The sequence below is a fragment of the Asterias rubens genome, chromosome 13, assembly GCF_902459465.1.
Source record: "Asterias rubens chromosome 13, eAstRub1.3, whole genome shotgun sequence".
NCBI lineage: Eukaryota > Metazoa > Echinodermata > Asteroidea > Forcipulatida > Asteriidae > Asterias > Asterias rubens.
In genome coordinates this window covers 13,889,177-14,004,896 of record NC_047074.1, presented here as the reverse complement: position 1 = coordinate 14,004,896, position 115,720 = coordinate 13,889,177, and the positions used below count along the sequence as shown (strand labels likewise).

Here is a 115,720-nt window from a genome sequence, read left to right as displayed (position 1 = left end):
ACTGTTCAGAGATGTTTGCTAAAACTGTTAGAAAATGGTGCGAGGGATTGAATCTTCTATTGAATCTTCTATTCTGTGGTTAAATTAGCCTCCTGCAACTATAAAATTTGCGTGCTATAGTATAGTACTTCGATACCATAGTACATTATAATAATTGTCTCTAGCTTTTTACACAAAACTAGGGAAATTACTGAGTATACAGTGCTAACACACATCGGGGAAAGGGTAAAGCCGAAATTAATATTACGCTTTATCCCCGAAGCAAATTTAATATTCTATTAAATAATATAATTTTTATTGTCAAAAAAAAAAACCCACACCAGTTTGATTTGGGTTCATTATTGTCTTTGGTGGTATCATTGGTTTCATTATGATAAAAACACCTTATACTTAATCATTTTATTCATTTGGAGAAAACATTGACAACTGCTGGGGATGAGAGTTGTGAGCAGAAGGCCGGGGCTTGATTATAACGATGTCTCTCAGTCTCAGGCAGATAAATAGAATTATTAAATTGCCTGAACTTAGTCTAGATATAGCTCAACGAGGAAACCTGAAACATGGGCGCTTGCCATAAGGACCAGAAACACCTGGGTTAAGGGAACACACTGGACACCATACAATGATTACAGAACTGTGCAGGTTAAAAAAATATACGTGTGAGCATAGGCTATTGTTTAAATGAACCAAGCAAGGAAGACAGGGCACATTCCCTATGATTACTATATTAAACGTGACACTGACCTCTCCCATTGAAAATGGGTCTCGACACTAAGTAAACGTTGCACCCCCATCACCCCGCCCCCTCCAGTTCCAGAGGTCACAGTGTCTTTCCCGTTATTTATAGAGCACATCCAATACTACGCATCTTAATTAAGAATGATCGAGGGTCGGGCGGGGCAGGGAAGGTCAATCTAATTTTCCACGGCGTTTAAAGGGGAGATTTACCTTTGGTAATTACTAAAACAAAAGTCAAGTTTTTGAAAGAAAAAAAATGCCCGAAAAATCGGCAAATGTCTACGATCCCTTAGCCTATTATGTACACAATCTGAGAAGCATTGCTGACAGAAACGCGTCTTGGATTAAACTTTTTGATGGGGCATAAAAACAAGGATTTTTTTACATTACTCCGAGTGAAATGTTATCATGCCTCTATAAAAGCAGTATGGGCATCTAACAGACATCCATTAAATTTAAGACTGATCACAAAAAGTACCCTTCCCTTCAAATTAAAGGAAATGGCCACATTTTTTTGGTAATAATTAATTGTTGTCAAAGACCAGTATTCTCACTTGTATTCCAACATTATTATGCGAAAAAGAACAAATCTATGAAAACTTGGACTCAATTTTGTAATCGAAGTTGCAAGAGAACAATGAAAAACCCACCGTTGTTGCAAATTTGGTGAAACCAACAGTTCTTTTCAGAACCACCCCCATCAACTCATTAGAGATAGTCATTACATGGTGCTACCGCAAACCTTTCCACATCGTATTTCCACCATGCAAAATTTCAAATCCTATGCTTTTAGATGCTTAAAAAGGCTTCAGGCCTGAAAATCTTTTATCAGATTCAATGAGAAAGTTTTTACGCAAACTGATATTTTGAGTATTACAAGATAGTGTCTAGTACCTTTAAAGGGCATCTGAAGAGGTCACATGTGAATGAGAAGGAGGTGATAATCGATCCCGTACAGTGATGCCGTGACGGGGGATGGTTGAGATGGTTATCCTAACTGATTCACTATTAGACGTGTGGACAGGTCGTTAACAAATCTGTCTTAGTTGTGGAACGACTCTCTCACAACTATCTCGCAAGACTGGGGCTTCGCTGTGCGAGACTATTGTACTAGCACTAGGTCTCATTAAATGATATCGTAGGGCCTTATCGTGAGAGCAGTTTATAAGACCTAGTCTAGAAACTGTCTGAGTAGCCAAGATGGTCGTTTCGCTATACCGCAACAGAAACGACTTGAACACAAGTCTACGTCACGATTGACCAAGGCCTCCATTTGACTAACGTGTGGTCACTATCCAAGTGGACGCAGCTTTTTTGTTTTCCCAGCCCCTCCCCAACCGTCGATTTGCAGTCTTCGTTTTTTTCAGAAGCATTATTGGATGTGCTCTAAAAACGAAGACGAAGACTCTGACCCGGAACATATCTCAATGTCGGTAACAATTTGCTGAGACCTTGAAGATGCCACTCAACCCTTCTACGTTCTTGTTGTTACTACTGTGTATTATTAGTATTATTTGATGGATATATCCCGCACAATCCATATTCATAATTATTTGATCAATCGAAGCACCACAAGGGAACTAAACTGACGGGTTATTATTTTGCTTAAACTACTTTTAAGTATTTTTTTTCATTATAACCGTGAACATTTTTCGCATCGAGCATTATGCTATGATGCTTTGGCTAGGCCCAATTTCATAAACCTGCTTGAGCGAAAAACACTGTTTATAAGCAAGAACGGACAGGATACCAACCACAGAGTGCACTTTGGCTGGTAATCATATTCTGGTAAGCACATTTTTGTCTTGCTTATATTTTATGTGCTACAGCTCTATACAATTATGTCCTGTTCATTGGACAGAATTAATAACCCGAAATTAATAACCATAATGGAATAATTCTTCCATTTTCAAGTAATGTTATGTGTTAAATAAACACCATGGCCCCACCCTCTTTTTGAAATAAACAAGCCATCCACTCGCGAACATCATCGCATGCATTTAACAGTGCTCAGTTTCCTGAACTTGATGTCAGCAAACTGTTCCCGATCCTAATATTATGATTTATATTAAACCTTTCATTCAAATAAAAAGGTCTGAATAATGAAATGGTCAAGGCTAAACTACAACCTACTCAAGCGTTTACGCCCCGCCCCTTTAGGTCAGTGAAGCAGAACGGCTGAACTCTCATTATTCTCATTATTATCGCCAATTTTGACCTCCAAAATATAGTCTGGATTCAAGTTATATATATCCCACGCTTAAGTCATGGACGGGTACCAGACAGCCTCCGCGCCTATTTATGTATACAAAGCATCCGGCGGGCACCAGTGTGTGATTTTCTGACGCGATTGGGTTGTGTGTAACCAACTAAATTGAGGAAGGTCAGCTCTTCGTGACGTAAGCACTGCCAGTAAACATCGATCGTTTTTTAGTAGTGTGTGTGTAAATGCATCATGTCAGCAGTGTAGTATTTTTTGTGCAGAGTGTAGTTTTTCATTTTCTCCTGGATGAAGTGGCAGAGTTCTCGCGCCGAAAGGGGGTCCCACGGCCACATTTTGGAGTTGATTTTCAGCTATCCAGTAGCAAAATGAACGCTACAACATTGTACGTGTCTACGTGCCGGTATATTCTCCAGGCTGAACATAACGACCCAAACACTTGGGGTGATTTGTACCGTCGACTGCCCTACCTACGCCAGTCACTTTCCTGCTGTGTGTGCGCTGGGCTTTTGAGCGACCCTATGGGACCAGGTAACTCAACTTGCCAACACTTCGTCTGTCGCAACTGCCTAGGCGGCAAAATGCTCCTAAAACCTTCATGTAGCTGGTGTAAAGATTACAGTCTCTTCACTGAGGTGAAACAGTTGCAAATCCTGCTTTCGTGTTACAAGAAATTATGCGAGTACATCGCGGATACGCCGATAGCACGGAACCTGGTCGGTGCCAATGGAGGGACGAACAGTCACAGCTCCGGACTATCGATTTTACAGGAGGGAATGGCCATAAATGATAGCCATTATGAACGCAGTAGGTCTCAGGATATCTCAGGGTTTAACATTGTAGAGTATCTGGCCAAAGCCAGTATGAATTCGACCCCAGCAGCGAGTAATAACGCCATGCAGAACGGTCATCTTGAAGGGGGCAGTGTGGCCATCACCAACCCGGAAGTTACGGGGGAGGTGCGCCGTGTTGTGAACCACACCGCCAGAACGGATGCTGTGAACGGTACCGAAGCTGAGCCTTATACAGTGGAAGGTGGTGGCTTGGACGAATACTCAGTGACCATATCTCCAAACTCGGATAATAAATCCTCCCCAAAGATCAAGATTAAACGGAAGAAAAGACTTGAGTTGGGTCACCATTCACAGAGTAAACCTATCCATCCTGGGTTGAATATTGCTAAAGTCAAACGAAAATATCAGAGGAGGTCGAAAACCCGCCTGCTAGCATCCTCCACAAGTTCATCTCGATTGCCGACCTCAAATGGGGTTTTAGACCTTAATGCCTTGTCCAACACACCCAAGAAACTCATCATCTCGGGCCATCGAGCGAAGCTTTTAAAGGCGGGGCGCAAGCTTGAAATCAAGGAGGGGTGTAGGTGTGGCACAGGGGGGAAGTTCCCTGGACTCAACACATGTCAGGGGCATAGATGTCCTTGCTTCGTGTCCGAAATTGCTTGTTTGAAATGTCGCTGTAAAGGATGCAAGAACCCGTTAAAGGCGTCACCAAGTGAGCAGTCTTCGGATTATTAACAACAGTTTGTTATGACAAACTTTTTTTTTTAATTGTGGAAATCTTTGGTTGGTTGAAAATATCCTAATGGAAATATTTGTTTAAGAAAAAAATTAGTACACAAATATTGCCATCTGCATAACTAGTGAAATGAACAACACTTTATTTGATTCAAACATGGTGTTCTAAGAGGTCAATCGTTTTTCAAACAGTGTAAATGATTGATGCGTATGTTGAGTCAAATAAGGGGTTGCATAAAAAGTCAGTTAAAATTCAAACAGACTTAAGATCTGAGTTTCAGCATCTCCTGGTACAAGGGGGGAATAATATTAAAACATCAAACTGCACACTTGAAGACCCTGTGTGTATTACATTGGAGCTATTATTAGAAAGCATAGAGGTCAAAGTTCAATCTTGCACTGAACTTCTCTTGGCCATAAACAATTAGTTAATACTTCTCTTGCTAAGCAACCAAAAAGTTCAAAGAAAAAAGGGTCAGCCCTGGGCCCAATTTCATAAAGCCCGTAAGCACAACAACTTGCTAAGCACAGGAAAGTTGCCAATAAAAATTACATAAAGTTGACATTGTTGCGGCTGGTGCCCTACTCATTTCTTTGCTTAGCAAAGAAATTTGATACTTGTTACAGTATATTCTGCTCGACAGCTTTGTGAAATTGGGCTCAAATGTTTTTGTTTAGTATTATCTTATTCTCTTCAAATTGTATTGCTACGGGTATCTGGTGTACATTACTAATGAGACATATTTTTCATTTAACTGCTTTAAAGCAGAGGATGGTTGTAGGCGGTTTAATTGTACATGTTTGTTGTTCGGGTGTATTTGATGTTCTGGAACGGAGGCCCCTCCCCTACCCCCGAAACCCCACCCCTTTAATCACTATATGGCCCATGTACTTGTATTAATCAGTTTGTAAAACTTTGTTAAAGTATATTTAAGTACAACAAAGGTTGTTTAATATTTTCACTGAAGTTTTCCCAAAAGTACCCTAATGTTAAAAGTCCTGTAATTTTTGGACTGATTTAAAGAGAAACACCAAGGCTAAAACAATAACAAATTTTGTACCAAACATGTTAAATATTTCTCAATTAACATGCTGGGGATTGTAACTAAAAATAAAATATTTTGATTAAAAAATGTCGACCAAACAAAGAAAAATTTTCACTTATGTTTTTGAATTTTTCTCTCTTTTGAAGGTAATTTTTTTAATAGAAAGTTTTCACTCTTTAATAAGTGTTTATACAACGATGAAACTGACTGTTGTCTTGGTTTTTATGGTTCAGTCTTTTTCCTGTTAAATTGTTCACATTTTCCATTCAAAATAATGATCGGATGTAACCCCTGACCCTGTATTTTTAAGTATTACACTTCCCGAATCAAAGAAAACAACAATTTGATTTAAAGGGAAGGTACACGTTTGGTAATTACTCAAAACAAACATTAACTTAAAAACTGACTTGGTAACGAGCATTGGAGAGCTGTTGATAGTATGAAACATTGTGAGAAATGACTCCCTCTTAAGTAGCATAGATTTTGAGAAAGAGGTAATTTCTCACTAAAGTAATAAAAGACTTCTAGCCAGAAGTCTTTTATTCCTATCTGAAAGCACACAAAATCATCCAACAAGGGTGGTTTTTCTCTCATCATTTTCTCGCAACTTCGATGACCAATTTCGCCCAAATGTTCACAGGCTTGTTATTTTGTGCTTATGTTGGGATACACCAAGTAAGAAGACTGGTCTTTGACAATTACCAAACGTGTACCCTCCCTTTAAGCCGTTTCCGATCTAGTGGTAGTGACTTTGTCTCGGTCATTATAGCAACGCCATTAGCAACAGCCGTATCAATGATTCGGAATGTTGTTATTAAAGGTACTATACAGGATTGGTTAAGATGAAAACACATTGTTGTTAAAATTTAAGTCTATGCTCACTGACTATAAAGCTCATACTGAAACCATTTTTTCTGCGTAATATTTTCTCTGAAATGAAAACATATTCGAGAAAAGTGTATCTGAAAATCTAAAAAACACATCTGATTTCGGTTGGTACAACTAGTTTAATGACGGTTTGGTGACAATTGTTTATGTTTTTTTCACTTTTACTCACGACTCGCACATTAAGCCAAAATTGTCGCATGTATCGCACAAAAATTACACTGATATCACTATTCTGTCAGCTCTACCAATCCTGTTTTGTACCTTTAAAATGGAAAATAATAATACATGTAATAGTGTTTTCCCATTGATGTCTTTTATAGACATACATTTTTGAATAAATATCTTTAAAAAATGAACCAATCTCGAATTTTATGTCAATAAATCCTATCTTGAACAATAAAGCTCTGAAAAATATGCGTCCTCTTCAAAGAATGGTAAACATATTTTTAAGACAACAATTTTTGTGATGGACAAAACTTGACCTTTAATTATTCATACCCTGTTGAATAATATGCAAATAAGTGTTGCTTGAAACTGAAATATCTCAAACCAATTTCCTTATTTTGGTTATTTATCTACGAAATCACTTCCTTGTTTCTGAAAAGTTGGACAACAAGAGTTCATTGTTTTCACATCACCCAAAACTGCAAAGCATTTTCCAAAAAGTAATAGTTTGTTCAAAATGAATCCGTTCGGCAAGTATAGCTATATTTGTTTCTTTAGCATAGAATGTACTAAAAATAGTTTCTATTTGAAGATCAAATTCCTGTAATTTCTGTAAAAAGGAAAAAACTTAATTGTACATTAGAGGGAAGTGGAGTATATAATATTTAAAATCACCATAACTAATAAAAATTTGAAAGCCGCAATTTTATTTTGAGTTCAGTCCCCTCCATGTTTGTTTTATTGTGTGGTTACTATGCGTTATAACAGTCGTTAACGAGGCAGCTGAAATTTAAAGGCGTCGGGCAACTTTGATAACTATCGAAGACCAGTATTCCAACATGTGTGTATCCAAACATCCAAACATCACATTTGAGCTCAATTGGTCATCGAGTTTGCAAGAGAATAATGAAAGAAAAACACCCTTGTCGCATTACTTTGTGTGCTTTCAGATGCATATTATTTGAGTAGAGAATTACCTCTACGTTACTTCAGCCGTTTCTATAACAATGTTTTATACTATCAAAAGCTCTCTATAGCCAGTTCCAAAGTACATTTTTATGCTAACCATTTTTTTGATGAATTACTATTGGTGTCCAGTGCCTTTAAGCTATTTCATAATTATTTTTACACATTTATTTTCCTCTATTTACTCTTTATTTTTTACATTTTGAAACGTATCACCCAACCGATACTTAAAGATAGAAAAGCTTTTAGATGGAGTTTGTTTTTCCGAAGTTTGCTGTTTTTCCAGCAAAAAAAAGGGAAATTAATTTTTTTTTCCACCTCTGTGATAATTCCCCATAGAATTTCATTGCGTCATTCGATATTGAAAATAGTCCGTAACTCCTTTTGATGACCAACCGTTTCCATGGCAACGTTTGCGTTCATGCTTAAATGGTTATTATCTTGCATTTTGTGAGGCAATTTATTCCCCTTGTCTGGAGATATCGCTCAATAATTAAAGGTTTGTTTAAGGTGGGAGGGTGAGAAGAGCTGGCAAGCCGATGAAAAATAAGTCTTTAATGAATTCGGCCAGTGAGGTCACATTTCGCAGTAGCGGCTATTTTATTTTTATTTCTATGAATTTAAGATATCTGACCTTTATAAAAACGAGAAGCCCTACCCAGCAAATGTTATAGTTGTCAACAAATTTTCGGATTTTATTTGATTAAAAAAAACGCACAATAAACCTTTTCTCGTCTTACCTATAAATCTTGATCATGATAAGAAAGGCATTGTATGGTATTCTTCCTATTATTGTTCGGTCTGATATCCTTTAAGAGGTCTTGTTTTGGTTCTTGGGAAAAATTTGATTATTTTTAAAGTTTAATTTGCCTGAAAATTTTACCAAAGCCTACATCTTGACGTGTATGTAGGTCAGCATTAGTGCTCGATGAAAATTCTCGCATTTTTTTTTCACAAGGATGAAATATCACCCAAGAAAAGAGTAAAGCAGAACCAAACTAACAACGATTGTACTTTTTTACAAAAGGGGTAAATTTTCTCATCAAATGAAGACTTGTTTATTGATTTGAGCGAAGGAAAAACAAGACTCAGTCCTCATCACAATAGAATGTCCAATCACTTAAAATAATTTTCATTTGATAGTTCGTCTTGCATGCTGCACAAGTGAAAGTGCACAAGATAGCTAAACTGCTTTTGTTCAATGCTCATAGATATTAAATATGATGTCATATTTTGCAGATTTTCAAATCATTTTCAAGCCACCATTTGCAGCAAAGGCTCATAAAACAAACATCATCCACACATCAAAAACGTTGCTGGTGAATAAATATTTAGTATTCTCGAGGGAAAACCGTCATTCAGCTTTATTATTTATAAATTTTTGTGGAATGTCATTGCGTCAACACACAGCGGTGTAGTACACATGTAGTCGTTTTTAAAGTCGTTAATTTTCTCTATTTTAAACGTGAATAATCTGATTTTAAATCTATTGATTGAGTTGAGGTCATGTCAGCTGCTTGTATGGGAGACTACATCAGTGTAATGGTTCGGTCGATGGTGTATTTCCGGGTATATGGGGATTGGTTTAAAAGCAGGGTTCACAATTATGAGGAAATGAAATAATTTTTAATTGCTAACTGGGTAAGGATAAACTGTCGGTGTTAATTGCTTCTCAAATTATGCATTTATTTTGGTTGTATTGCTTCGACTGTTAGTATTCTTGCTGTTGTAGCACACACCGAAATTATAATAAGCAATAAATAAAATCAAATAACTAAACGAAAGGACAATGAATGATTCTAGGACTAGTCTATATTTATAATCTGTGTTTTTATTTTATTTTAGCACCTTCCAAACCATTAAAATTAAAAATAAATTCAAACCAAAGACCAGTATTCTCACTTGGTATACACATTTTGCATAAAAATAACAAACCTGTGAAAATTATGGCTTAAAGTTGCATGATGAAGAGAAAAGTGAAATATTTGAGTAAGAAATTATCTCTTTCTCACAATGTTTTTCACTACCAACAGCTCTCCATAATTATTGCTCTCCAAGTAAGTTTGTATGCTAACAATATTATTATTTTGAGTAGTTATCAATAGTGTCCAGTTGCCTTTAAATTGACCCTTGATTCATAACAACATAAGCTAACCAGTGACGAGTTGACCAGGTGGTGAAACCATTACATTGTAATCCCAAGTCGACCTCAGTCAGCATTCAACCATCACCCCGAGATTGCATTAGCACTCCCAGAAAATGAAAAATATTTGTCTAAATATTTAAAGCGCCGTGGACATCTTTGGTAATTGTCAAAGACCAGTATTCTCACTTGATGTATCCCAACCTACGCATAATAAAACAAATTTGAATTTTTACTCAACTGGTCATCGAAGTTGCAAGAGAATAATTAAAGGAAAAACACCATTGTTGCACAAGTTTGTGTGCTTTCAACCTAAAATCTTTTAATATTTGAGTAAGAAATTACCTCTTTCTAAAATAAAAACTACTTCAGAGGGAGCCATTTCCCACAATGTTTTGTTATTATCAATAGCTCTCCATTGCTCGTTACCAAGTAAGTTGTTATGCTAAAAATTATACTGAGTAATTACCAAAAGTGTCCAGTGCCTTTAAGGCATTTATTTAATATTAGGTGCAAAGATTAATCTAAAGGTGTCAATCATTTACCAATGAAGGGTTTTTTTCAGTGACACTGATTAGCCCTATATATTTATTTAGATCAGGACCCAATTTCATAAAGCTGCTTAGGCATAAAATATTGCTTAATATTCTTCTGCTTAGCAGATGAGCAGGATACCAATTACAAAATTTACATGTGACAAAGTAGTTTTGCTGGTAACAATATTTAGGTAAGCACACCTTTGTTGTGCTTAGCCAATTAAGTTTTTGTTTAAGCAGCTCTATGGAATTGTCCCATATGTTTTAATTTATATGTGAGTTGATTAGCGACTTGATGGAGATGACACTTATTATATAAGGAGGGGAGGGGGGGTGTAGAAACTACTTCTTAATTTTGTTCCTAGCTTTAGAGAAAGCAAGGGACCGTCGTAGGAGGTATTTTTAGTTCGTTTCCTGCTATTTTCTGTGTAACCTGTTACGTCAAATGAATAAGATGGCAAACCACAGAGCCATGGACTTCCTGCAGGCACGATTTTGTATACAGCTTAAAGACACTATTGGTAATTGTCAAAGACCAGTCTTCTCACTTGGTGTATCTCAACATATGCATAAAATAACAAACCTGTGAAAATTTGAGCTTAATTGGTCGTAAAAGTTGCGAGATAATAATTAAAGAAAAAACACCCTTGTCACACGAGGTTGTGTGCGTTTAGATGGTTGATTTCGAGACCTCAAATTCTAAATCTGAAGTCTCGAAATCAAATTCTTCTTTCTCGAAAACTATGTCACTTCAGAGGGAGCCGTTTCTCACAATATTAATACAATCAACCTCTCCCCATTACTCGTCACCAAGTAAGTTTTATGCTAATAATTATTTTGAATAATTACCAATAGTGTCCACTGCCTTTAATTTGCCCTGTCCGATGTGCGTGTGTAAACCTTCGTTTAAAGACAGTGGACAGTGACATTGTACATTCCAGGTCCTTTCTGGCAGGCAAGAAAGCTACACTGGCTACATTTCGGAGAACATCGATCTGAATTGCAGTAACTTTATCTCAATTATAATATATATTGGGAGTATATTACTGAAAATTAAGCTGCCTCCAATGAAGCCCCATCCATAAGCACCCCGTCAAATTATCAGTTCAGAATCCATTACGATCGTGACTGAATAATTATGCATAGTCCGATATCACCGATGAATGAATAGAAGATGAGCTCGTTCGGATACAATTAATTCAGAAGTATCTGAGCACCGCCACCGTTCTATAGCTGAAACCCTCCTCATCGCAAACCTATAAAACATGAGACCACGATCAAATGGTCAGATTTATCGTGCTTTCAACCGGCTATTAATTGCCTGATCTTTGGAACTGTGCAAAGGAGAGGGAGAGAGAGGGAGAGAGAGTCTGTTAAGGTTTTCAATCTCTGGCCATTCTATTAGCAAAATAAAACTCGGATGGTCTCGGCACGATCGCATTCACGCATGTTCTCCAACCATATTGGATGACTAATGGCATGGCCTGAAGCATTGAAAGCAGATTTGACCGCCAGCCTAAATAAAAAACGGCTTGAAAATTCGTGATCTGAACGTTTAAAATTCCATCCATTTAAAACCCCTCCGTGACGTCATTGTACGCACAGGCTTACACAATCGTACTGTTTCGAAAAGTACATTTTATAATATTTTAATAATAATAATAATAATAATAATAATAATAATAATAATAATAATAATAATAATAATAATAATAATAATAATAATAATAATAATAATATAATAATAATAATAATAATAATAATAATAATAATAATAATAATAATAATAATAATAATAATAATAATAATAATAATAATAATAATAATAATACTAATAATAATAATAATAATAATAATAATAATAATAATAATAATAAGACTTGTAATGCGCACATATCCACCCTGCTGGGTGTTCAAGGCGCAGTAAAACCAAAAACCAAACAAAAACAAAACACAATACAAAGAAAAACAGACACAACAAAATGAGTAATTTTGTACATTTTTGGCGGGTGAACGTAATCCCTCAAAATGGTCTGAATTGTCTGATTCAATTTATTTTCGATTCAATAAAACAAATTCTGACTTGCCAAGCCATCACTTGCAGGCATCTGTGATGAAATACATGATTGATTTTGCACAAAAATCCCTGCTATTAACCCGTGAAATGTCCCTGTCTCCGTAAGTGCTGATTATAAAGATCTATGAATGGGTACTGGCGGATACTATTGACAGGGGCCAGTTTCATAAAGCTGTTAAGCAGAAAATACTGCTCAGCAATTTTCTCTTTCAAGCAAGATTTTAGTGGGGCACCAGACACAACAATGCAAACTGAATGTAACTTTTGGCTGGTAATCTATTTCTGTTATTAAAGCAAGACCTTTAGCAAGTTTTTGTGCTCCCATAGACTTTTTGAAATTTGGCCATGAAAAGGGCAAGCTCGATTTCTGATCAGCAATGATATATAGCGCGGTACAAGGCAAACGAAAAATCCCTCATTATCACTGACGTACTACTTACGTCATAGCTCTATTCAGAATATCATCATAACTTGAAACATTCATATATGACTTCCTCTTGAATTTTTGTTTTCATCAATTCTAGGAAGCCTCATTCGTTCATCGCAGCCTAGGCCTACGATAATTGCCCAAACTGAAAGAAGAAAATGATTTATAAAGAGATAGGATGACCTACTTTGGTTGAGAGTTATCTATGATGCAAATCATTTCAGTCGGTGCACGCTCTAAGCTAAATAATTATATTAAAGCAAGGGTGTATCCCAACATAGGCCTATGCATAAAATAACAAACCTGTGAACAATTTGTCTCAATTGGTCGTCGAAGTTGCAAGAAAATAGTGAAAGATAAAAACACCAATGTTGCATAGAATATTGCTTTCAGATGCTTAAACAAGGATTCATGCCTGAAGCTTTTTTTTAGATTCAAATTTTGGGGTGAACAAGTAACTCTTTCTCTATGACTACATTACCTCAAAGGGAGTCGTTTCTAACAATGTTTTATAATATTACCAGCTCTCCAGTGCTCTTTACCTAGTACAGGGATGATATTGTTCATGACTTTTGGCTGAATTCAGACTTTTTATGTCGGCCTGGTGGAGAAAACCAGACAATATTTTTGTCCACAAATAAAGAAATTCTGCTCATTGGTCTACTTCTCTATTGCTTTGGATACTGTTTCCAAAAGCTCCTTGGAATCTATAACCCCAGGGGTTACCAAAAAGGTAGAAATGGCATCATTTCAAAATACCTTTGAATTTGTGTCCGAGTTTCAGACTTTTTCGTTAGTAAAGACTCTCACCCCACACGAAGGTTTTATGCTTATTAATGTTTGGAGTAATTACCAAAAGTGTCACTCCCTTTAAAGGCACTGGACACTAGTTGGTAATTAGCCTATATTTAAAATATATACACGCATAAACACTTACTTGGTAACGAGCAATGGAGAGCTGTTAAGTGACATAGTCTTTGAGAAAGAGGTAATTTCTCACTCAAATATTTGAATCTGAGAAAGACTTCAAAGATGAGCAAGATGTTTTTTGTTGTTGTTTTTTTGTGCAACTTTGAGGACCAACTATTGAGTCCAAATTTTCACAAATTTGTTATTTTGTGCATATGTTGGGATACCAAATGAGAATATTGGTCTGAAACGTGTCCAGTGCCTTTAATTTATAATGCAGCAATCTATTATGCATCCTTCGATGGGTAAATGACACTCTTAGTAAAATAATGGCGAACAATGCGCAGCAAAAGAGAAATCTATTATGTGATTATTAGATTACCGCAGGTGTTCAAATATGGACCGTTGTGGCGCAGAATGCACAGGAGTGAAATACGATTAACACTTTGTAGAATTAATAGACAGTTATAGTGTTTTTGCAACACCTTGGTTTGGAAAGGTGTTTGTTCACGTTATTAGTTGATTTAAGTATGCTCCTAATTATCAAAAACAAAATTGATAGGGTGGGTGACAAAGACTACTAGTAGTTTTTTTTACACAGGACTAATTATCAATAATTACTTATGATGATTATATTAATAATAATAATATTACAGGGTTTGCCCTTTATGTGTTTGTAGTGAATAGCAATTCTATGCAATAATGGTGCTTCACTTGTTTGCAATTTCATGCTCTCGTTGGAATAAGTGCGAATACTGGTCTAGTGGCAACTACCAAAAGTATACCCTGTCTTAAAAACTAGACAATACGAATAACTGAAGACTCCTTTAAACAAAAATGTGATATCTTCCCTTTAAGTCAATTCAATGGTTGCGTTCGGTCCAATTATAACCATGCATGGTTCAGAATACCTTTCTGTTTCACTCATCCCTAAAATTACCCCCATCTCACACCATTCCGACCCCCCCCCCCACAAATCTCTCTCCATTCTCAGGAAACGATATTTCTTGCGATGGATAATGTCCATGGATTAATTCAGCTAATCAATTTACCCCTGGTATGGGGATATGCAAATAAGACGTAATAGGCTTTCCGCGTATTGGACCGAGGTATCCCCCTGGGGGGACGAGGGAGGATAATAGTGAAGATGAAGCTTGGGAAGAAGGATGATGGAGATGAGATGGGATTTAATTCGAAATGACAATACACTCTGCTGAGACCAGCGACGCGTTGTGTAATAAACAGACCTTTAAGGGTAATATTAATTAACAATTTATATATAGCCATATAGGTTAATAATTTACATCAGCATTAATAAATTACCATAGATGTTTAAAATAGGTTTCGGAAGCAAAATATGTTAAATTTATAATAGATCGTGTAAGGGTAATATTAATTAACAAGTAATAGCCATATGGGTTAGTATATCAATATTCATAAATTACGATACATGTATTAAATATGAAAACCAATTTTAAATTTACAATAGATATGTCTTCAGCCGTCGATTTCACAAAACTCTTCCTAACTGAAGACCAATCTTAGGACTTAGGACGAGTCCCAACCCTGCACTGTAGCATGCAGACCTTAAGATTAATCCTAACTTAGGACGAGTTACTCGTCCTAACTCGAGATAAGACGAGTCCTAACTCTTTGTGAAATGGACCCCATGTTAAGGTTAATATTAATGAATAATTTATAGCAAAATGGGTTAATTTATCATTATTAATAAATTATCATAAATGCGATAAAAATATCATTGACGATGTGTATTTACGTACACCACACTTTTATCCAACGTTTAACCATAAGCCCCTTTCACACTAGAGCAATTTAGCAAGGGTGCCTTGCTAAATTGGTTGTAAATTTTTACAAAATGAAACGACAAAATTTTTGTTTTACTGTCTATAAGTTCTCTTGCAAAATTTTGTTACACATTGATATATTTTACAACCGTTCTAAAATTAAGCAAGGGACCCCAGTTAAATTTCTGTCGTGTGAATAGCACTGCTAATATCTGAACGTTGAAGCTAAACATCGTGACGATGAAATAAATTTACACAAATTATTGAAAGAATTATTAGTAATGCGCAACAAATTCCGGGGCAGTCGATTATACAATCGATGAGGTTCACTGACTCTATTATCAAATTAATTTGACCGACTGGATTTCAAACCTGGTTTTCGCTCTACTTGTTTATAGAAGGGTCTGTATTTAGATTATGACTCTGAAAAATGGTGGCAAAAGCCTCACTTGAAATAGGCCGACAACACCTTTGGATAATATACAATGGGAAACTTTCCACCCGAAGAACTTTGGTTATGGATTAGCCCTATATAGGACTCTTCATCTGTACACAGATACTGTCACAATACGAAAGTGTAAGACCACCAGGGCTAGTTATGGATCAACATTTGTTATGCCCCAAAAATTGAATTTGAGAAGCGTTACTACGGTAATGCTTCTCAGATTGTGTGTACCTATAAGGGACTTTTATTCCTGCCATGGACATAACCACTCTAGATTTTTGGCGATATCTCAAAACGTGACCACCTTTTGGAATGAAATTATCACATGTTAATAGTTTTATTGTAGTGGCCTACATCTGCATATTATATTATGATTTAAACAATCGAAAGGTTAAAAAAAACAGTATTCTTTGCATTTAAAATTCATTGATATAATCCGTGATATATCTGTTTTGATTTCTTATACTTGTTTTAATAAAATCAGCAGAGTGGAGAAAGATTGAAGAGACAGACGGGTTTTGCGTCGCATCAATGGTGAGGTATTAAAACCACGGGTGGTTTTCGCGTATTAAGAAAATCAATTGAGTCTCGATATTATGTGGCCTTCTGACACGCTAAACGATGGCCTATCGAACTTTGAGATAAAAGGGTGACTCGCTGGCAATTAAGGTTCGTTTAAAGATGCAATTCTCCCGATAATATCGATCAGAAATTAAGCTTTAATTTTCAAATTTACCAGTCACAGGATACCAGTCACACATTGTACACGTGTCATGGTATTTTGGCTGTGCATGGTACCTTATTCTCGGTATTAAGCGAAATGTTGTTGTAGCTTTCTTTTGTGTGCAGCTCTATAAAATTTGAAATTCTACAACACGATGCTTTATACAACATTATTATTCTTACCAGTGTAAGGCTACTACTAGCCAAACATGTGACACATTCTACCATTTGTGACTGTAGCATCTTGCTCATTCTGCACGGCAGAAAATTAGCAATATTTTATGCTTAATGAAATTCGGCCCATGCACGTAAATATTGTCAGCACTTAGCATACTGTACTCTTAGCACTGAATCTTGCTTAGCAGATATTAAGGCATACTTTAAAAACCGTGTCAGTATATTATTATTTATTATGATGTCGCTTTTTTCTTCGGATTCTGCTCTGCAGATCGATTCAGTGGCCGGCATTTCCTGCTCAAACCACCCCTTTAGAAATAGGGTCGAGGTCAGAGTAAAAACCGACTTCGCAAAAAAAAAAAAAAAAAAAAAAAACATCACTACGCCGAAGCCAGTCGGTTCCATTGTCAAGATCGTAATTTAGCAAAATTCTATGGCTCAGTCATTTCTTTTCTAACAATGACATCAGCCATCAGAATATTTCAGGTTTGTTAATTTATTTATACAACAGGAATAAAGTGAATTGTCTTGCCTAAACAAAACAAAAGCGATGTATATCATAGCCCGCTCTTACCTAGCCTTTTGTCAATGCTTAGAAGCTTCTCAGAGTCGCAATCCCAGCGACTGGAAGCAATAAAGGGCTTGACAAAAGACTAACTCTTGTCAGACGGGGCTGCATCATCTTTAATCCTAAATAATTCAAGGTTGTTTATCTTTTAGATCGCTTCGATAAACGTCTGTCTGACAACTAGGTGAACAGTTCAATTAAAAATTAACAGCAATTGTCCATGGACATAAAGAATCGTCTTTCCTTGTGAAAAGCTATAGCACTGTGGACATAGAACAATTCATTTGGTATTTTTCATTTGATGATTGTAGTTGACCGGCACCAAAATGACATATAGTTTTTTGTTTAATAATGTAGAGGCCTGTTCACTTTGAACTGGGCATTAAACTAAAACAGTTAGAAACTCATACGATGGCATCGGGTAAATTAAGTTATGACTAATAAAAGTATGATTAACAAACGAAAACAAACAACGCAAGAGATGGAAACGCAGGATGGCAGAACAAATAACCGCGTATTCCACTAGGCAATTACACCTTTGTATTTTAATGACAAACAGTATTATCAATAAATTAGTGTCAAATTCCCAATTTATATGTGCAAGCTTGAAAACTTATCATTATGGTAAATTTCGGGTGTAGTGCTGCCAAATAAATCAGACAGAAGTGTAGTGGCGCAGGCAATATCAAACTCTATTTACTAAAATACGCACCCGAGGTAATTAGGCGGGGATCACCTTTTCCTGTGGGCTGTTGTTTGGTAAATCTACACAATTGTAAGGATCGCGTTATTTGTTTTGTATACCGGCAAATAGTTGGTCTGTATGTTGTACAGCATCCATTTTCTTCAGCTATTTCTATCATTGTAAATTTCGGGTGTAGTGTTGCCAAGTAGATCAGACAGAAACGCCTTAAATTAACGCAGTAAAACGCGAGTAATGTCAAAATTTTAAACCAAATGTGAGGTAATAATGTTTTGTATTACTGCCTATTAGTACACCATCCTTCTTCTGCAGCTTTTTCTACCTTTGTGAATATTCTAATCGTTTTATGGTAAAATGGTGGTGCAGTGCTGCCAAATAAATCAGACAGACACGTAGTCTCGCGTAGCGCAAGCAATGTCAAACTCTAAAACAGAAATGTGCACCACGAGGTATAATTATAGGCGGGAATCACTAAACGCTTTGGGCTGTTGTTTGATAAATCTACAAATTAGAAGATCGTTCATCTCTCTAGGCCTTAAAAAAGGTTTTGTCGTCGCCAGGGAATAAAGTTCAACGTGGAAGTGGAATCTATCCAAGCTGATAATGAAATGTTACTGTTGTGATTTTATTCTCTGATGCACAAAGTGAACGTTTATAAAACTGATCCTCTTTTCCTTGCAGATTTATCAAGGGATTTGTGAATGTTTTTATGAAGAGATATGATCTTAAAGCAAGATTGAAATTCATCTCCACCCCTCTGTTCTCCTTTGCAAAAAAACCCCCAGAATTTTATCAGTAATGTGTATTGCATCAAATTTAAAGGGAATGTATGTCTGATAAATCACTCTGAAATTCCAGTAACAGCTTTAATACAAGCCTATACAACATCTTTTGAAAGTATTTTGAGAACATTTCACCCCAGAGATTGCGTATTGCTAAGTAGGAATTATTCTTCCTGCATGGACATAATTTTATTCTCTCAAGATTTTCGGCTGTATCACCATCTCAAGAACACGACCACCTTTGGAAATGAAACTTCCACATGTTAGATTTGTTGTACATCTACATAGGCCTACAGAAAAAAAACGATTCCAAAAACAAAATGTATACTGTGTCTTCGTTTTCTCATTAAAGACAGTGGACACTATTGGTAATTGTCAAAGACTAGTCTTCACAGTTGGTGTATTTCAACATATGCATACAATAACAAACCTGTGAAAATTTGAGCTCAATCGGTCGTCGAAGTTGCGAGATAATAATGAAAGAAAAAACACCCTTCTCACACGAAGTTGTGTGCTTTCAGATGCTTGATTTCGAGACCTCAAGTTCTAAATCTGAGGTCTCGAAATCAAATTCGTGGAAAATTTCTTCTTTCTCGAAAACTATGGCACTTCAGAGGGAGCCGTTTCTCACAATGTTTTATACCATCAACCTCTCCCCATTACTCGTTACCAAGAAAGGTTTTATGATAATAATTATTTTGAGCAATTACCAATAGTGTCCACTGCCTTTAAATGAGATATATATTTTATTTCAAGAGTAAATTAATTAGTGTTTGGGTTGGGTCAAGAAAATACCCAAGCCGCCTGCACTGAAAACCCTACGTGATTAAACTTATACGCGGAATCTCCAGGTATAATAAAATGCTTGTTTTTAATATAATCTACATTCAGATCGATCGAGCACTGCCCAAGGGTAAAACTCCAGCCCTAAAATAAGATAATAAAAAAATTATATATATATATTTTTCTCAAGAGATCGCTTTGATGGTTTAGGAAAGGTCCATAGGTGACTTTGTCATTCTAGTCATCTTTAAAAGTGGGCTCGAATTGCCCACTAGGGGGGCAGACAGGTGTGGTTTTTTTTACGTCGTGATAATCGGATATAATATTGATTGACTTGATATTATATTCATAGAAGGAAAAAGCAAAGGGTGGTTCATGAAATAATTTTCACAAATTCCTTACGAACATATTCCATATTCACCAGCTAATTGAACCGCCAAATATTATTCAAAACAGAAAAAATAGTTACACGGATAAATTTGAACATCTCTGAAGAAAAATTATTGGCACACAATAATTTTCATATAAGAAAATGATAAAATGTGCTTTAAATAATGTTATTGAGGCCTAAAAAAGACGAATCTGACAAATGTACCTTTTATCCAGTGCAGCTTTTAACTCGCAAAAATCCAATGTCCAAAACACTATGCATATTATTCCCTTTTCAAACACTTATGTTAATGCTGCCAGGCCAATTCTATCATTTTAACGCAAGAATTTACCAGAAGATATAATTCAATACAAATATACATTCAAATGTTCTCAAAACCAAATTTAATTTGTTTTGCACAGAACACAAACGGCTCGTCGTATGCAAACCATATTGAATGATTGCTTGTATTTTTGCTTCACCGAACATTGACGTTATTTTAATTGTTTTGAAAACGCACGGGGCACGCACCACTGAATATTTGTATCTCTATAAATGATTACTTTGAAAGAAAACCTTTTGATTAATTTGATTAATAATTCTCCCAGTCCTGTTTACGTTGTATGTTCACAATGAGTGACTTATGATTGTGTGTATTGGTCCCTTTGTGAAAGAAATCACAGTAATACACAAATAATATATTTCTCAACATCGAGTGGTCGGTCGTCAATATACATACCTGAGAATGATCTTAGTTTTTCAAACCCTTTAGGCTTCGACTCTGGCTCTGCCTGAAACCCCATCATTCAGTTGAATGTATATATATGGCTTAAACATGGCCGACGAGGTCTAAGCCTAAGCCTTGAAAAGGGGGAATCTGAAAGCATTATACCAAGAGTGTTTTTACCTGCATTATTTCTTCAATCTTTGATGAACAGTTTTGCCAGAATTTTCACAGGTTTGTTGTTTGTATGCTACTGTTGGGATACACCATGTCTACCTCCATGGATACACCAAGTGAGAAGACTGGTCTTTGACAACATCACCAACAGTATACCCTGCCTTTAAACCAACCAGGTTTGCCAACGGCAATCAATAGCCGTTCAGAAAATGGAGTTTAAACTGTCCATTTATCTCATCACGTCATCTGTGAATAATTTCGTCTTATACATTTCATCACTACACGTCAGAGAATTGCACCCAGACAGATTATAGGCACAATAATTTAGACCATGGGTGAATCTTCTCCATTTCCCCTAGGGCTACCCCCCCCCCCCCTTCTAGGCGTGACGACGGGTGAGTGTCTGATTTCAATGTGTACATAAGCAATTGTCAATAGTGTTGGTTTCTGAGTGCCTTTAATAACAGAACTGATAGCTTGAATGTATAGTTACAGTAATAGATTGGCTGTTGTCAACTTTATCCATTCATACATTCATTCGTCAATGCAATTCATTTCAATTAATCAATTGTCCATTAAAAAAGAAAAAAAAAAAAAAATGGAAAATTTAAACATTGATAAACAATTTCAGACGGAATAATTTCACACTTTACCATTACTATCTTTATACCGAGTATAGGCTAGGCCTAGGCTTTTTGATAGAATTGACACAATTAACTTTAACTTCGTGTGTCTCTGATGTATACATAGCTCAAACATTTTATAAAAGTCTTTAAAAAAACAACACCCAAAACCAGCTTGAATTTGTGAAGTTTAATGGTGGGGGAGTGGATATCTACGCTGCAGTATTTTCTTTTTGGAGAAGCGAGAGATTTTGTTTAAAGTAATAATTATTAAGATTAATCTCTGAGAGTTCGGCAATTATATAGAAACTTTATTCTTAGTGTTTGCACAAAGCTTTGTATAAATATGTTCCCCTTTAGTGGTTACCATAGCAGTGAGTGGACAAGGAGTAACGTCGGGTAAAAATGCTACATTTTGGCTGTGTCTGTATACCTGCGCATTCACACATGCAGAAGTTTTTATCTTCATTGGTTACCTGAGGGTCATTGTGAATAAATGTTCGATTAAAAAACCTTGCACCCCTCAGTGCCGAAGCTAACATAAATAGGGTAAAGTTTTAACGATGCACAAGGGATACACTTTTTTGTCTAGGGAGCACTCCTTGCCAATTAAAACTGTTGTTTTCGTTTTCAATGAATCACTTAAGGAGCCTTTACAGCGATATTGTCTTGTCTAAAACATTGTGGTAAGCGGTTTCCTATGAAGACTTCATGCCTAAAGCCTTACATTATGCATCTGAAAGCATACAAAGTAATGCAACAAGGGTGTTCTTCTTTAATTATTCACTTGTAACTTCGACGACCAATTGAGCCAATTGATTTGTTATTTTATGCATATGTTGGGATACACCAAATGAGAATACTGGTCTTTGACAATTACCAAAGGTGTCCAGTGCCTTTATATACACTACTGAGATGAGTTAAAAAATGTAGTCTGGCGCTTGGCATTTTATACCCGTGTTGATCGAATTACGCCATTGCATATCAAATAACCGCACCGACCAACATATTGATAGAAAAACTGTAGCTCACATGGCACGACCCAAAGCAATGAACCCATATTAGACAATCATGTTGCCATAGTTACAATAGAGTCTCTTCTCACACGATGGGTGAGAGTCTTAAGTGACAATTTATTACGGAGTCGTGACGCTTTTTCTCTTTTTTTTCTTTCAAACATACACACTCGGAAATGAAATGGCAGCATTTTTGCCCACGTAAAAAAAAGAAAATCATACACAAAAATCGATCGACTGTGTAAAGGATCGCTGGTCCCGCTTTGCGGCTTTATGGTCTGGCTTATGATACGAATACAACAAAGTACCAGCTAACAGTGCCATTTTTATTTGAACCCTTTCTTCCGGTCAGAGAATATTTAAAGGTAGTGGACATTATTGGAAATTATTCAAAATAATAAACAATTAATTTGCTTTTGTTTTAAGTAATTACCAATAAGCAATAGTGCTCAGTGCCTTTTAATGCAAGGTATATACCTATGGTGTTTGAAACCGTTCGTGCTATACGAATGTAGATTATATCCCATTGAAGTTACCTGTAAAAATTTCATTTAAAAAGTTGGTAGCGTTGTTGAATTATCGCTGAAAACATAGAGCGGAAATCCGAGAAACGGTTCATGCAGAAATTTACCAAAAAAAAAAGGTTACCGGAGCCCAGGTACTTTCACATAGGCATTAAAAATCACAGTACGATGTTATGTGACTGTTATTCCGTGAAATGAAATAAAAAAAAAACCCACAAAAAACACCCGTGAAATAACAATTCCTAGTCGGGTGAAGAAATTCAACTGAGGCCTAGGCCTTTTAAAAATAAAATTGGACGAGCCTTGAATATCAAAGCGAACTCAGATTGAGCCAATTATTCCCCGAAGCCTTTAGATCAATCGAGCAGCGATTGAAATGAAGTGGTGACATTTATAGAGCAAAATAAACATTCTACCACTTAAAGCTGGCAATAAATTACGCGCCATTTATTCGCGCAAGGGGAGGGGTGGGGTGGGGGTTGCATACGTTAGTCTTGATTTACTGGAGGAGAAATATCTGTGTCACACAAACATCTGGACCAAAATGTTTCGGGTGCGCAACACTTAGAGGCAGTGGACACTATTGGTAATTACAATTGTTTGCATATTAAAAAAACTTACTTGGTAACAAGCAATGGAGAGCTGTTACAGTTGATAGTATAAAACATTGTGAGAAACGGCTCCCTCTGAAGTAACGTAATTTTCGAGAAAAAAATAATGAAAGAAAAACACCCTTGTTGCACAGTGTGCTTTAGATACCTAAAAAATATTAAAATACTTCAGGCCTAAAGCCTTTTTATATTTGAGTGAGAAATTACCTCTTTCTCAAAAACAACGTTACTTCAGAGGGAGTCGTTTCTCACAATGTTTTATACTATCAACAGCTCTCCATTGCTCGTTACCAAGTCAGTTTTTGTGCTATAACTTATTTTGGCTCTGTCCAGGGGGATGAAACGAGACAAACATAATGAAGCCAATGAGCTGAGGTTCCAATCATTATTTCCCTTTTTTCAATCTCGTTAAATGGTTTTTAAAGGCGAAGTATACCTTTGGGTTTGTAACCAATATATTGTTTTTATCCTATGTATATAAATAATTAATAATTTAATTAGTTTGTTTTTCTTTATGTGTACTTTGTGCTTTCTGTATTTTCCCTACTTTATTCCACTTGATAATAGTGTTTGTATTTTTTTGCAAGTTTTATACTTTTTTCCATGACTATTTGTTTGGTTCTCTTTTTAACAGGAGCATACAGTAAAACAGACCTGTACTGATGTTTGTATTCTTTATAAATCTATTTAAATTAATAAATTCACAAATGAAATTAAAAACAGAGACCTTTTGATGACATTATCGTCACTTCATCATCGCCAACTCATCCTGAACATCCAATCAAATAACTGTAAACCGATTCCATCACAATGGCGCCATCATAGAGCGTTGCTATGGTAACCACTCAAAACTACAAACACGCAGTTTAAACAAAACCAGCATATGGTAAATGGAAAGGGGGTGGCTGTGTTATAATTAGGTAGTTGTGACCTCAGTGGTCGGGTAATGGTATGATCGTTCTCTCTGATTTCCTAAGAGCTCTTTAATAACCTAAGTCAAGGGATATGACAATATATAGTCCAAGTAACTAGGGCTCTGTACCCATATTTAACAACTCTGACATTTGCATCTTCGATTTCGAATCATTTGGTTTGGTATTTTTGTAATGTTAGCAAATTTGTTGGTGGTTGGGTAAACCGAGAAAATCATGGCAAATAAGGTCTATTGGCAGGAAAACCTCGTGCCAGGCCGGCCAGGGCCTCTTGTTTACCTCCAATTGGTTCCCCCATCTTGTAGATATATTACTAGTTCGCTATGGGGTTGAACAAAGACAGATTGACTAGAGTGACACTCGAACCTACGACCTCCGGATTAACGTGCCGGTGTCAGATGCAAATGTGTCCGCCATGCAATACTGTCCGCTCCGGACACTTTTGCATATGAACTAATGCTCTCCGGATAGTATTGCATAGAGGACATAATCGCATGCGACAAGGCGCTCTACCAACTAAACTAGTGTTATCTAAAAATTATTATTAGTTTAGTAGAAACGCAAAAATGTACAGCCCTAAAGAGTTGTTTACAAAGTCACGACTACACATCACCTCTTGCCGAACAAAATTTGATGTGATTAATTTATTTCCTAAACCAAAAATAACGGGAGCTAGTAAATTATTAGATTAAATTACAATCTAGCATCACAAAAAACTCTGACCTTGTGCCCTTGAAGAATTGTGAAAAGACTGGACGAAGCAATAAGACTTGACTGTCTTCGTAACATCCATATGATAAATTAATTATGGTTTAATTTCGTCACAAAGAAATTGTTTATTACAATCCAACCTCTATGATTTTGTTGTTTTGTGTCTGCCGGTCTTTCTGGGTTGAGAGCGTTCAATCAAATCATTAAATCAAAGTATACATGATGATGAACCATTTGATTGAGCTAAGTCTTGAAGCAAAGTATGGATGGACCTTTACTTAGCAAGGTCTGAGAGGATACATTTTTTAGATGACATTTTTTTTTTTTTTTACTTTTGCCTTTTCCTGGACGGTCTTCACTTGTTATAGTTATCGTGCTGTCAAAAGAATTAAACAAATAAATGTTTTTATCTTTCATAAATGTAGATATTGTATACAATAAAACTAACGTGTGGACATTTCATTCAAAAGGTGGTCCAGTTTTTAAATTATCACCTAAAATCCGGAGCGAATTATGTCCACGAAGACTATCCTTAATAAGCCATTTTAGCGGATTATTTATTATCGGTCCCGAACAAAACACACCAAATTATATTATAAAAAAACTCACATTGACACCAGCGTATAAAATGTGACATTGTTTAGGTCATTAGATCTAATTTATTTAAATAAGTACAGATTCGGAACAATTTTTTTGAAAAAATACTGCATTTCCGAGAACAATATTCCTTCGGACGACTGGTACAAGTAGCAACGTTATACCAATTAATTATTAATTTGCATAATAATTTATATTTTAATCATTAGTGGTGCTTATACAATTGATTTGAAATAAAAAATTCATCTTGATGCATGTTTTCAAATAAAAGGCAGGGTATACTTTTGGTAATGTCAAAGACACAGTCTCTCATCCTACCATTATGCGTAAAATAACAAACCGGTGAAAATTTGGGCTCAAGTGGTCATCGAAGTTGCAAGAAAAAATTGAAGGAAAAACACCCTTTTGTTGCATAGAATTGTGTGCAAGAGAAAGGCTTCATTCTCACATTCAACCTTGTTTTGGTGATAACTATATACCCCTTTCTCTATAACTACGTTACTTTAAAAGGTGTCGGTTCTAACAATGGTTTATAATGTCAACATCCCTCCAGTGCTTTTTACCAAGTAACTTTTACCAAGTAAGTTTTTATATTACCAAGAGTTCATACTGCCTTTAAATCTAACAATATCCAGTGACAATAAAACATTGACTGAAAAGGACCCTAGACCTTCATGGACGGCCATCTTGGTTATCTCTCATTCAAACCAATGTACCCATACCTAGTCTGGTACCTTTTCTTTAGACGATCATGTGACCTTTGTTAACAAAAAGTGTGACCTAGTACATTCCAGTGACTTGAAGGCAGGCACGATACTACACTGGGGTGGATTTCACAAAGGTAGTCCTAACTTAGGACTAGTCCTAGGCAATGCTAAGGGATAGGACTGGTCCTAAGTTAGGATGAGTTAACTTAGGACCAGTCCTATCTCTTAGCATTGCCTAGGACTAGTCCTAAGTTAGGACTACCTTTGTGAAATCCACCCCTGGTCATAATGGACATTTTACTTACGTTGATTTATAATTTCCACATAAATACAAGAGCTATCAAAATAACAGCTCAACAAGTTTTGAGATGTACCCCCTTTCTTTTAATCTCAAAAGTTGATAAAAATCAGAGAGTGCAATAGTATATTATTTAAAGATGTTGTGCATTTAGCTGTGTACAAATTGTGCCTGCAGGAAGTCCATGCTCTGTCACAGGTGACAAGGTCTTTTTCGTTTTCGTACTGAGCAAAAACTATACAAAAACTATAACTCCATTTGTTTGTCAATTCCTTAGCAGAGAGACATTTTGTTCGTGGTATAAACTTATTAACTTAATCATCACAATTCATAGAATTATTTATTGGATGAAAGTCTTTACCAGGCAATCTCAAAGTCCATTTGAATTGTAAATAATTTATTATTTACATAAAAATATGATCGAAGTTATAATAATAATTCGATAGAGCAGCGTACTGTACAGTAATTTCATCGAAGCGCTTTCATTCAAAGGTCGCGCTTTTTTTTAGCAGAAAGGCACCATTTTTATGTTTAAATAATTGATTTAATTTGTTTTTAAAGCACTGATAAAACATAGCGATTGCACAATCTAAAGAATTGAATGTAACAATACTAATATTAAGGAATACAAAACCAGTTCTAGATTATTCTAGATTCGTGAATTATAAATAATTTAGTGTTAATAAATGCATAAAACGAAAGATAAAAAGAAATCATATTTCTCGTGAAGGGAAACTCAATACAAAACCCAAACTATGCTTTGGAACTAAACTAAAAAAAAAAATAAAAAAAAAACGGGGAAAAATCACACAACGCACACAAAAACCACCACAACGCACACAGAAAACAGAACAAAATACAAAAACAAACACAAAACAGCTGCTTAGAGATAATATTTTTGGGGAAATTATTATTAATAATTAGCTGATAGATATTGCTGATCAGGGTACAATTTCATTCTAGCATATTTCTTGGCTAAGCAAAAGGAATGCCTTTGGTAGCAGTCGCAGCAATGGTAACTGTATGGTGTTCTGGCTCATAACCTGTTTTTGTTAAGCAACAATTTGTTTCGCTAACAGGCCCAAATCAATCCGTACGAAATAAATAACTAAAACAATGATTTTTTTAAACTATACTTTGAGTAATCTAATCACTTGAAGTCTCTGCACTGTTTTGAAATACACAGACCATAAGGTGTTTCGGACAGACTCCTGTTTTAGTTTCAGATCATTTAAATGAAGTGTATACGTTTTGTAACTGAAACCCAATGTTTGTTTCAATTCTAATAGTTGTATACTAATACCACAAAATTAACCTATGAAATTTTTCATTTCAAAAGCATTTTTGAGAAATTGACGAAAATCTGAAGCGGTTTAATATGTCCACGCATCTGCGATTGGATTTTTAGAACTGGAATACACTATCTGAAAAATGTGACTGTCAGTACAAACGATTTTCAGTTTCCCCTTTTTTTATTTTTATAAAAACTTATTTTGTTCGATAAAGGTAACCGCAGTACTTCGAAGTGAAAAGTTCCTAAACTGTCCAAAGCTGCTGTATTTTGTACCAAGTATTTATTACCCGATATTTTCAGAGTCATTACCAAACGTATACAGAACCTTAAGCCTACCCTCTAAAATTATCCAAAACAATACGCTCTTTTCAGAACATGTACGTATTTTGTGGGATCCAGCCAACCTTGTGCCTAATGGTGCATTGGAAAGTTGACTTTGTTTGTGAAGTTTGTTTACAAATCTGCTGTGACCCACAACAAAAGTTCACTCCTTATTATTTGGCTCGAGGTCAACTGAACGAGAACAAAAAAATGAAATATTGTTTTTTGTTTGACTTTTTCTATCGCACTAAGAAGGTGTAAAAAAAAAACTTGTTTGGGAGGGCCACTAAAGGAGTTCCAGTGTTAACAGAATAGTATTTAAGTCGGGGGTGTATTTATCCCTGTGCCAACTTTCTTAGAGCTAAGATTTTAAATTTGCATCAGGATAAAGAATATAAATTTTTGTTTTACCCATATACATCGATGTGTGTTAGCACTGTATACTCGGTACTTTACAGAGTTCTGTGTAAGAAAAACAAAGGCATTATACTCAGGTGGGATTGGAACCCACATCCTTAGCAATTCTAGAGCAGTGTCTCACCGATTAGACCACTGAGATCACCTTGTAGCTAGAGGCGATCTCGGTAGAGGTAGACACCTATTGGGATAGTTTGTTATCTTACACAAGGGTTTTCCCTGCTTTGGGATCATAGATTGGAGGAAGGGTGCCGATCAGGGTAGAGGTATACACAGATTAGGATAGTTTGTTATCTAACCCAAGGGATTTCCCCGATTTGGAACTGTAGATTGCGAGAAGCTCGCAGCTCTATGAACCTGGACCCCATTATAAAGCAGAATTGAAAGCTATTTTAAGCCAATAAATTCTATAGACACAACTAGTTTTTGTGAACCACTTGAGCACCATACAATAACATTCAAATCCAGAATAACAAAAATCCAACCAACAAAGGACCTTCCAAAATGATGTGAAAACGGAGATTACTGGTAAAAACATTTGGGGTTTGTTGAAGGGGGTTAGGGTGTGTACCCAGATCACAAATGAACCACGGCTGATTGGTTTCAGCACATAAGTCGACAATGCAAAGGTTATGGGTTCAAATCCAGTCCTAGGCGACAATAGCCGGCTATTTGCAAGTGATTGCACTATTTTTTGTACACAACTCGTTGGAGGATTCCTTGCAAAAATACAACAACTAAAGAAAACAAATAAATTATTAAATTTACAGCAGCGGTCTCCATATAAGGCAGGTATTTGATAATTTGGTGATACACTACAGGGCCCAGTTTTGACACTACACCAATCTGACATTTACGCAACTGACGTCATCGTCAGACTAATCTTGGATGCGCCATATTGGTGGGCAATGTCACTGTGCGTTATTTAGTGAAGTGCGCATTTTAGGTGACATGTAAACCTATTGACCGCCAAAACGATGAGTGCGGCACAGTCGTCGTGTGTGACTTGCGTGCAAGGGGTCAATATAAGACTCTAGTACCATTCGTAATACCATGATGACATCATCGCTTTATTATATATACATCGCATTCATCATAAAATCTATTTACACTGTACAAAGCATGACGGTCAGAGACCGATACTTGAGGTGAATTCAGTATTATTCAGGTCGTCTCCGACCCACTTGTTGCGTTGAGGAGGTTCGGATAACTCCAGTTTCTTCTTGATGTCAAAGGATAAGACTTCCTCATCCTCGGGCTCAAAATCATCTGGATAGTCTCTGTATTTTAAAAAAGAAGTCAGGGGTTCATTATTTTTTATTATTCATGGCGTATTTATTAAAACACTGCAATACAGCGACTAAAAAGCCGAAATGCACAGTTTACAAAATTGTCATTAAAAACATTACTATTATATAAAAAAAAAAAAAAATAAAATAATAATATTGATGTATATACACATAGGCAACAAATTTGTGACAGAAAAACATTAGTTTTGCCCTTTTCAGACGACAGTGATTTAACAAGGGTCCCGTGCTTATTTTTACACCATTTTACACAATGCACCTCTTGTGAAATGAAAACAATGTTATATTGTCCTAGAGGACAGCGAAATTGAGAAGATTTTACTGGGGATCTTGGACAGTCAGTTGGTTCTTTTCAGAACTCTCTCTACTCTCAAAAGAATCTCCAAAGGTACTGGACACATTTGGTAATTACTCCAAATTACTTGGTGACGAGCAAAGGAGAGCTGTTGAGAATACAAAACATTGTGTCCTTTAAGTGACGTAGTTTTTAAGAAAGAGGTAATTTCTCACAAAATTATTTGAATCTAAAAAATACTTCAGCCCTCCTTGCTCAGGCATCTGAAAGCACATACATTTTTTATTCTCTTGCAACTTCGATGACCAGTTGAGTCAAAATTTTTGCAGATTTGTTTTTTTCTGCATATGTTGGGATACACCAAGTAAGAATACTGATCTCTGACAATAACCAAACGTATTCAGTGCATTTAAAGGAACACGTTGCCTTGGATCGGTAGAGTTGGTCTTTGAAAAGCGTTTGAAACCGTTTGTTATAAAATGCATATGGTATTAAAAGAAAGATATTTTAAAAGTAGAATACAATGATCCACACAAATTTGCCCCGAAATTGCGTGGTTTTCCTTTTACTTTGCGAAATAACACGGTCGGCTATTTATGTTAGTCGACAAGGTAAAAGGAAAACCATGCAATTTCGAGTGATACTTGTGTGGATCATTATATTCTACTTTTAAAATAACTTCTAATCATATGCATTAAATAAAAACGGTTACAAACGCTTTTCAAAGACCAACTCGACCGATCCAAGGCAGCGTGTTCCTTTAAACTTTCTCCGTATTTGAAGAGCTCTCCCAACTCTCAAGAGAGTCTGAAGAGATCTTTTAAACTACTCTCTGTATTTCTTAACTTACACATCGTCTGGCAGATTGGCATCTTGTTGAGCTTCTTGAGCTCCTTCCTCTGCGACTAAGAGTTCATACTCCTCGGCTGCGTATCTCTCCCAATCAGAGGGGTCTGGTTCCTCATTCTCAGGATCCTGTTTGAGGGGTCAGGAAAGAGACAAGACATGTATGAGGTGAGTTTAAAAGCGAATGATACCGTTGGTTTTTGGAACTGTTTGATAGTTTAAATCCTATATGAAAGTAGGAGGGGTCAGGAAAGAGACAAGACATGTACATGTAAGAGGTGAGTTTTAAAGGAACACGTTGCCTTGGATCGGACGAGTCGGTCTATAAAAAGCGTCTGTAACACTTTTTTATAAAATGCATATGGTTGGAAAATGTTTTAAAAGTAGAATACAATGATCCACACAAGTATCACTCGAAATTGCGTGGTTTTCCTTTTACTGTGCGAACTAACATGGTCGGCCATTTATGGGAGTCAAAAATCATAAATGGCCGACCGTGTTAGTTCGCACAGTAAAAGGAAAACCACGCAATTTCGAGTGATACTTGTGTGGATCATTGTATTCTACTTTTACAACATCTTTCCACCCATATGCATTTTATAACAAACGGTTACAAACGCTTTTCAAAGGCCAGCTCATTTCATTTCATTTCATTTCATTTTATTTGCCAGCAAACATGAAAAAAACACAAACATGTATTAAAAAATTGCACATCAAAGATTTACAAGAAAAAGCAATACAATGGTTATAGAAAGAGAACAGCTAAAAATATGCAAAAACACTAGCAAACTACTGAGAAACCTGGCCTGGCCGCGGGCAGATATAAGGATTGTGTAGGAAACACCTCCAGTGGGGATGGAACACAAAACACTACAGACAAAACAAAAGACAAGAACCCTGGCAGGGAAAAAAATTGATCGATCCAAGGCAACGTGTTCCTTTAAGGTAGGGTCATAGATAGGTCAATACTCCAAAAATTAACTACCATAACAAAAACATTTAAAAAGAAAGGATATAGATTGAGGCAGGGAGACAGAGGGAGACAAATAGAAGACGCACCAAGGGAGAACATCCCTGATGGAGAAGTTAGAATGACAGATGGACAAGTTTGAAATGAAATGATTCTCAAGTCTTACTATAGATCATAAGTATAAGTGTAGGGTCGTAGATTGGTAATTAGATTTAATAGTATAAATGATTTCCTTCACAGTATAATGGTTTGGATAATAAATTATTTAAGTGTTCACCCTTTTGGGATGAAGTTGGGTCTTGAGGAGGGAGGAGGTGCAGGTATTGAGGGAAAAGTATTAAAGGTTTTATGTTCAGGGTATAATTGTCCTGATGGTGTGGTGTCTTCAAGAAGGGTGGCTTATATTCCTTGGGACGGCAGGTGTCCTGTAAGGGGGTGCTCACCCTATTAGATGCGAAGGGATCTCTCTGCTCATGCTCCAAGTATTTCTCAAGATTGAAGAGCGTATCAAAGAAGATGTAGGCCAGCTTGCATTCCTTGAGGTCATGAAGAGAGATACGGTCAAGCCGTTGCGGCTTCACGAGATCAAACAACTGCAAGAAGATGAGGAAGAATCATAGAGTTATATAAGAACTAGAGGGCGCACTGGCCTATATATGCGCCCCGGCATGCACGCAGGCGGCCATTTTCTAAGTTGACAAAACAGCTATCTCACAGCTCTCTCACGTGACACGCATGTATAGCAAACGCACATAGACAGTTTCTTCGTGTTTTCATTGGTCAATATTCATGAAGTCTACTGTATGTCAAAAAATTATCACCGACAGATGTGTTTGGCAAGAACAGTCTATGCGTGTTTTGCAAAACATGCTTTAAAAAAATGGTGTACGCACATCAATAAAAGTGGTCCCACAATGAAAGTGCATGCACAATGTTGCACTTCAGGTTCTATTTCTATGGGGTACACGTACCTGACAGAGACAATCTTGGAAAGGTAGCGTCTCAATCCCAAGAGATTCCATCTTATTGATTTGTTCTTCGTAGAAATATTCCAGTTCATACATGGAGAGGTAGCCATCACCATCCATGTCCATACAGCGGAACCAGTATTCAATACTGGAAGTAGAAAACAAAAAAAATAAAAAATAATAGTATCCACAAATGTGACATTAAAATAATAAACCACAAGGGAAACTGACTGGGTAAACTTGAAGTGATTTGAGATTGAACAAAGAAAAATTGTATAGAGCGGGATTTGAACTATAGACTTCCGGGTTCACGTAGCAGTGCTCTACCAACTGAGCTATCTAGCCCTATGTTGGCGGTCTTCCTATTTTGTCAATATCTTTGTTTAGGGGTGTCTCTCAGAAGCAAAACAACAGTTAACGCCATTGGACACTTTCTGAACAGAACAAAAATTAAAAGTTCACAGATTTACAAATAACTTACAGGGTTTACAGAAGGTAATGGTGAAAGACTTCCCTTGAAATATTATTCCATGAAATGCTTTACTTGTTCAGAAAACATTAAAACAATTATCAATTCTCGATATCAAGAATAATGGATTTATTTTAAACACATGTCATGACACGGCGAAACATTCAGAAAAAAAGGGTGGGTTTTCCCGTTCTTTTCTCCCGACTCCGATGACCGATTGTGTCTTAATTTTCACAGGTTTGATATTTTGTATATAAGTTGTGATACACGAAGTGTGGGCCTTTGGACAATACTGTTTACAGCCAGGGATCACACCCAAAACAACCCCAAATTTTACATTTAGAAGAATTGTCTTCTCGATTATAAATATCAGTTGGAATGTCTAAAGAAATTTAGTGAAAGGCTGTCTGAGGACTTCTGTAGTACCAAGTAATTTAACCCTTTGAAAAAAAAAAACAAAAAAAAAAAAACATGTCCAACTGTGTTTTTTTCAACACTTGTCAACAGCGCCCCTTGTTGAACATCACACCAAACGAATGCTCAAAAATCGCTATAAACAACCAAATGAGAGCAGTAAACAATGGGATAGTACATGTAGTTGTTAAGTTATGACTGTTTATAAAAGTCCAATTTGACGAGTTTTGGTGGTCACTAGCGACTGCCTTGTACACCAAAGGGTTAATGTCATTAACACCCAAACTCTGAGTGGTAGCCATGGTGTCTGAAGGATTAAGAGAAATATCAAAACGTACCTCATAGAGGTCTTCTTATCTTCTTCTGAGATGAGAAAAGTTACAAACTCAGTGTAGCTCAGTCGACCTTCCCTCACTGAATCAGGACTGCAAAATAATTATAAATTTTCACAAACAAAATATTAGAAGCTTGAGTACCTACATGTATTAAACAAAAAAAGCCCTCACTACCCTACCCCCACCCCCCACCCCCACCCCCAAAAAAAACCCCACAAAATAACAAACAGACACACACACAAAAAACAGGCCCAACTTCATTGAGCTGCTTGAGCAGAACATATTGCTTAACAAACTTATGCTTAGCACAAATGAGCAGTTGAACACTCAAAGCTGGTACATGTGAGACAGTAGTTTGTCTGGTAAACTTATTCTGGTAAACATAATTTTGTTGTGCTTTAAAACTACTTTTTTGTGTGTTGAAGTAGCCCTATGATTTCAGGAAGTTTTGTATAATTTGATAATCGGATGTAAAATGAAATTTTAAATACAAAGTAAGCCTTGTTTGACCAAGGAAAAATCAAGTTTATCTACAAGAGTGATTCCAAAAAGCAAACTGTCTTAAATTGAACAAAAACTAAGAGAAGGTTTATCTATTGAAAACCGCAAGACTTGTCCCTCTTGAGTTTACTGGCCAGGGCAAAACATCATAGAGCTACTTAGCACAAAAATTTGCTTAGCGTGAAATTTCTTCCAGTGGTAAAAACAGGATTACCAACCAAATTTCCATTTGTTGCATATTGCTTGTTACAGGTATTCAGCTGTTGTTTGCTTATCCTGAAAATCACGTGGAAATTTGGTTGGTAATCCTATTTTTACCACTGAAAGAAATTTCATGCTAAGCAAATTTTTGTGCTTAGCAGCTCTATGAAATTGGGCCCTGGTGCTAACATCATTGGCAAACCCTGATCCACATAAAATTCTTTAAATCCTGGCAAAACTAGGAGTGGAATTTAGGGTTACTTAGGATAAAATAAAAACAGTTTTAATCACTGACCTCAAAACTGCACCGGGTGAAAATATTCTCTCAATCATCCTAGAAGATATAGCTGGGGGAAAAAAAAAAAAAAAAAAAATCAAACCACATTTTTATTGGCGATAATTTAACAACATGAATGTATACTGCCCTCTCTTGACCAGAATGAGAAATGTGATCAGAAAGAAAAAACTTTGGTCTGTTTTTTGTTATAAAATTCTGGCAGAGCAGTATAAAGATTGTGCCGAGGCTGAAGTCTAGTGCAATTACCGTCAGGCTCTGATCTCGTACAATGGTCAACAGGCAATGTTGTGGGAGGGAAAAGGCTTCCCTTTCACTGCTTGTACATTTTCAAGCAAAACTCAAGCAGTCTTTTTTTGAGAAAGACTGCATTGTACACCACATTCATTGTATTTTCTTTTTAAAGTCTCAGCCAGAAGTACAAAATTACTAATTTGGATAAATTAGTGAATGCAAAGCGCCCACAAACTATCCATATTGGACTTCAATATTAAATTGTGGAACATCAAGACAATAATGCATGGCAAAATAATAGATGACATATGATGCATGTTCTACCATTAAAATGAATAGGATCTATTTGAGCGGGTCATAATATTCTTAATCTGCAATAAAATGAGTACATATTCTAGGATAAGTAAACAATTCCTCCCCCTTCAAAAGAAGGAAACAAATCGCACAATTTTTCTACCAAACGTCACAGATCTTACCGTGATCATTATGTTTACTCATATCTTTTCTGTCAATGTACAAATCATGATCGCCGTCCAGCTCCCAGAATTTACAGTAGATGACATAGAAATGTTCATAGGAGAAATAGTCTAGGATCTGATTGATGTCGTCTTCTTCTTCAAGGAGTGCAATGACCTTAGAGGCAGGAGGAAAGCATCAGTGTTACCATGGAAATGTTAATGCTGTGACGTGATTCCATAGTGTGGTGGGATCATTTCATACAAACTGGCTCCAATAATTTACAAACCAAAATTAACATTCTTTATCCCTGATGCAAATTTAACATCTATTAAAAGGATTCATATAGGGAACGAGAATTGGATTATAGGTCAAACTGTATTTTTTACCCTTACACTGGTGTGTATTAGGTACTCAGAAGTTTCCTGAGTTCTGTAAAAAACACAAAGGCAGATCACTCGTGTGGGACTCAAACCCACAACCGTTTGCATTGCTAGAGCAGGTGTATTACCACTAGACCACTGAGCTACACTGTAGCCTGATGACTAAAGACAGTTCCTTACAACAACAAAAAAGGATTCAATTCCAGTTAAAACTTGGAGAAATCACATCCCTGCTATACATTGCAATCAGCTGATCGAAAACTGAACCGGTATTATAACAAAACCCAAACCATTCAAGAAAGTTGAAATAAAAATGATATCAAAAGCATGAAACACACCAAATGGTTGACAATTGTTGAGTGACAATCTATCACTTCCATTCATCTTCTCCTAACTATCGCCGAAACTGTGCTACAAATACGCCCACTCATGATGTCATAGACACAACAGTATGTTATCTTTATTGTATATCTCTATCTATTTCTGCTTAATCATGCCGGAAAAAAAAACAGTGTCTGAAAACACGTCAAACAAGCTTACGTGCACAATGTCCGGATGGGATGGCTTAAAGGCATAGACACCTTTGATAATTGTCAAAGACCAGTATTCTAACAAATATTTTGAGTAATTACCAATAGTCTCCTGTGCCTTTAATATTTTAGATGGTTGGTGAGGATTTCCTTGAAACCAAGTCTTCAGAACGTTTTCTACTTGTTTTTTTTGGGGGCATTCTGGAGCATTATAAATGATTTTATCTTGATGATTTTTGTGAAGCTATAACAATTGTAGTAACTTTGTTTTGACTATCTGACGTTTCAAATGGCATGCAGTTTGTGAGCATCAGCCTGATACGTTAGGAGAACCCTGGGTCAACTTGGCTTGAAAATGTGCTTAGTAAATACACAATTTTTTATATTATTATTTAAAGGAAGAAATATTCCTAAGAAAGACTGAAGATTCAGACCATCAAAAACACTGTCTTAAAAATCAAAATTAAAAATATTAAAAAGAGATGAAATCTAAGAAATGTAGAAGAAAACAATTACTAGTTGTCCTTATCGGAACGCGATTGTCTAAAAAAGTACACCGAGAGTGCACTGATAGTACAAAAATTCAAGATGATCACAATATTTAAGATGGATTTTAAGATTACTCGTCCCAATCTTGTTGCTTATCTGCTGTTTTAGATCTGATGGCAAGCGCTGACGTGCAGTCCCTCATGTTGCCTACTCCATTGTTGTGATGAGTCGCTTGGGCAACAATCAAATGTTTTAAAACTTGAACAGTAAAAAATGTGGAACAAAACAGCTTCGTCATGTAGAAAATATCTCTCTGTTTACCGTAATATCAGAAGTAGGAAAAGGGCGTGGTTGATATGTCTTCCCCAAAAGACGCTTTTTTTTTAACTGAAGAATTAAAAAATAAAATCTCTGACAATTTGTTCTTCCATTGTTCAGACGTGATAGTAACTGATTTTTGGGGTTGAACAAAGAATTGACTAGAGTGGGATTCGAACCAACGACCTCCGGATTAACGTGCCGGCGCTCTACCAACTGAGCTATCTAGCCCTATATTGGGTAATTTGGGTGTGATCCCTGGCTACACGGCAGTTAACGGTTGTATGGCTTCTGACTGGCACCCTCAAACAAAGATATTGGCAAAATAGGGACACCGCTAATATAGGGCTAGATAGCTCAGTTGGTAGAGCGCCGGCACGTTAATCCGGAGGTCGTTGGTTAGAATCCCACTCTAGTCAATTTGTTGTTCAACCCCAAAAATCATTTCAAAATTTACCCAGTCAGTTTCCCTTGTGGTTTATATTGATATGTGAGAGGAACTGCTGAAAAAAAAAATAAAAAAAAAAATAGGATCCAGATCTTAGGTGGTACATTCACATCAATAGACCTGCAAAGAACTAAGTAGCTAAGCACAACACAATTATGCTTACCAGAATATGGTCACCAGCAAAAATGCCATTTTCTCAAAGTACAATCTGTGACCAATATTCTGCTAATTTTTGCTTAGCAAACTTGTAAGTACTCACCGATAATAAGTTACTTTTCCTGAGTTCTGGTAACGTTATTTTACTGTTCCAAGATCTGTTGACGCAGTAAAATATTCTCGCTATCACCTACAATCAAACAAAAATAAATTTGTTTTTAAAATAAAATCCAAATTGAAGGCAGTGGACAGTATTGGTAATTCCTCAAAATAATTATTAGCATAAAACTTTACTTGGTAATGAGTAATGGGGAGAGGTTGATGGTAAAAAACATTGTGAGAAACGGCTCCCTCTGAAGTGACATAGTTTTTGAGAAAAAAAAAACGAATTTGATTTCGAGACCTCAAGTTTAGAATTTGAGGTCTCGAAATCAACCATCTAAAAGCACACAACTTTGTGCGACAAGGGTGTTTTTTTCTTTCATTAATATCTCGCAACTTCGACAACCGATTGAGCTCATTGATTTTCACAGGCTTGTTATTTTATGTATAGATACACCAAGTGAGAAGACTGGTCTTTGACAACTGAAACAAAATAAACGGCTTGTCGGTTTATCTCACACGATTATTATTATATATTTCTGGTAATGAAACTAAGGGTGCCTCATACATGTGGGCGAACTTAATCACTGTAGCTTGCAAGCCTGAGGAAACCTGCACTTGCTATGTGAACCAGAAACACAGGGGTTAACCCTTTCTCTTCAACGATAATAAGTACGATAATTACGATAATTACTATTACTATTTACTAATTACTATTACGATAATAAGTTTTCTGAAGTGGGATCTTTAACAAGCACTATCAATCTGAGTACACATGACCTTTGGCTTAATGTCCCATCCGAAGGTCAAGGCAGTCGTAGCATCTTGTCAGACCAGGACTCAAACCCACACTCCGGTGATCAGAAACACCAGAGCTTGAGTCTGGTGCTTTTAACCGCTGGTCCACTAGGTACTAACAGAACTTTGAACTGTGAAAAAGTCAAATCCTAGAGATTTCAAACCTTATTTGTTTTATTTAAAGTGTTGTTGTCAAACAAAGTGACGAACGAGCAAGGCAAAACACTTGCTCCACAACACACTACTGTATCTATGATATAAAATACAGTTAGTGGCCACTTAAGCCTCTGAGAAACACTATGCTAGGGTGGAAACATTGGGTTAAGGCCAATTACCAATGTTTGCCTTTTGGTTGGTAAAGCAGTTTGCAACAGCTTATTTTCCTTTTTCAGAAAGGCATCTCAAGTAATAAGCCCCAAAGAAAACTGTCTGGAACTCTTTTAAGCTACAGGTGAGTCAAAGAATACAATTGATTCCGAGAACCATTCGAAAAACTAAAATATGCAAAACAAGATAACCCCTTTAAACAAACTAGTGACAAATGCCAGATCAGACCTTAGAGTTAACATTCAGATCAATCATGAACACTCCCTCAGGATATTGTTCCTGAAACAGGTCCAGAGAGTCTCAGACAGAACCCCAAAACAAATTTCAAGTCAAAAAGTTAAAGAGGGACTCCAAGGTCAAGTTGAGTTTTTGGATGCACTCATTTCCCAACTGATAAAATCCTTATAAAAAAAACGTCCAGGCCTTGAACTTCGTACTTGAAGGGGCGCAGCAATTTTCCTGGGGTAAGGGGCAATCTATGATGAAATGTTTGTTTGTATTGGAACTTTGCAAACGGCACCACAGCAAAAGCAAAAGGCACTACGACAATTGCTATAGCAGGGTGCCATGGTCTAAACTGCTCACAAAAATCCAGTATATTTGTTATTATTTAATACTCTCTTTGTATATGGTATATATCAATGCAAAGCTGAACTGTTCCTCTTTAAAATGATACCACATTTGCAATGATTACATGTTGCTGAACTTGGCTACACGAATAACAATGAGGCAAAGTCACAAATCAAATGTGCCAAAATTACCGTTGTCTGTGAATGGTCAATAGGTAATGAACAATAATCAAACCGATGTAAGCTTTTCAGAACCATTATTGGTTTACGCAAAGATTTGCACCAGTGGACACAATTAACCCTCATCCTGAAAAACACCTTGTTTGATGGGTATTTGCAAGACGATATTCTACAGCCAAATGCAGTCCCATACTTGCAGACTCTTGGACCAAATGCCATCTTTCACGATGAAAACGCTCGCCCCCATTGACCCCGACTGGTGACTGACTACCTGAAAAATGTTGGGGTGCACCGGATGGATTGGCCCGCTAACAGTCCAGACCTGAATCCCATGGAACATCTGTGGGACCAGCTTGGCCTCGCTGTCCGCGCCAGAACCACCAATACATCAACTGTGGCTGACCTAACCAGGTTCCTTAATGACGAATGGAACGCCATCCCTCATCATCAGCGCATCACAAGACTTGTGTGCAACATGAGAAGAAGGTGCCAGGCTGTCATCAACGCCTTCGGATCGTCCACTCGTTACTGAACTAACTTTTTGTATCAATAAAGTGTATTATAAGATCAGTAAGTTGTCTTGCTCTATACCAAATTTCTTGTCTCAATAAAGTGGATTAAGATCAGTAAGTTGTCTTGCTTGTTTGAATTACGGTGTCAATTTGATTGTTCACACAGTAACACAACATTGCTAATTTTGGCACATTTGATTTGTGACTTTGTCTCATTCTCATTAACGTTGTCAAGTCCAGCAACATGTAATCATTGCAATTGTGGTATTATTTTAAAGAGGAACAGTTCAGCTTTGCAATGATATATACCATATACAAAGAGAGTATTAAATAATAACAAATATACTGGATTGAAAAAAGTTTCCTTACTTTTTGTGAGCAGTTTATAACCACAAGTTACAAAATTGTTTACAAGTTTTGTTTTTACAGCAGTTAAATAAAATTGCAACAGCTCAATCTTACATTGTCATTATAAAAAAACACTCTGTTTTCTCTTTCTTGAGCACAAGGGCTGACATAAACATGGAATATACTTTTATAAACTTTTTCAGGCTACATGTATTAAATTTAAATAAACATCTTGCTGATTTCCGAGGGCAAGAAAATCAGATATAAAAGTAGGAATATGATGCCTGTCATTACAATCATAAATCATTACATTGTAAAATACACATCCAAAGAAAAAAATGCTGAGTTTTAGATGTGGGGAAAACCCTTAAAGGATATATGTAACTTTTGTAGGACAAAAAGTACAAAGTCCACAGATTTACACTAAACTTACACAGTTTGAAGATAATGATAGTTGAAAGCTTCTCTGAAAATATTATTTGCTTAGGTGCTGTAGTTTTTGAGAAATGAGTAAAACAATGTCATGAAAATAATTTTCGTCTCATGAGACGAAAATTATTTTAATCATCTACAAACATATTTTCATGACATTGTTTTACTCATTTCTCACAAACTAAAGCACCTCAGTAAGTAATATTTGAAGGGAAGGTTTCCACTATCATTATCTTCAAACCCTGTAAGTTTAATGTTAATCTATGGACATTTTGAAAAAGTACCCAAATCCTTTAAATCAGATAGTGACTGAAAAAACCAATCCACATACAGGGCTCTGGTCTGAAGTGGGATTCGAACTGGGGTCCACAGAGGTGAAAGGCATGCAGGGAATAAACCACTGAGCCAGCTTGATGCTCCTAGTACGCAACCGAAAAAAAACATGGTCATCCATCCGTGTTGAATGTTTGGGTATTTTTATCAGAGAAGAAAGTACTGTTAAAGATTTGAAAAAGTATATAAAAAAACCTAGAAGGCACCCTGAGGATTTATCAGTGACCTTTGACCCATGAACTATGACCCGTGACATATGTCTGACCTGATCAGCTTAAGATAAGCTATTACTCACATCAGCACCCTCAGGAAAATTCAGTGTTTGTCAAATTGGGTTACGGAGGTCAAAACGTGACAACATTTATCTATCTGATAGTCAGCAGCAAACGTGACTTAAGAAATAAATCAAGATTGTTTGCCATTTGGGGATATTAAGACCCTGTTTAAGTTTTGTAAAAATGTTTCAAAGGTTCTTGATACAAGTAACATGTTCTACGGTCAAGTTCAGTTGAAACATTTAGGTTAAATAATTCTCCTGTGAGCTGTCCCTTTAAAGAGCAATGTTCGATGAAGAATTCCTATCAAAAGAGTATCTCATAAAATAACATTTAACACCATTTTAAAGTGAAGTTTGGAGACTTGTAATTTTCTCCCCAAAGACTCTATCAATTGGAAAATGAGTGCAAAATGAGTACATCACAAACCTGAACTTGACCTTGGAGCCACTCATTAAAAATGAAATTGTGTTTAAAAGTATATAAATGAGCTAAGGCTTAATGAACCATCTGAAGGATGAAGCAATTATGGTAAAGTATCTTGCTCAAGGATATAAGCACACAACTAGGGCTCAAACCCACACTCTGCTGCTCTTAATCGCCTGGCAACGACATGGCTCATATAGCATTAAAGGCACTGGACACTATTGGTAATTACTCAAAATAATTGTTAGCATAAAAACTTACTTGGTAACGAGTAATGGGGAGCTGTTGATAATATAAAACATAGTGAGAAACGGCTCCCTCTGAAGTGACATAGTTTTTGAGTGAGGTAATTTCTCACTCAAATAGTATAAAAGACTTCAGCTGAAGTCTTTTATAATGCATCTGAAAGCACACAAATTTGTGCAACGAGAGTTTTTCTTTCATTATTCTCTTGCCACTTCCATGACCAATTGAGTAAAAATTTGCACAGATTTGTTATTTTATGCATTATGTTGAGATACACCAAGTGAGACTACTGGAATTTGACAATTACCAAAGGTGTCCAGTGTCTTTAACTCTACCATCAATGAACATTTAGCATGTTGCTATTTTTTAATCTTCCGAAATGATTCTAAGGGACAAACACTGCATGACATCTATTCTATTCTGTGGCAAATTGCTACCTTCCAAAACGGTTACCAAGGTAAAGTATGATTCTTTGAAAGTTCAGGAGAGTTAAGCCCTTGCCCTTGATCAAAACAAGCTACCACGCTTTATCTCCACAAAGGTGTGAAGTAAACCTTATCGCTCATTCTCTGTTGAATTTCCGTACAGCTGTGGCTTGAAGACAAGTTAAGCCACACCCTAATCCTGACCTTCAGGCAAATTTCACAAAAACCGCTCAGCATGAAAACAACCCGCTAAGCAGTACTGGGTTACCAACCAAAACGCATTGTGACATGTTAAGTTTTTGAATGGTTCCCTGTCAATGCCAAGCTTAGCAGATATACTTGTTGACACATCACCACTAAAAACCACTGCACCCTGAAACACCTGGAGAGATTACACCAGCTGTCCTGTGATTGGCTGAAAAGTTTTTAAATGGGAGGGGCTTCACAGCTGTCACTAGTTGGTCTAACAAAGGGGCGGGACTCTAAACAAAAATATAGCATCTGATTGGTAAGTCATGGTTTGATATAGTTTCCAATACTTTATTCTGATTGGTTGGAGAGCTGGTTGAGCCGTGAAATGAAATGATTTAAAGTAAGAGACAAAGCCATGACCCAAATCACAGAGCCTCTTGGAGCAGTTGGTGGTGTATCTCCAAGGAGTTGTCTTAAGACACTGATACTACTCAATCTGATTAATCTTCAGCATCTTCAAGACTTTTGTCTTCATCAACTGGTGAGTAAATATTGAAACATTCTCAAAGCAGACTCTTTACAGAATTTTATTAATTTGAACGATCAAATGGTCAACTAGAAGTAATGTATGGGATTTGAGGCATGGCATGGTGTGGGATCAATATTGGTTGACGGTAACATCATGTGTGTATCTACTTGCCAGGTAGAAGTTGTTCTTTAGAGAACTGTCTGGCTTTAAATTCTACTCCTGTTGATGACTAGAGCAAGCTAGTCAAAACGTTGAGACCAACATTAAGAAGTCCCTACGCTTTATAGTTACTGCAGTTAATAACAATCCACTAAGAGCTAAAGTTGTAGTCCTGGCCGATTTTCTACCTTCTGCCCAGGTAGTAGTTTAAAGCAGGACCGTTCTTTTCAGAACCGAGAAGTCTCCCAAATTCCTAAAATCTTATGGCGGTGGTAGAATATAAAAGCAAGACAGTTTTGTAAAAGCGCAAACTGTTCATTTAGTCAGCATAAAATTCCTTCCTGTTCGTGCCATTTTGCAGTTGTTGGTCGGATAACAAAAATAACACGCAACCAATTATTAAAAACTAAACAAATAATGATAACAATAATAAAATAGTCAGTGAACAAGATGTCTTCAAAACAAAGGCTGCACTATGGTTAAATAAGTCAGGAGACCATGCTAAAATGGTTCATATTCTGTAAACACGTCCATCGTAAAAACTCCCAACTATGGATGAGCTTTTAACCTGAGTATTTTACCAGGCCATTGCAATTACTTCACCATTTCTTCTAAATTTAAATTATGGATTTATAATGCGCACATCTCCGGAAAACCAATCAAGGCGCATACAAAAAAACAAAAAACAAAAACATTCGTATGTAGGACTTGGAAACAGTATTGAGATTGGCACACTTATATTTCGAAAGACTTCTCAAGACTTTGTGCAAGAAAATCCAGATGTTTAAGAAACTGTCTTGATTTCTTATGAATACTCCGCAATTTTCCTTACAGCAAACAGTCCTTTTGTGTCAGTGATGTTTGAAGCTTTGCATGGTGTGGAAATAAAAATGTAACTAAGATTAGTAAATTTGTGAGTACAACCAAGTGTACGTTTGGGGGGATTGTTAGAGCTGAAAAGAGCAGGACCCAATTTCATGGCTCTGCTTACCGTAAGCACAGAATCTGCGCCTACGGAAGCAGGGAATTCTGTGCTTAATACAGCAAGCGTATTTCACGGGTAAGCAGCGAATTTCGGCTTATGCGCGTGCGTACTCCACGTTACTAGGCATTCTACACTTACAAGACTAGCGCAGAAATTCGGTCCTTGCACCTAAGCAAGGAATCATAAGCACAGCATTTGGCGATAAGAAGCATGAAATTGGCCCCTGGTTTTGTCTTGACATTTAGAGCAGTATACTCTCAGATAAGCAGTGATAAAAATGACAGATACACATGTACATATGCTGCAAGTTAAATGGTAGTTCGTTGACACTATTATTCAACTAATATATTCATATGTGACTACATGTATGTGACTTTGTATTGCTTCACTTTCAAAACTATTTTTTACCCTCTCCTGACGATGACTAGGGCAAGCTAGTCGGAACGTTGAGACCAATCCAAGAACTGACTACGGGGTAGTACAGTTAATTACGATCCTATAAGCTAAAATAGTAGTCCCAGCCACTTTTCTATACCTTCTGCCCAGGTAGTAGTTAAAAAGCAGGCTGCAGGACAGTTCTTTTCAGAACTGAGAAGTCTCTTGAACATCCGATAAATCTACTCCGCGGTAAAAGAAAGACAGTTCTCTAAGAACAAACTCTACCTGGCAAGTAGATACACACATGGTGTTTTTTCTTACCCTCTCCCTACACAAAATGTCAAAATATTTTCAACATGTGGCCGGAAACACAGATTGTAGTACAAGTGAACTAGATCAAAGTACTGCTCAAGTCTTTCAAAAGGCTTGTTCATCTGAGAGGAAATATGAAAGACATTACAATAACACCAAACACTGACACAAAAAAAAAAAAAAAAAAAAAAAATACTTGACAAAGTGGGTCAAATATAAAGACAAAATGTTAAAAGACAAAATGTAAACATTTGGTTAAACATTTTGTTGTAAGAGGCAGTGGAAGTGAACTTGTGAACTAAAATGTCAACGTTATCTGGTTGATGTGTCTAGTAGGTTTCGATATGAAATTATGGTGAAGTCACAATTTTATGAAATTGAGTAGATCATCAGGACATGGAGAGAGAAAAAAATGGGCTCAATTTCATAGAGCTGCTAAAGCACAAAAAGTAGCTAAGCACGACAACATTATGCTTACTAGAATTAGGTTACCAGCCAAACTACCATGTTACATACAAGACTTGAATCCTGCTTTTTTTTGCCAAGTTTTAAAAGTAGAAAAAAGTTTTAAGAATATTTTTTGCTTTATAAAAGCAGCCCAACGAAATTGGGCCCAATGTCTTTTATTTAATGTCAGTGCCCCGTTCATTTGAAATAATTATGGACTTTCGGGATTAATATTACCAGAGTAAAATTTTACATTAATAACTAATGTGATAACTTTTATTCTATAAATCTACATTCATACAAGATTGAAACAATCCAACAGCTAAAAAAAAAACATGTTTACTTTGCCTTGAAATGGACAGAGAGCATTTACACGATTACAAAAAGTGAACAAAATCAAAATTTCTAAACTTTTCTTTCACTTCTTTTGACTTTTTACATAGGTTTGACACCAATGCGTTCCAACATGGGCTGGACATCAGTGATCATTCTGCTACTTTTACCATCTATTTTGATAGCCATGCCCACTGGTCCCGTCCCCCAGGAAGCCAACTCAACTGTTGCGACAGATGCGGTAACTGACGTGGTTTCTGTAGACTCGTCATCAGAGCAAATGACTCCATCAACTACAGGATCCAGTACATCAGAAAACAATGCCACCCTGATGACCCAGAGCGACACACCAGATACCACACAAGCAGCCGTCCATGGCAATCTCACAAAAGAACCACCAAACTCTCATCTAGCCGGAACAACGCAAGTGATGACACCATCAATCTCAACCAGTCCTCTTGGCGACAGTGATGACACAGTAACACAAGACGCAATGGAGATCAACATAGAGGGCGACATCACCACTGATTCCTCAACGACTATGCAACGCCAACAGGAAGTAAACGATTCAACAGCAGCTCCTCCGTTGACAATAAGAAGCCAGAATGTGTCTCGCACATCTTCCGATGGACGGACTGAGAGTGAAACTACAACCCAAGAACCCAGCACAACCGCCAATACCCACCGACTAACCACTCCATCTGTGACTCAAACTAATACGCCAGACCGAACGTACATCCAAGTGACTTCAAACAACACCAATAATGTCGACCAAACTCTGAGCCCATCCACACAGATTCCAAACTTAGATAACACCCCAACTACACCGCAAACCAACACTGAGATAGAGGATGTTATCTTAAGAAACTGTCGCGCCCTTCTGCAGTCAACTATACAACACCCCCCAACCCAACGACCCACCCCCGAGGAACTATCTCAAAAAACAACCCAACAGATGCCCTCCGAACCGTCCCACCAAGGTACCTCACAGCCTCAATCAGAAATAGCCTCACAGACACAATTTCCAGTCATTCAATCGAGTGTTTCCTCACGAACACCCAGCCCAACCGACACCCACATTAGTGTTCAGACAGTCTCACAGTCACCCAGAGAGGCAGCTTCCATTGTAACACAGACACCTACTTCAGTATCAGTTACCCAGACTCTCTCCTCAATAACGGCAACAAGCCCAACTCAAATGAGTGCCAATAGTACACAGAATCATGAGGGTACTGAAACCATGAGCGAGACAGATGTGCTGGGGCAATGTATGTTGTATTTTCTCAATAATCCATCACAATTATCTCATCACACTAACGCTCCACAACCTTCAGAGTCATCCCATGAAACTAACCCTCAGCCACAAGCACGATCGTCCCTACAAACACACTCTCCGCAACCCTCACAATCATCCCATCAAACTAACCCTACACCAACCTCACAACCGCAGCCAACCTCACAACCATCCCCTCACACTACCCCTCCGCAACCCTCACAATCATCCCATCAAACTAACCCTACACCAACCTCACAACCGCAGCCAATCTCACAACAACCATCTGACCAAACTAACCATCAACAACCACCCCCTCACACTACCCATCCGCAACCCTCACAACCATCCGACCAAACTCACCCTCAGCCAACCTCAAAACCATCTGATCAAACTAACCCTCAGCCAACCTCACAACCTCAGCCAACCTCACAACAAACATCTGACCAAACTAACCCTCCACAACCACCCCCTCACACTACCCATCCGCAACCCTCACAACCATCTGACCAAACTAACCCTCCACAACACTCACAACCACCCCCTCACACTACCCATCCGCAACCCTCACAACCATCCGACCAAACTCACCCTCAGCCAACCTCAAAACCATCCGATCAGACCCATTTACCTCAATCTACAGTAACCTTCAACACAGTGCATTCACCCACTCAACAAACCACAGAAATGGTTACTCGAACAACTCAGCAGCCGCTAACTGAAAATCAATCACTCCTGGAGACTTCACACGTGACCATTACACATGCACCCACTCAACAAAACCCAGAAATGGTTACTCAAACTACTCAGCAACTATTAACTGAAACTCAATCCCTCATGGAGACTTCACAGGTAACCATTACACAGGCACCCACTCAACAAAACCCAGAAATGGTTACTCAAACTACTCAGCAACTATTAACTGAAACTCAATCCCTCATGGAGACTTCACAGGTAACCATTACACAGGCACCCACTCAACAAAACCCAGAAATGGTTACTCAAACTACTCAGCAACTATTAACTGAAACTCAATCCCTCATGGAGACTTCACAGGTGACCATTACACAGGCACCCACTCAACAAAACCCAGAAATCGTAACTTCAAATACTCAGCAGCCATTATTTGATACTCCACCGTCCAATTCAACTATGACCTTTGACCGAACAACTCCTCCTCACACAACCAACCACACCACATTCTCAACAGATGCCCTCCCAACCATCCCAGCAAACAACCCCACAGATACCCTCCAAACCATCCCAGCAAACAACACCACTCCAAACCCAACAACAAATGCAAACACTACACAGGCATCAGCTAAACTGAGGTCAGGGAGTAACATAGTGGTCTGAAGGTAACATGGAAGTAAAATGTTGTGTTGTTGTCAATGGACAGGAATACGGGCCAGGGGTATACTCAAGATAATGTACCAGCTGATGGGAAAAACTAAAGGCACTCGGGACACATTTGGTACTAAAAATGTATACTAGCATAGCAAACTTTGGTAATGAGCAACGGAGAGCTGTTGATGGTATAAACACTGTGAAAATCAAATCTCTCTCTGAAGTAATGTAGTTTAAAAAAAAAAAGGTTGTTTCTCATATATTTGAATCTGAGAAAGACTACAGGCCTGATTTCTCAGACATCTGAAAGCACACAAATTTGTGTTCACTAGGGTGTTTTTTCTCTCATTATTATCTTGCAACTTCGATGACCAATTGAGCCCAACTTTTCACAGATTTGTTGTTTGATGCTGTTTGGGTACACCCAGTTAGAACACTGGCCTTGACAATTACCAAACATGTCCAGTGCTTTTAAAGGCAGTGGACACTATTGGTAATTGTCAAAGACTAGCCTTCACCGTTGGTGTATCTCAACATATATATGCATAAAATAACAAACCTGTGAAAATTTGAGCTCAATCGGTCTTCAAAGTTGCGAGATAATAATGAAAGAAGAAAACACCCTTGTCACACGAAGTTGTGTGCGTTTAGATGGTTGATTTCGAGACCTCAAGTTCTAAACTTGAGGTCTCAAAATCAAATTCGTGGAAAATTACTTCTCTCTCCAAAACTGTGGCACTTCAGAGGGAGCTGTTTCTCACAATGTTTTATACCACCAACCTCTCCCCATTACTTGTCACCAAGAAAGGTTTTATGCTAATAATTATTTTGAGTAATTACCAATAGTGTCCACTGTCTTTAGGTACAAGTCCTATTGAATAATTTTATATAACATGCCTAAATATAAATAATGTCAAATGCTTGTGTAAAGGTTTGCTGAACTGTAAGCTAATTATAACTTGAATAATGTTTCAGATTTGAATTTTATAAAAGCATGAATCATCTTATAGCAACATTGAAACTTTCTTAAAAGCATGTTTGTAAATTATGTAGTCTTAGTGTAAATTTTACTCTCAGAATATGAATTTGTACCAATTATAACAAGTTAGCAAAAGCTTTGCCTTACTAAAGTTCAGTTCATACAAATGCAAATGCAAATTTTGACGCCACAAATTTGCAACGAATAATTTGAAAGTGTTTAGCTGTAGGCTAAAACTCACAGCGAAAAACATTCACACCGAAAACAGAACTGTGATGTCAAATTTGTTTCTCATGAAGCATTCGCAGAAAGTATGAACCGGGCTTAACTGTTAGGTTTGACAAGATGGTAGTTCTACTTAAGGATAGGGTCATAATTCAAAGGCAAATTACTAAAAAGAGATACAAATATGGGTTTAAGATTTTAAATAAAAATGTTTGCACTTACAGTATGTACATATCTGGAATGGAATTCTGGTGCATCTATTAGAAACGTGAGGCCCGGATGGGTGTCCACAACATCCTAGAAAAAAAATAAACAATCATATATTTGCTTTCAATTATCTTTGTGATTTGTTGTCTATTACTTTAAGTTTTTGTTTTGTTTATACGTCTATTAGTGTTGAAAGAGTGGCTCCAAGGTCAAATTCAGTGTTGTGATGGACTTATTTTCCAATAGCTAGAGTCTGTATATATTTGGTTTGCGGTAATGTGTGTACATGTATCTACTTGCCAGGTAGAGTTTGTTCTTAGAGAAATGTCTTTCTTTATTCTACTACTGCGGAGTAGATTTATCGGATGTTCAGAGTCCTTATGAAAATGGGGGGAAATGGAAGCTCTTACCTCACGTTAAAATGGTGTAAAATGTCAGTGTTTGATACCCTTTAAGTGCAATTGTTGTCAATATTAAAAAATTTCTGATAATGTCACATTTCAAATAATGGCCTGTATTAACTCAAAAACGAGCTTTGAAATTTCTCCTTTGACTGGTGCAAAAATTCCTCTTTGAAGATACACAGACCCATTATCTTTTGCTATCGGATGTCGTCATGTCTTAAATTCCCCTCCGAAAGAGTATCAAATTAAGTTACATTTTTAGACCATTTTTACATGAGGTGAGAGACTTGTAATGTTTTCCCCCACCTTCATAAGGACTTTATCTATTGAAAAATGATAGCATCACAAAATACATGTATAGCATATTGCGCCATAACACCTTGTAAACCATTGCATTGTGCTATGTAAAAGGAGTAGGTCTCATAATTCAAACGTGGTCCCACATACCCTGTAGGAAAATACTGTATGTTAAAGCACCTTGAGCGTTACTGAGTAACGGATATGCACGCTATATAAGACATGTAAGAAACCCCTATTATATTATTATAAAAACTGAATTTGACATTGAAACACCACTTTAACATTATATCCCACGGATGTTTCAGATGGTAATTAACAGAACACTTGGATAGTCTCATGGTTTTGGGTCATCCCTCTGTCTCCGCGATGCCCAGACATCTTCAAGACATCATGCTGTCTTTAAGATGCAGTCACTAAAGATGCCTCTCTCAGCATGGGAGACTGTACAGCCATCTCTGGAACCAAGAGAAATGTCGAGATGCTACTTAAAGGGCTGCATCGTCATGATCGAAGCAAGCCTGTGGCTGTATGATGAACTTTCGGCTAATAAACCATTGGTGTGTTAGACTTGAATATTTTCTGGTACAATGGGTTGTATGAATAAAAACTAGTCTTTTCTTTTACTTGAAAATTTCAAGTGTTTACTACCATCCATATGAATAAAAGGAAGTAAAAGCTTTTACTTGAAAGTGTTTACTAAAATGCTGAAAGTATCTACTTTTCATGAAAAGTAAATCCTTTTCTTTTAAGCACTTACTTACTTTCACAGGTATATAGGGCAGTTAGACTTTAGGTCTTTCTTATAGAAACAAATCGAAGCAAGCCTGTGGCTGTATGATGAACTTTCCCCTAATAAACCATTGGTGTGTTAGATTTGAATATTGTCTGGTACAATGACGTGCCTGATCGCAAGTTACCACTTAAGTTTGAATTTCTCAGACTCTCATGTAGTTGCTATGTCACATGATTCCAGGCCAGCTTGTGCATAGTTACTCAAGAGACTGTGAACACCCATACCTGATTCTGATTGATTGTGTGTTACACAATGGTACCAGGATTTGCTCATCTGGACCCAATTTCATGGCTCTGCTTACCGCCGAAATCTGCGCTTACGATCACGATTCCCCGCTTACTTGCAAGCGCTGAATTTCTGCGCTAGCCTTGTAAGCGTAGAATGCCTAGTAACATGGAGTACGCACGCGCAGACGCCAAAATTCACTGCTAACCAGTGAAATAGGCTTGCTGAAAGCACAGAATTCCCTGCTTCCGTAAGCGCCGATTCTGTGCTTACGGTAAGCAGAGCCATGAAATTGGGCCCTGGAGGTTGCTATACAAACCATCTGACATAGCAACTGTCTCTATTACAGTCTCAGAAATTCAAGTGTAAGCATTAACTTGGATGAAGCAAATCATCGTACAAGACTTATTCAAATCTAACTCGCAAATCTCTTTTTACACGCACAGGCCTGATATTTCACAGAGGCAACAAAGGTGATCCCCTCTGTGCCTTCTGGTCAGTGCCTTACGAGCCCTTGAAATGCTTTAACAGTACAAATTTTCATTTCCTTCATAGGGTGCCCTTAAAACATGGAGCAAATGCCTTGGTGAGTTGCCCTTTCAAAAACAAAGTATTGACCCTACTCACCTGACGTCATCATCAGAATAATCTTTGATGCGCCATTTTGGTGGTCAATGTCAATGTGTGTTATTCAGTAAAGTGCGCATTTTAGGCGAAGCGGCGTTTACACGTAACCCTATTGACCACCAACATGGTGAGCGTGGCATCAGTCGCCGCGTGTGACGCGCGTGCAAGGGGTCAAAACAGGCCTGCATGCGAAAGTGAGAGAGGGCACGCGCGTGCAATAACTGGGTGACAGTTTGTGATTCCATGTACAGCCACAGGCCTGCTTTGATTAGGACGACACCTAGCCCCTTTAACAAAGTCTGATTTGTCACAGTAGGGATCTAAGAGGCGAGACCAAGCAGCCCACTTCTGACCTTAGGCAAGAGGTGACCTACATTCTCCTCAAGACCTCATTCTAAAAATATGTCAACTATAATCGATTAAAATTAGATTTGATACGATTGTGACCTCAGCTATGTAGTGATGAGAGATTAGATATATCTAAAAAGATAAAAACTCAATGTCTGGTCATAAAGACCTGGAAGTGGTCTGGGAGAAAACGGCAAAGTATTGAAAACATTTTGGACAAGAAAAAAACCGTTTTGATGAGAAAAACCTTCTTGCTTACCTGCATAAATGAGTAGAAGTCTTCCGGTTCAATATAATTACAACCTCGTTTGGCGATCAATCTAAAAAATCTCGCAGCGTCATCATGGCAATCTCTTGTCAGGCTAAAGAAACAAAATATAACGTTCATCAATTTAAAAAATGTTCTTTTTTGATGTTTAAAAATTTGAGGCGCTTCAAGAGATCTTTTTCTACTGGCAAATTTAACTTGACATTTAAGCCCCTCTTTAAAGTGAACACTATCTTCTTGTCCAAGATTTAAAAGTAAAGGCAGAAGATAATTCAATCCAGATTTTATAGCCCACTCTGCAGTGAGTTATGCAACATCAGAAAAAAGAATCCTTCTAAAGATCAACCCATCTGTCCCTAAGAACGATTCTCCCTCCTCCCAATTAAAAAACTGATACCGCCTCATCCCTCACAGCATCAGAAACTCATCCGCTTCCATGAGAGCAACCTCTTTCACGTGCCTCTGTTTTTTCAGCAGTTATGTATAACCCCAAGTGCTAACAGCTTAGCATTACTGACAAAATCACAGTCTCAGATCCCGGGCCCTCCATCTGGCAAAAAAGATCCAGCAAAACCAGTTCACCATTGGGGCTTAGCTTCCGTAGAAGTCTGCCGTAGCATTTGTGAACTTCCTGAGCACCCGTATGAGAAAGGATCATATTCCTGGTTTGATCCTCAGCATATTGAGCCACAGCACCTTGTAAACCATTACATGTTGCTATTAAAGGCAGTGGACACTATTGGTAATTACTCAAAATAATTATTAGCATAAAACCTTTCTTGGTAACGGGTAATGGGGAGGGGTTGATAGTAAAACATTGTGAGAAACGGCTCCCTCTGAAGTAATAGTTTTCGAGAAAGAAGTAATTTTCCACAAATGTGATTTGGAGACCTCAGATTTAGAATTTGAGGTCTCGAAATCAAGCATCTGAAAGAACACAATTTCGTGTGACAAGGGTATTTTTTTCTTTCATTATTATCTCGCAAATTCGACGACCGATTGAGCTCAAATTTTCACAGGTTTGTTATTTTATGCATATGTTGAGATACAAAAACTGTAAAGGCTAGTCTTTGACAATTACCAAATGTGTCCAGTGATCGGCGAGTTGGTGTTTGAAAAGCATAGTAACTGTTTGTTATAAAATGCATATTGGTTAGAAAGAGGTTTTAAAATTAGAATTAAACGATCCACACAAATATGCCTCGAAATTGCACGTTTCTTCTTATACGGTGTGAACTAACACGGCACGCAAATCGTGGAGTCAATGGCCGACCGTGTTAGTTTGCAAAGTAGAAGGAAAACCACACAATTTCGAGGTACATTGTGTGGATCATTATATTCTACTTTTAAAACATCTTACTAATCATTATGCATTTCATAAGAAATTATTTCAATCGCTTTTCATTGACCAACTCGCCAATCCAAGGCAACATAATACTAGGTTCTTATTAGCGTTTTATCGCACCCTCTTGGGGCGTTTCAAAGCGCTCAGTATTTTTTCCTGCAAGGTAAAATATGTGGAGCTACATTTTAACATGTCCCTTTAATGTATTATACCTTTTCCACATGGTTAAGAACATCTGTGATGTGACATAGCCAACACTGTCTCCTTCAGCGGCAGCGTATAGTGGCATCTTCCAATACTTTGGGCATTTGCACGCCTGTAAAGAACATTAACAAGCAAAGGTTAATCAAAGTACAATGCACTCTGAATGGGGGTGTGAACTTCATGCGGGCAAAAATCTTGCCAGATGTAACTTTGATTAATGTTAATTATCTAAATGTTACATAGATCTATCAAACAAATAAACAAACAAATACCTTCCTCACCTCGAAAAACATAAATATGTAAATTAAGAAAAAAAGAATGGGGAAAAAAGTTCAGACAGTTTTCATAATAATTTGACTGGTGCATCTTAAAAGTCGTAGTGATAGAAAAGTTTTAAAGGCATATTTTTTGACAATCCTTTTGCACAGTTCTTGCCAGTGGGGCGCGAGCAATACTGAGCATGTGCGCGCACGATCGAAGCAACAAAAAAGGGCTGTGATGTCTGCTGCCGACAGCGTCTAAAAAGTCTCCCATTGGATCGGAAAATATTCAAGCACGTACTCGTGAACCAATCCGTTGGATTCACTAGTTTTCACAGCATTGCTAAACGAATAATGATGGGATACACAAAGTGAGAATACTGGTCTTTGACAATTACCAATAGTGTCCAGGGTCTTTAAAGATGCTCCCTGAACATTAGATTTTGTACAATGTACAATAAAAAAATTATAAGAACTTCTTAGACAGAACCAACTTATTGTAGCGCAGCTCTTTTGAAATTTGAGTAGCCATAAGAAACCACGCTTGACGATTCGTCCGTAACGTCTAGTATAGATGGAAAAAAAAATAACTCCAGATCTGCCATGGCTAGGGACTAAAGAAGACCTACAAATCAAACCATGCTGATCATCCTTCAATGCCATGGAACACTTCGGTAATTTTTGTAAATCAAGTCTCAATTAGATTTCTTCAATTCGTGCCAGATGGTACTTTCATCTTCCAACTACCCATGCTTGACCGCTTAGATTAAAGGAAAGATATACGCTTTGGTGTCACTCTTACAATTAATGGCAATAAAAACTTATTTACACCAGCTTTGGGTGGTATAAAGCATCTTGAGAATCATTTCACTTTTGAAGTAATGGTTATGGAAAATGGTATCAAATTTTACCCTCCAAAATTTGAATCAGAGAAGCTCTACTGACAGAAACGTTTCTCAGATTGTGTATTCCAATTGCAGATTATTCTCCCTGCGTGGACATAACCACTCCAGATTTTCGATGATATCTCAAAAGTGCTACCGTCTTTTGAAATTAAATTTTCACAGGTTAGTTTTATTGTTATTATGTAGGATTAAAGGCAGTAGACACTATTGGTAATTACTCATAAAACCCTTCTTGATTATTAGTAATGGGGAGAGGTTGATATTATAAAACATTGTGAGAAACGGCTCCCTCTGAAGTAATGTAGTTTTCGAGAAAGAAGTAATTTTTCACAAAATTGATTTTGAGACCTCAGATTTAGAATTTGAGGTCTCGAAATCAAGCATCTGAAAGCACACAACTTCATGTGACAAGGGTGTTTTTTTCTGTCATTATTATCTCGCAACTTCGACAACCAATTGAGCTCAAATTTTCAAAGGTTTGTTATTTGGTGCATAAATGTTGAGATACACCAAGTGAGAAGACTGGTCTTTGACAATTACCAATAGTGTCCAGTGTCTTTAAAACAATTAAACAGTTCCCCCAAAAAACCAAGATACACTGTGCCTTTAAATAAGCAGAAATGTCAACAGTTTACCAGAAATCTTTCTTCTATTACCAACTTGTCATCTGCACATCTGTACTACCAAATGTTCTCAGCGTACTTTTAACCATGCATCACCAATCAGCTTATTTAGTATTGACCATTCGGTATCAGACTACCAGAATACCAGGCATACTGGGTTGAATTGTTTCTACAGCCGGCAATCAAATAACTAAGATGATATGGACGCACTTATCAGCAGATTGTTTTCATATATTTGATTTCAATTCAGGGTTAGTGTTTGTGTAAAAAATGTTAAGGGTGTGGAAGACACAAAACAAAGCTTCAACATCCAAGATTGCTTTGTGTATAATTGATACTCTGCGGAAGTAAAAGAAATTGCAAGACAAGTTCTCAAGAACAAATCTACACAACAAAGTAGGGCCTATATCATGGTGTTACCGCAAACTATACTTTTTCCATCTGTTATACAGAAATAAATGCTATTTCAAGGTTACATTATATATATTTATATTCAGTATTAAACACCATGTGTATATCTACTTGCCAGGTAGAGTTTGTTCTTTAAAGAACTGTCTTGCTTTATTCTACTACCGCGGAGTAGATTTCTCGTATTTTTTTGGGAGACTTCTCAGTTCTGAAAAGAACTGTCCTGCTTTTTAACCACTACCTGAGCGGAAGGTAGAAAATCTTCTGGGACTACTACTTTAGCTTATAGGATCACTATTAACTGCCCTACCGTGGAGTGAGTTCTTAATTGGTCTCAACGTTTCGACTAGTTTGCTCTAGTCATCAGCAGGAGACATTTGAAGGTTGTTTCCACTTTTCTATGTACTATTCAAAAACCAGCCATAAAACCAAGAAAAGTCACCCTACCATAGCAACCTTATCCATTTGATGTTTGTATGCTTTCCCTTCCGGTAAGGCGTTAAAGAGCTGAGACAACCTCTGGATGACTTGCTCCGCCTCCTCACTAGGGACGGGACGACCCATGGGGAAGTAGAACTGGGGCACATGGATCTTCTGAGCGGTGGAGTTGGCTTGCCGTTGATTCCTGAAGAACTAAAGGATCAAAACGTAAAAAATGTTTTTATATTTCATTTTGCCTTCGAGAAAGACTGTGCTAATGTCAAAACATCAGGCCATTAACTTGGTTGTGCATACCATACAGCAGGTCCTTTTGGTTGGTAAAGCAGTTTCCAACAGCTAATTCTATTTTCTAATCTAGTATTGGATGATACAACAAAGTTTCTGTATATATAGCACAGATAATTAAGATTATTCTGAGAAAGAAAAAAACAGATTCTAAATTCAATACCCCAACGCATAAATTAATTATTGGGCCAATACGCGCACATTTCTAGACAAAACACACAACAAAAGTTGGGAAATGTTATAAAGCATCATGAAAAAAGCAATAAAATGCTCCAGAGTGCACTGTGGGGCTTTTTAAACCAAATTCATAAATACCCCAGACAGTTTCTCTACTCCTATTGGTGGAGAGCGCGTCACGTGGGGGTGTTTAAACCTTTGATAATGACCAGCTGGAGCTGTTTATAACAAGCTGGCTTCCGCGTGTCGGGCGCGCAAGATTATCACGCGGAACGCAATTCATAGCTAATAGTAACATCACATTATCTAAGCGCGCGCGTGTAATCTAATCGCGCGCATTTTCGAAGACTGCATAGTTTTTAAAGGAACGCTACTAAATATTACGCTTGACTTAATGTTTTGAAGGAGGTTGCTGTATGCATTTGAATAATTTCTAGATTTCAACTTCATACCCAAGTTTGAATGAACTATCACCGACTTATTTATAGCTCATCAAATATTCCTTCAATGAGCAATAAAAAAGGAATTCTCTCCGACGATCACGTCAATGTATGAAATTAGAAAGGCGCCCGCAATGCAGACATAAATTGTAACCAAAATACAAGCTGTCATTCTAAACTACAATCTAATTGCCCCAAGCTGCTGTTTTCAAAATGAAAACATGTCTATCGTTTTTTATCTTTCTCTTTTATTCTCTCCTTTCATGATTTGTGTGGAATTAGTCAGGATGACACATCTGGTGGTGCTGGATAATGGGGAGTGGATGAACTCATAATTCCACCAAGGACGACTAATTTTGTTTCAGGAATGAAGTAGTAAGAAGGAATTTATTTATGGCCTATCTGGGTTAGTCATGGGGTGCAAGTGGGCAGTGGACGGATGGGGGTTGGGGTTGACGAGAGGGTCCAATTTCATAGAGCCCCTTCAAAGCTAGTTTTTAGTGGTTAAAATTTTGATTTTGATTTTTCTTGTTGTAAAGCGCCTGGGAGCATTTTTAATGGATCTGGCACTATATAAATGTTTTTTATTATTATTATTATTATTATTATTATTATAAAAGCAGATAAAAGTGCTGACAAATTCTTTTTTAGCGAAAGTAAGCAGGATATTAGTCACAGATTGTACAGGTGACATGCTATTTTAGAATGGATCTTTAAAATAGCTTCAACCTGGCCGCACCACCAAACAAAGGTATTGACAAAATAGGGAGACCGCTAACATAGCTACATGTGAGCTGCGATTAGAAAACTTGTCACAAACAATAACAAACGTTGTCATTTTCCACCAGCACTTTCTGGGCAAAATGATTATAAATCGCTTTAAAACATCCATAATCAACTTAATAACTTATCCTACATGATTTTGTTCATTTAAACAAAATCTTGTAGGATAAGTTATAAGTTGATAAAGGATACGGAAGTAATTATCAAATTGCTGCTCATAAATTGTATGAAATGTAAACAAAATTCCCAGACAGTGAGCACATAATGTAAACATAGAGTGCACTCTGCACAACAAAAAGAGTCAGATATTTGAGTTGTTTTTCTTGCCAGTGTTAAAGAGTTATTTTGAATAATTTTGGGTTGAACAAAGAAAAGATGACTAGAGCAAGACTTGAACCGGCGGCCTCCAGATTAAAAAACCAGCACTCCACCACCTGAGCCCAATCTCATAGAGCTGCTTAAGCACAAAATTTTGCTTAAGCAAAAAATCCTTGCTTAGTAAAATCAAACTACCAGCCAAGACTCCACTCAATTGTTATGCGAAGTAAACAACAGCTAAATACCAGTCACAAGCAACGTATATGGCATGCAATTTTGGCCAGCAACATGTGTAAAATAAGCGAGCTATTTTCGTGCTTAAGCAAATTTTTTGCTTAAAGCAGCTCGCTGTTTGAAATTGGCCCCTGAGCTGTCTAGCCCTATGTTGGTGGTCTCCCTATCTTACATTTGTAGTTGTTCAAACAGTTTTGTTAGAGAGGATCGGTGCCAATCAGAAGCCAGGGATCACTTCTATGTAACTTGAATGATGCAACCTGGGAAGCGGCAGAAACTTATAATCTGATGTTGGCCAGAGGACACCAAGTAAATGGTACTTGACAGAGAGACCAGCGCCCAATTTCATGTTTCTGCGATTATGACCCATAGAACAATGTGCTTATATAGGAATCAGTACACATAGCTTGCATGGTAAGCAGAGCCATGAAATTTGACCTCAGCTGACACCATTCAGAACATTTCTAAAGAAAAGATGTTTTTCTATAGTACCGAATATTCTAAAAAGTAAAATCAAAATCAAATATAAGACCTTCAGAGTAAAGAAGAAGAAATACTTGAGTCTAATAGTTTCAGGTTCAGACATCAAAGTTCACAATTTCTTCTAATACATGTAAACGTAGTTTATCCCTGATGGATAGAAACTTAAAGGAACACGTTGCCTTGGATCGGACGAGTTGGTCTATAAAAAGCGTTTGAAACTGTTTGTTATGAAATGCATATATGGTTGGAAAGATGTTTTAAAAGTAGAATATAATGATCCATACAAGTATCACTCACAATTGCACGGTTTTCCATTTATGTCGCGAACTAACACGATCAGCCATACTTCCATAAATGGCCGACTGCGTTAGTCGACGAGATAAAAAGAAAACCACGCAATTTCGAGGCATATTTGTGTAGATCATTGTATTCTACTTATATTATATACAACATCTTTCTACCCATATGCATTTTATAACAAACGGTTACAGAACGCTTTTCAAAGACCAACTCAACCGATCCAAGGCAACATGTTCCTTTAAAACACCTTTATCTTAAAAATCCTTCTAACTTCTCGCACCCCAACATGCCCAAAGCCCCAACTCTCATCTAAGGTATGGCTACATGATGTTTGTATTTTTAACGTCTTTCGAACAGATTCAGAGATTCTCAAATGAATGTGTCACACATTACCTTCAAACATCCCTCCTCTTTCTTGCAGTTATTACGTTTCTTCTTTTGATCGATCACCCCAGGGGGTAATGCCACCACCGTACAGAACCCATAATGGATAGCGTGGCACACCTTTCCTCCTGTACCCTCCTCGCTACAAAGCGTCAGGCAATTGGAACAGTTGTGTACCGCCCGGGTCTGCCTCTGATCAACATAGACGGCACTGTAAGTTATAATGCCGGTCACGACACGCCTGAAGGATGCGGTGGGGATCGCAACATCCTGGCAGGACGCTGCGATGATGGTTGAGGGGCCTTTGGAGCATTTCTGCATGGTCCAAACCGCCCTGTCAGCGTCACCTTCTCCTGCAAAACTTCATCGGTATAATTTCCCTTCCGATAACTCTCCCGTAGTTCTGGCCTTAAGATCAAGGTGATGTTGAGAAGAACAACGCAGGAGATAAACACAGGCAAACATCTTCACACTACATCAATGAGATTGTCATCAAACAAGATGGAGGCTACACATACAATCATCAGTACACCCTCCCTCCAGTGAGAAATAGCAAGGCAAACAACTTAAGGCCGCACTTTGTCGTCGAGCAGCAACAACCACGTAAGATTACTCAAGATATAAACACAAAGTATTTTTGCCCCCAGGCGATGAACCTGTTACTACTTCTTAAAGATGCTCCAGCTGATCGGACATGTACATCAACATAATAAGAGTTTCAGCTCTGACCCCTAAGATGAATGATCAAGTTGACCTGTCCTTCAAGACACAACCACAACGTCTCACGCATCCTCCTTCAATACGCTTCATCATTATAGAGTGGATCACCATTGAGAGTAAACCCATATAAGGAAAGCTCCTTGGTATGTTTCCAACTGTGAGGGCTAGCTTGACGCATCTGTAAGGCCAGACTTACAATCATCTTTGAGATAAAAAAAAACCTCCTTAATATCGTCTGCACAAGAGACTCCCTACCTATACATCATATTTGTTGGTCGTCAACACACAAAGGGCGACACTGTATGGGGGGTTCAGCAAAGGCAAGACCGACCTACGCCCATCAATCATGAGGTAACCCTCAAAGACAGACTCCCAAAATAGAATCTCAGAGGTTACATCAGTGAACTTGGTAGACCACATTCCAGACATGCTTTGTAGTGAATCACACATGCTATAAATATGTAAATATATGAATAATCCAGTAGTATAAAGTCAGACTGGTAGCTGGTGGAGTCATGGGGAAATAAATTTAATCTGTTCCTTGCTCTATGATCTGACTAAGAGTCCCTTCTGTGCTTAAAGGGGATGTTTGCATAGTCTGGATGGTAATCAACTCAAATGTTGGGGTAAATTTACCAAATCATTTATTTAAATTTTAAAAGTGCCAAGTACCAAGATATGACACAAAACAGTAAGACAATCTATACAAAAAAAAACAATAAAAAAATCACAGAAGATCACAAAACATTTTACTGGAGAGTGCATTCCCCTTTAAGAACATTTAAAACAAAAACAAAACTGAGAGTGTTAACTAGTGTTTGTGTACGTAGTGGGAGGGGATGTTGCCTGCGTTTCACTTTCAGACATGTTAGATGTTGTAACTCATGCTTTCTTGATTTATTCATACATGAATGTAAGAGACTACCAAATATCAACATGGGAACAAATACTTATTTAAGGACTTTTTTTATTTTGTTTGTAAATTTAGATCAACATGTCATGTGTAACTTAACTGAATGTAGGCCTATTTCAGAGTGTTGGTGAGCCCCCCCCCCCCCCCCCCCCCCCCCCCCCCCCGTTGCTATTTACTAGCCCCCTGGGTACAGTACATGGACATTGTTTAGTACAAAAAATGCTACTGGCTAGAAAAAGCCACTTCTCAACTTGCCCTGTGGGGTACTTAAAACTATCACTTTTTTGGCCTTCAGGACTTGTAGGATTGAAACATCAGGCAAATTGTTTTGTTTGCATACCGTAAATACCATATTCCTTTTGGTTGGTTCATGTAGACAGTTTGCAACAGCCAATGTAACAACTGTAGTTTCATACATTTTTGAGGGTGTGTAACTTCAATAACCATTAAAGTGGTTGTGATTGCCACAATTAATACGTCAGAAAGATATGAACATTTTTAAATCAGGGGTTGATCAGGGCCACTAAAACTTCCAAGTAACCTGCTGCACAGTTTACTAGCACGGCGGGCTACTTTACAAACAGCCTTTTTAAAGCAGAGAGCTACATGTACATGTACAGGGATACACCTGTACATGTAGTTTACAGTACTGTACTGCACAAAGTGTACCTCAAGTGCACAGATATGAAACTTGATTGTAGCCACCACAGCCCTCAAGGTCAATGAACTCTGACCCTGATATCGAGTTCTCTCACCAAGAATTCAAAATATGTGACACCTTTAACAAGTAGATGCAGTCTCACTGTGCTGTCTGAGGTCAGCTAATCACCAATCTTAAATGCCACAGCTCTCTAGTAACATCATAGAGAGAGGGTACAAATAACATTTAGGGATTGAATATGCAGTTTTTTGCAAAGAAATACCGATCATGGTAACTGAGTCGATAGTTTCATAAAGCTGCTCTGCTACTCAAGCACAACAATTATGCTTACCAGAAGATAAGATTACATGATACAAAATAGACCACCTATCTGTGACTGGTAGACTGTCTATTTTTGCTTTGCAGAAAATAAAAGCAGATCTTTCTCCCATCGTTTGGTTTTGGTCAACGCAAGTTTTTGTCAATGCAAAATTATCAAGAAACATCACAGCAAAATTCACTTGTGGAAGTTTAAGCTGAGTACAATGTCTACTGGTTGATATTAACAGGGAAAACCTGTCACATTATCCACAACATTTAACAAGAGACAGTAGTGTACAAACCCCATCTCTAGCCGAAGTATTCTCAAAAATACACCAACCCTCAAAGCATGAATTGTTTCTCAGATTCAAATGTTTTTACTGATTTCTAAATCAACGGTGTCATTTCAGACAAAATACTTTCACAGGATGCCTACCACCATTCACATTATTACAACAAGTAAGTTTTAAGATAGAATTACAAACAAAAAATTTAGGGTCATTACGTAAGTATGACCATAACTTTAGAAAAGGTTCAGAAACACACATACATAAAGACATTTTCAATTTATTTTTAACAAATCGCCCACCGGAATATTTCGATGCAACTTTTGATTTCCTTATTGGTACAATGCAAAATAAGATCTCAACACAACACATGAATTTGAAGTCGTTATTATAGCATAGAATCGTTTCTTATTTTGGTTTCATAAGGTTATGAAAAGAACCAGCACAGAGTACAAGCCACTGATTACTCAGCCGCAGGTAAACAAAGTACTGGACTTCGGCCAGCAATTCATTCCAGTGGTAATTCAGGAGCTGAACTTTCACAATAGACCTTCTACTCTAATAAGTTGGCCAATTTTCACAGTTTTCTTAATTTTGTTGGTGCTGAATAGCAGGTGGAGAGGGGTAAACTTGAATAAACGGGACACAATCTCCTTTTTAAAATTTTGCTTTTATGCAGTAAACTATGAAATGTGAAGTTTCTTATGACCAGTGTACTGTACTTTGTACTGCACTAAAACACCATCACCACAATGTAACTCTTATTGTGAACTTGATGGTTGACAACTCATCGTTTTGATGCTCTAAAGATCTGAATCCTCCTGATGAAGCTGATCAGAGCATACTGATCAAAACAAACATTGAGCTGTCAACCACCGGTTCTTCTTCGAAACACCGGTTCTTCTTCGAACCAACACTATACAAAAGAGATTTAAGGGCCAGTCACACTGCAGCGATAACGCAAAAATGATAACGTTCACGTTAACAAGGCACTCCCTTGATTGGTTGAATAAGCGTGTGCGTATTCTGTGCGGAGCAATTCAACCAATAGAATGCGTTCTCTTTGCGTCTCGATCGTTATCATTTTCGTTATCGTTGCAGTGTGACTGGCCCTTAAAAACACAAGGTGCTACCGCAATTCGCAAACCTCACCTGATTTATAAACTCCCATCTTGCAAAGTTTTAAATCCAACAGATCTCAGACATACATGTACATGTTCATGCAGGGCTTGAGGCTAGTGATTTTAGTGTCGGGCCAGTAAACTCAAGACAGGACAAGTCTGATGGTCTTGGTTTTTTTTCAATTCAGCGTTTTTGTCTCAAAAAAATATTGTCAAATGTTGAGTTTGACTTTGAGTCTCACAAATATCTTTCAATCACAAACCCCATAAAACAGAAGAGATCAATCTTCTCTTAGTCTTAGTTTTTTATTCAAATGAAACAGTTCAGATGTGGCTGATAAAACCATGTTCTCACTTTGAAGTTTGATTCTAGTCTCTTCTCATTTTGATTCTAGTCTCTTCTCATTTTGATTCTAGTCTCTTCTCATTTTGATTCTAGTCTCTTCTCATTTTGATTCTAGTCTCTTCTCATTTTGATTCTAGTCTCCTCTCATTTTGATTCTAGTCTCTTCTCATTTTGATTCTAGTCTCTTCTCATTTTGATTCTAGTCTCTTCTCATTTTGATTCTGGTCTTATAAATAAAATCCCGATCCAGTAAAGATTCTGTTCTGAGCTAAAAGTTCTGCAGTCTTTTGGATTTCCCCCCCCCCAAAAATTGAGCTCTGATGTAACATGTAATAATTTGTAATAAACAAACAACAGACAAACAACAAACAAACAAACACTCACCTTAGCTGCTTGACTCTTGGACAGCGAGTTTGACAATCTTGACAAACTGCTGCTCTTTCTACGAGGGCTCCTCGGACTGGAGGTGGCCGCTGGGGGTGGAGGAGAACAAGGCGGAGTAGACGGCGAACCGATCCTCAATAACGGAGAGGCGGGACTACCACTCTGGGAGTGGTACTGAAACCCAGCGTTGTTATCAGAGTTAACGCTCTCTCCCCGAGAGACGAGACGGAGGTTTTCCCGTAAGCTCTCCTGAGTGTGGTCTTCGCTGAGCCATCGTAAGAATAGCTCGTCGACTTTCAGCTTCAGGATGGGACGTAAAGGCAAAGACATTGCTGGTTTGTGATTGGTCTCACTAACCATTTAGACAGTAGTTATCAACAATGCACGTTGTTGTTTGTGCACCTTATTCTCAAAATAAATGAGGCAAAATCTCTGCAGAACATTTTATGCTAAGCTGACTAGACTCAGAGGGAATGTTCGTCTTTTATCATTACAGTGTCAACGTATTTACTTTTTACTACATCTTGAAGACACAAGCTTCTCCTGACAGAAAGAGAAAAAGAAGAAAACGTACATCATTTATACACTGTTACTGTAAATTTCATTAACAAACAAAATATTTGGATAGTATTGAAACCAAACTAAATAATGTTAAAAAAAACAAAAAAACATATATTGACCCCTTGCACGCGCGTCACACGCAGCGACTAATGCCACGCTCACCATGTTGGTGGTCAATAGGCTTACGTGTAAACGCCGCGTCACCTAAAAATGCGCACTTCACTGAATAACACACGTTGACATTGACGACCAAAATGGCGCATCCAAGATTATTCTTATGATGACGTCAGGTGAAATGGGTCAATAGCCTACCAGTAGAGGCCTAAATGAAGTTATGAGCAGACTAAATACATTTCTTAAGTGACACATAGCTATGATGAGTGCGTTTTGGCAACCCCAACCAGAAACATTGGTCATTGGTTGAGCGTTTTCGCATGTTCGGTTGAGGCGCGGTGATGATGCTGTTCCGACTTGTTGACTCGTTGGGCTTTTTGGTTGGGGTCTCCAAAACACACTCCAGCTCTGACAGCTGTGACAGGAAAACAATGGTGTGACATGAGATGAGATGTACATTTCTTTTAAAACCAGGCCTCCATGTAATTCCAGAGTGATAAGAGTAAGACTGAGTGATATTGAAACTAGAGGGTCATAAAAACAGACCACAATGGTTTAGGCCTAACTATTTGTTGCGATAAAAACCCTCCTCCAGACGGCCAAGGCTTCGCCGTCGGGAGGAGGGTTACGTTTTCACAACTATGGCATTTTTGGCGCACGCTAGGCTTGGCCTTTTGGATAACTTTTCGTATGACGCCACAACTTTTTCACTCATTTTTACAATTGAAGGTAGGTATAAATCTCATTGAGGTAATACTATAATCCCTATATTAATAATTAATATCTCATATCGAATGAAAAAGTGGTGGCGCCATACAGAAACTTTTCCGACCTTGTTGGGCAAATTAATGTAACTTTACTCAAAAAGTTAAACTTATTTTAAGTAAGTAAGGAATAAGCCCTAACTAACTAAGCTAAATGGGTCTAAACTCTAATTTTTTTCGATTTTCTTTGCCAGAACCAGCAGAAAAAACTATTTTTTGGGAATTCAAACAAAGTCAGAATAACATATCAATTACTTTAATTAAACAATCGCAGTGAATGTTTACCACAAAAAACTTAAAAAGGTTGTCCGTTATCTGGGCACACAGTCATTCTCTATTGCATTCCATTGGCCATCGGTCACATTCCAACCTCGTCTCAGAAGTCAGGCAATAAAACCATTTATATTTACCCTTTTTCGAGATTCCCTATGATTTTTTTTAAATTTACGAGTAATCACTCATTGTCTTACCTTGGCCAGCTAAAATTATGTTAATATAGAGCAAAAACATCTGTCAAATGTGAGAAATAAGTTTGATTTCTGGAGTTCACAGTTTCATATTTGGCAACCGGAAGTAGCAGACGTTTGTGTACCGCTTTGCATTGTGGGAATATTCTATTGTTTATTTTTGTGACATTTGTTGTTTGAAGATTTTTTGTGTGACGAACTTTAAGTATTTTGTCCAAAAACAATAGGCTTTGACTCTTTTAAAGTATTGGGCAAACTGTCTTTCCCCTTTTCCCCAAAACTTTATGTTCGAAATGGAAATTACTACAAAACAAAACGCTGACAGCCGGCCAGAAAGAGGGCGCTGTTTCGTTTACCCATTCGGTGCAAAATGGCGTCCACCTTGAGTCGCTACGGTCGACATTTCTTTGCAAAAAATAACAGATTTAGCCATCTTTCCAAGGTATTGTTGTTTTGTTTGAATGAACAAATTGCACATTTGATTAACTAGGTAAAAGATTACATCAAGTAGTTATGTTGTCTGACCATTTGCTCGGTTTATTTCAAGAATGTTCGTTAAAAAAGTGGGAGTGGATTTTACTTTTAGAATTCTATTTTCTTCAAATCAAAGAAAGTTCATTATACGATTTTGTTCACCCAACCGGTTATGACTGTCAGAGACAGTTATTTGCCGTTGAATGCTCTAATTTACATATTACTGTTTTCTGTATGCTGACATTGAGGGGTATATTTGGTATATTTACAGACTGCTAAATAATCTCACAGTTGGGATCTTGCTTTTTACATTTATTTATTAAGAAACATTTATAAATAAATACAAAATTTGACCTTGACTTTTGTTCAGACATTTTTTTATACCAGTCTTTTGCTTAAAGCCATTGGACCCTTTCGGTAAACAGTATTGTCCAAGTCCCACACTTCATGTATCACAACTTATATATAAAATAACAATCCTGTGGAAATTTAGGCTCAATCAGACATCGTTTTCTCAAAAAGTTAAGCATTTCATGGACTAATATTTCAAGAGAAGTCTTTCACCATTACCTTCTGTAAACCCTGTAAATTATTTGTAAATCTGTGAACTTTTTTTTTTCTTTCTGTACCGGAAGGGTCCAATGGCTTTAACATGCTTAAGCATGTTAAGAAGTCTTATTTATTTATAATGTGATGTGGTCATGGTGGGCGTTTCTCTGTGCTTTCTTTCTCGCTTTTTTAGTGTATAATAATTGCATTATTGGCTGCTACTTCATTAATTTTTCACTTTTTTCAAAGTTATTCAAAATCATAATCTTGGCTGGGTAAATGAGATAAGTTCAAAAGAAGACTGCTTTTTTTGTAATAATGCTATTTGGTGAGAAAATTACCCCTTTTTCATATAACAATACATGCCTGGAATTTCACAGAGACCATGGCCTATGTTGCCTACTGGTCTTGACCTTGCCCTTGGTGTCCCTTTTTCAAACGTTTCCCAAAAGACTAAGATTTTTCCAATAAGAGAACACTTTAAAGGCAGTGGTCACTATTGGTAATTACTCAAAATAATTATTAGCATAAAACCTTACTTGGTAACGAGTAATGGGGAGCTGTTGATAGTATAAAACATTCTGAGAAACGGCTCCCTCTGAAGTGATGTAGTTTTTGAGAAGGGTGTAACTTTCCATGAGTTTGATTTTGAGACCTCAGATTTAGAATTTTAGGTCTCGAAATCAAGCATCTGAAAGCACACAACTTCGTGTGACAAGGGTGTTTTTTGACCGATTGAGCTCAAATTTTCACAGGTTTTGTTATGTTATGCATATGTTGAGATACACCAAGTGAGAAGACTGGTCGTTGACACTTACCAAAGGTGTCCAGTGTCTTTAAATCGACCTTGTCTTCTCAAAGATGTACATCGTGCAATACATTAACAACATTCCTTTGATTTATTGTTATAATTATTGCTTGATTGCAGCGTATTCTTGGAGTAAATGCAGCAATTTCCTCTGACCCAAGAAGGAATTTGTCCATCCATGAGTACATGAGCTATGATCTTCTCAGAGAGGCAGGAATCAATCTCCCGAAGGCGGAGGTAGCCAAGACACCTCAAGAGGCATATGAGAAGTCAAAGAGTCTTGGTGGGTCTCTTTTATGACAATATGAGTGACAGATGTACAGGCCAAACAAATTCACAGTGGCCTCTATTATTATCCCTTTAGCCAGTCTAAAGGCTCAGTCACACTGCAGCAATAACAAAAACGATTATGATCTTGACGCAAAGAGAATGCATTCTATTGGTTGAATTGCTCCACCCAGAATAGGCACACGCTCATTCAACCAATAGAAAGTGTTCTCCTTGCGTTGTGATCGTTATCATTTGTTGTTGCTGCTGTGTGACTCGGCCTGAAGATGAAGTTTGATTCATAAGTCGAGTCCAAGTTGTGGCATTTGAGCAAGATACTTTTGCTGCATCCTTCAAATGGGGCATATAGCTGAGTTCTAATCAACTCTTCCTTCAGTAGAATGGTCCTTGAACCAGACACAAATAGATCCAGGAATGCCGGGATTAATCGTAGATTTAGAGATTATGTATACTTTTTTTATGGTAGTAGCCCTTTACCTAGAGTGGCTTTTAAAATTTTTTTTTGTAAAGTTGAGTAAGTTGAACAGTTGTTTACAAGTCCTGACATTCAATGAAAACTAAGGCAACACTAAAATCCATGGGACCTTTTACATTTTATTTTTGATGTTATTCTTGAATACAGGTGCGGAAGATGTCGTCATCAAGGCCCAAGTCTTGGCAGGGGGCAGAGGAAAAGGAACTTTTGACAGCGGTCTGAAAGGAGGAGTGAAGCTTGCATACTCGTAAGTCAAAGAAGCAAATAAATTTTCGAGTATGCAAGCTGTTGCAAAAATGATTCTTCCCTTACAAGGCAAGCACAGAATTTCTTAGCTGTGTAAGCGAATAATGCGCAGTAGCTTGGAGTATGCTTGTGCTCAAGCAAAGCGTTACACTGTGAAATGTGCTTGACTCCATGCCTCTGTAAGTGCTGATTCTTTGTTCACAGTGAGCCATATAATTGGGCCCTAGTTTATAGTACATGATGAGCTATACTAATCAGAATGAACCTTGAATCAGAAGTATAATGGTGACAATGATGTAAGTGCTGTTATTTTGTTCTGATTTGTAGTAGGATTTAGTCATTTGATAAAGGGGACTTGACATTTGACAATGTCAGCAATTTGGAACTTTTGCACTTGATTTATGTTTGCTTTTTCAACGCCTGACTTTGAGATTTTCATACATTTCTTTTCCTTCTTGATAACATTTTCAAGTTAAATGGATTTATAATTTCTGTAGACCGGAGGAGGTGAAAGATCTTGCTAAACAGATGCTTGGAAGGAAACTAATCACAAAACAGACCGGTGAAGGTGGAAGAATGTGTAGTGCTGTAAGTAGCTATGAATTATTGGGTTTTATCAAAGCCATCATGTAGGCTTGAAGCTTTGCACTAAGGTGTTTTCTCTTAGGTAAGGCGTGAGATCTTTTCTTCCACCGTAAAAAAACGCCACCTGGTGTCCCACCTGGTGTCTTAAAACCAGGGGAGCAACCAGGTGTACTGGCCCAGCTCCAAGCTGTTCCCTTTTAGGTAATTTTGGCAGGTCCACAACCATGGCTCCCCTCCTGGAACCAAACAATCGACACAACCTTAAGCTTGGATTAAACGCCCAGAGTCAATAAGGATAGGTGTCATAACATTTTGAGATTTCAGGACAATGAAACTTCAGGATGAATAAGTTTGAAAAATTTGATAAAATTGTGGTTTATTTGTTTTTTAATTTTGTGTTCAGGTTTTAGTGTGTGAGAGGTTGTACTCCAGGAGGGAATATTACTTCGCTATCACAATGGAGAGAGCCTTCCAGGTGAGTAAGTGGTCCAAGGTTCGATTCCACAAAGCACTAAGAGTCTTCATAAGATGTGTTGTCAGTATTACCATAGTGATTTGTATTGTGACATCACAATTTGCTTAGCAATTATGATTGATGCACAGTTATTTATCTTAGCAGGGTTCGATTCCACAAAGCTCTAAGTTTCATCTTAAGATTTGTTGTTGGCATTGCATTACAATTTGCTACTAATTAAGATCAACTGGCAGTTAAGATTGATCTTGACTCCTTGTGAAATCAGCTTTAGGGTTTAAATCTCAAAAAGGCAGAAGCTGAAATCAGAACCACATAATTTCTTTAAACTGTAAATTAAAGTTGAGGAGATAATTAGTTTTTGTGTTTTTATGTAACAACTGAAGTAACGAACAAGGCTTACTCAATTATTGCCATTCTGCTTTGTATCGTTACTCCCCCAGGGACCAGTACTGATCGGCAGTTCTCAAGGGGGTGTAAACATTGAAGACGTAGCAGCGGAAGATCCCAATGCAATTATTAAAATACCAGTAGACATCATAAATGGTAAGAAAATAAAAACTTGCACAAATTAGTTAGTGGTCTTCTCGAGAAAGGCCCTTCGCTAGTGTCCAAACGTCAGCCCACTTACTAATTTGTGCATTTATATCATAGGTCCTTTTGGTTGGTAAGCAGTTTGCAACAGCTAGTCCTATTTTCTCAACAACAAAAAATGCACACAAAACAGAGTTGGATCACATCAACAATGTCATGATGCATGCGTGAAAAATGCACAAACAATGTTAACAAGCAAAAGCCGGTCAGAAACGCTACCTCTTTTGATTGTTTACGATCTTCTATTTCACCTGTTCAAGTTTGTTTATGGTTAACCGGTTATACGGTTACTAGTTAAACGGTTACCAGAGATAGGTTACCGGTGAAATGGTTAACCGGTTAAATGTTTACAATCGTTCCAACCCTGATGCAAGAATCTCAATCTTAATTAATATTTCTTCCAGGCATTCAAGATAAAGAAGCGAATGATATGGCTAAACAAATGGGCTTCTCCGATCAGTGTCTTCCACAGGTAAGATGGAACTTTATAACTTCAGGGGTGGATTTCACAAAGAGTTAAGACTAGTCCTATCTCGAGTTAGGACGAGTTACACGCCTAACTTAGAACTAGCCATGCATTTTTAATTTTGTGAAATCGACCACAGGGCTCAAGTCCTGCACAAAACTCCACTATGCCTGTAATAAAATCTACTTGGCATTCAGTTAGTTTTCAAATTGACATTTCACCAATTTTGCTTTCAAGCAACCTCTTGAGATGTTTTTTTAAATAATGTCTTCAATATTTTGTTTCTACAGGCTGCCGATACCTTTAAGAAGTTGTACAATTTGTTTATTAAGAACGACTGCACGATGCTTGAGATCAACCCTCTGACTGAAGACAATCATGGCAATGGTAAGGATGATCATAAAGTGCCTGCCAGGCAGACACATTTGCCCACCAGTTTAATGAGTAGCCCTGTAGCATTATCGTGAATCCAATCTATATGCAAGACTTTCGTCTGAGGTGGGATTCAAGCCGGGGTCCACAGAGGTGAAAGGCAGGGAAAGAAAACCACTGAGCCAACCTCAACCTGGTCCTTGACTATTTTTACCTGTGTTTGACTTCCCCTTTCCCTTAAAGGCAAAGGACACCTATGGTTTTTTTTAATTGTTTGATTGTTTTAGATCCCTATAAATGTAGATGTATACAATAAAAATATGCTGTGAAAAGTTCATTTCAAATAGGGTTTGCATTTTTTGAGTTATCGCCGAAAAACCAGAGCAAATATATCCACGCAGGAAGAGTTATCCCTTAACAATCCAAAAACGTTACTGACAGTAATGCTACTAAGATTCAAGTTATAGGGCATAAGAACTGATATGTGTTTATATTACCACATTACTTTCGAAGTGCTTTATACTATCAAAAGATGGTGTACTTCTAACCATGGAGGTTTCTAATCAAGTTAGTCTTTATTGGCATAAGAGTGATTACCAACCATATATTTTTCCTTTAACTCACACAGTACTGTGTATGGACGCTAAGATCAATTTTGATGACAACGCGGCGTACAGACAGAAAGCAATCCACGATCTGAAAGACTGGAGCCAAGAAGATGAGAGAGAAGTTGCCGCCGCTGAACATAATCTCAACTACATCGGACTAGACGGAGATATTGGCTGTCTAGTAAATGGTGCCGGTCTCGCAATGTCCACAATGGATATTATTCAACTCCATGGTGGGTCGCCGGCTAACTTCCTCGATGTAGGGGGCGGAGCTACGGCTGAGCAGGTGAAGGAAGCATTCAAACTAATCACTTCGGACACAAAGGTGAGTGAACTTCTTGGAACATTCTCACGTCAAACATTACTCAGTATAAAAAATCAAACAATTATTTGGTTTAATCAATGTGGAGATGTAGAGAACAGTAATCGTAGCACAGTAATAATAGCGACTTAAATATAGCACTCAAGTACTTTCTGTGAAAAAAAATCCATAGCCAAATCATGGTTGGGATTCGAACCCACGTCCTTTGCATTGCTAGAGCAGATGTCTTACCACTAGACCACTGATTGCTAGAGGCAGTTTGAATCCTTTGTACTAGCAGTGAGCAGTAACATCTATTGGATATCAAGTCATTGATCGATTGATTATTGATTATTGATTACAGGTACGAGCAATCATGGTGAATATCTTTGGTGGTATTATGCATTGTGACATCATTGCTAACGGCATCATAGCAGCAGCTCAAGATCTCAAGCTCAATCTTCCTATTGTAGTTAGATTACAAGGTACGTAACAAGCCCCCTTTTAAACTAAATCCCAACCATCTAAAAACCAGCTACATCCAGGTTCAGTAATAAGACTTTGTTGAGTTGCAACTCCGTTGAAACTCACTTGTTTTGGGGTTGCAAGCCTGATTCTTCACAGAGGCAATTACCTCCGTTGCCCCTGGTTATTGCCTTGGTGGCCCTTGAAATGTTCCAAAATTCCGTAATTTATAATTTCCTCAAAGTGTCACAGTCAACCCTGTGCAACCGTGACTCGAAAGACATTTTGCTACTCTACAATGAAATTCTCTTCGACAAGATATTAGAGGGAGGCTTATCATCCTTACTCAACCCAGCTGTGAAGCTGAATTGCAAAGGACATGGCTACAGCGTGTTTGAGCTGCAGGCATGTACACGGAGCACAGCCAGAGAATGAAAGTGTTTGGTTTTGTTAATCTACTTTTGATAAATGTTATCTCAGGTTCTAAAGTTGAAGATGCGAAGGCATTGATTGCAGCCAGCGGGATGAGAATCTTAGCGTGTGATGATCTGGATGAAGCCGCTAAAATGGTGAGTCAAACAAATACCTCTCAGGTTGTTATACCATGTCTATATCAAATATTGTAAAGGAAACAAAGTACACAAATGAAACAAAAGGGTCCGGAAAAATCATCTTTATCAACAACGAAAAAGAAACTATTAATGAATAGTAAACTTGCGGGTACAACCATGCGTATCTCTTTTGTGTGAGTGTTGGCTCTGAGAAGAGCCGGTTTGGTCCCAAAAAGTTTATATTGAGAAATATGAAAATATAGATCCTTAAGAAGCAAGAAACTGCATTTCACAACACGTTATTTCAACTTTTGTTTCACCCTCCCCACACTCAACAACCCTGTACTTGAAAGTGGGCTGTGCGACAAGTGACTAATTTCCGTACAGCCCAGCACATACCCTCAAGGGTGTGAAGCAAACGATGAGCTGCACTAATTTTGTAAACTTTGAACTCCAAATTTTGTCCAATTCATGTATGACTTGGCACCAAATAACAGAACATTGCCATTGTCAGTAGGAGAGAAGACTAAAGTTTTGACAACATTTGATTCTCCTTGTGTTACTTCCTTGTACAACAAAATTCTTTCTTTATATTCTCTGCAGGTCGTTCGATTGTCTACGATTGTTGCTCTTGCTAAAGACGTCTCAGTTCATGTAGACTTCCAGTTGCCGTTATAAAAAACAAAATTCAAAATCCACTCACAAGTTTCTGACAGGATGCAATGAAAGTAGGCAGTTTGTTGTAAATATGAAGAAAACAAACAAATGTTTCCACTGACAATATTTAGTTTATTTAAAAAACTTTGTTTTTGTTCTATGTGTCCAGTTTACTGACTAGCAAAAGTGTTGACATTACCAATGCCTCATGACTAGTTCTAGAAATTATCCGGAAATAATTAGAATAGAAAAAAAACACTGCGGATTAGCAAATCCACAATACAAATTTCTACACAATTTCTACCGATTTCATGGAGCTTTTATACAAAAAGTTTTATTTAAAATTTTATTTAAAGTAGGTTATGGAACTGGAAATATGGTCTTTGGACGTTCAGCAAAAATGTACCAAAGGGAAAAGTATAATAGCTGGAAGTTTGTGCTAAGTGCCAGTCATAAGTACACACAATCTATGTGGGCTTTGGTTGGTTCACATGTGTTATCTGCTTACTCTGTACTAGCTAAGCATTATTTTATTTATGAAGCAAATTCTTACATTGCCTTTGCTTATACCATTTCAAGTCTGAATTCACACAATAAATGGAGTCAAATATATTTCCTTTGAAATAATAATAATACTATGTTTTCAAGTCTTCTGTTTTTTTCTAAATGTTCTGAATGAATTTTTCTTGAAGTCTATTTCAAAATTGCAAAGTGTTTTTGTTACACACGGAATGTTTGAGATTATTACAAATTATCAAATCAATAACTGTTCCAAATTTCATAAAGCACAAACAAAGCTTGCTTAGCAAAAACTAGTTACCAACCAGTATACCATACAGTAATCATTGCTGCAACTGGTACCCAACTCATTTCTTGCTAAGCAAAGAAATTTGCTCAGCAGAATTTTGTGCTAAACAGCTTTATGAAATGTGGCCCTGTTGAATAGGATTTCTATTTTAAGATTAGACTTGGCATGCTGACTGAGCAGTGAATTTATTTCAACTATTTTTAAAATTGAAGAATTTGTTACATTCTGATGTGAAATACAAGGATATTAAAACACAACAAATGAAACTAAACTGTTTGAGGTTGAATTTATTACTTTAATAAAATTATAATTTCATCGGGGAGGGGGGGGGGGCATGTTTATTTTGCAAAGGACATTTCACTAAAACATCTTAAAGTCTATGGGAAACTCTTGAAGGGGAACTAAGGCCAAAACAAAGGAAATGGACTGCTGCCTCGGAGTAATTCCCTTTGAAGCTTTAAAATATTTCCTCAAAATCTGTATAACTTTTTTTTTCAAAACTAAATGTATGATTTGACAGGAATATTTTTTGGTAGTGGCTCATGCAATCTGTAATAAGGTCATGATTAGTGAGAGATCAGACAATCAGTAAACAATTATTGCAATTATATTCTCAACTCCAATGAGTCTATAGTCCAAAGTCATGTTTTAGATAAATCCAGATAAATAATTATACAAAGTACACAGTCAACAAAAATTTGCGTATCAATTTTTATCTCATAAAAACAGATACGATTTATCCTTCATTTCTGAGTTTAATACAGCAGTTATGCATGACTTGGTTCAAACTTTAGTTAAAGGTGAATTCACCGTTGTCTTGGGTTTATAAAAGTGTGATTTGTAACAACTGTGGCTGACAACTTTCAGTTTGTCATTAAACTATAAAATTGTTCCACTCTTCCAAAACACATCTATTCTTGTGGATTTCTATAAAACTGTCCCACTGAGTACCATTTGTTGATGATTTACATTTCAAAATACAAAACTTCACCTTTAAGGTCTGGTTTGCCCCTTTAAAACGAGCCGTAGCCTAGTACCCTTTTTGCGTATGGTGTATCAATGGCGTCTACTGCCAAAATGTAAAGTTACCAGACTATATTTGGTTAATGAGGACAAAGTACGCGCTTTACTGGCATGTGTAAAGTGATTGCTCTTTTACTTCGCTTTTCAGCCAATCAAAGTAAATGAGCGATTACTTAGGATAAAGCAACTTGGTACACACATCAACACAGACACAGAAAAGACACGTACAGTCTGACCTATAATTAAATCTACGGTGCAATTTTAGAGATTAAAATCATTCGTTGTTGTCTGCTACACCACTTTGGGATGTGAATAAGTTATCCTGTGAATGTGTTTACGTGCATTGTGGAGAGGTGTGTTCGGAACTCGCAACAGGGATGATGAAAGGACCTTGGTGAATGAGGAAATAAGTTTTCGTTTCTAAATTGGTTGCCAGGTCCCATCATCTACTGCACGGCTCTGCTGTGTGCTGCTGTTTTATATATTACCCCTCTCTGTCTCTGCTGCGCCTGTGCTGTTGTGACAAACACTGGTCACTTGGAAGTGGTGAAGACTAAACCGTTCAAGTTTATTTGAGTAAAAGGTTTGAAACTTTCCAACATAGAACGAGCAAGTCAATCTAGCCAAAGTGACCGATTCTTTTTTACCAATTTCTTCTGAAGTTCTTCCAAACTAGCTCATCAGTTTTTGTTACCATCCGAACTCGGAAGAGTTCCAGACAAAAAGCATAAACAAAAGAAGAGGAGACAAGAAAATGGGAAGTTTGGTTTCAAAGAAGAAGCAGACGCCACCAACAGAAGAAGCTCAGCAGCCTCCTCAAGAAACGCCTGCTGCCAAAACCCAACCTCCAGCAAGTCCAGAGACACAACCTCCAGAAGAGGTGGAGGCCCAACCTCCAAAGGCAGAGGCAGAGGCTGATGCTGAGAAACCCAAAGAATCACCCCCAACGTCACCTCCGACAGCTGAGGGGAAAGAGGATTCAAAACCCGCCTCAAATGTTTCGACTCCAGTGAAGATTCCTGAAATAACAGTAGATACCTCACCACCGGTAGATGGCAGTGCGGATGAAGAAGAGCCACCAACAGTTACGCCGATTGGTGAGTGTGTTACAGTCGGCGTGTCATGGCTGATCGGTCTAGCGCACTGAATTCAAGTTGTGGTTGCTAAGTTATCACAATGTGGGTTTGAATCTCGGTCCCTGCACTTAACCTACGGCCTGATTAACATTAGACAAAGCAAAATATATCTAAGAGTATCTAATTGCTTTTACTCGAGCACCACAAGCGGACACTCAGCTGATTAGAAACACCAGAGCTTGAGTCAAATGTTTATATAAAACCGCTCAACAACCGCCACAATTCCCCATGGTGTCTGTTTGTTTGTTTGTTTGTTTGTTTGAATGATCTTCCAATCAAGGGAACTTGGCAAACTCCCACAAAGGGATATAAACACCAAGCTGGCTACAGCCAATTTCCTCATACAAACATTGGTTTAACGTCTATAATTATGAATACACAAATCAAGAAGTTGAGTTTCAGTAACTAGACGACAATATTTATTCTAGTCATTGTGAAATCAGCGGTTAGCTGAGGGATTCGAACCCACAACCTCGTGATTGCAAGTCCTGCAGTCTAACCACTTGACCACGGTGACTTGTCATTGTTTTGTCATCATTTTATTTTATGGTTGTCTTCCTCACTGTTTAACTACAGTCACATCTTCCCCTTCAATCAGTCTTCCTTTGATTATTCTCACATTTCAATATTTTATTCCTTGATTTCTTTCAGCCGTTGCATTAAAGTGTGCAGTACAACAGTACGCCTGGGGTCGTATCGGAGAGGACAGCGAGGTCGCAACCTTGACCCAAGCAAGTGACCCCGACTTCCAACTCAGAGCAGATGAGCCTTACGCAGAGGTACATGTATGACATGTCCGCGGCAGGGCTCAAATCTTACCCTGGAGTCTGGATTGCAGGCTCGAGGCCAGTGGTTTCAGTGTCGGGCTATTGGACTGATTACTGGACAAGTCTGGCTGTCTTGTAATTTTAAATTTAATAATACACGTTCCTTTACTGCACTGTGTATCAAATAGAAACAAATGTTCAAATGTTGTCACTGAGTCTTAAAAATGCCTTTTAATTCTGTTGAGTAATACCTAATTTACCTCAAAAGACAGTCAAGTAAAAACTTCTTCACAGATGTCTTAGTGCGTTCAAATCAATATAGTTCAAATGCATGTTGTCAGGACTCAGTATTTTTTCTTTTATTTGATGAAATGTACAAACAATTCTCGGCCAGTCAACATTTTGCGGTACGAGTCCAGCGGTCCCGTTGATTTTTCTCCCTAATTTGAAGCCCTGTGAGGAAAGTTTTTGCAAAAGCAGTAACATCAACGAAAGATGTAAGTTTGTAAATTAAAAATTATGTAAATTTGTCCCCCTCCAGCTTTGGATGGGAACTCACGGCAAGGGTCCGTCCATCGTAGTCGGCGAAGACTCCAAACCACTCAAGGATTGGATCCAAGCTAATCCAGACTGCCTTGGTGATAAGGTCAGGTCAAAGTTCAATGCTCAGCTGCCATTTCTCTTCAAGGTGTTGTCTGTGAACAAAGCGTTGTCCATTCAGGCCCATCCTCACAAGGTAAGACTGGCATGCCGTGGCCGATTGATTAAGAACACTGGACTCAAGCTCTTGTGTCCAGTCTGATCAGTAGAGTGTGGCACTAGTGTCAGTATTGCCGCGTCCTTCGGATGGAACGTAAAACCGTTGGTCCTGTGTGTTGTGTGATGCACGTAATAGAACCACATGTGCACTTACAGATATGAGAAGGGGTTTGCCCCAATGTTGCTGGCTTTATCTGCAGCACATTGTGCGACAGCACCTTGTAAACCATTACATGGTGCTATGAAGGATTAGGTCTCGTACTTCTAAACCTAGCTCCAGATACCTTGCAGGAAAAACGTTGAATGCTTTGATACGCTCCCAGCGCACTTATTGTAAAGAGAAGGGGTTTGCCCTGATTTGATCTGCAGCATATTGCGCCAGAGCACCTTGTAAACATGGTGCTATGAAGGATTAGGTCCCATACCTCAATCCTAGCTCATCATACCTTGCAGGAAAAAACACTGAGTGCTTTGATAAACCCCTCGGTGTGATAAAGCGCTACATATAAGAACCTAATATTATTATTATTATTAAGACTTACACCAATGTTGAAAAGGAATGCAGAGAGACTTGTCACAGCATCATTTGTCTTTTGCTAGTGACAGATCTTTTTCTAGGTGCGTCAACTGGTTTTTATTTTTTCTCACAGGAATTAGCTGAAACACTTCGTGCCGAGCATCCAGAGAACTACCCAGACGACAATCATAAACCTGAGATGGCGATCGCTCTGACAGCATTCGAAGGTCTAAATGGATTCAGACCGCTCACTGAAATTGATGAGTTCTTGAAGAGTAAGTTGACTACTCACAAGTTTCTAGATTAAAATGAACCTTGAACCTTGAACCATGAAGTGAACCTAGATTAAAACTCTTACTAAACCTGAGATGGCGATCGCTCTGAAAGCGTTCAAAGGTCTCATTGGATTCAGACCGCTCACTGAAATTGATTAGTTTCTAGATTGAAACTCTGACTACAAGATATCCTGAACTGGACTCAAGCTCCGGTGTTTCTGTTCAGCAGAGTGTGGGTTCGAGTCCCAGTCATGACACCTATGCCTTGAGCAAGCCTTGAGCAACCATAATATTGCGTAATGCACAATTTGTTCTTCCATTGAGCTGTATACAAGTTGTGCGTGCAGGAAGTCCAGGCTCTGTAGCTTCTTTGTAAACACACAATGTCACAAGTTAATACATCGTCTATGAAGCTGGGACAAAAAGGTACCAAATTCAGAAGACGGTCAGGGCACACTAATCAAAAACGTCAAGTGGAAACCGCCTTTTCTAAGAGCAACACCACTTTCACAAAAGAGATTTCTTACACGGTGTCACCGCAAACCTTACTCACTTAACAATTTTATTATTTTATTTTCAAAGCTGTTCCAGAATTCCGAGCCGTTGTTGGTGAAGATAACGCAGCGAAGTTGACAGCCGAGTTAGAAACAGGAGGAAATGATGGGAAGAGCGTCTTGAAGGAGTGCTTTACTGGACTGATGACGAGAGAAGCTGAGGTCATCAAAACACAGCTTGACCTCCTTGTAAAGAGACTAGAAGCTCAAGGTAAGGTGTCGAGTGGGTTGGCTACATTTGTCTAGGTGTTTAACTGTTTGTATCTTACACGTTTCTACTGTATTGTTCTGTAAGTTGGCTTACTTCCTGCACAGCCTAGACGGGAAAACCAGTTTGTGATATTTTTGCTCTAGGCAAAGTTTACCTTTGGTTTTTGGAACGGTTCAACTCTTTTAATCCTATTGTAAATGTAGGTGTGTAAAATAAAACTAACATGTGAAAAAAGGTGGTCACGTTTTTTGAGATGTTGCCGAAAATCCGGGGCCAATATGTCCAAGCAGGAAAAATAAACCTTACATACAATCTTAGAAATGTTACTGACAGCACCCATCTCATATTCAAATTTTGAGGCATAAAATCTTCCCTTAAAATAAACTGGGCTTGATTCTACAAAGCACTACCATTTATCTCAAGTTAAGTTGTCAGTATCACCATAGTGATCTGTATTGTGACATCACACTTTGCTTAGCAGTTACGATTGATTCGCATTGGCTCTTTGTGACATCGAGGACTGAACAAATTAAGACGCCTGTTATTTCTTTTCGTTTGTTTTCAGAATCAGAGTCGAGCCATCGAGAGTTACTCCTTCGTCTGAACTCTCAATTCCCCGGTGATGTTGGATGCTTCTGTAGTTATTTCCTGAATCATATCATCTTACAGCCAGGGGAGGCAATGTTTCTTGGCCCCAATGAACCACATGCTTATCTCAGTGGCAGTAAGTTTGGAAATAAATAAGTATTGTTTGAAGCTTTGCATGAAATTAATAAATATGAAGAAACTATAAAAAAAATAGTAAACTTGCAGGTACAACCATGTGTAAATCTCTTTGTTGGAGTGTTGGCTCTGAGAAGAGCCGGTTAGGTCTCGACGTTTCAAACAGTATACTCTGCTCGTCTTCAGGAGAAAGACAAGCAGAGTATCCGTTCAATTCACATAAAGCGTCCTCAGCAGAAATGGGAAAGTTACCCAAAGTGACCACAAAATCCCTGAGGGTTTGTCCTTCAGATGCCACATTAAGCCGTAGGTGATGTTTACACGTAAAAGAACCCACATATGGTTCACATGGCAAGAGCACCCTTGTTTACAAGTTTCCTCAGGCTTGTGAGCTAAAGTGACCAGATCCACTAATGAGGCATCCTTGGTTTCATCACCTTAAATTTCCAAACATTGACAGTTCTGAATGACCCCTAAAAGTACTTGTCACAGAATAGAAAACAAATCCACAGGCAAATCATTTGGGTGGGATTCAAACCCACGACCTTTGCATTGCTAGAGCAGATGTCTTACCACTAGACCACCGAGCCAACCAGTTGGCTATGTGGCTGTTCGAAAACCTATATGTAAGCAGCGGGTACCGCACTGATTTAATAGATGTTATATTTGCATCGAGATAAAGAATATAATTTGTTTTTACCCTTGAACTTTGTTTGTTTTTAGATTGCATGGAGTGTATGGCTTGTTCAGATAACGTTGTCCGTGCTGGACTCACCCCTAAATTCAAAGACGTGGAGAACCTTTGTAAGATGCTAACCTACATCTCGAGCCCAGCCCAAGACAAACTCTTCCCCAGTGTGACAGACCCAGGGGATTCTTGCGTCACTGTGTATGACCCACCGGTGCCTGATTTTGCTGTGGCTAGAATTAAGGTGAGAGAGCTGTTTAAACAGAAAATATTGCAGTACAAAGTTGTGATATAGTAAAGGTTTGCAGTAACACCACAGTATGATAATCTCTAACTGAGTTGGGGTGGTTCTGAATTGTTTCAATCAGTATGCTCTGATCGTCTTCTGGAGAAAGCTGGACTCTGATGCTGCATGCTGCTTAAATACTAATGATGCGAATAAGCACAAAATTGTGCTTTGGAAAATAATCCTGGCACCAGTCACTTTCTCATCCGTCTTTCTCTAAGTCTTTTTTTGTTTATCTCAAAATATGCAGGTTTCAGAGGGAGTAGAGTCATACGCAGTAACAGCCTACGACAGCGCAAGCATCCTCATCACAATCAGTGGCCAAGCTGAGGCGTCACACCCCTCCTTTGGAAATGGTAAAACCCTGACTCTGAAAAAGGGTTCGGTCACTTTCTTATCAGCCAATCACAGCCTTCCTCTCAAACTTGAAAAATCTGAAGGATTTCTGTCCTTCAGAGCTTACTGCCCATTGGCTTAAAGAACTGCATTATTTAAATCTTAAAACAAAAATATTGGAGCTTCCTTTGTGATGGCAGGTGGCGGCAGTTGGTACTAAATCAGGGCTTGAATTTTGCACTGGACTCTAGGCCTGAGGCCTGTCATTTAAGCGTCAGGCCAGTAAACTCATTAAAGTACAAGGTCAGTGGTCTTTTTTTTTCTTTTTTTTTCAGTGAATAGAAAGTACTTCACTGTGTAAATTCATTAATTATAAAATAAAATTTGTAAAAAAAAACTCTGCTCTGGTGCTTGTTAAAATAAACGCAGTTCATTGTAGTATTGTCTAATTTTGATTCTGGTGTTTTAAAAAGAATTCATGTCCAGTAAAAATGCTGATTTCCACCTGTCTAATTTTGATGTATTTTCGTCCAAATAGGAGACCTGGTAAATGATTATTCTTCCTCCATGATTGTAGGAATGAATACGCTCCAGAGATGAAAACTAACCTATCACTTTTGTACTTGTGTAATAAAACGCTAAATCTCTTATAGTGTTCTGTACAAGAACTGTATTGAATCCATCAAAATACTCCATCTTATGGTAAAGTACACCTGATCTTTCTACTTTCAAACACAACCTCAAGTCTCATCTGTTTAATTTGTCAGCTGACTAGCTTCCGGCGCCTTTGAATGGATCTATTCCAGATACTGCGCGCCTTATAAATTTTATGTTATTATTATTATTAAAATAACAACGGAGCTCGTTTGAAGATTTTCAGTTTCACCAATCATGCATTAAAAAAAAAAAACTTACCCAAAAAATATTCTCATGTTAGATGGACTTTTGTGCCTACGGGACGACCTTTACATTTGATACAATATGATAATTGCATCACAAATAATTAAAGATTTTTAATATTCACCTTTCATGTAATATTTTTGAACAAAAAACACTTAACATTTCTATTGGTTCTATAGGCTCTATTGGTGAATGTTAATTGCTGGCTACGGCTATTAAAGACACTGGACACTATTGGTAATTGGCAAAGCCTAGCCTTCACTATTGGTGTATCTCAACATAATGCATAAAATAACAAACCTGTGAAAAATTGAGCTCAATCGGTCGTCGAATTGCTAGATAATAATGAAAGAAAAAACACCCTTGTCACACGAAGTTGTGTGCTTTCAGATGCTTGATTTCGAGACCTCAAATTCTAAATCGGAGGTCTCGAAATCAAATTCGTGGAAAATTACTTCTTTCTCAAAAACTACATTACTTCAGAGGGAGCTGTTTCTCACAATGTTTTATACTACCATTGTATTAAAATTAAAAATACACTTCGTTAATTATATATTTTTTATATTGAGTAATTCGCGCCACTCCAAAGGAGTTTTTGATTGTAGATTAAAAATAAAGCAATAAAATTGTGGCATTGAATTTTGTTGAGATCTTACTTTATTTGGCTTTTAGTTGGTGATTTTAAAGTTAGCGAGTGATATCAATATATCATATGGTGAATGAGTCAGAAAGTACACAGTTAACCCTCCTACTATCTGACCATTCAATACAATCCGCTGGGCTTTTGAATGATCGGGGTGGATTTCACAAAGATTTAAGACTAGTCTTATCTCAAGTTAGGACGAGTTACTCGTCCTACATTAACTTAGGACTAGCCGTAAGTTTTTAAAAATTCCTAAAGAGTCCTAGGACTTGTACTAAGTTAGGAGTATCTTTGTGAAATTGACCCCAGAGGTCAGAAACTTCTGAATTCAGACTTGAGAAAAGTGGGCAGGGAAGTGGGGGGGGGGATAGAAAGGAAAGGGTGAAGGCAAAGGAGATCAACAACTTCCAATAAGAAATCCACAATGACACGTTTCCATTCTGTCGAATATTTAGTAACATTTTTTGTTTATTTCACACGATCCCGTGGTCATGTCCAAGAAACTGGGGGATTAAACAAGGAAGACGTCAAAAACCAAATCATATAAGGTCAGTTGTTTGTCAACTCAAAATAATATTATGTTGCATGGAAAACAACAAATTAAACGAAAACACAAGTCTTTGAAAAGTTTTCTTTAAGTAACAAATAACAAATGTAAATATAGTCCTATGTCAACGACTGTATACCAACTATATGCAAAATACACTATTAAATTAACCAATCGCATTATGTGACACGTTATATCTTCACATTTTTTTACTTGATAAATACGTTTACAATAATCACAATACTATATAGACTGACCGTGCAGTAACTTTGAAATGAAGACTATGCACAATTTTGTGGAATACGCTGCGTGAATGACCTATATGTTTTGTGTTGTCCACATTTAAAAAACTTTTGTTTGTGATTCGTCGTATAATTTGGAGAGTGGCGGTTTCGGTACTGGTTCATCAAAACTCATGATGAACAAAAAACGGACTTTAAACAAAAAAAGAGCATTCAACTTTTGAAATAAAATCACATTGTGATGGTGCAAGGTTCCCTCTGGAAACAGTTGCTATGGAAACAGTTTATTTGTTAAATGATTGTTGACATTGATACTAAAGCTGTTGTAAAAAATAAAAATTTACAGTTTGAGAATAACTTTAAAAAACGTAACCGTTTCTTTGGCAATTAAAAACAAAATAATCTGGTTACTCAATTTGTTTCACATCAGAATACATTGCCTGAGTCTTTGGAACCAGTCCATGTTACTCTATTCAACTATGGTATGTAAACACCCTTTTTAGATTTTGTGGAATTTTGTAAAAAGTTGCAAAAATCGGCTGAAAAATGAAATGATGTGAAATTTGTCCTACACGTATGAAATGGAGTAAGCTATACACTAAAACAAGTTCAACTTAGGTCAGACTTTTGTCTTTTTGGGAGGAGTGGTGAGGTTCCAGGCACATGGGTTACAGCTTGGGCTCCGTCATCAATTTTGGAGCAGTGTTTATTTAACACAGTGTTTCCAATATCGAACACAGCCAAAGCTGAAGCCTAGGTTGGAAAAAGCCCAAGGTTTCGAAAATGATCTTCCTGCTTACAGATGCTTTAGTATCATACGTCAACTTTTCACAATCTCAATTTTTTACAAACATAACAGTCAAGTCCCAAAAATAAAAACCACGAAGGTTCAAAAATCTAAGTCATACAACCCACTCCATGCGTTTCTATAATGAATCTGTAGAGATACAGGGAAGGATGTTGAGAGTTCTGACCCAAATAGAGATTCATTGTATGTGCTATTTACACTTTCAATGAGTTTGATCAAGAGTGCACTGGACGCCATTTTAGGAAGCAACTCTTTTGATGCAACAATAGATCAGTGCAGCCAATGACCATTGCTATCAATGATATAAAAAATCATTGTTTACCAAAATGGCGCTCACGTTCCAACAGTAGATAGAGCTCCAATTCCCCATCTTTGGTTTTTAAATTCTACTTTTGAATGTGGTAGGTCTCGGGTTCGATTCCCACAAAAGTTGCCAGTGAATGTTGTCCCAAAGATAAGGGTTATGCACTCACCATGCAAGGCTTTGTAACCATTTAGTGATATGAATGTTGATGATGCACGAACTGCAAGATACATATGTCTGTTAAGAGATATTTAGAAACACAATCAATATAGTAAGGGCAAAGTTTCCAGAATCAGGGCGGATTTTCAAATTTGTTCATCAGGACATGGAAAGATTGGCTTCTTTTTCAGGGAAACTTTCAATAGAATCAGGGAGAGCTGGCATGTCTTGAATTGGATAAACACTGGAGTTAGGGCGTACACAACGTCATAGTGGAATGAAACACAATTACTGGCAAAGGGTGCAGATATATGTGTTACAATTCCTCAGTTTTGCCAGTCCATTTAATAGGGTATTGTACATATGATTCCTATGGCATTCATGTACAGCTACATCCCATGGCCCAATTTCAGAGAGCTGCTTAAAAAGCACAAAAATTAGCTAAGCACAACAAAATTATGCTAACCAGAATATGGCCACCAGCCAAAATACCATGTCACATGTACAATGTGTGACAGGTATCTTAGCCCATTATTGCTAAGCAGGGATTTTATAAGCAGTGTTTTCTGCTTAAGTAGCTCTGTGAAATCTGACCCTGGGGTCGATTTCACAAACAGTTTAGGACTAGTCCTAGGAGATATTAAAAACTTAAGGCTAGTCCTAAATTAGGACAAGTAACTCGTCCCAACTCAAGATAAAAGTTAGGACAAGTAACTCGTCCCAACTCAAGATAAGAGTCTTAACTTTTTTATTATGAAATCCACCCCAGGATTGTTATAACAGCCATTTTACACTATCATCCCCAATGTTGACTTTCTTACGCGTGTCACAAGAGGGAGCTATTTGCGCATGGAGCAGGTTGTGGAGTCTGTGTTAATACACATTCAGCGTACGTCAAGAGACTGTAGTCTTTAAGGTCCCCACTGTAGCCCACTCTCCATTTTAATCAATTTTTGTCCACAAATTTATCTACAACATAAAATAATCCAGTCTTGAGATGTATCTAAAGTGCTACCACAGTTGTACAAAAAATTGGCATCCTACAATCAAATACCTAAAGAGATAGTAGGTTGCAAAAAATACTACAAGATGGGTCCCTTTCTGTCCAAGTGCAGTGTAACCCCCGACTGATGCTTGGTGGACACCATGTTTACATCCATAAAGTATGAATAAATAAACTTTACAACATACGGTGTGTTAATAATACACACAGTTCTCTAGTGCTCCCATAAATAAATAATATGAATAAATATACCATAACATTTAATTCTTTTTTATTACGTATAAGCTTTTTTTCTAGATTTTTTTTTTTTTTTTCTTGTTTTTTTTTTCTTCTTCATTTTTAGTTTTTTTGGCAAATGCACCCATATGGCATTGCTAATAAAAGTATGATTTATATTAACGAATATTACGGATGGTTCAAATAGAATAACGAAATACAGTAATTCTGAAGGAGTTTCCTATAGTTATTTTTTTTATAATGTTGAAAACAATTAGCAACAAGGAGTTTATTTATTAGTTTAGCTATTTGTATGAAACGATAACTTTTATTTCAAAACGTTTTGATCTTTTTGCTGTATTTTAGACCAATGTCTTACATTCTAAATAAACTGTTTGTAATAAACATTGGTTTTCTGGTTACTGTATCCCACCAAATCAGCTAGTAGTAGACAATTTTTTTGTAAATTTTTTTTCACTTTTTTTTGTTCGTTTTTTATATTTTTATTTTCCTTTTATAGTTTTATTTTAAAATGACAACTACTATTTTTTCGGAGTTATTTTTTACATGTTAAAATGAGCTCTATTTGTGTCTAAAATATTTACAATGCAAGATAAAGAGGCTCTGTCATGAAATATTGGCAACAAAATACGAGTAAACAGAAATTAAATAACAACTTTTACATTCAGAAATATAACTTACACTGTATAAAACTTACATTACAAATGCTCTCATTATTCCAATATAGGCTTCTTTTCTGTAATTGGGGCCAATTAAACATAGAGCTGTCTAGCAAAGCCGTTTCCCCCGCTAAGCACAAAGCTCTTTCGCTAGCAATATAAAACAGACATCCAGCCAAAAAATCTGTACATTTTGTATGAAAAAATGAGCAGGTAACCAATAAATGCTTCTTAGCAAGTGTTGTTTTGCTAAGCAGTTCTATGATACTGACCCCATTGGACATTCAGGAAGAGTCATAATTTCCCCTGAATTCAACAAAATATTCTATAAAATTTTCTTAAGTGTTGACATTGTCTGTAAATTAACATTTGAACTGAATTCTGGCATAACAAAAAATCCCAAACAAAATCAGGTATTCACAACCGACCTTTGATCCCGGTAACCGTACCTTTGACAACAGGGTCCAGTTTCATAGAGCTGCTTAAGCACAAAAAGTAGCTCAGCACAACAAAATTATGCTTACCAGAACAGGGTTGCCAGCCAAAATACCATGTCACATGTACAATTTGTGACTGGCATCCTGCTCATTTCTACTAAGCAGAAAATTGTTAAGCAATATTTTCTTCTTAAAGCAGCTCTATGACCAGTTCCAAACAAACAGACAACTCATCTGGTTTAACCATGGATCTCCACTCAATAAAGACCATGAAATCTTTATGTCAGTATTATGTATAGCGCCCTCTTCAGTTTGAGAATCACCATGTTGCAATGGCACCAGAAAATAATCATAATTTATTCTAGAAAATGAAAAAGAAAAAAAAGAAGAAAAAAGAAAAACCTGAACCAGTGTGCATGTAGGCCACTGTCAATGCAATAAATACACAGTGCACAGCCTAGCCAGTGAATAACTGTCTAATTCTCCCTGCCGGAGAGCCATGCCACAGAAAGAAATAACAGAATACCCTATGAATATAATATTCGACGGCCGATTCTGAAACAAAACTATTTACCGATTACAATGAGCAATGTGTAATCCAAACAAAATCTAGCCATGGTTGTCACCTTCCAATACTCTGTGCAGTATTTTTTCTGCATACAAATTCACAGTTATTCAAATTCATCTACATGGGGGTTTTAATATTTACATACAAACAACAAATTTTCTCGTCACAAAAGAGGGGTTAAGGGTAGGAGGATAGGGGTTAACTGTGATGAAATGTCTGAGTGCACAGCACTTAAACAGTTTCATCGTTAACACCAAATATTTAAAGTTTTGTTCATTTTGTGTCCAGCATCATGTACAGGGATTGGGAATATACACCTATATATAGGGGTCTATATAACAAGGATTCTGATTGGCTAGAGTGGACAGGTATACATGTATCAAATATCCTGATTGGCTGATTCAAATATGACTTTAATATATGCGAGTATATGTGTGTACTGTTTGATCTTTTAAAAAAAATGCCTGTGTCAAGTTGCTGGTTGTCTAAGGTTTCTTTGAAGATTTACAAAGATTTACGAAGATGCCTTTAATCAATATTGTAATATTGCTCTATAGGGTTCCTTCCTCTTCTTGGCTCATGAAACAACAATCGACAAATAACGCTTTTCTTTCCTCAAAAATCATGCGCAAGCGAAAAATTCACTCAAATCATTTGACGATGAAACATGAAGTAGAATTAATTCATTTTTAAGAAAACGCTTTCAAATTGTTTGTTTTCACCCCAGAATTCATTTCTGATAACTCCATCTTGAAATAAACTTGAATATCAACAATGTTAAATGCAAGAATATTTGACTTGATTTGCTGGGGAGGGGGGGGGGGGGAATGGTACATCATTGGCAACGATACGGTCTCAAGCACTTAATTCCTCAAGTTTTCAAGAACAAATATTCCGCAAAAATGTCATTGTATGTGAGTGAATATTGTACAATGATGTTATGTTGTGTAGTGTAGTGTGCAAGATGTTTTATTCTGTGAGATTTGAGGCATGATAGATAATGGTTTAGTAATGTCAGCTAATGATCTTGTTGCGAATAAGGCAGTTCCTCAACCGAGTTTAGTTGGTGTGGGACTCACGACTGAGTATACACTGAGTATACAGTGCTAACACACATCAATTGGTGTGGGACTCACGACTGAGTATACAGTGCTAACACACATCGATTGGTGTGGGACTCACGACTGAGTATACAGTGCTAACACTGAGTATACAGTGCTAACACACATCGATTGGTGTGGGACTCACGACTGAGTATACACTGAGTAACAGTGCTAACACTGAGTATACAGTGCTAACACACATCGATTGGTGTGGGACTCACGACTTAGTATACACTGAGTATACAGTGCTAACACACATCGATTGGTGTGGGACTCACGACTTAGTATACACTGAGTATACGATGCTAACACACATCGATTGGTGTGGGACTCACGACTGAGTACACAGTGCTAACACACATCGATTGGTGTGGGACTCACGACTGAGTATACACTGAGTATACAGTGCTAACACACATCAATTGGTGTGGGACTCACGACTGAGTATACACTGATCAGCAGAGTGTGGGTTCCAGTCCCAGTTACATAACCATTATTGCTTCATCCCTGGATGGGATGTAAACCATAGGTCCTGGGTGTTGTGGAATGCTGAGCGGTCAAGCACACTGGAATCAAACTCTGGTGTTTCTGATCAGCAAAGAGAGGGTTCCAGTCCCGGTCTTGACAATTCTGCCCTTTAGCAAGACATTTAACCATTATTGCTTCATCCTTCGGATGGGATGTAAAGCCGTAGGTCCCGGGTGTTGTGTAATGCATGAAAAAGAACCCAGTACACTTATCGTTAAGAGAAGGGGGTTTACCTCTGCATTTTTCTGATATGGTTGGCTGCAGATTGCGCCACAGTACCTTGTAAACCATTACATGTCAATGAGTTTGACATTTCAAACATAGGTCCGCACATCATGTAGGGGAAAGAATGGGTGCTTTGAGACGCCCACTGGTGTGATAAAGAGCCGTATAAGAACTGTGTATTATTATAAGATAAGATTGAGTAATTGAGTTATATAAGAGTCCCAACTCTCACCAGTGTGCTCTTATCGTCTTCAAGATGAGTAACTTCCCGAAGACATTTTACTTACATCATTGTCACTCCTAAACTTAATACTCAGTTCTGACTAATTGTACCGTTACCAATGATGTACCATTCCTCTAATAGCTTTTTGTGTCGGCTCCAAGTTGGCAGCCATCTCTTCATAGTAATACTCATTGTTATTTGTTTCAACTGCATGTTTAAAGGCAGTGGACACTATTGGTAATTACTCAAAATAAGTATAATCATAAAAACCTTACTTAATTAGAAGTAATGGGGAGAGGTTGATAGTGTAAAACCTTGTGAGAAACGTCTCCCTCCGAATTAATGTAGTTTTCGCGAAAGAAGTAATTTTCCACAAATTTGATTTCAAGACCTCAAGTTTAGAATTTGAGGTCTCGAAATCAAGCATTTGAAAGCAAACAACTTTGTGTGACAATGGTGTTTTTTTCTTTCATTATTATCTCGCAACTTCGACGACCGATTGAGCTCAAATTTTCACAGGTTTGTTATTCTATGCATATGTTGAGAACCACCAACTGTGAAGGCTAATCTCTGACAATTACCAATAGTGTCCACTGCCTTTAATTGTCATTGCCAACATGACAAATATTTGTGTGTTGAACTGAATTGAAGGTGTTCATTAATAGCCATGTCAATGCAAGAACTGATGTTGTAAAATCATGATTGCAAACAGCATTAAAAAACCTGTCGAACAAGTTTTAGACAATCTTCAAATCGTCTTTAAGGACTGGTGAAAGTTTTATCTCTACAGCGTAAAACAAACGCTGTTGAACATTTCAAGTTTTAGACAAGTTCTGAGTTCTGATTAATTTGACCATCACCAATGTTGTACCATTCCTTTAATAGCTGTTTATACACAGCCATGTCAATAGATGGATTGCAATACGCGTCATCATCCGCCATCTTTGATGTATAAACAAGTTGAAAGTGCACGCGTGTACGCACTGCGCTTTTTCCCTTGTTAATACATCAAAGATGGCATTCGATGAGCATATTGCAATCCATCTATGCAAGAACTGATGTTGTAAAATCAGGATTGCAAACCAGTATAAACAAAACAGTTTTAGACAATCTGCAAACTGTCTTTAAGGACTTGTGATAGTTCTATCAATACATGTACACTATCCAATCTCGTAGCACTACAGAGCAATGTCATGTATTAACCTGAGCTAGAATATGTAACTATTTGTAGTATATATTAATGTACAATCAACTGTTAACGCCCCAATATCAGTCTTCTAAACAACATCTGTTTCTTTATATTTAAAACACGGTGCATGCGACAACCAAAATATCATTCAAAAATCTACATGCCATCATGTACAAGGTGTTTTTTTCTGTTGTACAGAAAACATAGCCGAAAAAGAACACATTGAATACGTTTGACGTTAACTCACAATTGTTTTCCTCAATATCTTCTCTCTCTCTTCTGTTTTAAATATACCAAACAAGTTCTACCAACTGTCGACCAGAGTAATACCAAAACACAATCAGTATAACTATAAACCAGAAAATAATAAATAATAAGTACAAATATAAAAAATAAAAAAAAAATAAAAAAAATACCCCACTTCAAAAACTATACTCTCTGTTGATGAATTAATGCAATTATGTGAATACACAATAGAGATTGGTTTGAGATTATCCAAAAACGTTTTGAACCAAACCTAGCTGAATGAATTGTAGGCCGTGTGATACTTTAAAGGTCATCAAATAGCAAGGTATTGTATATGAGACATTGCCATCCACACACACAGCTCCTTCTTCTCAGCTTCTCTTAACCTTTGACCTTAAAGAGAGAGGGGTAACTATAGACAGTAATTGGAGAGATATTTTTGCTCCTTAACAATAGACGATTATATTTTAGGAGAAATTAATCTTACAGATGATTATAGCTTCGGCTTCTATAGAGTTGACCAAGTATTGTCTGAATACTTTTTGGTTTGTTTTACATTTTACACAATTTCTGGAATCATTGATATATATTTTCTTTCTTTTTTTCTAAATAATCTGTTGTAAATATACAATAAAAGACTAATCTTGTTATGATTTCACAGATTATTCATTCACCAATGTTTCTATACTGTCATTTCAAATATTTGCTTTCAAACTGATAACAACTGAGCTAAAAAAAAACACCCATGTTTCTTTCTTTTTTTATAGCAAAAGAAGGATATTACCATAGCTAGAGCTTTTAGTTTATCAATATTCCTTGTGGTCCTCAAACCAGGTGACATAAACAACGGGCAGAACATGCTTAACACAGAAAAGTCTTGCTTAGCACAAAAAACAGGTTACCAGCCATAATGTCATGACAGTTCTTGTGACTGGTACCTGGCTCAGTGTTGCTTAGCAAATTTTCAGCTTCATGAATTGTTTGTCAAATTCAGCAACTGGACTAATTAGTTCACAGAGCTGCTTAGGCAATAGCTAAGCACAAAACAATTCTGCTTACTGGTAATCCCTATTCTTATGTAAGTGTATTTCACACATTAGCAAATCAATGTTGACTTAGTATGCAAGACACACCCACAATTAATTATCTGCTTACACAACTACCAAAGAAGGTTAGCAGTAAAGTGATAAGCCAGTAAGTGTTAAGCACAGAACATCACACTAAGCAGTGTTTTGAAATACTTCAGCAATTAGTGTCAGATTATTGCAGTTGTTATATAAGCAAGAAGAACTGGTTATAACTTCAAACCTTTTACCAATAATTGTCTCTAATTATTGCAACTTCTTGAAATTCATCACTCATTTCTCATTTATTACCTCAAAATAAATTGCCCTTAAATTGAAGCACGCAAGAGGTATGTTTGTTTGTTTGTTTGTTTGTTTGTTTGTTTGTTTGTTTGATTTCTACAAAATGTCTAAATCTTAGTTTCATGACCTTTCAACTCCGAACAAGTCATCAGGCATCTTAGATGACAAATCAATTCAAATTAAATAGCTGCAATGGATAACCTGGTCTCAAAAACAAGAAAGATGTTACAATTTTTCAGGCGTACAATTTGTCAGTTAATTTTTACATTATTTTTTATTTCTCAGCTGTGAAAAAAAAAAAAAAAAAAAAAACACAAAGTCTAACTACTGAGCATTGCACTTTCCTCATTTTTGGGGGACAAATTTGCATGCCAGCAGATTTCTCTCATAATGTGTTCAGGCTGTTGTAGTTTCAAGTTACCAGCAGCTAGAATTGAACCACAAAAAGTGGCAACCAAAAATATAAAAAATTCACAAACATTCTTAAGACATTACCTGTTGTTATCTTTCGGAAATAAACATACAACCCCAACCCCCCCCCCCACAAAAAAATAAAATATCTTTTGATACTGAGATACTGACTGTTGTCATGCTTCAAAAGTAAACACAAAATCCTTTGAAGGTGCTGAGTTGTTTTTGGAAAAACAAGAGCAAGCCCTTGAATAAAAAACAGCCTGAACATTTTGCACATAACTTGGCGCAAAATAGGACACACACAATTGAATCAAATCTTTAGATACTGCCTGTTGTCGGGCTTAAAAAACCCCACAATGAAATCCTTTGAAAGTGCAGAGTTGTTTTTGGGGAGAAGCACAAGCAAGCCCCTTTGAATAGAGTCAATCGTACAGCCCGACCGTTCTGCACATAATGTCCAAGTTGACTCGGTTATAGAGCTCCTGTCCATTCAATGAATGCTACACAGAGAGACGGAGTAAGAAGGTATACGTACACGAAGAGAGAGAGATAGTTCTCCCTACAATTCCATCCTTATTAAAATGTCTTGCTTATTGATATATAGAGGAATTCACAACGCTCAAGAACTAGGGTTCACAAGTTGACTGTGTGCAAATAAATTCAAGCTGTGTGGGGATAATGAGATGTGAGGTTGCTTAGCCTGGGTGCATGTATGGCCGTCGTCAACGTTGGTTCTTGCATCCCATTTTTGGCTGCTACCAATAATAGACAGACATGAGGAGAAATTATGTTTGTGTCTCGGATACCTTTGGGTCTGAGAGCGACATTCCTTAGCTGGGGAGAGTGACAATCAGAGATGAAAGTCCAAATAGAGGAAATTTCCATGATCAATTGTAGACTTGAAATCATGAATCATCACTCGGAAATATGACAAATTTTTTTTTCGGAGGGGGTGGCACTCGAGCATTGCACCAAATATTCGAGTGCACATGTACAAGTAACTCTACCTCTTCCTTGTAACTTTCTATTTTATAGAAATTTACTTTATTCATGGGCAGTACAATTCCAATTACCACAGAAACCCGTTGCATGCTTCGGAGATCGGTGATGGATATTTCTCCACATTACTTGACACCAACGAGTGGTTTCATTCATAACCAGTCTATCTTGCTTATAGTCAACGTCATTTATAACCCGTGTGCATAAATAGAGTGAATATTAAAACGAGAAAAAAACAAAAACCACAAGGTAACAATGAATGGAATTCCTGTTCCATTACACTTCCCTTCCAAAATTCCCCCCTTCACTGTAATAAATCGGCTACTATAATACTAGAATAAATACACAGATATCGTATCAAAAGGAAAAAATAATAAATCAAAATACGCCACAAAAACATTCGACGTCCCAATCCTAAAGATGGACATGTTGCCATAGTAACGCTACCTGTACATGATGAAAAATTCTGACGAGGTTGGCTTCCGGTTGAAGAGAAGAAAAAAATAAGAGATAGACTCGGACTTGGACGTATCAATCAAAAAAATGATCTGAATAGCTCTGCCTCCAAAAGGGGGGCCCTCCACTATGCTAATCCGACTGGTAGATCAAACAGAGTTACTGTACTCAATAGCAAGACTAATTGTCCAATGAGAAGGCTTGTTACAGAAGCTGTGGTTGAGCTGGCTGAGCTAAATAAAGGGTCTGTATAATTGGTCAGTTCTGGTGTGCACTCTGTGCCATTTGTATGAGTACATTTATAACATGGAGGTTCGTTGGCATATGAAGAATTCTCCAACAGGTCCCGATGCTCTACAAGGAAAGATAAACAAAAAAGCTCATTTAGAAAGGTCATACAGGTGTCAAAGGTCATATACATGATATACATGTAGGTGCAGTAGATCATACAAAATATGTAAAATACATACATAGTACATGTTGATTTAAAAGGTCATACATGATATAGATGCAGGTCTTACAGATGTACATGTAAAAAGTTATATATATGATATATGTTTAAAAGGTCATACAGGTGTCCAAAAGGTCGTATACATGACATCAAGGTCATACAGAAGACATTATGTACAAAAATGTCATACAAGTGTAAAAGGTCATAAATGGTATAGGTTTAAAAGGTCATACAGATGAAAAATGTAATACATTATAAAATGTTGGGTGTTTTTAAAGGTTAATACAAGGTATAAAAAGGCCATAGTAAAAAGGTCACACAGTGTGAAAGGTCACACAAAAGGCTTAAGATGTAAAAGGACATAAAAGGGGTAATGTAAACAAATAAAGATGGTAAAATAGAAATGGAGAAAAACAAGAACACAATCTATATCTTAGGCCTAAAAGCCATATTATTTCAACCTTTGAATAATTATTCATTTAAAACAATAAGATTGTAAGATGACAGTGTGCAATCAGCTATTCATACAAAATATCACAAAAAACTGTTGTTATTCAATGAAACAATTGTTTAGGAAGAAGCTGTTCAGAAGAAATACCACAAAAAACTGTTGTTATGGATAGGGTTATGGTTATGGTTATGGTTAGGGTTATGGTTGGTTATGGTTATGGTTAGGGTTATGAAACAATTGACCCAGATTCTGTTCCAGCCTCACAGACTTAACAGTGTTTCCATCACATCACAATAGTCACAATTCAAGACATAACAATAGCGAGGTTTAGCTGCACGTTACACTAGCAACAGCGTGAACGTGAACGTCAAAAAATTGTGTTGTTTCTGGATGACATCGCCACTTTGGCATGCGCACGTATGATATCTGCGCGCACGTACAAACCCGACGTGAAAAATGGTTACTTCAGAAATGTTTTCAAAAAAACATAATCTACCCACCAAGTTGATGTACACATGGTGTTACCGCAAACCAAATATACAAATATATGTACAAGTTTCTCTACCAAACACGCAATTTAAAAAGATATCAAAATTCAAACTTACGTGGACAGAAATAGGCCTGTGTTCCACAGTACTGGATGCTGGGTAGCAAAAAGGGACATTTCCTTGAGGTTTCATAACAAAATGCTAAGCATGGCTTGATGTGTCGACCCTCGGCATAGAAGTCAAAGGTTATCCCACACAACCAGTTTTTGTAAGCAGCCTGAAATGGACAAAACACAAAGAAGAAATATCAGTTTCTGACAGTACAAATAAATAAACTGCTGGAGAAGAGACTAGTAGAGATGGTTAAGTCAAAGGTTATCCAACACAACCAGTTTTTGTAAACAGCCTGAAACGGAAAAAACACAAACAAGAAATATCAATTTCAATAAACTGTTGGATTACACAAAGAATTAAGACAAAGAATTAAGACTAGTCTTATCTCTACAGTGAGAGTGACTATTATGCAAGTTTGTGTCTCAGGAAAATTTACCCAGATGGTGACAATAACCCAAGTAGGAATGATGTTCATAACCAAAAGATTACAGTCTGTTAAAATGACATCAGTAAAAAGTGACGGTCGTGAGATGCTTTCCAAGTCACTACGAATCTTAGGTACGAGTCAAAAGAAGAAAGAAAAAAAACCTGGACGGTGGAAATAATCCAACAAGTCATGTTGCATTAGCGTCAGCATGCCGGGAACCAATTATGAACACAAAACGCCAAGCAGGGCCAAATTACGGATGCTTATTCTAGGCATTCAATGCCAGCTCCTTGGAATCACGACTAGATCAACGTATCTTCTTCAAGGTAAGATGCCACCGTGGAGCGATCTCCAGACAGGGAATACATCATCTCTCTCTCTCACTTTCCGCAGCATCTCGGATGAGAATAAGACGATGGGAGAGAAATGCCGACATGTAACTTCATGTCAGGGGATGACTCGGTCCAGCCGAGTGCATAACATCAGGAGTTGCACCACTAAAATATTCTTAAGATTTCACCAGCGTGAGGAAAGCGTGTTACCATACTAATAACTGACGTTATTCTGAATTTTAGAATTAAAATTTTCTACGAGTAGTTCCTTTCTGAAAGCTTGTCAAAAAAGGAAATTGACTTTTTGAAACGCGATCATTTTACAATTTTATAGTTTACAAGTTGTTCAATGACGTGTTATAAGAGTTAAGTGTCAAAAATCTTAAGGGAATAAAATTCAGAATTTTTGAATTTAAATTTCTATGAGAAGTTACTTTTTGGAAAGCTCCTCAAAAGGAAACTGACAAAAAGGAAAAATGTACTTTTTGAAACGTGATTCCCAAAGTTGAAAAAGATAGTTTGTTGAGTGTAAATTCTATGTATCTGCTCCCCGTTACAGCAGAAAATCATCTAGTCTAAGACATTATACTACAAAAGTACTATTAATCATATCAATTATGGATGATAAAACTTAAAACACTTTCTGAAACCAACTATCACCCCTATCTCCGACCCTCAATCCCGACCCCCACTCCGTCTTACCAACAAATCATTTCAGTGTACTACAAATACAATAGTTCACCATGAATCAAATCAATTATGGATGATAAATCTTAACAATTTCCGAAATTAACTATCCCCACACTCCTGACCCACTACAGGCCTGGAATTACACTGATGCCCTGGTCTTCAGCCTTGGTGCCCCTTCAAAAGTTTCCCATAGACTTAAAGATTTTCCAATGCAAGTGCCCCTTATAAAATGAAAATGGCCGTGCTATCCCCCACTCCCTGACCCCATTCAGACCTGGAATTACTAAGGGGCCATTGCCTCTGTTGCCCTGCTCTTCCACAGACTTTAAGATTTTCCAATGAAAGTGCCCTTCATAAAACAAAATTCCATGCATTGCCCGTACTCAACCAGCTGCTCCACCTTCCCAAAACCTTGCCCTCGCAGCCTTCATCAACATTTTTTAAATAACACTTCTCCTACCAAACTATGAAATTTAACTTAACGTGAAAAAAAACACCCAGCTTTGTTATAAATAAAGTGCTTGCCTGAGTCATTAATTCCAGTCAACATGAATCAGCGAAGATAAGGTCGAGACCATTTGCGAAGTACAATCATGATGAAGTACCCAGATGTAGCCATTAAACTTTTGCATCGGTGAAAAACCCCAGAAAGGCAATCCAGTTCTAACGCCATTTCTCGTACAAGACACATGCTGTGTTAAAGGAACTGGACACCTTTGGCAATTGTGGTGTATTATCCCAACATGCATAAACTAAAAAATATGTGAAAATTTTGACTCAATTGGTCATCGAAGTTGCAAGAGAATAATGAAAGAAAAAAACACCCTTGTTGCACAATTTGTTGTGTTTTCAGATGCTAAAAAAGGCTTGAAGCATTTTAACATTTGAGTGAGAAATTGCCCCTTTCTCAACTACGTTACCTCAGAGAGAGCCGTTTCTCAGAATGTTTTATACTATCAACAGCTCTCCATTGCTCATTACCGAGTAAGTTTTTATGCTAACAATTATTTTTAGTATTTACCAATAGTGTTTAGTTCCTTTAAAAACAAGATAAGCCCGAGTTACTGATTACTCTTCTGCATCCATGTACCTGCAATGAGTTCATCATACTATATATAGGAAAAGCCGATGGCCAAAATTACTGTATATGAAGTCTAGAAATTGAGTCTTCAGGACAACCCATCATCCATCTCACTTTGGGAGTTTTCCGACCTGGGCCCAATTTCATCAAGCCTGTAAGCACAAGAACTTGCTAAGCACAGAAAAGTATTGCTATTTGACCAAATTACTATTTATAACTTGAGGCAATTTTATAGAGCTGCTTATGGCCATTGGACACTTTCGGTAACCAGTATTGTCCAAGGCCCACGCTTCGTGTATCACAACTTCTATATAAATTAACAAACCTGTGAAAATAAAAAATGTTTAGGCTCAATCGGTCATCGGAGTCGGAAGAAAATAATGGGAAAACCCACCCTTGTTTCCGCACGTTTCCTCGTGTCATGACATGTGTTCAAAATAAATTTGTATTTCTCGCTATCGAGGATTGATATTGTTTTAATGTTTTCTCAAAAAGTAAAGCATTTCATGGAATAATATTTCAAGAGAAGTCTTTCACCATTACCTATATAAACCCTGCAAGTTATTTGTAAATCTGTGAATTGTTTTCTTCTTTTTCCGAAAGTGTCCAATGGCTTTAACGGTGGATATTCTTGTGCTTAGTGTGTGAGTTTCCATTTTATAGCACTGCTAACCGTAAGCACTAGAAATGTGCTAACATTTTAGTACTTACTGAAGGCTAACGAATGATGAAATAATTATTATTATTTCTATTATTATTATTATTTATTTGGCAATTTCACATATAAATACAAAATTACGAATAATTTATACGAAAAGGATAAAAATCTGTGCACAGCATAATCAATGCAAAAATGTGCTTACCGTTTAAAAGCAGTGCTATTAAACTTAAACCTGTTGCCAAGTACCTTTAATGGCTCTTTTAGAAATCCACTCTCTGTTAATTCTATTTTTTTCTATTCTCTTTTATATCGTTAATATCTGTTCCATTATATTATTTTATCACCAGAGTGCCTCTTTAATATCATAGCACCGGAGTGCCTCTTTAATATCGTAGCACCGGAGTGCCTCTTTAATATCGTAGCACCAGAGTGCCTCTTTAATATTGTAGCCGGCTACATGTATATAAGAGCGCTGTTCTTGCATCATCAGGAGTCCTGAGTACACGAATCGTTCCTGACCTATATGCCACATAGCCTGAAAGCCCAGAGCTTTCCTATCAATCACACAACATAAACCAATGGATCCTGAATGGTTTCTGTATGTAAAATGAACTCCCTGTAGGCTACATGGCTCACTACTCCTATGGATTTCTATAAGGACAGAAAGGGTCCTAAATATAGAAGAAAAAGAGAAGTCTGCATACTTGGCTGCTTCGGAGGTTAAAAACGTTAAATGATACAGAGCTTTGTATGTGGCTGATTATGGGCTTATTTATTAGATTTACTCTACATAGAGCCATTCACAATTCGCTTCCTTGTGACGGTTCAGTTGATTTCAAATTCATAAATTGATTACTTGGTGCAGTGGTGAGAGAATACACACAGATTGTTCGGGGATTTAGAAATAAACAATAGATTACCGAGGACTGTTAAGCATTTTTTGTCCTTTACGCTAATAGAATGATTAGCATGCTTAAAGGTAATTACTGCTAAGCAGGATGGTAGACACAGTGTCATATACAGAAGGGCCCATTTTCATTGAGCTGCTTTAAAGGCAGTGGACACTATTGGTTATTACTCAAAAATTTTTTTAGCATAAAACCTTACTTGGTAACAAGCAATGGGGAGCTGTTGATAGTATAAAACATTGTGAGAAACGGCTCCCTCTGAAATAACGTAGTTTTCGAGAAAGAAGTAATTTTCCATGAATTTGACTTCAAGACCTCAGATTTAGAATTTGAGGTCTCGAAATCAAGCATCTGAAAGCCCACAACTTCGTGTGACCATTGTGTGACAGGGATGGTTTTTTTCTTTCATTACTATCTCGCAACTTCGACGACCGATTGAGCTCAAATTTTCACAGGTTTGTTATTTTATGCATTGTTGAGATACACCAACTGTGAAGACTAGTCTTTGACAATTACCAAGTGTCCAGTGTCTTTAAACAGACAATAGTGCTTAGTACTTTTCAGCTCAGCAAAAAAAAAACCCAGGAAACCATGGTACACTGTAACGTGACATTTTCATGGTCTTTGACAATTACCAATTACCAATGTGTTTAGTGACTTTAACAGCTAAAGAACATTTATTACCATTTTTTCTAAGCATGCTTGAACTACTGCATATACACAGATATTATACTTTAACCGAACACACAATAGTTATATTCATAAAAATGTTATTATGCTATTGGGGATCTCGTAGTCACATAAATCCTGGGTCTAGTTGTGTCTGGTTCAAGAAAGTTAATAAAAGGAATGGTTGATTAGAATGGGAATAAATAATGATACAAAGTCATGTAAACAAGTCCCGGATATGTAACCTAATAGAAGATTTCAATTTTAATAACACCCTGTTACATTAATTAGAGAGGAGATCCATTGGTGTATGTACCAAAACCTTCTAAATGTTTTCCATGTTTGGATATTTGCCAAAACTCTATCCTTCTAGCTAATGTATGTTGTTCAAAAAGTCTATTTAAAAACACAAACTAATTACGATGTTGTTGTTTAAAGGTAGTATACAGAATTGGCTAAGATATTAACAAAATATCATTGTAATTTTAGTTTGAAAGCTGACAGATTATGAAGTTCACAATAAAACCGTTGTTTTTTCCACTGTATATGAAAATAATTAAAAAAAAACAAAAAAAAACAGACGATTGCGATTGTTAAAAACACAAATTAAAGACAATGTGTTACCCTGTAATCTTGGACTTGGTGTCCATTCAAAAGTTTCCTAAAGAATGTAAGATTTTACAATGTGCCCTTTGTAAAAAATGAAAATGGCCTTGCCCTCTCAAAGACGGCATTTCTTAGATGGCAGTCATACTGAATTTGGTCTGTGAAATTCACTTTGCAAAAATGTTTGCAAGCTACCTGTTATTATTAATTTATTTTGATTGATGAATAAGAACGGTCGTAAAAACTAAGTCACCGTTGACGCACTATGAGTATGCAGGTATGTAACGTATACACAGTTACTGCAGACGAGGAAAACAAGGCTAAATAAAACCCGTTATCGTTGCATTTTGATATATAATTTTTTTTTACAAAAACAAACAAGGTATTTGGCAGGCCTTGAATTTCATCTTTGAAAGGGCAAGGCCATTTTCAATTTGCAAAGGGCTCTTCAATTGGAAAATGGGGAGCTTTGGAAGGGGCAGCAAGGCCAGGGCCCAATTTCATAGAGCTGCTTAAGCAGGAAATACTGCTTAAAAATCCCTGCTTAGCAATAATGAGCCGGATACCAGTCACAAATTGTGTATGAAACATAGTATTTTGGCTGGTAACTTTATTCTGGTAAGCACAATTTTGTTGTGCTAAGCAAATTTTTGTGCTTAAGCAGCTCTATGAAATTGGGCCCAGGGGACCATGGGCAACAGAGGCCATTGGCAACAGAAGGGCAACAAAGGCCATGGGCAACAGAGGCCATGGGCAACAGAGGCCATTGGGCAACAGAGGCCATTGGGCAACAGAGGCCATGGGCAACAGAGGCCATGGGCAACAGAGGCCATGGGCAACAGAGGCCATTGGGCAACAGAGGCCATTGGGCAACAGAGGCCATGGGCAACAGAGGCCATGGGCAACAGAGGCCATGGGCAACAGAGGCCATGGGCAACAGAGGCCATGGGCAACAGAGGCCATGGGCAACAGAGGCCATTGGGCAACAGAGGCCATGGGCAACAGAGGCCATGGGCAACAGAGGCCAAGGGCAACAGAGGCCATGGGCAACAGAGGCCATGGGCAACAGAGGCCATGGGCAACAGAGGCCATGGGCAACAGAGGCCAAGGGCAACAGAGGCCATGGGCAACAGAGGCCATGGGCAACAGAGGCCATGGGCAACAGAGGCCATTGGGCAACAGAGGCCATGGGCAACAGAGGCCATGGGCAACAGAGGCCATGGGCAACAGAGGCCATGGGCAACAGAGGCCATGGGCAACAGAGGCCATGGGCAACAGAGGCCATGGACTCCCTGTAATTCCAGGCATGGTTTGGTCGAAGCTCAAAAACCTAATAACTTAATTACAGACAAAAAAAGAAATTTGAAATGTTACAGAGGTTCATGAGCTAGGTCTGACAGGACACATCTATTAGACACGCACTACTGTTCCTAATACGTATCATGCTAACAGAAGGCCAGGCAATATCATATGTGTCCAACCATGACATAATTAGACATGGTCATACACAGACGCTCAATTTAAGTACAAAAGCATGGCATATCAATACAAATGGTGCTATCTAACAGAGGTTGCAAGTCAGTTTTTTTTTAACCTGCACAGACACCATGTGGGTAATATGTACACTGGGCGCTAGGCACTGTGGTGGATCAATTTGTGTGGGCTCACTGGGGTAACGTGATCTGTGTGTGGGCTAAATGGGTAAACTATACCTGTGTAAAGCTGCACTGGGTGTAATAGTTCAAATTGGGTAAACTGGGTGCAATCGGCACCCGTGTGAATTGATCTGTCTATTTGGGTACAATGTAGCTGATCAGGATAGGCTATGTTTGTACACTTGTAGGCTCAAACAGCAATTGACTCTAAGTGTCTACAAAGTGGGTAGTATGAGGTTGGCTGTCTGCCATAAACTGGGTAAAATGATCCTGTCTAGGCAAACTGGGTGCAATTATCCTCTTCCTTGACTTAATTGGGTTCACTAGGTTCAAGTGTCAATTGAGTTTGCTAATCAAGTGAATCGATACTTTCTGGGTGCACTAAAAGTCTCTGGGTGAAATGATACAATATGGGTGAACTGGGTGAACTGGGTGAACTGGGTGAACTAGGTGAACAGATGCAGTCTGCATGCACTAGGTGAAATGATGTAGTTTGGGTTTAACTAGGTGGAATGACCTAGTCAGAGTGAATTAGGTGGAATAATCCTGTGAAGGATAGTGGGTAACACACATTGTAATCCCTTATCACTTGATCAGGTCTGATTGCGTTCGCTGATCATATAATAACATGAATAAAGTGGGTGGAATAATCCCATTTGGGTTTATCTGGGTGGAATGATCCCATTTGGGTTTATCTGGGTGGAATAATCCTGTAAGGTTTTAGTGAGCAAACTACATGTATCATTGGTTAACATTTTAGATATTAAAGCGACATTGCCCTGGAATGGGCGCTTGGGCTAAATAAAGTGTTTGTTATGAAATTTTAAAACTATAACAGAATTGAAATACCAGAGCTTGAGTCCAGTGAGCAACAGCTCCCTCTAAAGTAGGTTAGTTTTGAGAAAGAAGTAATTTCTCACTCAAATATTTGAATTGAATTCGAGACCTCAGCTGCGGTCTCGAATTCAAGCATCTGAAAGCACACAACTTGTGTGACAAGGGTGTTTTTTCTTCCATCATCCTCTCGCAACTTCGACGACCAATTGTGTTCAAATTTTCACTGGTTTGTTAAATTATGCATTTATGTTGAGATACCAAGTGAGAAGACCGTTTTTTGACAATTACCAAAGGTGTCCGGGGCCTTTGATTAAGAATAGAAAGAATACAATGCCTGTTTATGACGCTATTCAATATTTAGAAAATCTAAATATAGGCTGGGTGGGTTGGTCACAACAATTTATAAAAAAAGAAAACACAAATTCTGAATGGCCCCTTGATAACCTTTTGCCTTGGAATACTGTATCACAGTCCCCTCTAACAATAAATGTATATTACACTAGTAGCTTCATGCTATGACTCATTGTAAAAACACAATTTATCCCAATACCGCCGAGATTAAACAATAAACTCTTATTTTAAACTCAGAGAAAATTAGTAATGTCAAGTCACTGGTTATAATACTGCCACTACTGGTCACTTCACTGGCTCCATTTACTTCACTAACAATCCTTCCTCTCAAGAACATAAACACATGCACCAACAAAATCACGCTGCTAGTCTGTACACGGATTGCCCCACACCATAACACCACAGCAGTCTGTCCGCAGACCCCTCCATCTGATTGACGTCATACTTGTTTGGTTTAAAGCCATGTCATCAGAGGGATTCCTCAGTCCAACCATGAGACCACAATACTCTCAATAAACCAGCATTGGGCTGTGCTAATATATACCCTACGAGCCTTGGATAATGTACAAGTTGTTATAAATAGATCTAGTCAGATGTCAGCATTTTTATTGATATATATAATCAACGTTACATTTTTTTCAGGGAGTTAACTGATGCTTTTTAGCTTCACTTTAAATATTATATCGTTCGGATGATTAGACAAAAAATGTGACGTGTTCTTGAGGAAATCATATGGCACTGAGTGGGGGGTTGATTTACTAGAGGGCATGGTTCAGTCTGAAAGACTTGCAAAATATCTGCGCATCACCCGTCTGTTTTATTGTAATTAGACATTCCAATGCAAGGTTAAGAATGTTGGGAATATATAGGTTTGCCATACTGGCAAATAACTCCTAATTGTGTTTTGCCGCTTTAATTATTCAACATGCTCCAATTGAAGATATCGAAAGGAAAGTATCACAGATAAAATTCCATTGTTTGAAACCCCAAAAATGCGGTCAGCATTCCATTTATTTTTTTCGTCCACCTGTGTATCTATTTACACGGCTTGTTGACGCCCCGCTCTTGTTCCCGAGTCTCTCGGCTTTTAAAACTCCTTTTCCTGTCTCCCCCCTTTCTGCTTCTTCCATCTATTCATTTGCAGTTTACATGTAATTTACTCCGGCGCATTACCATCGCTGGAAACTTGATCACTTATTTATAAGTACCATTGTTCCCCCATGACATCGCTTTGTAAGTCCGTCCGTTCCTTTCAATTCATTCGTTATCGAGAAGTTCCTCAGACTGAAACTCGTAAAACGACTCACTCGCCATCTCAGGACTATCTTCCCCATCACCCAAGATTAGTCAATCACCCACCGAAAAATATACCCTTAGACTATAACCCCCCCCGCCTTCGCCTACCCTCGCCCTTCGCCCACCCTCATAGTAACACCCATCCAAGAGTATATACATTCACTGAACCTCAAATTTTCCATTCAAAAAAATCGGAATAATAAAGAGTAACCCAGCATTGCCATTTGCGCTCAGATGCATGGTAATCAGCTAGCCTCAGTTCTCCGCGTTTTCCTCATGTAAACCTTAGGCTAGAGAAGAAAATACAAAGGGATACTAGCTGCCTCATGAAAAACCACCGTAAATGTCACCCAAACGGACTGGTCCACTCCACTCCAAGGGGTGACTCAATTAAAAAGGACTGAAAGGACAAGATGGGTATATCCCAACGACATTTTCATGGGAGCAAAATGAGGCGGCGGACAATAATAGCAAGAGAAGATTCCCGGAAGAAAGATATTGTTTACAAAAGGAATAATGAAACCTTGTTAACTGTCTTAAGAGTATAATGGTTTGTTTCCTGATCCACTTCTTAAAGAGAAGGAGTAGCATTGTTTTCTGGAAGATCTTGGTTTCAATTTCTAAGAATAATATCGACTCATGTAGCCATTTTTAATTCAAGAGAAGTTCTAATTTCTTTTTGATTTTTGAACAAAAACAGCAGCTTCACCTGTATAAAGAATTGTTTTGTTTTAGGTTTCTATTTTAATGTTTAGACTTGGTTTAAACCTGTTCATGTTGTTGTGTTGTCATTAGCCTTCGAGAAAGACTCTGCTAGGGTAGAAACATCAGGCTATTACACATTTTTCCCATTTATTTGTTGGTTAGCAGTTTGCAACAGCTAATATTTTTTCTCATTTATTTTATTTAAAAAAACTTACTCCTTGTACAATAAGACTGGAATGTAACAACATTTTAATGAGAGGTTGAAAGTTTTAAATTTTAGTGAGTGGAATATTTTCAGAGGAGTCTAGCACACGTGAAGTACACATTCGTTAAATTAAGAGAAAGGTGGTTCAACTGATTGCTCAAATCCAGGGCCCAATATCATGGCTCTGCTTACTGTCGAACTCTGCGCTGACGATCACCATGCTGAAACCGCGCCAAAACTACCATGTCACAAACAAAATTTGCTCATTTCTGCTTAGCAGAAAATAATTGAGTGATATTTTATGTTAAAGCAGCTCTATGAAATTAGGCCCTATAGCAGATTATTGTGTTCTTTGTGGTTGCTACTCGTGTCTTTAGTTACTGCCGAGATTCCCTAGCAACCAGAACAGACAATCCTGGTATATTGTTTGGAGAAAGCTCATGTCTATATATAGACAATGTGACCTGTGACATCACATGTATACAAAAGACCACAGAGTCTTGACTTCCTGTGATTCATGCATGAATCGTTTATCAGATTTAAATGTTTTTTATTGAATTACAATCAACAGGGCATTTCAGACTAAAAACAAAAATTCACAGAATGCCTATCACCATTAACATCTTTACGACAAGTTGTCTTACGGATAAAAATTACAAATTTCTTTCTGAGTCATTACCAAAGTATGACACTACTTTAACAGGACTCTTATTTGGCGTAAAAATTGAGAAAATGTTGACCAGAATCTTCTTAAGTAAGAAAGACCTTTCTCCACAGCTTTGACAAATAAAAGAAATGCTAGAAAAGTATAGCGAACAATGACATGATATGATGTTGTATGGCAGTATTTGTAACAATATGCTATAGAGTAATAAAGTAACAAGTCATGAATTAACCATGTGACTGGTGGCCAAATTATACCAGGTGCTAAAATCAGTTACCAGTGTGAGTGCCTGAATATGAAAGTTACACTATGCTATAATTATACATACCACACCTTGGCCACAAAGCCTTACAATGTAACACAATAAGATTATGTTTTACATTGTATAATGTAACTAATCTAACACATTGTAATACAATGCATCCCAAACTACAGTAATACAATGCATCCCAAACTACAGTACTACAATGTATCACTACATTGTAATACAGTGTATCCATTTATACTTCCTGTAGATTGCATGAATTACAGCTGTTTTTTGTTGATGCTATCATTCATAACAATAGTATTATAGCTAAATGTAAAACACTTAATGTTCAGCACAAATATGAAATTTCTTAGAAACTAGTCCAAACACTTCGCTACAATGTTAAACATTCGAGTATATTTATAAATTACATGGAGCTAAAGTTGAATTCTCACTTCCACCGAGTGTGATATGCTTTCCAAATCCCAAGTATTTTCCCAAAAAAGCATGGCTCGAGAGTTACACTGGACCCCAGGCCAGAGGCCAGTGATTTTAGCTTTGAGCTGTCGCGTTCTCCCAAAAGTAAAAAAAAAAAAAAAAAAAAAAAAAAAAAAAACACCCTCCCCACATTAATGACTTCTGGTGACTAACATAACCCATCACATGTCTTCAATCTCCCCTCCCGAAACTGGTGAAGAAACCAGGGGCATTAACTACAAGGTGTTCCCAACTAAAAAGGATTCCCAGAAGCTCCTCCAAGATTCTCATCTTGGAATCTTCACACCCTCCCCCTCCCCACCTCCGTCGATTAATTGCTCATTTCCAAAGTCAGAGTCTGCAACCCACTTCTCGCAGCGATGCCCTATTGCATCCATGGCCTACCATGCATAACTCCATTATTTCATATTCAGAGTCTGCCAGGAGTATGTGTCTCTTTGATGAAAATCTACTCCGTATGATTTATCATGAGTTGTCATACACTGATAGATATGTGTACGGGGGTTTAAAGGGGCACACAGACACAATAGTCTCAACCAAAATTAAGTGAGCTGCTTAAAGGAACAGACTGTGTTTGATAAATACGGATGTACTCGGTTCGGTCATGACTATTTGTCATTTGGTATTTGATATGGGTAAATTCGAAAAAGCCTCTGTTGCCCCTGGTGATTGCCTCGATGCCCCCTTGAAATACTCCAAAAGAAATGTATAAATTCCTCAAAGAGGTGCCCTTTACTAGGGAGAATACGCATTGGTGCCCCTGCCAATGCATTTACAGCATCAGAGGCCGATTTCACGAAGAGTTAGGACTAGTCGTATGGCTAGTCCTGAGTAACTCGTCCTAACTAGCGATAAGACTAACTCTTTGTGAAATCGACCCCAGGCTTGGTACATGTAGCTCCTACTGGAATTTATAACTTCATTCATAAATAATATCAAGTATTGCAAAAATAACACTTAAACCAAAAGGTCGTGTCACACTAGGCAATTTACAGGCAACAAGTTCCAGGCAATCTCCAGTTATAAAATTAATTTAAGTTTTCTCATAATTGTCTTGGGGAAAGTAACAGCTAGAAGACTGTCTCCTGTGCTGCTGAAGCGTACCTTGTGCAGTTGACATGCCCGAACACCTACCCCATTTCTTCACATGAACAGGTATAAAATAAAATAAATTGGAAATCACAATCTTGCCTTTCTCTCCTTCAAGGTATTATAATTTAATAAAACAGAACCTGGTGGGCCAAAATAATAATCAGATACCTTTTTATGAAACAAAAATTTTAACAATAAGTGTTGTTTTGAATATCAGGAACCTAACACAGGTGACCGGATCTTCATCACTGAAGACCAAAACGAACCCCGCCCCCACCTTGATAGTACAAAAACTTCCTATATCATATTTAATTTTTGTATTTTACGCTAATAATGTCAAGTGATTATCCTCTATTCTAAGAAAGAGGTTGGTTAACCAACGCAGAATCCGACAGGTTTTTATTACTATATAAGGGCACATTAGTAATACTATCCCCTCGACCTCCTTATTCCCAAATGTTACAAAGGTTTCTTGGGAGATCCATGGGGCGTGCTAAAAGGTCAGACCATGAGACTATAGGGGGGGGGAGGGGAACGGGAAAGGAACATGTTCATCAGACGTGTGAACTTTACACAAGACAACGATGACTGTGGCCTCTGCATGATCCCCGAGGGGTTAAAACCCCTCGTGCTGAATGGGATGATCCGCAAAGACAATTAGAATGTGACCGATGGGCGTCGGTCAAAACCTTGGTGCCCCTCGAAGTACCATTAGACAATAGAGGGGAATCTACAAGTTGGCCTTTAAAAAAGGACAGACACCTTGTATGGGGCGGGGTATGAAACCTGATGGGCCAATGTGACATTTGTCCCTTGTGAGGAGTCAGCTTAAGACCTGGACCAAATTTCATAGAGTTGCTTTAAAATAACTTGTCAAGCACAGCACAAAACATTGCTTAGCCAAAACTGGTTACCAGATAAAAGTCCATAAAGTTTACATTTTGTGACTGGTTCCCAACCCTTTTTTTTTCTTAGCAAAGAAATATGTCAAGCAGTATTTCTGCTAGACAATTTTATAAAAAAGTGGGCCCTGGGTAACTTAAACAATTTCATAAAGTCTGTAAGCACAAAAACCTGCTAAGCACAGAAAAATATTGCTTAGCAGAAACTGGTTACCAGCCAAATGTCCAGCCATTTTTTGCTTAGCATAGAAATTTGCTAAGCAAGTTTTTGTGGTCACAGTCTTTCATAAAATTGGGCCATGTGTCTGACAAACAAATTGCTATCCCTTTAAAACCATTTCTGACATTTCTCTAAGTTTTAGACTTCAGTTTTACTAGTATTTGCTGTGCATGTGGTGAACTTATTAGTTGAGAAATCAGGTTGAATTATGGCAGCAATAATTGATTTGAAGTGTGTGACGTAAATCTTCGTTCCTAATCAATGCTTCCGTAAAGGTGTCTTCTCGTCACAATCTTCGACAAGACAAATCCCGACCTTTGACCTCTTTGTGGGCAGGTCACCTGATAGTCTTTGAGCACAAGTCATCTCGTCACAATCTTCGACAAGAAAAATCCTGACCTTTGACCTCTTTGTGGGCAAGTCATACGCAAGTCTAACAAACCGAAGCATTACGCTCCTGGGCCCAATTTCATAAAGCTGTTAAGCAGAAAATATTGCCTAGCAAATTTCTTGGCTAAGCAAGAATTGACTGAGGTACCAGTCGCAGCAATGGAAGCTGTATGGTTTTCAGGCTGGTAACCCATTTTTGCTAAGCAAACATTTTTTTGTGCTGAACAAGTTTCTGTGCTAGACAGGCTTTATGAAATTGGTTTGTCAGATTTGTGATAAACGGTTCATACAGGATCTCTTGTTGCTGCTTTATGGCCATATAAACAAACTAGTACTTTAGAAATTACAAAATAAAATCTTTACATTTTTGGGTTGAAAAAAGGAAATTTGAATGAGTGAGACTTGAACCTATGACCTCTAGATTAATATGCTAGTCTTTAAAAGACAAACAGGGTTCGAAACAATGATTTTAAAAACTAGTTTAACCTACAAACGTGGTTTTCTCCAAACATGAAAGTTTGGTTGCGGTGTCTCTTTGTGAAAACAGTGACGACATACTGTCCATTATCATTACTACTATCATTACTCCACTTAAAATCCAACTCAAAATCCCTGTTCATAAATCCTAATGAATTGTTTGTGTACATGCACTAGGATACTACCTTTGCACTGTGCACACTCCTCTCACTTCCACAAGATCCATTACATTGCCATCTCTCATTCACATTATTAATTGAATATGGAAATTAAATTTTGAAAAAAAAAGAAAAAAAAAATTATCCAAGGTAAATTGATCAGGACATAATAAGGGTAAAGTTGTCTCGAGTCAACAAAACCAAGACAATTACATGTAGTTCCCTACGACTGGACCACGGTATTCAAAGCGGACAATTGTTGTAAGAACAAGGTTTTTGTTTTCTCTTGGTAAAATATCACCTGCATGAGGGACATATAAATTTCTACAAGGACAATCTTCAGTGGCACCAGAAGGCAATGACCTGTGCCGAATTCCATAGAGCTGCTTTAAAGTATTTAGGTACTTTTTCAAAATGTCCATAGATTTCCATTAAAATTACAGGGTTTGAAGATAATGATAGTGGAAAGCTTCCCGTTCAACTACTGAGGTGCTGTTGCTTTTGATAAAACAATGTCATGAAAATATGTTTGTAAATGATTAAAATAATTTTCATGACATTGTTTTACTCATTTCCCAAAAACTACAGAACCTCAGCACGCAGTGTTTTCAGGGAAGCTTTCTACTATCATTATCTTCAAACTGTGTAAGTTTAGAGTAAATCTGTGGACATTGTGTTTTTGGTAACGGAAGGACGCCAATGGTGTCCTTCCGTTACTGACCTTATTAATACTCATATTTTATAAACTAAAAGTTTTTCAGCCAATTTTGAAGGCAGTCATTAATAAAAGAACCTGTGACATTTGCTTGATGAAACTAATTAAACTGTTAAAGATATCCACGATTTAAATGTTGTTTAATGAGTCAAAACGTCCCTCCGTTACCGTGGAATTGCCCTGCTCCGTTTTTGAAAGGGCAAGGCCATTTCTCCTTGGAAACGGGCAACCTATGAGGAAATTTCTATTGGAATATTTCAAGGGCACCAAGGCAATGACCAGAGGCATGGAGGCACGCGCCTTCGTTGCCTCTGTGAAGTATCAGTCCTGAATATTATTCTTCATCATCTTTTCCTTTAAACTGAAGATCCTAATTTCACACCGGCAACAAACCCACACACCCACAACTCCTTCAAGAGGCTCATGACTTAGTGTTTACTTAACTTTCATTTTTTTAAAGGACATAGTTCAAATCAGTGATCAATTTGACAAGAAAATATCACCAAGCCTTGTGTTTGATAAAAGCCCACATATATGCATGAATGGGATTGAATAATATACAAGGATCAGAAACATTTTAAAGATTTTAAGAAGTATCATCGACAAAAAATGTCTTGTATCAGAATCCACATTGAGATAAATGTTGGGGGCTGTTGACGTGATGATGTAACAAGAAAATGTTAAAGATGAAACAAAAAATTTAAAAAAAGAACAATCCAGGGGAAATCAGAACAATATTTGTTAACATTTTGTTCATAAAGGCAAGGACAACTCGTCAATGCAATCAAAATCACAATCATGAGAATACAAGACAAATAGAGTGCATGCAGCTCTTGCAGTAACAAGAAATCTCCCCAAACAATGTTTTTTTAATCCTTGGGAAACCTAAGACAAAATATTTTTTTAACTTGTTTATAAAGACGCTTATAAAATATGAATACAAATCATTATAATACAAGACCTATTGTGCATAATGCTGAGCATCAATGCGCAACACAAAAACAGAAAACACTGAAAAACACTGTGAACTATTTGCACATTCTCTCATCGCTAAAATACTTTGCTTTGTATACTAG

At 37.5% G+C, this 115,720-nt stretch overlaps 6 protein-coding genes across 7 annotated transcripts; 4 read left to right on the top strand and 2 right to left on the bottom strand.

Annotated features, from left to right (window-relative positions):
• Window positions 1-3,002: 3,002 nt before the first annotated feature.
• Window positions 3,003-5,936, top strand: LOC117298947 (E3 ubiquitin-protein ligase MSL2-like). The gene has a single exon (XM_033782334.1). The coding sequence runs from the start codon at window positions 3,187-3,189 to the stop codon at window positions 4,489-4,491; it is 1,305 nt and encodes a 434-aa protein (XP_033638225.1). The 5' UTR covers window positions 3,003-3,186; the 3' UTR covers window positions 4,492-5,936.
• A 20,931-nt stretch (window positions 5,937-26,867) lies between these two features.
• On the bottom strand, window positions 26,868-40,053 carry LOC117298755 (serine/threonine-protein phosphatase 2A regulatory subunit B'' subunit beta-like). Its single transcript, XM_033782072.1, has 9 exons — window positions 40,027-40,053; window positions 38,675-38,761; window positions 36,268-36,424; window positions 35,558-35,609; window positions 34,564-34,650; window positions 33,346-33,490; window positions 32,818-32,967; window positions 31,409-31,533; window positions 26,868-30,236 (listed from the first exon to the last, which is right to left on the bottom strand). Exons 1-9 carry the CDS (start codon window positions 40,051-40,053, stop codon window positions 30,086-30,088), a joined length of 981 nt encoding a protein of 326 aa, XP_033637963.1. The 3' UTR covers window positions 26,868-30,085.
• Window positions 40,054-44,178: 4,125 nt separating this feature from the next.
• On the top strand, window positions 44,179-49,733 carry LOC117298386 (mucin-2-like). Its single transcript, XM_033781629.1, has 2 exons — window positions 44,179-44,277; window positions 46,990-49,733. The coding sequence occupies exon 2, from the start codon at window positions 47,001-47,003 to the stop codon at window positions 49,506-49,508; it is 2,508 nt and encodes an 835-aa protein (XP_033637520.1). The 5' UTR covers window positions 44,179-44,277; window positions 46,990-47,000; the 3' UTR covers window positions 49,509-49,733.
• Window positions 49,734-50,285: 552 nt separating this feature from the next.
• Window positions 50,286-68,207, bottom strand: LOC117298384 (serine/threonine-protein phosphatase 2A regulatory subunit B'' subunit beta-like). 2 transcript variants are annotated; one of them, XM_033781627.1, is made up of 6 exons: window positions 68,107-68,207; window positions 66,198-66,740; window positions 58,068-58,253; window positions 55,433-55,536; window positions 53,867-53,969; window positions 50,286-51,000 (listed from the first exon to the last, which is right to left on the bottom strand). In XM_033781627.1, the coding sequence occupies exons 2-6, from the start codon at window positions 66,555-66,557 to the stop codon at window positions 50,902-50,904; spliced, it is 852 nt and encodes a 283-aa protein (XP_033637518.1). In that variant the 5' UTR covers window positions 66,558-66,740; window positions 68,107-68,207; the 3' UTR covers window positions 50,286-50,901. The 2 variants fall into 2 exon arrangements, with proteins under 2 accessions (XP_033637518.1, XP_033637519.1); XM_033781628.1 differs by lacking the exons at window positions 66,198-66,740; window positions 68,107-68,207 and adding an exon at window positions 61,475-62,564.
• Window positions 68,208-68,467: 260 nt separating this feature from the next.
• LOC117298847 (succinate--CoA ligase [ADP-forming] subunit beta, mitochondrial-like) lies at window positions 68,468-77,093 on the top strand. The gene is made up of 12 exons (XM_033782195.1): window positions 68,468-68,545; window positions 70,055-70,217; window positions 70,845-70,944; window positions 71,441-71,531; window positions 71,932-72,003; window positions 72,444-72,546; window positions 72,999-73,066; window positions 73,351-73,447; window positions 74,061-74,365; window positions 74,706-74,826; window positions 75,287-75,375; window positions 75,961-77,093. Exons 1-12 carry the CDS (start codon window positions 68,474-68,476, stop codon window positions 76,033-76,035), a joined length of 1,356 nt encoding a protein of 451 aa, XP_033638086.1. The 5' UTR covers window positions 68,468-68,473; the 3' UTR covers window positions 76,036-77,093.
• Window positions 77,094-77,941: 848 nt separating this feature from the next.
• Window positions 77,942-85,070, top strand: LOC117298881 (mannose-6-phosphate isomerase-like). Its single transcript, XM_033782238.1, has 8 exons — window positions 77,942-78,942; window positions 79,633-79,760; window positions 80,290-80,484; window positions 81,158-81,299; window positions 81,882-82,064; window positions 82,630-82,788; window positions 83,511-83,719; window positions 84,012-85,070. Exons 1-8 carry the CDS (start codon window positions 78,600-78,602, stop codon window positions 84,237-84,239), a joined length of 1,587 nt encoding a protein of 528 aa, XP_033638129.1. The 5' UTR covers window positions 77,942-78,599; the 3' UTR covers window positions 84,240-85,070.
• Window positions 85,071-115,720: the final 30,650 nt, after the last annotated feature.

Bases quoted from the DNA above. Each gene is read 5' to 3' on its own strand.
- LOC117298847 (XM_033782195.1), top strand. From the start codon at position 68,474: ATGGCGTCCACCTTGAGTCGCTACGGTCGACATTTCTTTGCAAAAAAT. The intron at 68,546-70,054 runs GTATTGTTGTTT...GCTTGATTGCAG, and splicing joins GATTTAGCCATCTTTCCAAG to CGTATTCTTGGAGTAAATGC. The intron at 73,448-74,060 runs GTAAGGATGATC...TAACTCACACAG, and splicing joins TGAAGACAATCATGGCAATG to TACTGTGTATGGACGCTAAG.
- LOC117298755 (XM_033782072.1), bottom strand. From the start codon at position 40,053: ATGATTGATCTGAATGTTAACTCTAAG. The intron at 34,651-35,557 runs GTCAGTGATTAA...ATTATTTTGCAG, and splicing joins TCACCCGGTGCAGTTTTGAG to TCCTGATTCAGTGAGGGAAG. The intron at 31,534-32,817 runs GTGAGCACCCCC...CCCCTCAAACAG, and splicing joins ATCCCTTCGCATCTAATAGG to GATCCTGAGAATGAGGAACC.
- LOC117298384 (XM_033781627.1), bottom strand. From the start codon at position 66,557: ATGGTTAGTGAGACCAATCACAAACCAGCAATGTCTTTGCCTTTACGT. The intron at 55,537-58,067 runs GTAGGGTGACTT...TGTTCTTTACAG, and splicing joins AAATGGATAAGGTTGCTATG to GCGTGCAAATGCCCAAAGTA. The intron at 51,001-53,866 runs GTAAGCAAGAAG...TTTTTTTTCTAG, and splicing joins ACTTCTACTCATTTATGCAG to GATGTTGTGGACACCCATCC.
- LOC117298947 (XM_033782334.1), top strand. From the start codon at position 3,187: ATGCATCATGTCAGCAGTGTAGTATTTTTTGTGCAGAGTGTAGTTTTT.
- LOC117298881 (XM_033782238.1), top strand. From the start codon at position 78,600: ATGGGAAGTTTGGTTTCAAAGAAGAAGCAGACGCCACCAACAGAAGAA. The intron at 80,485-81,157 runs GTAAGACTGGCA...TTTTTCTCACAG, and splicing joins TTCAGGCCCATCCTCACAAG to GAATTAGCTGAAACACTTCG. The intron at 81,300-81,881 runs GTAAGTTGACTA...TTATTTTCAAAG, and splicing joins AATTGATGAGTTCTTGAAGA to CTGTTCCAGAATTCCGAGCC.
- LOC117298386 (XM_033781629.1), top strand. From the start codon at position 47,001: ATGCGTTCCAACATGGGCTGGACATCAGTGATCATTCTGCTACTTTTA.